The sequence below is a fragment of the Haemaphysalis longicornis genome, unplaced genomic scaffold (assembly GCF_048455015.1).
Source record: "Haemaphysalis longicornis isolate Haplotype H1 unplaced genomic scaffold, Haemaphysalis longicornis Haplotype H1 scaffold_4, whole genome shotgun sequence".
In the NCBI taxonomy this organism is placed as follows: domain Eukaryota; kingdom Metazoa; phylum Arthropoda; class Arachnida; order Ixodida; family Ixodidae; genus Haemaphysalis; species Haemaphysalis longicornis.
This window is the reverse complement of record NW_027526361.1, coordinates 111,500,975-111,640,049: the sequence shown is the minus strand read 5'-3', so window position 1 is coordinate 111,640,049 and position 139,075 is coordinate 111,500,975. Positions and strand designations below refer to the sequence as shown.

Sequence of the window (139,075 nt, the reverse complement as noted above, 5' to 3'; positions counted from 1 at the left end):
ACGACAATATAGGTGCACAAAAAAAGAATAAAGGTAAAAAAACAAGCGAGACTGCTGTATAGACAGCCGTTTTATTTCATTCAGTGCGTGCAGGAATGCCGTACCTTGCCGAATATGGTGTGCCCTAAACGAGCATGAAGATGCCAGGGACTCGTCGGACTCGCCAGGGACTCACCAGGGACTCACCAGGGAAGACGCCAGGCACTCGCCAAGAGTCGGAACGTTCCTTGCATTCAAACAGGAGTTTCAAAAAAAAAAAATTAGTTTACTCGTCGGCTCAGAGAAATGTTTCAACAAGAACAGGTTAGAGAAACTTATTTGTTGAAAAAAAATATTTTTCCACACCGCAGGGGCTTATGGGATAAGACTTGGTGCAGCTGGATACACGGACAACGGTTTGACCCCGTCCTCCGTGCACAACGTGCACCAGAATTTACCCGTACACACAGCTTGACACGTATGCGTAAGTGATACAAAGGATGTGCCACATTATCTTCAAAGAACTTTTGTTGCACAAAAACGTTGGCATACCGTTCGGTTGAGATCAGCAAATCTCATCATCGTAGAAGTTCACTGTTAGAGAAGTTACTGAAAAAATGGTTTCCCAACATCTCTCATTGGTGTCTAATTTGCTTTTGTTCTGCTCTTCGTCACTACACGACAGGCGTGTTGTCCACCACAATACGCCGCCGCTATACGAAGGCGCAGCCTTCTCAGACCTGGGGTAATCATGCGTCCGCAACACGAAGCGGACAAGTCCCACGACCGAATGCAGAGCCATCCGTCTTTCGCTGCCACTGCTGCCAGGGCTGCCCTGTCTAATGACGTTGCCACGAAGCCTCTTTCCGTCGTCATCGGGGCGACCAATCATGAACCACGGCGGGACCACTGAACCGATATTTGATGACTCACCCTCGACGCACACCCCGTCTTCCGAACAGGGGGCTTCTGCGGATATGTCGAGTGCTGGAATTGCGACGAACTCTAGCGATATATCCGAAGTATTTGCTAAAGTTGGAACCATTACGGACGTTCGCTTCCTTTTTTGTGTGCCATTCCACTTCATTTGAACTGTACTCGCGATGGCTATGCGCTGAACGGTATGAGAGCGTCGGAATGAGGGGGGCTTGCCGTTGTATGGTCGATTAGGGTTTGCTGCCTTGTACGTGTCATTCGACGAAGGACTAGGGTACATGCTGAAGTGCGAGATTATGACGCTCACAACAACGCATCGTCGCAACTGCAACCGAAGCGACCTCATTATGACAGCATGCTGAGTAGGGCACGCAGCATGAGGATGAACGTCCAGCAAGCTGGGCAGCATCGCGGGAGGTATATATTCTATCACACATTATGTTTAGAGAGAAGCTGCACGCTCTTATTGTACAATGATTGTCACTTATATAGTCTGCAACATTGCAGAATTTGTTGTCTACTGACCACTAGACAAGGTGTCGAGAAAACAGCATTCACTCATCTCTCCGGATTAGACATTAAATTCTCATTCCTTCCGCTAGTTATACACAAACTTGACCCACCCTCTGTTGCTACGAGGAACGTGCCACCAGTGAGAGAAGCAACAAGTCCTAAAACAGCGCCCCCGCGTTGTCGCGGCCGGTAGTTACGGAGCGTTAATCCAGTTACGCATTTATGGCCGTACCATTTATCTTGTGCCCACGCCGGATGGCGCCATCAACACTGCGCTCCGCTTGTTTCAAGCAGTCCTCCTTTGTTGCAGACACGCGCGACTCTAAGCCAGGAGTTCCCCTCCCAAAGCCATTATTTCGCCTTCTTTACTGTGGGCTTAGCTACCTTCTTTGTTGCTGGGACTACTGGAAATTAGAACAAATCTCCGGAACAATCCGCGCGGATGCCCGCTGAAAAGGACGGCAGCGTTTACTGCCGCATTCCCTCCGTGTAGGCTGCCAGGCATACGCGTAGTGTCCCTTCAGGAAGCGGCGCTTTCCAGAACGAACATTTTACGGCTTCATTAAAACGGGCAGTAAACACGCTCCCACTATATAAATGCTCAACGCAGGAGGTGAACGGCGGGTAGCGTGTATGCATTAACCGACTTCAGAAGCGTGGAGATTTCTCGACGAAGGATTCGAGGTTACGAGCTCAATCTAGCTCGTTCCCACTTTTGGCGGGATCGCACTTGCACATGTAGTTAGTTCTCTGGAATGGTCCTGAGTAACGGCCTGTGCGTGGAGCGTTTAACTGGCCCGCTGTGGGCCTTAAAACAGGAGACCGCGGCAAAAGCTATGCAGCGCGCAATTTCAGAGGCTGCGACGCGTGAAACGGGCTTTACCTCGCTTGCCTCTTTTGTTAAGCCACGTACAGCAACTTTGAGCGATTGACGTGAAAGCATTACATAGCATGGTTAGTGAAAGCGCGCATCCGGCAAGCACCTAAGAAAAGGGCGCACTCGGTTTTATTGTGCGTGTTACGTCGATGGCATGTTGTTCCTTTATGGGGCCTGTTCTATATTATAGATCTCCAAAACAAAAAGAAACCAACAAAACTGTACAAAACGACTGAAACATGACTGAAACAAGCGAAAATGGACCAACCGTGGTACCCCTTACATTTGCACCAAAATACATGATTGGCAGTGTTAATGCATTTCATCGTTATAAGAGCGGTAAGAGGAGATAACTGCATGAACAGAATTTTAAAAAGCGAGAAATACAAGAATAAACATGAAGGCACGGCCGGTCTGGAAGAGCTAGTTCGCTCTGCGCTCGCTCGCCGCCTTTACGGCCTGCGCAAAGGGGGCTGTTTCTGCAGATATCGCCGCAACTTTCTGGGGACGCTCAGAGCCAACGCTTCGCCGGCGGCTTCCTCGGCCGTTGCGTTGGCTCGCACACGAAGAGACTGCTCCTTCCGAGTGTACGCACGTTTTGCAGGCTCGAACCGCGCTTACAGCGTCGTACGGGAAATTCGGACTGCACTCGGTCAGATTTTCGAATAGCTTTGTTGAAATCGCTACGCCTGCTTAGGTCGTAAAGGCGGCGAGCGAGCGCAGAGCTCTTCAGTGCCTCCAGACCGGCCGTGATTAGGGACACTAAAATTCAACTTAGAAAAGCAAAAATATTCATCTTATACTTCTCCGACAAAAAAAAAACAGAAACAATATAAAACCCCCAACAAAAACGCCTAAAATACGAATAACTAAATCCAAAAAGAGCCACCGTGTAACGCTCTGCATTCGCACAAAAATGCATGATCGGCGGAATTGACGAATGTTATCACTGTAATAGTGTAAAGTGACATAGTCGGCCGAACAATACTTTAAAAACAGCGAAATATAGAGAAAGAAAATGATAAAAAGTTGTTACAATGAACTCACGAAATCAAAAGCACGCATCTTGTACACCCTTCATATAAAAACAAAAATAAAAGTGAACGGGGTGAACTGGCAGAAATACGAATACAACATCGTGAAAACGGATCAATCATTGGCAATGCTTCACCTTCGGACAAATATATAATAGGCGAAGTTAGGGCACTTAGTCACTATTAGCCCTAGCGCGTGTATCATTGGTGAAAAGAAACAAAAGAAAACGTTCAACTAACAAAATAACCCAACGTGTTTGGCTGTTCGTTGCGAAGTATGCAAACAACAAACTTGCAATTCCGCAAGCGGCGGAAGAAGGACATGCATTAGTATACCATTGACGGAATTTCAGCAGATTTTTTCTGTGTATTTATTTTGGGCCTTCATTTGTATTTTCAATTTAAACGGCACCTAATAGTACAGCACAATGTTATATATTCCAGACATCTGAGCATCTTGGTTGAGATTAGATCGGTGATGTCCCCTATACTTGTGGCTGTGAATAATGCCGTAATTAATTACAAAATTCTGCAGTGCGCAAATTTCCTTTTCGCGGGGCTATACTGGAATTGTAATCATACAAAATTTCTATCCTGAATGGCTTATAACATTCACTTGTTTCTCAATCTAACTACCTTCCCACGACGTTTCTTCGCCTCCACAAAATTCTCCACATTTGGTGGGGTTTTACTGGGTATAATTACTAACAATTTAAGTTCAGGGAAGTAAGGATACATTCCATTAGACTTTGATACATGCTGAGAAATATTCTTACCACTACCACTAATTTTTTTCTCAAACACCCGAAAAACAAGCAGTTTCCCCATTCCGGATGAATATTTCATAAAACAATCCTAACATGACGAGTTCCTCAAAACGTCTGTAAAGCCAACACGCACCTTGTTATATCCGCCGACCTCGAGAAGCCCTAGACGAAGAGCTGAGGCCACGTATTTAAAGACTGCTGGGGAGAATGAGAAGAAGTTTCCCACCAAACACAGTTCTTGTTTTGTTGTTGCTCGTAGGAGAAGCGGAGCAAACGCACAGAAAAAAAAAAGAACGGTCGAATGGATCTTGAGGATTGGTTCATTTTTTTTTTTTGCGGGGGGGGGGGGGGGTGTAGTCACGTGGAACTTCGCTTTTTGCTCGCCGCCACAAATTGAAAACGCAGGCTTGAGAACCCTGGAGTGGACGCGAAGGATATTCCCCACTTCCAAAAACGCGTCATGGGAGCACTTCAAATTCACATCAGCGAACAATGGAAATGTAAAAGCCGCTACTGAGTAAGCCGCAGTGAAAGCATGGTAAAGTTTACAAAGTTTTTTCGTAAGCGTGGTTGTCGGTTTGCAAACAGAACAAAAAAGAAAGAAAGAAAGAAATGCCGCTGCGGAGCTGTAAGCAGCAGCCGCTGAGCCACTCGGGACTTTCGTCCATTTTGCAACGCTGTGAGTGTTTTCGTACGTCTCCCATGCAAACAAACGGTCCCGCTGGTGCCAGGGGGAAAAAATCGGAAAATCTCTAGGGAGCGATAGCCGTTTCAGCTGTTTTACTTAACCCCAGCTCTACTGTTGTTGTTGTCGTTGTGTAGCGAACGAAACACGCCCAACCAAGTACAGTGGCAAACCAGCACCGCTGTTGCTAGGCGCTCCTCAACAATTCCTGGCTCTTGCTTCTCCAACACAAAATTGTCTCAGATAACCCCCCCCCCCCAAAAAAAAAAATAATAAAAGAGAAGACAATGCCCTTCGGACTTTTATTCTATGCTGTGCATATTTCTTGCATTGTTGAACAGCGGTACGCATAGGAGAGCAAATAGGTATATAAAGAAGAAGTAACATTGCAGCAGACATCCGAGGTAATGCCCGGAATTATAGGAAAAATAGATTACTTTTCTTCCAGCTTTTTAAACTTTATTATAGGGTTTAACGCGCCAACCAAACGCAGGCGATGAGGTGCGCCGTAGTGGAGGGCTCCGGATTAATTTTGACCACCTGGGAATCTTTAACGTGCGCCCAAATCTCGTACACACGGGCGTTTTTGCTTTTCGCCTCAATCATAAAACTGACCCCTGCACGAACTACCCGGACTACACGGTATGGCAGCACCCATAGAGACATGGAGCCCTAGCGCAGGATCACGCAGACGCTAGCGCCAGATTTCCCTTTAGGTAAGCTAGTGAGAAACCCAATGGGTTTGAGACACGTTCCGCTGTTAACTAAGACGTTCCTGTTCTGCGTGACACTTCGTTCGGGCCTGAATTTGTTCGACGCCATCCGAACGCTTTTGAGCGAGTTTATTGCCGCGTGTGTTCAAGTGCTTTTCAAACGCATCGGTTGAGGCTGCCATCCCGGAGACCAGCGTGGAATTTGGTGGTTCTGTGAGAGGCATAGAATGCTCCTTCTAGATTGCGGTGAGCGAGGAGTAGCCGCGGGGCACGATCTCGTTCTGCTCATAGCCGCTGAATAGCGGCTCGCTACAGGTGTCACGTGGGTTTGCAGGTCCGGAAGGTTTCATGCCACAGTTCATCCGATGACGTTTTAGATGCGACGGCATCTCATTCACTCGCCTTGTCCCTCCATACGGCGTTGTTGTTGTCCGTCCACACCCCACCCCCATTCTCCTCGCCGCGAGCTGCGCTCTCCGCCACTCACCCCCTCGCCTCTCCGATAGCGAACACTCTCTCGCGAGGGGCATTGGATTGGATTGGATTGGCTTGACTTGGATTGGATTGGATTGGATTGGATTGACTTGACTTGGCTTGGTTTGGATTGGATTGGATTAGGATTGGATTGGATTAAAGTGGATTGTGTTGGATTGTGTTGCGTCATAGCCGCGCCACGTTGCGTCATAGCCGCGGCAGGGGGTTCACGGCACGTTTCACGCGATGGGAGAATCAACCTAACGGAAACAACAACGGAACCCCCTATGCGTCGCATCTACACAGGGGTTCCCGCGAGGGGAGGTGGGAGTACTTTATTGCGAAAGGCGCGTAACCATGCCGGAAACGCATCCTAAAGATGTTCATGGGAACAACTGAAAAGCTTCGGAGTCGTTTTTGGATATTCATTCGCGCTTTTTATTTTTCTTGTGGCTTCAATTTTTCAGTTCGCGTTGTTCGCTATCATCTCCGGTGATCCCCCAGCTTTTGCACTGCTGAGCCAGATGCGTATGATTATGCTTGTGTCAGCCGCAACTTCCCTGCACCCATATAGAAAGGGAACAAGAATATTGCAGGTTTAGGCCCGCCAAAAAATCCCCGGCGTAAACTTTAAAACAGGAATACTAAGCGGAATTTTTAAGACGTGAGTGCATGGCATGGGGCCGATAACATCGTGCATGACGTGGGGCTAATACCTATCCTCAAGTATTAAGGAGTACCCTTGATCCTCTTCACGTAGTTTCCGTTAATATAACTATCCAAACACGCATTTTCTTAACATTTGGTGGAGTGGCCAAATTCATCCCCGTCCTGCCCCCCCAACATCGCATCACATCGGCGTGGGCGCAGCCGTGAAGAATAAGGAAGCCGCGCCGGGTAGCCCCAGCCCAGCTTAGACTAGAACTCGACAATGTCACCAGCCCTATGTCTCCAGACTAGAGACGCCAATGATGATCAGGCAAGACGCGCCGTGCAGAGAGAAGTCGAAGATATCGTGCTCCCCTCCCTTACGTGAGACGTGGCTCCAGGATCTTCTACGCTCTGTCGAGGCTCATCCCCAGCTTTCTGGCTCAAAATTCCGACCGCTCAGGAAACTAGCGAAACTTTGGCAGAAAGGAAGAAGTCAACGTGGAAATGAAAACTCTAAAAGAAGTTCCTAGTACTCTGAATGTGTTTTGTGTAATTCTATGTCAAATCGTACTTCCCATGCAGTTGTATGGGATAGTTTACAAGGCTGTAGAACTTAGTCTCGCAACGTGCTAGACTTGAAACTGCGCCAAAAGAAAGTTTTCACCCCCAATATTAGCTTCGCGAAAGAATTTTCCATTTCGCTAAATAACTACAGCGTAATCACTGTTGAAAGAACTGCCATGAGCGGGAAAGCTGCACGTAAAACATCTTTTTCCCGGGCCAGGCATCATCAGCGTCATCATTGCATCCGTGGGGCCACTGATTCTTCACTATTTATTTCCTCCGCATCGCAAATTCGTATCCACTACTCTGCTTGCCTCGACCGGGAAGGTCGCCCTTCGTTGGGGGTGGAGGGGGGGGTGAAGTCACGGGACATGAAGGATATAATCCCCACGGCGCCCGGCCCCACCGTCAACGGCAATGACGAAGAGTGCGAACTGGTGTGCGGGCTGGAGAAAGCGCTGGCTCCGTTATGGACGCTTGTAAATACACCTTCGCATCTTGTAAATACATCGCTTTGATCTGCAACTGTCGTTCGTGTCACCTGCTCTGCTACCACGTAACAATAGCAACGTTGCTGTCTTTGCCCCCCCTTGTTAGTCAGGGATAAAGTGTGGCCATTTTAATGAGTAAGCACCGCTGAAGCGCATTGCGAAAAAAAAATGAAGCCAAGAACAGGTCCTAAAAGTGTCCATTACCTGCGAATACGCGTATATGTCGCCTTAGAGTTCGTATTGGCTTGAATAGCTGAGAAAGATGGTTCGGGACAGCCTGAAGTTTCCATTAATTGTGGAGCAGGGTGTACGCCATTGCGCAGCGTTAAGCATTGCGGTATAACGTTGTAAATGGATATCCGCAGATTCTTATGCAGTGAGTTCTGATGTTGCATGGGCATCGCTAAGAGCATGGTTAAAATCACGAAACGTTAAGCTAGATTATTAGCTTATCGGTAATTGGGAAAGGGCATTTGTCGTCGTAATCAGCAGAAGGAGGAAAAGATGGAACAAGAAAAAAATACCAAAGGGAATGGTTAACGCTTTCTAAGGCTTTAAGCCGATGAATATGGCTAACAGAGCGATCGGACAAAGTCCTTAGTCATGGTACCGCAAAAAAAAAAAAGAAAAGTCAGAAACATAGGAAACGAAAGTGACATTACACTACGCGGCATAACTCGGCGACATTACGAAGAGAGAAGGGATACTTGCGATTCTGAGACAATAAACAAATCTTTAGTGCCCAGTAGTTTATAATCTACAAGCTACGTTCCTTTATGACATACGGTGTCAGTAAGCGCCTTAAACTTAGCGGTAGTGGGTGGATGCAAAAACAGACTGTTTCTGCAGAGAATGAAATGTGGTTCGTGATAATGACACGCCTTGATGGTGCTGCTTAATGAAGCAAGCATTGTGCTGTTACCTTGTGTGAGAAAAACCACGCGCCTTTAATCGCTTTAAAGGGGAGATAAGGACAAAACACACTTTAGCAGGTACACATTCTAACCTAACCAGCATCCCCGTCTCACATTCTCGTTCGGCCCACGCTGGGTTGTTGCTTCACAGGATCAATGCCCCGCAATCAGCGCGTTCACCCTTAATTTCATCAGGCGACGTCAAAACGTTCGCATACCTGTACTAAATCTCTCTCCTCCTTCTCCCCCCCCCCTCCCCCCGCCCGCCTCCCCAGAAAAAAAAAAGAAACAGCTAGCTCAACAATAGAGAAAGACGATGAGTGCAACTACTCAAAATGAGAATATTTTAAGCCGGTAACGTATGTTTCTTTCGACATACTTTCAGCGTGATGGCCTGATAGTTTGATAATGACGTCGACGATGGTACGGCGAATGCATTAGAGCCTTTTTTTCCTGCAGGTATTGCGCCACGACTTTCGATGGAAACGTGTCTTAGCGGGATGCATAATTTGTGCGATGATAAGGCCAATGCACGGGTTTAAATGGGTGCGTGAAGTTATTGGGGGCTTAGCGTATCTTTGTATTACGCCTTCTAAAAAAAAAACCTTTCCCTTTGCTTTTTAGAAAGCTTACGCAACACATTTTGCAGGATTCTAAGAATTACATAATGAAGTTGTGTTTTGTGTATTACGCAAGGCCTTTCGCGAGTGACCCGTTCTTTTATTTCATAACACAAAAGGGTCGGAAATAAAATTTTAACTTTTAACGAACCATTTTTGCAACATTATAATATATTTGCTAACCGTTTGGCGAGCACTTGACGAATGTGACGTTCTTGAAGAATGGGTTATGAGTTAGATATCGCGGCTAAATGCCAACTGTAGTTCTGTTGGACAACAGTTCAAGCGAGAAGACGACAGGATGACAGCAAAAGGACAAGCGCTTTGTGTGCACTCTTGCTGTCGTCCTGTCGTCTTGTCGCTTGCGCTGTCGTTGAACATACATAAGCAAGTCGCCCAAATTTTAAAGTTGTTATTAGGTCTGGTTAGCGGCGTTGAGTATTTAATCTTCCTATAAGAATACGTAGAGCTTTATTGCTAAGCACCAATTTTCACGAAACAAAAGCTTGTGAAAGAAAAGATAAAAAATAGCTTCGTCACAAGAACCAACTGTAACAATCACTCCAAGTAATCGGCGGAGGGTGGCTTCACCACAACGCTCCCCACGACAATCAGCGCGGCCAAATGTGTGAATTTGGTGATTAAGAAGGCCATGTATGCGAATACAATAAAAATAACAGCGCACGTTGTCCAAGCGCAGAATCAATTATTTTTTACTCCAAAGGCATTCTGGCCTTCGTCAAATGTTATTCAACTGAGACCATTGGGCCGCTCCAACCGGTTATTGTCGAGCGTTGAGGTAACGCCCGTCTGTAGCGACTTCTCTAAGTTTGTAGCGAACATGGTGTCACTTGCAAAAATGGATTTTGAGTTACAATTCAGTTCCTGTTGAGTTTGTATCGACTCTATAGAAACTTCGTTCAAACTCAATTGGCTATTGAGATGTGTCAGTAGAAAGTCAAAAGGAATTGCATTGAGAAAACACTACACAAAACCTATTGATACCTGTCTATTGAAACTCTTTGGAGAACCAATCGACAAAACTCATTAGTCTGAAACATATACCTTTGAGGGGCTGTTTTTTTCAGCGCTGCCCACTGTATCTACGGAATTCTATAATAGTAAGACTACTATGTTACTTTAACGCTATTTATTCTACATTGACATTTCTAATGAGCGCAGTTACTAAAAAGTCACATTGATTTCAATAGTAAAAACTCAATAAAATATCAAATGACTTCGTTTAACTTCAGTAGAATTTATACTGATAAAACTAAAGTAAAATGGAGAGTCGAGCTAGTTGGTGAATATATTTGTTAAATTATACCGGTGTCTTTCTTTTTTGTCCGTGTTTTGCGGCTCGCGCCTAATTTTCAACAATGATGAAACTCTTGAGGGTAATCCAGTAGCCTTTACCAGTGGCGTCTTTGCACAAATATTGATTATACTTGGCTAAGTGGGGAAATCAATTATATTTGACAATTTTTGAATGCATTTCCTAAAATACTGCCGCAGCATGGCTTGCACGAAACAATGGAAGAAATAAACATTGACAAAACTCGAGTGGCTCATCTCTTATGGCTTGTGACTCCCGCGGAATCGTTTTCTTGCTGTAGCAGCTGATTTTCTTCTTTATACCTTTGCAGACATTGACATAATGGGTGAGCAATCTGCACTACTGCTAAGCTGCTGCTTTGGCGCGATTTAGCGGCAGTGGAGATATTTGAAGTCAGTCTTCCGGAAAAGTTGAAGCGGAATCATGCAGATCTCGGCCGTGAAAAACGGAAATGCTTGTGGGGAGGGTCCCAGTTGTCGGTGTAAAAAAATTATCACTCCCCCTACCTCTGTTCAAGCATACAATGCGGTTATACGTTGTGTCGGGGGGGGGGGGGGGGGGGGCGATTTAAAAGCGATTTCATCTGCTACGTTTGCAAAAGGCATATGTGCCATCGCAAAGTGCGATGATTCACTGTTCCTCTGGGGAGGCATGATACTAACAGCGCTGTTTTGCAGATATGTCTACTTATCTCAGAAACCCAAACGCTACAAGAATATTCCACTGGCGAAAATACGTCTATACCTACTCAGAAAAAAAAAAGCAACACGTTGGTGTAAACCACTACACGTCGAAAACAAGAACCTCAATTAAATTTTTGTATGCAGCGAACTTTGAAAACAAGACTTCAAATCAAGTGAACACACGCTTGGCATCATCATCGTTCGCTCGTTAACTTCATTAGAGTAGCCAGAACTCCAGTTATCCCTCCCATACACCACCGTGGTCACTCAGTGGCTAAGGTAAGGTGCTGCTGAGCCCAAAGGACGAGAGTTCTATTACCCACATCGGAGGCCGCTTTTCTGAAGCAGGCAAAACCGAAAACGCCAATGTGTTCGAGATTTCGGAACAAGTTAAGATACCAGGCTCGGGAGGTGAATCCGGAGCCCTCCCCTACTGCGCGCATCATCGCCTGTGCACCGTCGGCGCCTTAAACTTCGTAATCAAACAAATCAATATATCGAACCAGAACTGGAACCAAACCGAAAACCTGAATTGAACACCAAATTTTTCCCGGAACCGGAAGCGAACGGAACCCGTATTTTTTTCGCCATTTTGGAACTGAACCCGAACCGAAACGAATCGAAGGAGTCATTCCGAACCATTTTCAGGGCTTCGAAACTGTAATTTCTAGTTTTTATTATAGTGCTCTACCTCGCGTCAGACGATTTTGTTAATGCCTCTAGGGTTGCTCACGCGCCCGCCCATAACAAGTTCTTGTACACTATCCCTTGCATCTCCCTCACCAACTCTCAACTCAATAGGTGACCGCTAAAAAGCGCAACGGCTCATGGGTACATTGTTTTCTCCCGCGGAGTGTCGCCCTTTACGGTTCGGGCTCTCATGGCCTCCTGTACGTATTCGACTTTCACCCGCGTGTGTGCTTGTTATTCATCTGTTTCCACCGGGGAAAAAACGCTCATGTATTGGTAATTCCTAACATAACAACGGTTGACCCTTCTCGGGGTTTATCTGACCGGTAAGCAGCCTGTTACAAATAAACAACACGTACACAGACCCCTGAAAGCCGCCGGCCTACGGGAGGGCCGGAGAGATCTGGACCCAGAAGTTCTGAGAGCAGACGAGATACCCGTGAGCCTTTGCTCTTTTTACCGGTCACGTATAAACTTGAGACCGCCCTGGTGGGAATCTACATGGCAGCACTGAACCTCCCTATCATTAATTCTACTGATAAGCTTTTTGCCGCGGGCCTCTTTCATTCCCTTTGCTCTCTCCTCAATCTCCACCATGGTTCCCAGCTTTCTCCGTTTTCCCCTACCCGTCAGGGTCAATGGTTCAGTGCTCTCATTTATCTCGCTCGTGTTCTGCTTCTACAGCCTGGCGTGTAGCGGTCTCCCGTTTATTGATCACGTGATTGCGCTCCGCGAACTCGCCATGGTCAGCCTCAACAGCCAGCATAGCTTGTATCAGCTCTGATTTTCCCTGCACGTCTAAAACATCCAAGAGCACCTTTTAAGTTTGGGCCCCAGACTTAACAATTAAAACCGCCCTGCAAATAAATATCTTCCGCTGGGGTTAGCTTGTTTACCTGTATTGTGTTTGTTTCCCCGCCGGCCGAGCTGAGTTAGGCGCGAGGGGCGTAGGGAGAAACCGCGGAGGCTTTTGTTATTCGCCGCGCTTTTGTGTACGCCCGACGAGTGGGCCCGGAGACGACGCATACAAACGCGTCGCACACTCCATAATAGCTGAAAGCGATATAAGCTATCGAAGAAGTATTTCCTTGCTTTCGTTTGAGAAGCCGGCGGAGGGGGACCGTTGATATTTTAACGACCGCACTTACCGCCACGAGAATTCCCGAACCGGACGGGAGCTGAAGGTCGGTCAAAGGGTCTATACTCGGTCACCAGACGTTCAGTCTATGATAGTGGCACTGCTCAAAGTTACTGGGCGAAGTTGCCATTCGTCACACGTCTGAGCCTGGCGACTCGGCGGCTGGGATGTGTCAATTGGTATAGGCGGCCAGGTTTTTAGGCGCTCCACGTGTCTACAAAGGAATAGAATTTTGGCGGCGAGAACCACAAACATAGGCGTGAATGGTTGAGTCGGCTTTTCCCGTCATTAGGTCTGCTTTTAGTGGTTGGTTTCCGTTTCTGTTATATTTGTGTTTTGCGGAATACCTTTGGGTTTCTGTGTGAGAGTGAGAGGTGGGTCACGTGGCTATTTTGTACCTACCTTGCTTTGTTTGTCACGGTGGCCAATCAGCAGCCTAGTGTGGCTTAATCAATGAGCCATCCTCACTCTCAATTTGTGACGTCCCTTTTGTGGGCGGGGTTTTGTTGGTAAAACCGAGGAGCTTGATGTTTTGAGGGAGGAGAACAGAGAAAGAGGAGAGGAGAGCGCGGCGAGTCCCGCTCGACGCGGGTCTTGCCCGACCTCTTGTTTGCGATCACGAGCCATGAGTTGGAAATACCTAGTGTAAATTAGGTGCACATGTTGTACATTTTGAGTTTGCTTGGAGTAGACTGTTGTCACCTATGTGCCGTCGACCAACGAGCCAGCGAGTCGTCGTTTCATCGGTTCATCGCATCGATCAACGTTCGCCGACCGATCCACATTGAAGTTTAACTGCACATCTTTAGCAAGCTCCAACAACTGCAGTTTTCTCCGCGCTTTCAAATTCGTGGCCGGCCAAACTTAACTTCCCCGCTCCATAAAAGTAGTCTTGGGCGAATAACCCACGCGACAAAGACACACGCCCTGCCAGCTATCCTGCAAAGCCTGGTCAGACTCAATGAAGAAAGGTCCCGCACTCACCATTGACCGTCGTGCCGTTATCGCGTATTTGAGCCAGCGTACCAAGCATAGAGGGAGAGAGAAAGGGGGAGAGAGAGAGCGGACTTTATTTGTGGTCAAGCTAGACCTATCCGTACTCTTCTGTGAGGACCACAGCCAGCTGGCCTACGAGGACCACCGACGCCAACCACAACCGCCAGGTGGGAGGAGGAGGGTTAGCGTAATCAGGGCACTTTTTGGCATCGGGACGGGAGGTAATGATGCGCTCAACATTTGCGTACGTAAAGGGGCAGTTGAGAAAGGATGGGTCGGAGCGATAATTCAGCGAAGGTAAAGACGTGCCGCTGTGATGATGGCATTCAGCTGAACTGCCCGAGACGTGTGCACTTGTTGCAGTGGATAAGGAAGAGTTGCATCAGCGGAAGTGTTGCATCGTGAAGATATGCATCAGCGGCCAAAAGGGAAAGTTAACTCTGTCCTTTACGAGCGCACGTTCAAAGTGGCGCGCCAGAATCCTCATGCAAGGTGTTTGGCGCAGATGGGGCGCCACCTGCCTCAGTGCACCTCAACTATAGGCTAGAAACCTGCGCCGCGGGTTTTAAGAGCAGCGCCAGGGAGCGCTGCTCTTCGGCGCCAAAACCTTTTTTTTATAAAGTTCGCTTTTTTTACCCGAAACCACGGAGAGAGAGAGAGAGAGAACGAGAGAGAGAGAGAGAGAGAGAGAGAGAGAGAGAGAGAGAGAGAGAGAGAGAGGGAGAGAATAAACTTTATTTCGAGGAATATCAGCGATTATGCATCATGAAAGTGATGCTGGTGGTTAGATCGCGTTGATGGCTGTCAGCGTGAACTGATGAGCGACCTCGGCAGCCCTGGCGACCAAGCGGGCCTCCCAACGAACGAAGTGGCACGGCAGGGCCAGAGCGACGGCATGCGCGCGTATCTACGGCCTTCGCAAGGGGCCTAGTTCGTACGTGCGGCCGCTGCGAGGAGCTGGCGCTGCGGGCCAATCCTGCTGATGCGTGGGCAAGCCATGCGCCGCTGCTGTTCCTGTTTAATTTTGATTTTCAGCTGCAATCCTGGCTGCAGGTGTACGCCAAAGAGGGAGAATGGGGGCCGGGTAGGAAGAAACAGAAGACACCAACTCCATGCCCACCAACGAATAATGACTTCCGATCTTACGATAATTATTGTTGCCAACAATAATTATCGTAATTTCGCGAAAGAAAGCAATGAAATAATAGGAAAATGAGACAGAGCATGGAATCACCACCATAAATATCTACGTTGGGTTTTTTCTATTTTATTTGAGTACTTCGCTTTTGTGGGTTTATCTGTTATGAGCTGGATAAGCATGTTTATGAAGAACAACAAACATTCGCTGCCCAAGATGCGTGCGTCAAATAAAATGTCTTCTTCATCTAAGTGGTGTCATACATTTCACATTCGCGCGTCAAAAAAGGCGTCAAATGCATTTTCGAATTTTCTGATGCAAACTTACCTCCGTCTTGCAATCAGGGTACGTTATAATCGTGCAAATACGGTACATTATGCTCCAAATGCCTTGTTAGCGAAACAGTTCAGTGTGCTCAGTTATTCCTGGAGTTCACGACTTTCAGGTGAATGCGTAGGTTGTCTCTTGCGTCTAGGAGCAAGTGATCATCTGCCCGAAATGTCAGGTCTTTACTTACCGTTTATAATCATATGCTGGCATCGCCCTCCACGGTCATAAAACGAGCACGTGGCATACATTGCACCAAGGAGTGAGCCACACCGACCTCTGCAGCCCAGCGTCATGCCCAAGAAGACCGGAGGGGTCACACCGCGGGTACCACCAGTTTTATTTCGCCTCTTTCAGGAGACTGTTTCATACCGGTAGCATTACAACCAGCTCTTGTTTTGTACGAGCTTCTAAGGTAATGGGGTTAACCTAGGCATTTTTGAAGCTATTTGGTTTATATTGCTTCAAAGCAATGACTTATTGTAAAAACTGAGTTTGAACGCATTAAAAAAATGTAACATCAGTTTGCGCTGACACCATGTTGCTAGCGGGACTTGGGTGGTTCCTGGTCAGGAATTTACATCTTCTGCGTATACTTTTACGAAGGAACACTCGTATAGCTAAGATCCTTCGGCAGGTGGAAACATGTACGCTATGTACATCCGTTCAGCTTCTTTTATTTGGAAGCACAGCAGACACCCCTGTTGGCTTTGTCCGCACTGCCATCTACCCAGAAGCACCTTTTGTGTGCTGCCCACTCAACCACAGCTACGCCACAGAGTTTGTGGGTGTTGCGGAGTCTTACAAAGAACATAAAGAGGTCATATCATAGCCCTCTGCTGCTCTCAGGATCGAGGCAGCTGTAAAGTTCCTATTATCTATGGATGAGGTCGGCCACCTGCGGACCCCGGGCCAGTATTATGCGACCCCCGGAACGACGTCAGAACCCCCGCCCTCTTGTTACTTCCCAACTGAAGGCTGATATTGCAGCTTTGACCTAAAATTGGATTAGACAGGTATAAATATTCACCCTTCCAGTTCCAATTGCTTCCCATCTTCACACTTGGCGAGATTACGTCTTGGTTTCGCTTCTTTGCCTAGGTTCGAAAAGAGACCAAACTTCACGCTTCGAAATAAACATGAATCATATTCTAGTTTTGTCCACAATTGTCAATTCCCCCAATGTTTTCTTTTTGCCTGCAAATCCCCCAACCTTCCGATTTTCATCCGGACTCGCCGTGTCGGCTTCCTGCTAGTCGGCTCTATAATCTCACAAAATCTCACCGAATGAGTTTTAGATGCGAACGTCTTTTGGCTGTACCATGACTTTGAATTTTTGGTTGGGTTCAGTTTTTTTTTTTGGCGTAAGAGTAGGAGCGAGCAATAAAAGGTAGAAAAATTACACCATCTTCCCGTGGGGAACCCTGATGAGGATGCGAAGCATCATGGTGGTTCCGTGTGGTTCCATTGTGTTGCCGTTATGTTGAGTCTGGTGCTTAGTAGGGCCGGAGGGAATTCCGCGCCACAGATGTCCCGCGTCCGTGCTCCGTCCGCACAGCGCCTCTGATGGTGATTGTGGCAGGATGCCCCTAGGGATCGGCCAACCAAAGAATCCATCCCGAGATAGCTTCGCGTTCAACTACCGTCATCATCTTCCCGTAGGAAAACCGCTAAAGAAGAAGTTTAGATGCGAAGCATCTCTTGCTCGGGGGGATGTCCCGCTTCCGTGCCCCGTCCGAAGCGCCTCTGATGATGATTGTAGCAGGATGCTCGTAGGGATTGGCCAACCAAAGAATCCATCACGAGCTAGCTTCGCGTTCAACCACCGTCGTCATCTTCCCGTAGGGAAACCGCTGAAGAAGAAGAAGAAGACAAAGCTGCGAAGAGGAGGGCGTGTACGTTGTTCTCAGCCGGTGAACCAACGTCAACAACCTTTACCTCACCTATGCTGACGGAGACTGCCGATTCTACCACAGAGACGACAACATCGATAAGAACATGATGGACGAGTTTCCGCGCCTTGAGGGCCACCGCCTACTCACCGTAACACAACAGTACTTGCGTGCCTTTGGCACCGGTGTGGACCCGGACGCGGAATTCCCTCCGGCGCTACTAAACACCAGACTCAACATAACGGCAACACAATGGAACCACACGGAACCCCCCTGATGCTTCGCATCCTCATCAGGGTTCCCCACGGGAAGATTGTGTAATCTTTCCACGTTTTAAGAGCGAATGTACTTTATAAGCGACCCTGAATTCCGTTGACCGCCGTCCGTACACATAGCAACAGCTGCGGGTGCGCGCGCTCCTCGTCTTCCTTGGCAACGGGGGGAGATGGGCGACATGGCACATTCCCACGTGGGGGACTGGCCAGGAATCTCGTCTTCCTTGGCAACGGGGGGAGATGGGCGCGCGCTGCCTGGCCGCTGACATGGCCCATACCCACGTGGGGGGTTGGCCAGGAATCGGGCGTGAGAAGGGCTAATGCACCCGCTTAAAGGAGTACTGACACGAAATTTCAAAGCTGAGATCCGCTCTAGCAATCAAGTACAACGACAACACAAATAGGTGTCTGTGCATGGCACATACCCACGTGGGGGATTGGCCAGGAATCGGGCGTGAGAAGGCCTAATGCACCCGCTTAAAGGAGTACTGACACGAAATTTCAAAGCTGAGATCCGCTCTAGCAATCAAGTACAACGACAACACGAATAGGTGCCTGTGAATAAATGCATCTTTCTTTCTTTGTAGTTGTGTGTGTGTGTGTGATCTCTTTCGCGAACATTACCGAACCGCGCAAATTCAACTCCTGCATTCGCACTTTCACATTCTTCCCCTCGGGGAAATGCGGGGAAATTTTTATTGTTCGCTCGTACTCCCACGCCAAAAAAACCAACTGAACCCAACCAATAAATTCAAAGTCATGGTACAGCAAAAGACGTCCGTGGACCACAGATCCCGTTCCCTAGAAAACAAAGCTATCATCTCTCTTCGGCACTCTTCCAGTTTTCCTCTGTCGGCATTTTTCTTTCAGCCATGCGCATTCGGAAGAAAAAGCTCTAACAACTTGAAGCGGTGGATGTGGATGGGGCCTTCTTGGGAGAAGATCACCCGCAGTCGTTTCTCCAGGGCTGCTAGCAGTGCGGGGTACAGATACTCCAGATACTCTCCGGCCTCTTTGAGAACGTTGCAAACGCACTCCAGCTGAAAGAAAAGAGTGGAATAGATTATTCCTCGTTTAACAGCTAGTGAGCGGAGGTGACTGGAATGAAAATTGTACTTTGCATGGCTTTAAATAAAAATTCAGGAATTACGGAAAGTTGAGCACAGAGTGGAAAGTGTCACGTCAATATAATGCTGTTTCTCTTTTCTCAGCTCGGCTGCAAAACATGGGCCTGTATTTGTTGCTTTATATTTAAAGAGTTCTGTAATTCCCAATAACCCCGGTGCTTCAGTGGCTTCGTGGGCAACATGCCAGTAGGCGGTGGCTAAGCCAGTGTTTCGGAAGCAAGTGCAAGCAAACAGCGCAACTATCAATGCCTTGCTGACCTCATTATTAGCAAATGGATTCTATTTTTTGTGTAAAAGAGTTGTAGTAGATAAACCCCTTGCTAAAATACCCTGTATTCTCAATGCACGCGTTTTGTAAACTGAGCCTATTTTAATTGTGTTGTTATGTGCGTGTTGGAGCGCATTTTTTGTGTTTATGCAATAGCTATGCAGTAAATTGTCGCCGTGTGGAAACGAACCTTATGCCTTTTGCCATTGAAATATGCAAAAAATATATTTCGCCCATTGCGGCTCCTGGCCAGTCCCTCCTAAAAAATAGGTCTATGCACCAAATAACAGCAAAACACCTTCACAAAATTCCCATACAGCGCTTCTCTAAACTCCTAAAAAACAGCACAAATACTCCGAATGTAGCTGAGCCGCATTGCGAACGCGCCTCCTTAAATCTCCGAGTGGGAGGAAATATTATACTCCCAATGTTTCCACTGAAAACTCTTATTTTAGTAGCAATAGAAATTTACTCCCATATATAACTATATCAACTCCGGAAATCGTGTGAGTAAGGCGATATTCCTTCTAGAACGAGTGTAGTATACACTGACTTAGGATTGAGTTATGCCACAAGCCGTTTTTCCCATTTCGGGTCATTTGTGTTCTTTGTATGTGTCTCATGCAAAGCTCCTCCATCAATCAGAAACTGAGTACTGTACCGCAGAGGGCCCGGTGAAATCATAAAAAAGTTATGTCGCCCAAGCTCATACAGAAAAATTTAAATTTATCCTCGTAGGCTTGTTAAAAAAATTGCACGGGAAAATGAAACTGGCTGCGTAAATATTGTAAAGAGAATGCATTTGTTCAGAACAATAGGACAATCTTCACAGGGGAAGAGTTCAGTTCTCATCCGAGCTCTTCGCAAAATAAGGCGCAACAACCGCAGTTCAGGTTATGTAGAAACACCACAAAGCAACCAGCCTTCTTCTACATTGCAGCAAAAATGTTCATCCCTGAAGCAAGGAAGCGAAAGCCAGTAAGAAGAGCGCCGATCTTTTCAGCCGCTTTTGCCAAGCGGCAGTCTCGCTAACCTCCATTGCGGCATTTGACAGAGGGCGTGCCTTCGCTATCTCCCTTCCGCGATCATGCTGAAAATGTGTCGTGCCAAGACGACTACAAAGCAGCAGGACTAGAAACATTACTGTAATTTCGCAAAACAAGCGCAGTCAAATGACTGCGGCATAAAATCGCTTCATTGATATCGCAATAATTCTGCTGGGCGCTATAGGAGAATGGGTGCTTTATCGGCCACGAATGCATCCTGTAGCGGCACCGTTGAAACCCTTTTTGCGGCTTGTTTTCCAAAGCAACCAAAAGTGACTACGGCATTTTTCAAATTGTTGTGGCTGCTAACGGAGATCTTCATGGCTGTAATTTCTTGTGTATGGTCGTGAAGTTATGTTGCGCACAAGAGTGCCGGCAAACAAAAATGTGAACATTTCTGATGCGACTGTGGTGTGCTGCAATCGTTTTGTACACGCTTCTGTGCGCATCACAGTAAAGCTTCGTGAAGGTGGCGTGTCATGTGGTGCTTTTTGTAATTCCACCTAACTGAATCTTTGCAACAGTTCGTGGCACAGTAATATGTTGGTGTAAATCGGCTTGACGTTATCCACAGTGCCTCATTCAACAGCGTGATATGTTCATGGCACAGACATATCTGGTAAGTGTCCCAAGTTCAAATAACGTGCCAAAGCATTTCACACGCAATATGACTTTCCGGATGCCCGGAAAACATTTTGGTGTTCGAGCACTCTACGAGGTGAAGTCGTTTTTTCCCATGACCTAAAAAACATCCGTTATCCTATCAGTTTCGACATGACCCTCCTTTAAGGCGCCTTAAACAACTCGTTATCTAAAGCGCGCTGTGGCTAGATTACGCTCTCTTTTCTTTCGTTGGTACATGTAACTTCTCGTCGCCATTCAAGGGAGCATTGACGTAAATTTTCGCGTGTGACGTAGCCTCATGGCGTAGCTGATGGTAAAAACAACGGTGCCGCTTTGGCGGGTTGCATCAAATGCTGCAGCCATCTCAGCGAGCGACCTTCGTCGCGTACTTGACTTGCAATGGCTAGCCACATGGCTTCCTTTAGGTGCGAAGCACCTTTGGACCTCACAATGTCCGTCCGTTAGCGTCCGTGCACACAGCATTATGAACGAAAGGCTCAAAGGGAGTCGCAAAAAAAAAAGGAATCCAGCACCAGCAAGAATCGAACTACCGACTCTCGAAACAACACTCAAGAAATCCAAGACGATACCACTAGACTAAATACAAAATAGGCACTGAAGTGTACAGCGACTTGCCATATCCGTTGGCGGCCGTTGGCGTCCATGTTCACAGCATTATAATCGAAAAATACGTGAGTCGAACCACCTAAACGGGTACAAAAGGAAAAAAAAAATCATATCTACACGCCGTGAACGATGCCGAGGGTGTGAAGTACTGGGATGCGAATTGTCTGTGGCGCTCGTAATTTACAGTGCATTTACTGCGCCTCAAAATAATTTAAAACTCAGTGCATCAGCACGCACGGACGATGACTCTCATCACACAGGCAATACACCACTTGCGTCCCAGTACTTCGCACCCTCGGCAGCCTTCACGGTGTGGAGATGTGTTTTTTTTTTCACTGGAACCCGGAATCGACGATAGTAACTTTTTCTTATTTTTTCAGCAAAAAGGTTCTAATAATTCATGACAAATAAGTCTTTTTTGAACAATATTGTTATAATAATTCACCACATTGAAATAATCTTATAAAACAATTTTTCTCTTTTAAAACTACAGGCAACTTTTCAGCCTGTTCGTGAGTCATGCCAAGGACAATTGGAACGTGCCTCCCCGCTGTATGACAGAACGCCCCCTGAAGCTCGGCTCGCCTACAGCGGCGCCAGATTTCCCTATTGTATATGAGTGTGAAACTGTATCGTTTCGGCCGCTCGGATGGCGTCTATACTGGCGACACTCCGGCACATCGTGTCTATATAGGGACGAATGTCGACCGTCGCCATCCGTCACACGAGCTTCGCTGATTTTATTGATATAGCGCGTCGCTTACAAGATATAAATAATGCTGAAAACCACGGGCCGTCTTCTGCAGGCACAAACGTTACGCTCACTACCACGGCAATTATCTGCCAGTACGGTGAGGAAGGAGTGCGCACGAATGGGCCCACTCCACAGTAGCTGGAAGTTTTCGCCGCCTGTCAAAGCAGGACTATCGCTGAAAATCAGCTTACAATAAGCGAATAAGTGCGGGGAATAAATAAGTGCGGCTTTCTCTGCGTGACGCGGCCTCGAAGGGACCTGCCCTCCGCAACAGCGCCACATGCAAGAAATGCAATCAGGGTGCAAGCTGTTGCTGGAAATCTTTTGCCCCGCGTATCTTGGACCGCAAGGAAACTGACACTTCTCTCATTTGCCTTGCTCCGCGGTTATCAGAACGTATAATTCACAGCGCTGAAGGCGCATGGGAATTGCCTTTTAAAACTTTTCACGGCCCCTTTAAATATGTCTTCATACGGGCGTGACCATAACACTTTCATTAAGGCGAGGACAAGCAAAATTGTTAATGAACTCCTCAACAGTATGTGCCCTAGGCATCCCTCGAAGTAGGCGACAGCAGCGATAGCCAATGTATAGCCCCATATGGCGGCAATCAAGCACCAGTCGTCACCACGTGCGAATAATAACTGCACGGACAATGGTGAAACAAACACCTACGCGGGTCATTCAATCTCAAAAAAACTGATAATACATTTGCTACAGAACTGCAACAAGGATTTTCTGTGTGATCGCAATAACATGGAATTGAAACAGCGTACGCGTAACAACAGAAATTTCTCCAAATATCGCGCAGATTCATTGTATTTGCACCCAACACCGTGCGATCGTCCGTCGTTTTTTGGCAGTTATAGTTGGACACAAAAGGAGACGAGCACTAACGTTGTGAACGGCAGCGGTATAGCAGGGGAAGCTCTCAACATGAAGAATAGGCTCTTTAAGAGCATGATGGCCATCTGTTCCCCATACGAGCAGGTGGTACGTGCAGTTGCATGTCCAGAGTTGTATTTCAGTAAAACTACAAGGTGGGACAAGAACTTCACAAAAACCACCCTGCGCGTCCTCAGCAGAATCTCCCTGCAGTTAAAGTTTGCTGGGAGATGCAAAAACAGCGCCTTTTCGAACATTGAGCTTAACCCCGCACAAGGTTAAGCAGACGACACAAATGTGACACTGTGGTAGAGGGATACCAGCGGATAAAAAAACACAAAACATGTCATTGACGCTCTCATTCCATTGATTTTGACAGCAGAATGAGAGATCAAAACGAATTTCTGGAAGTCGAATGTCATCTCTATTACTTAACATTGGGGAAGCGAATATTGATAAAAACATCACTCATGGAGGATATCTGGGTTTTGTATTGGAGAAAAGGAGTTTGTTACAGCGTGGAATTTGTGTAGCGTGAGCTGAAAGACCAAACACATACACCGAAAATACTACGAGGACTTTTAAACACCTCCTATGCAGTGAGTGCGGGACCATTCGAGGTAAATTGCCTAAATTTTCTCCTGGGTAAGTAATATTAGTCTCCAACTGCCAAATTTATCCCAGTGCTGTCTGTCGTATTCTCCTGTCACTAAGATACCGCGAATGCATGACGTACTTCGCCAATCCTCTCATTTCTACTTGTCATTTAACATGCTCAAATAAATTCCTTTAGGGCTTAGCCGCCTGATTCAATAGGTTCAAGTTTAGTCAACCAGTGTCAGCGAGCCGTGTTGGGGTTGAGGATGCGTGCCGGGTTCAGCAGTTCGGCGCCAACTCAGATTCGCACTTTTTCGCTTCATAGATGGCATCACGTACTGCCCCCAAAAAGCTGCGTCAGGTAGTTGCAATCTAGCAGTGTAAAAACAACCAGCACACCGAAGCACGCTTTATTCCGCCGCACGAAAGAAAATATAGCTCCGATGACGGCATGCATCGGTCGTGCGATGACACGAGCGTTCCCTGATACGACCGAAGATCTTGGCCAACAATGTCAGATATCAGTACGGAATGAATACCGGCATGACTTGGCCCAGATGTTTCTTTTTGCGTTTTTGCATGCTGTTGTTTTGTCTGGAGAACATGAAGTCGGCGACTTGCAAAGAGGGCGAGGAGGGTGCTTCTCGTGGTGCGAATGAAAAGATACATTCATTTCCTGTGACCCCCAGATAAGGCCACTGCGTCTAAGAAGGCGACAGAAAATGCATTACAGGTTTTCTAAACCTTTGGTATCAATCTACGCGCACAGGTAAGAACACAGAAATACGACAGCGCGTATACACAATTCACTTTCGCGCCAGCATAGACGGCGGCGGTTACATGGCTCCGGCCGACAGAAGAGCATTGCAGCGAGCAGCTACGAAAGCGGCGAGGGGTGCGTGTGGACCTACTCGGCTGCAGGCTTCCCTCAGCATTCGTTGTCAATCCTGCCGTTTGCGGGATAGAAGCTTGGTTCGCTGCGCTCCTGTGGAAGCCACGAAACGTGACTTCTTCAAGGAGAATTCTATCCCACTTATGTGTGTTAAATTACCGCAGCGACGATTGCGAGTGTTACGCATGAAGAAAATCACACCAATGTCAGAGCAGAAACTGAAAACACATTTCTTGCGGGCGAGCAAATCACGCTGTGCGGCGCTGTGCCGGCAATAACTACAGCTTTATCAGCCCTTCTAGATGAAGAAGGGTGCCTAAAGTTGTCACCCGCTTCGCTTTTAACATGCAAACATATTTGTACTCTGATCAAATTTCTTCCTTAATATTTTCCGCAGTCGATATAACATCATTTATAACATTTCTCTAATAGTGAAACAGCTTAGTTGGAATTTATTACCGCTGTATTGCTTTTGAAAAGTTTCGTACAATGCGACATGGTATTTGAATTAAAAGTACACGATTGTATGTAGTATCGACGAGATAACATTTCGTCATAAAAAATCACCAAACAAGAAGAACTATCACTTTCCCGATCACACTATTATGCAAGCGGTTAAGCCCAATCTAAGCTACGCGCATAGTGGTTCGAACGGTAGTAATTGTGGCCATTGCTGCGACGCCTTGTGAGTTCTTGGACAATTTAATTTGCCTAGCTGCCCGGTGTTTTTAGCATGAGAAGGGAAACGGGAAACGGGGTGTTGCGGATGGGATCCAGCCATGGCTCTGATTAGAACGCTCTTTTATGACCTTTTCTTGCTCTACGTAACAGTGATGATTTCTCTCTTAGCTCGTTGTTTTTGTTCTTTTCCGCGAAATGTGTTTGGTGTACCAAGATGTTCTATTTAGACGGCTTTAAATCCTACGCAGCGCACTTATTTGAGGCGTTTTGTTGTATTGTTTATTTTTGTAAAGAAATATAACAAATTATTGTGACCACAAATATTACGGAACTACGAAGGCGCATGTAACAAGTGCAATGCGTAGGTCACAGCTTACGTAAACGTTACCGTAACGCTAAAGTCATATGTTATACATTGAGCTAAATGTGACTCACGAAATTTGATGCCGCTTTAATTAAATTATCGCACGTTTCTCCTCAATTTTTTTAATACGTCCACACTGCGTAAATTGAGTAGTGTACGTACGTACGTATGTGCATACGCAAATATGTATGTATGTATGTATGTATGTATGTATGTATGTATGTATGTATGTATGTATGTATGTATGTATGTATGTATGTATGTATGTATGTATGTATGTATGTATGTATGTATGTATGTATGTATGTATGTATGTATGTATGTATGTATGTATGTATGTATGTATGTATGTATGTATGTATGTATGTATGTATGTATGTATGCAGATATGTGTGAATGAATGAATGAATGAATGAATGAATGATCAGCCTATCAAGGGCGTTGCCCGTGGAAGTCCAACTGCTTTTATATTGCTCTGTCCGAATAAGTCATTTACGCATAGTTTCTTTATTTCATTCTTTCATAGCGCTAGCGGCCTTCTGCTCTTTCTATTCTCATTTCAGGGTAGTCATTCCGTTACCACGCTGGTCCAACGGTTATCCGTTTGGGCCAAAACATGCCCTGCCTTAGCCCCCCCCCCCCCCCCCCCCAGTAACACAGTAACCCGAGACGCTCATTCTCAATGTCGGAGCGCTTTTTTTGTCATTATTGTTTCGGTGGCCACATGGGCCGACCGAAGATTGTTTAGACGTAATAACTCCCTGATTGGGAACTTTGTAACCTATAAATCCGGCTATCAGATGCTTTTCGGCTGTTCAGGTGCCCCTTGCTTTTGTTCGGGCCGAAGATAAAGCCCGGCGTGCGTGTGGCATGTACAGCTCCGAGTGACATGAGCCTGAGGGCTCAGCTTCGCGGCGCTCAGCTTCCGCCCGGAGCCCTTTACGCACATCTGGTGAGCTTAGGTTCTGAGCGCTGTACCTCTGCACGCAGTTACAATTTCGGAAATGTAATAATCGATACGAGATGGACTCATGATCCTCTACTAGTTAATCATTACAATCAAGCATCTAACTTAGGATAATTGAAACGGTGATTAACCAAGTCAAGTTACTTATTTCCATAAATAGCACTTGGCACCTGCCACGGCCCCTGATCACTTAGCCCAAGAAAAACAGCTTTACTTCCAAAATTCCATTTTAAAAAAAATAATTAGTCTCGATGAAACACCCCGTATACCCACACATTTCTTTTACCCATTTTTGATTTACTACCCTTGCTTATGTGTTGCCTCTGTATGCCTTATATTCCTCATTTACCCAGGGCCTCACTCGAGAAGGCACACCACTGTTGGTGAGCGCTTCAAATAAATAAATAAAATACTGCGTGGTTCCACGTTTTGGCGGCCGTGAACGTAGCCGTCTTCCTAAATAAACCAAACATTTCATAAAACGGAAAAATTCAGCTAACAAAGAAGATTTTGCACGTATATATGATCATTCATGAATATTTTTGGACTTTTTGTGCTGTGAAAGAGAAGCTTCAATGTTAATATGTACAGACAACGTAAATAACAATGAATACTCAATTGTGCACTATCCGAAATCGACACGTCCGAAAAACATTTAAAGCAGTGGGTAAAAATTAACCTCCAGCACTGACCCAGTAATTACCAGAAAATAACGCCAAAAACAAGAGTGAAAAGTTGGGCTGATCAATACATAAGTTTGAAAGAAACCAGCGTATCAGGCTGAACACGAAGAGAACTTGACAAACACTTGCGGAAGTGTTTTTTATACTTCTCTTTCCGTCCTGTCTGATGCGCTCTTGCTTTCATTCGAACCATGGAAAGACCCATGCAGATTAATTGAATGCCTGCCCCGAACGCAACATTCCTGTTACTTCCTGAAACTACCTTTCAACGTTCCGTTAACAACGTTTAAAGAAAAAAATAGACCGTTTACTGTAACAGATAACGCGAACTGGGCAGTCTCACGCATTGTCCAAGACTACATGACCCAGCGTTATCAATAGTCGAAGCGTTCACGTGGCTACGACAGACGCGCGTCGCAGCCAGCTGAGGCAGCGGCGAGATAACGAATATGCCCCTGCTGACGTTGTGACTACAAGGCGACTTCCGAACGTGGTGTACCATGTACGGGCATGAGGTCAACTCGGCCTGGACTACGCTCGGTGCGCTTTGAAAAAATTGAAAATTTGGGACTGTAACACGCTGCAGCCACATCTGGGATATAAGTGCGCGATAGTGGGGGGCTCCGGATGAATTACAACCACCTGCAGATCGTTCTGCGAAATCTCGACACGGGGACGTTGTTCCTTCTCGCCTCCATCTGAAGAGCGGCCGGGATGGCACCCGCATCTTCGCTGCGCTTTTGTCGCAGCCACGCAGTGACGGGTATCTGGACACATTAAGTGCGCGACCCCAAACCATCCATTGCCGGCGTCGGCGGCGTCCGCAGTGCTCCTCTATATTTAAAAAAGAAACAGCATCCGGCGCCAGGTTTCGATCCGAGGACTTTGCGGCCGCAGCGCGACGCTCTACCGACCAAGCCACGGACGCGACGCTGATATCAGTGTTAGTGACGCGCCTTATATCTTTAACGCATTCAAACTACGTCGTCAGCGGCGTGCGTTGGCGACTCAGCGGCGTTATAGCGGCTTGATAACTGCGTGGTGTACACGTGATACTACAAACCCGATGGAAGAGATGGAAGAGAAGGCGGCGAGGCGGTGGGCTGCGGGGGCCGAGCGCAAGCGCCGCAAGCGGGCCGACAACCGTGCATTCGCACTTTCACATTCTCCCCCTCGGGGAAATGCGGGGGAATTTTTTAGTTTAGGCTGTCCGGTTGTGCACGGGTACTACAGAATTGCTATGGGAACATTCCCGAGTGCTTGCTTTTCGCTTTTTTAAATCGCTAAATTTTGATTGATTGTAGGGTTTTATCGCGCCGACGCAACGCAGGCGATGAGGCGCGCCGCGGTGGAGGGCTCCAGATTAATTTTGATCGCCTGGGGATCTTTAAAGGGGTTCTGAAATACCTTCCGCCGATGCATGGATGTACAGGTCCGCGCAGAAGTAAACGGAGCACGGGAGCGGCGGCCGAACTGCATCGCTGCGCCGCGTATGGGCGCCGACGGGAACCATGGAGCGCCGGTCAAAGAGTGTGTTCGCACTGCCCCCGCCGCCCTATCTGATATGTTTAATCGCCGCTCTGCTGGCATGTCATGCTCGGCGAGACGGTCTTCAAAAGGCAGCGCTGGGCTATAGAGGGGCGCTGGTTGCATTGGCACTTGCTGGCATCAGCGGTGACCGAATCCGCTGCGCATGAGCTGGACGAAGCTGCACGCACCCGGAAACGTGCCTTGATGCGCGCTGTAAAGGGCGGCATAAAATTGTAGGCCGCTGCTGTTTGGCATAGCATGTCATTGTGATATAATTAATTGTAAGCGGCCAACAAAATTGCCATGTACAGTATAGAAAGCACGTTCACAGACATTTTCGTTGTTCAGAAAAAAAAAAAAATCTCGCTTACGAGATTTCTTCTTTAATTTTGGGTTTGTCTCAAGTGATTGCTGCCGGTCAGTCTAGGTCTGTTCTGAAGAAAGGGAAATAAAAATAGTCCATGTCGTGGAAATTCTGTATTAAAGAACACCGTCAATAATAGGTACAATCGTTGCCTGCTATTACAGCGGGCCTCATAGGCCGCATATTTTGTTGTCGCATTAACCCTTTCGCTCCCGTTGACGAGGCTAGCCGACATAAGATTTGGTACCAAATTAACCGATTAAGGGTCTGGTCGCCATCAGTCATGATGATTGATGACTATGATGACATCGGTCATTTTGCGGCCTTGACGGCGCTTTTTGCAAGACATTGAGGTCATGCGGTGAAGCCATCCTTCAATTCAAAACAAATTTGCAACACTTTCTTAACTAAATGGGATGGCGTATTGAACTAAATATTAACAAATGCAAAGCTATGCGAATATCCCGCACTAATACCACTACATTTTGTTACTATCTAAACGATACTGCGTTAGAAGGTGTAAAGTCGTATAAGTATTTAGGTGTCCACATAGCAAGTAACCTGACCTGGTCCCTTTATATTCAAAATGTAATGAACAGCGCTAATCGCATGTAAGGTTACTTACGACGAAACTTCTATAACGTACCGCCAGAGCTTAAATTACTGCTATTCAAAACACTAATACGACCAAATTTTGAATATGCTACGAGTGTTTTGGACCCTCACCACGCAGATCTCCTTAACCCACTTCAACTCGTACAGAATAACTTTGTTCGTTTTATACTATCTAATTATAACCGAGGTGCAAGTTCAAGTGCAATGAAGTCAAACATTGTGCTTCCATTCGTATCATCTCGCCGAAAAATTTCTTGCTTAACTTTGTTCCATAAGCTTTATCATAACATTGCTCTTCGCGATAAACTAGTCCCCCGGCCTCTGTACTTCTCTTCTCACATCGATCATCTTCACAAAGTGGGTTTTCAGCCAAGCTACACGAAAGCGTTTTATCAGTCTTTTTTCCCTCTTACATCTTCGGGATGGAACCACTTTCCCGAAGATATTGTTACGATTGCCGATAACTATTTGTTTCGCGCATGCGTAGCAAAGATTGTATAATTGAGCAACTTCATGTATCTTTCTTATTAACAATTACACTGTATTTGTATTCTGTATTATCTTGACTTGTAACCACTCCCCTCTGTAATGCCTCTGGCTGTGAGGGTAAAATAAATAAATAAATAAATACACAAACAAACAAACAAATAAATAAATAAATAAATAAATAAATAAATAAATAAATAAAAAAAAAATAAATAAATAAATAAATAAATAAATAAAAAAATAAATAAATAAATAAATAAATAAATAAATAAATAAATAAATAAATATCAGGTGGTCGTTAAAAATAACAACGTCGGTTTCAATGCGACAAAAAATATGCGCCCTATGAGGCCCGCTGTAATAGCAGGCAACGACTGTACCTATTCTTTACGGTGTTCTCTAATACAGAATTTCCACCGCATGGACAATTTTTATTTCCCTTTCTTCAGAACAGACCTGGACTGACCGGCAGCAATAACTTGGAAAATTAATCCGGAGCCCTCCAATACGGCGCGCCTCATCGCCTGCGTTGCGTCGGCGCGTAAAATCCTACAATCAATCAATCAACAATAACTTGGGACAAACCCAAAACTAAAGAAGAAATCTCGTAAGCGAGATTTTTTTTTCCGAACAACGAAAATGTTCGTGAATGTGCTTTCTATACTGTACATGGCAATTTTGTTGGCCGCTTAAAATTATTACATAGCAGTGACATGCTATGTCAAATCGCAACGGCCTACAATGTTATGCCGCCCTTTACAGCGCGCAACAAGGCACGTTTCTGGGCGCGCGCAGCTTCGTCCAGCTCATGAGCAGCGGATTCGGTCGCCGCTGATGCCTGCGAGCGGCAATGCAACCAGCGCCCCTCTATAGCCCAGCGCTGCCTTTTGAAGACCGTCTCGCCGAGCATGACACGCCAGCAGACCGGCAATTAAACATATCAGATAGGGCGGCGGGGGCAGTGTGAACACACTCTTTGACCGGCGCTCCATGGTTCCCGTCGGCGCCCATACGCGGCGCAGCGATGCAGTTCGGCCACCGCTCCCGTGCTCCGTTTACTTTTGCGCGGACCTGAACATGCACCCAAATAAAGCAATGTATTTGCAATCTCCTCCCGCAAGAATTTTGTTAAAGCGATGAGTATTAGCTGAGAAATCGTAAATCAAAAACCGCGCATAATCGTCGCTCCGAGTTTCCTCCTCCTTTCGACTTACTCTCCGCTGTTGACGGCGCGCGAGCCTTGCCTCCCATGATGCTGCGCTCCGCAGCGGTGACGTACTTCCGCTATTGCGCTTCTCAGACTGTCGTCTGCTACGGGCAAGCTTTGTTGACACCATGAATCCCGCACGCACTCCGCTCAAGGCTGGAAAAGCGAACGAAAAATCTGGCCGCATGTATGCGGCGGCCTGGCCTTGCCCTTTCGCGGTGTACGTTGCTGGCGGCACATGACTTTTTATCGGCGGCGAACTTGCAGCCGCACGGGGAGGGTCGTGCGCTCGTTCCCTTGATGCACCGCGCACTGTTTATCCAAAAAGCGCCGTATCAGATGTGGCCCCGCTGGTGCCGGGTCTTATTTTGCGGCGGTGGTAATTCCTGCCGGCGGCATGTGAAAAAGACATTTTAAACCGATACAGAACCCGTGCACAAAACGCTTCAATCATGTGACCAGTTCAGCTTGGGGCGACGCGTGGTGGAGAGCGGCAACGTTGGCAAAACATTCTCCGCCGCGTCTCTGAGCTTTCTAGCGCTGGAGCGAGCGCCATTTCTTTGACAATCTCAAACACCGGTTGCCTTGGCAACAAGGCACAAACCGCTCCAGAAGTCAATTACGGTTGCGTGATCCCGGTTCAGCTTGGGGCCCCACCTCGCGACATGTGGGGACTGCAGACGTACCACCCACTCCTATTGGGAAGTGCGACATGCGTTCGGCATTACAGGAGGCGATGGTGTGTGTGTTGTGGACGCCTTTGTTTCGCGATGAAATGCGACGTTGTGCTTCTGCGGGTGGATAGTTCTTCCCATGGTCTGGATAATATTTCTCGAGCGACGTACGACTCAACCTCGCATGGGGTATGTGCAGTGTGCATGGCTAAAAGCCATCGGCTTGTGCGCCAGAGTTAAGTGACTTGCTGTTCGTCCCCGCAAACCGCGCGCGAGGTGAGTACCGAATTTACGACGGGCAGGAGGCAACACATCCTCTGTCAATCGTGGTTCAGACTTTCAACGCATGTTGTGACGTTGTGTTCGTTAGAAACGCATCTCTGGATTGTTTTGAAGTTGAATAAAATGTATGCGTCAAACCCGGGCATTCGGCTCAGGGCGTTCTCTGCGATTGCACGAAAGAAGTGCCACGGGGCTTGAACGCTTTCTTTATGGAACGTAGTCAGGTAAGAGAATATCCATGTCGTGTTATGGCCGTGTTGCATTCAATACAAACCGTTAAGCGTTTGTTTTACACTTGTTTCGTTTCTCGTAAAATGCCCAAGCACTCCGGCACTCCGCTGGCAGATCAGCCGGCGAGCCGACGCTGAGCAGACGACTCATCTCTTTGCCGGAAGTGCGTGAAAAAGCCGCCCAATAGCAGGATGTCTAGCTCATGACGAACATCTGGGAATCGATGATGTAGACATGTGAAGATGGCGGCGTCCAAAAACACGAAGGAAAGGGTGAGAAAAAAACGACAAACTTTGCAACAAAAGTGTGAGCTTTCCGCTGCGCGTAAAAGAGTAATACCTGGCACAGAGGACGTTGACGACCCAATCTAACGGTTGCGCTAGTTCATTTAGTGTGCTCAAAATGCCTTTCAGGGCCCCTTGAATGTGCGCCGAAATCTCGTACACACGGGCGTTTTTGCTTTTCGCCTCCATCAGAAAATCGGCCGCGGCCGCCGCGGCCGGGAATCGAACCCGCGACCTCGTGCTCAGCAGCGCAACGCCTAAGCCACTGAGCCACGGCGGCGGGTAAATTCCTAAATTTTGCGTTGCCGTTGTGTGATGACTGTAGCCTGGGTAGTTGTGTTTTTGTTGTCCGCCACCCTGAAATCACGGTGGTGTTCCACTGAGCAAGGGACGTCGCTATTCCTGTACACACGGGTGGTGCGCTTTAGCCACACTGTATTCGTATAGTTCCCGGACGTAGGACGGGCGTGCTGCGTATCTTTCTATGAAGTATTTCAAGGTACAGACAAGGCACGGAATTTGCTATCGAATTAATCAAGAATTTTTGAGTATCACTCTGATTTATTCCGGACAGCAACGGTTATTCGTGAGTTATATGGACGTGGTAAACTGACTTCGCAATTCGAAAAGATAGGTGTGAAGAATCTGCAGAAAATACAATGCAAGATAATTAATTGCATGAAATCGCGATGCTACTTTGGCGTCAAAGTTTCCTGGCATGCTTGCATCCCGAAGTAACTCAGGGAACATCAAGTTACATCAAAAAGCTCTGGCTTGCACCTACGTGTGCCTTCGTGTTCATGTGCTTACGTGTGAGCGAGTGTATGTGTACGTGTGTGCATGTCGATCCGTGCCTGCGTGTGTTTGTGGGTGCGTCTGTGCATGTGCGCGGGTGCGTGCATGCGTGCGTGGGTGCATGTATGTGTGTGTGCGCGTGCGTGCGTGCGTGCATGCGTGCGCGCGCGTGCTTCTGTGCGTTCGCGTGCGTGGGTGCGCGTTTCTGTGCGTGTGCGTGTGCGCGTGCGTGTGTGAGAGTGATAATTGTGAGAGCGTGAGGGCGATAATTGTGAAGCCTGCCACCGGAATCTGGATGCGTCATCGTAGCATTATCAGGTACAGGCTCGCCCTGTAAACTGGATGTTGTCAGATTCACGTGTGTGGTACAAATGTATTTACAAATGGATTTACTGTGGGCGGGGTTATTGAAATGGGCTACAAAATCTGAATGATTACGGGCACTGAATCTCGCCGCCCTAAGTGCGGATGTAATGCGGAGAGTAAGCGATAAAAAAAAAAAAAACATCAAAGAGCTGTGCATAGGGGCATACACAAAATAAGAAGCAATGTGTGATATCTCGAAAAGAAACAAACAAGTCCACTTATTTTACGTGAGGGCGAAATCATCTCTCTGAGCAGGACATGCCTGGCTACCCAAATCCCTAGGTTAACATACAGCGTAAATTACACATCCATGTGTGGGACCAGAAATAGATTGAAAAAAAAGGGAAAAAGGGAAATATAATATGGAACAGCTCCAACCTGTTTCATCCAAAATACAATTTAAGGATTTTTCAGATAAAAGTGTTAAGACTACGATGGTATCATTTATGTAGCTGTAAAAGGACAGAACCTCGCTGAGTTATTACAAGCCATGGCGCCAGCATGATGGAGGGGACAAGATCAAGCAAGTCACCGGCGTGACCTGCCGGTGGTTGGTCTAGATCGGTCGTCTGTAACAAAAATGCGCCGAGCATGCTCCAATGGAATATAAATGAAAACAAATGAACCAAGTACGCGCCAAAGAGCATTTTAACAAATACGAATCACTCAAATCTTTATTTCAGCATCACCAACCGCAATTCTGTATGTTGGGTGGAAGGGAGGGAGGGGGGGGGGGGGCGGGGGTGGTTAAAATCATAAAGCCGTTGATTGGTTTGACGACAAAAGTGCCGCATAAACAAGGCAAGTGCTGTTGTAGCCAACGTACTCGACACATGAATGCATACCAGTTACAGCAGAGTAGTGGTTTTGGCGAGTTGGCACATAATGACGTGTCGAAGCGCAGCACAAGACTAGGCAAAAGAACTCTGGAGAAGACACATGTGTGTCTTCTGCGTTTTTGTCCCTCGTCTTGTGCTTCACTGCCACACGTTGATACAAGCTACAATTACATAGAAGTGGCACTTTCGCTTACAAAATATGTATTATGCGCAGATACTACAAAACACATTGTAACATTCGTCTCTCATTTGTACACGAACTGAACAGTCTGCGAAAATACATAAAAGATGTATGTGCGTGGACTGGCACAAAAAAATTTAAATAATAATAAAAGAAGGCAAACACCGGTGAAGAGTCATTGACGACCAATCGTTTATCCATGCTTTGAAGGGTTCAAAATAAGCGATGAACCCTAAACGTAATACAAAGTATTAAACAAAGACCGCGCTAGCAGGGATGGAAAAGAAGATGAAAGAAAGAAACGGGAAAAAAAAAGAAAAATCAAATTTCGTTCTTTCAAAGACTAAGCTAAACTTCCGAGCGTGGCTTTCTTACCTCTACGCTGTATCAGTGCATCTTACAGCACACCGTGCATTTCTTTGCCTTGGGGACTGAAAATCGAATGGTGTGAAGGAGGATTTTGGAAGCAATTTCGGAAGGGCACATTTAAACTGCAGAAAAATTAACCTTCATACCGACAGTAAAAGTAACTCATTGGTCAGCCTGAAGAATTTCCATTAATTGCAGTACAAGGAGAGTGATACTTTTGATTTAATATACTTAATTTCAAGTAAGGTGAGCATTCTGTGCGCTCGCACAGTTACCTCCGTCAGCAACTTTCAGCAATTTCAGCCTTGAATGGATATAAACAAGGAATCAAGTAATAAAAACGTTGCATTTTACGATTTGTATAAAGGCGCCGTGACATTTAGGAAGACTGCTACGCTAATTGAACAATACAATAATGTGGTACACCTGCTTCATATTAGCGCACGAGTTAGCGGGTTTACGCATTACTCCGCTAACGCACGCGTACGCAGATGCAAGTGGCTGCATAAGCTACGTCTCCGTTCGCGGGAATGCCGAAGTTGAAGATAAAGAAAAAGCTGTCCCTGTAATCTGAAAAACTGGTGCTCCTAAATGTATATTGCTCATGCTACGCGAAGGGGAGAGAGAGAGAGAGAGAGAGAGAGAGAGAGAGAGAGAGAGAGAGAGAGAGAGAGAGAGAGGAGAAGGAGGAGGAGCAGGAGTAGTAGAAAGAGGAGGCAAAATGTTTTAAGGAGCAAACAGAAAAAATAAAGAAGTCAGGTGGCGTTTTCCCTTCAGGAAGCCCCACTAACGTTTTTTAGCCGCTCAAGTGCGAAACCACCCCTTTGCCCTCTTCCCCCATTGTACAAGAAAAATATCATTCCTGCATTTTTGCACCGTTACACCGCCAGTATGCAATGGACACAAGCAACAGCTTTACCGGCAAGACTTGAGGTCGCGTCACTTCGAGCAAGGGCTTCGTCTTTGCTCAGAGTTTAATAATAAAAAAACTAAACAGCATTACTGCGGAATCAAGCCGTCGTTCGGTGAAAAAGCAAAATATTCACCGCTTCGACCAACGCCATCGGTCTAACCGTGCTCTTCCCCGCGCGCTGATAAGCGTGGAACCCGGCTCGCAAGAGATGACGCTGCAATGCATAGTTGCAATCACAGCGGTGGTGCCACTCGCAAGAGTGATGGCAAACTTTTCTTCGCTGTTTCGCGCGCATGCCGCATAAGCCCAAAAGTCCGGCTATCCGCGCAGTAACATAGCAAGACCGCAGCGTGTACGCGGTGAGTGGTAAAGCCTAAGAATGTTTCCTCCTGATTACGAAAGACGGAGCCACCAACAAGAGTGGGAAATTTGATTGCGAGCGTTCTCGAGCTGCGGAACTTTCAGAAAGCCTAGCGCTAAAACTATTCGCCTCAGAAGAATTATACCGGCGTGTATGCAATCAGAAGAGCCAAAGGGAGGGAATGTTGCGAACAGAATTTCGATATTGGCCGATGTTTTTCAATGCGGCGCGCAGAAACACAGGCACCCCGAAAACTCATGTTTTTGCTGATATTTCTTACTCGTTTGTAAAACAAGGTCCGAGTTTTAAAATCTGTCCGCAACATTCCCCCCGTTTTTGAAAGCGGAAAACGTTGATACCAACCCCATAGGGTTAGGCCAAATATTAGGCGCGCTATGGCTTCTGAAAGTGTCTATGTATTGTCTACGGGAGGCCGGCACTGCTGAACCCTCTTAAGGCCTGCTTTCGATGTCCATCACGCCGCCAAATCATCAAATGTTCTTTTCAACCTAATCAGATGTCTTCGCTGGAGTGACACGACAGAATTATGTGATCAGGTTATACTTTGAGGTGCCAGCCGTTTTTTGAGCCACTCCACTTCCCTTTAGCGTGCCGTACACTGGCATTAGACTCCATATCCCATCCACTATGACGCCGATTTTTTATTTCGGGGATTACAATTTTTTTCAATACATTAGGCTCTCACGTAAGGAAAATAAAAATTATTTCCAAGGTTTTTAATAAATTGTTCATAATATTGGTCAATTGTTCATAATATTGGTCAATCAACCGTGCAAGATGGAAAGTGAAAAAATGAAACAGTGATCAGACGAATTGTCAGTAGTTTTTTTTTTTTTTTCATAACGGAGGCAACTGCATGACGGCAAATCTGTTTTTGAGTAGAGGCCATCTAACAGAAATTTAAATACAGGTATTTGAAGCCCGACTTACACCAACAAGTACTCCTGACGAATAGGAAATTCTTCGCCGTGAAGCCGCGGTATCATGTAAAGCAGCGATTCCACGAGTGTAATTTAGGAATATTCTTTGCACTAAATATTTCGGAAAAAAATATTTTTATTTACTAAGTATGCGGCTATCAGCTTATCTATCAATACTGACATTTAAGACCACTCTTGTACGGGAGTTTTACTGCCGGGCATAACACCAGGTTTTCCGGGTGCTGTTTAAATGAAGACAAGGACCCTTTCAAGATGTACGTCATGATAACCAATGACGAGATCACCAAAAAGTGTCCATACGATCATTGTGGTGGCCATAAGCGTAATTAAGAAAGCGATGCCTTTTTGCCTTGTCAGGAGAAGTAGCGATAGGTGATGCACTTAAGCACGAATGAAAAAAAAAAGTACAGTGGAACCCCGCTGATACGTCCCCCGCAATTACGACGACCCTCTTCCCATAGAAACAATGCATAAAACCCACATGGTATGACGCTCGGGGGCACACGATTCACTTCATACGACGGACCCTGGCGCGGATAAAGCGTCGGTTTTCCCATATTTACACCACTTCGCCGCCTCGTCCTGCACTTCTTTGTTATTTGCAACCATTTGACGCTGCTTGATGCACAAAGGTCCGCAGACGGGCCACACCACTTAATGAACAGACGCAAGCAAGCAGGCCGATAATAATGACCATGACTTAACCTGCGACGGCCCCACGCGCCAGCAGTACGCCAACGGCGCCAACCGCGAGAAGTCGAAGTTCAGGTGGCAGGTGCACCGTGAATTCGAAGCTCCCGTTGAGCCGCCGACGAATGCGAGACCATACGACGCAACCCCACGGCGATGAACGAACAGCCGCTTTCCCCGCCCACTCGATCCAAGTTTCTTCCTTTCACAACGCTCTTTCTCCCTATATATATATCTCTGCTCTCGGCTTATCAGTGTCTTATGGCGCCAGCTACAAACTAACACGTTTCCTAGCCTCTCGCTCCGGCACAAATTCTACCCTACCATGTACCCAGACAGATTCCCATCATGCGGAGGACACCTGAACCTGTACCACTCTACATGGGAATGCCCCAAACCCCCAACCCAATTGCCTATACCCAGCCCCTCCCCCTCCGGATGGGAAGCCGCTCTTTCCAGCTCAGCCTTGGACGACCAGCGCGGACTGATCGACCGGGCAAGACGGATCGCAGCAGCAAATGGTGCCCTGGACTAAGGGCACCACCCTCTGAGAGCTAAATAGCCTGACTTTATAATAAAGTTTTCTACTACGACTACTTTCAAAGCCGTGTCGTCACTCCGCTCTTTTTTTTTTTTTTGCTAGAGTATTTCAATTAAGCGATTTCATCGCAAGGGTGGAGCATAATACAGGAGACGATGGGGGGGGGGGGGGGACACTTACCCGTTGCCACCGCCATTTTGAGTCACTCGCTGGCTGCCCAGCAAGTCACTGTAGCAAGAGCACGCTATAATTTTCGCCGCAACACGGTGCACTCAGAAAGGTTGAATTATTTTTTTTTGCGTTGCTCGGTCTTGCGGGAAACTGAAACAGCTATGTGGTGAGCGCTATGACCCAATAGCTGCGGCCCGAAGCCGTTCAAAGGGTGTCTCCACCATGTACGGCAATGCCGTTTTTTTTTGGTTCATCTCCGCCTTGTATTACAGTTCGTTTCGCTTGATCTTGGCAGTTTCAGTCGCCTTTTCCGCTCTCAATTTGCTCGACAACGGCGGCCTTATATCGCGTAGCGCGTGGCGCTTGGCTGGCGAGCTAGCTGTACAACATAAAGGGAAGAGGGGCACAAGATAGGCGTTGGCTTTTTAGATGCAAGGCATCTATTACACTCGGCCTGTCCCGCGTTGACCGGCGTAGTCCGCACTCCTCATTACGCATGCGCAAACTCTCCTCCGTTCTTCTTTCCGACAGCTGTGCGTTATGCGCTCTCTCCGGCTCATTATCATAACAACAGCTGGCGCGCTTCGCCTACGTTCGCATGTGCTCCGGCGCGCTTGTGCGCGCATGTGTGCGCATGAGCAACTTTCCTCCGCTGTCCCCTCTCCTTCAAGCGCGCATATAAAGCGGTGAGCGCTCGGCGCCCGTTCAGTTAACCGCGCGCTTTCGCTTGACACAGTTGCTCGACTCCGCTTGACTTTGCTCGTGCTTCGCTTGACGACGACGACTCCATTGAATCTTCCGATGAAGACGGTCTTTACGTACTTGTAACTCTACTTGTGATTGAGCATCATTTAAGGTTCACTACACTTCAACCACATTTGGATAACCAACTAAACGGAAACGCGAATGGAACCCCGTGAGATGCCTTGCATCACCCCAGGGTTCCCCTCGTGGGAAGGTGGCGGAATTTTTTTAACTTGGGATTTCAGTAAAGGTTCAGAAATCACGCGAAAACATGCTAAATATAGTAGTTTAAATACGCTCTTATCCCACCTGCCGCGTGAAACCGCCTACTAGGCCGGCATTTACCTGCACCCCGCTCGTACGACACCCTGGTCATACGGAACCTTCTCGCAGTCCCTTGAAAGTCGTATCCTCGGGGTTCTACTGTAGCACGAAACTCCACGGTGCCTGTTTTGACAGACGTTTTTACAAGTAATTATGGATGAGTATGGTTCTTAACCATATCACGTGTGTAGCGAAAAGTTACCATCGATAAGAAGAATTGTAATCACAGAAGTAGTCGGCAATAGGGAAATACAGTGGAACCCCGATAGTACGACTTTCAAGGGACCACGACCAAGCGTCGTATGACCGGGGTGTCGTACGACCGGGGTGCGGGCAAATGCCGACCTTGTAGACGATCTCACGCGACAGGTTGGCTAAGAACTTATTTGGACTACTATATTTGTGGGTGTTCTCGCGTGATTTGCGAAACTTTAGCTGAAATCCGAAGTTAAAAAAAGCAGCGTTTATGTTGCGCCCCTCCATGCGTCCGAGCTAGCCCGCCAGCCCCGCGCCTTGCGCGTGCGAGATAACTTCGACGTGGTCGATCAAATTGAGAGGAAAAATGGCGAGTGTGAAACCGCCAAAGCCAAGCGAAACGAACAACAGTACAAGCGGAGATGAAAACAAAAAATAGGGAAGCTCACACTAATGCGCAATACATCAATGTAGCGAAGCTGCACGCAACAGTAGCGTTTTCCCCATTTTTCGCCCCACGGTGTTGTTGAAGCCTCTCCGCTGTACGAGTGACCACAGTTGGATGTACGTCTTCCTCTATCGCACACGGTTCTGCGCCACACGTGGCGTCGTGGCCTTCCTTCATTGAGCGCGCTTATCACAGCGGCGGCGGCCTCCTCGCCTTCCTCCGCCACGTCCCGCGCCCGGGTTCCGCACACGTTCGTTTCCCTCTTCGCCTATCTCTACCTTGCCGCCTACCTCTCCTCGTTATTGGGCCGCTGCTCCGTGCCGGCCCCTTGCGGAAGAGGGCGTGGTTTGACCTCTACCGCTCAAGGGCAAAACTGGTGAGCCCGCGATGACTGCCCCAGGTAGCGAGTGTAGCTTGCGCTACAAAAAGAAAACGGCTTTCCAGTACATGGAGGAGAAACCCTTTGAACGGTCCCGTGCCGTCGCTATTGGGTCAAAGCACTCAACACATAACTGTCTTTGTTTCCGACAAGATCCAGCAACCCGCAATAGCTTATTCAAACTTCGCGAGTACACCGTCTTGCGGCAAAAATTATAGCGCGGTCTTGCTACAGTGCCGTGCTGCGGCGGCCAGCGATGGACCCAAATGGCGGTGCCACCGTATACGTGTCTCCACCCTTCCGCCGAACGCGCGTGAATTGAAACAAATGAGCGGAGTAACAACGCGGCTTTGAAAGACACTGATAAGCAGAGAGAAAAGATATAGGGAGAGAGGGCATCTCGAAAGGAAAAAACTTGGATCGAGCGGGCGGGGAAAGCGGGTGTTCGGTCATCACCGTGGGGTTGCGTCGTATGTGTTTTCGCGTTCGTCGGTGGCTCGATGGGAGCTTAAAATTAACGGTCCGCCTGCCACGTGAACTTCGACTTCTCGCGGTGGGCGCGTTGGCGTACTGCTGCTGCGTGGGGCCGTCGATGGTTAAATCCCGCTCACGAGTAACCGCCTGCTTGCTTGCGCCTGTTCAGCAAGTGGTCTGGCCCGCCCGCAGACCTGTGCACATCAAGGAGCGTAAAAAAATGGTCCGGACGAGGCAGCGAAGCGGCGTAAAAGATGTAAAAAACGCAGGTTTATTCGCGCCGGGGTTCGTCGTATAAAGCGAACCGCGCGCACCCGAGCGATATATCATCGGTGTTTTTAATGCATTGTTTCTTTGGGAAGTTTTCCGGGACCATGGTGATCCGTCGTAAGAAACGGGCCGTCGTACCAGCGGGGTTCCACTGTATATTGACCACGGAAGGTCAGGTATGATGGCTTGGTGCAACCAACAGACGAGGTGGCCTTGGTCCGGTCATAATAGATGGAGGGTTGCCCATGCTGAAGTATGATTATCCCAAATAAAGCTTGCCTGATTGCGAGTTTTTGAAAGAAGTGCATTATCATTTATTTTAGGAATTCCAAACCATGATTCAGCTTACAACCGCTTCTCATACTCGTAGCAGCATCTCAACGTCTAGGAAACTGCAGTCGACACGTCGTTTGCTTTAACACCATTGAAATAAATGTGATAAAAAGTTCCCGTATAGGATTGTGTTACCTTAAAAGCAATTACATTACCTGATTAAAATCATTCTTCTAGTACTATCCCCCCGTACATGCTGAAGAATTCGAATCGCCATTTCAGTTATTCAAAGGAAAGAACGCCCCCTAAAGCATCGTATATTTTCTCTTAACGGTAACTTCGATCCGTCAATGTTGCTGTGGTGACTAAACGACAAAGTTTTAACAGCGTCTTCCACAGAAGCTGAATTCTGCAAATTGTACAGCCATTATTGGCCCTAGTGATACGACAGTTCACGTACAGCGGGTTGCGTAGATAATTAAGGGTGGTGTTATTTACGATGCAGCAAACATTCGAGAGGCAATGCCGCTTATTCGAGAAGTTATGCGATGAAAAGGCAAACCACAAGTGCAACTGTGCAAGATGACCACACGTGGTTTCTTCAGTCATAATATTCTCTTATTATGCACTGTATGTGCAATTTCAATGCGTGCATTGTATGCCCTAGAAATTAGAACAAGAAAGCACAAGCGAAATGTTAACTCACAGATATTTCCTTGGTATCCCGCGAAGAACGTAGCGTCCTCGTCAGTAAACGTCTCGCCACTTTGGAAAGTTCTTCCTTCGTCAAGTACGCTGGGCCTGCGCAGAAGATATATACTCTCTGTATGCGTTGGTTTTGAAAGGGATTGAAAACTACCCAAAAGCTTTACTGCGCCCCAGATCCAGAAAAAACAGAGGACTAGCACTTTTGGCATAAAAGAAACGTGATAACAATCGAAATTTACTCCGAAATGGAAAAGAAGGAAAGACAAGTTTACAAAGAAACAGTCTAAAAACGGTTCAGCGTCACCGAATCGAATGCTGCGGCATTTGCCGTGAATGCATTTATTTCCGAAGTCTCACTTCCGGAACCATCATATTCAATCGAAAAAATGAGAGATCAAACAAGAATAAACCAGTTTACGGAATACGTAACTGCGAGCCCACCTAACGGAAGTGGACACATCCTGACAAACTGCACATGCAAACGGGGACAAAGGAAACATGGACATGCGCTTCTGACATTTTTTTCACAGCTATTTGTACCCCTTAGCACAGCGCACTACAATGTAAGCAACAATTCGTCGGCGCACACAGCAAAACGTGTTCACTCTTAGAAATTCCATACGCACAAGCTATGATAGGTCCTTATCTGACCTGCATGGGTGGGTGGCTTGAAGATTCTTTATTGTTACGAAAAATGTGTAAAGCTTTTCCAATCATTCCTCACGTTTGATTAGGACTCTAACAGGATAACAGTGTTAAAAAAGATCGGATCGGATTGTAGGGTTCTACGCGCCGACACAACTCAGGCGATGAGGCGACGATAGTGGAGGGCTCCGGATTAATTTTGACCACCTGGGGATCTTTAACGTGCACCGAAATCTCGTACACACGGGCGTTTTCGCTTTTCGCCTCCATCAGAAAATGGGGCGCCGCGGCCGGGAATGGAACCCGGGACGGAGTGCTGAGCAGCGCAACGCCTTAGCCACTGAGCCACCACGGCGGGTAGTGTTGTCAAAGAAGGGTGTGATTCCACACTTTTCAATGTGAGGCCAAATAAGTACACGGGCTCCTTTTTAGGCAGGGCCATTTTCTCCGTGTTTCCTGTCTTGTTCCTGCTTGTGTGCGCTACTTGTCAAGATACGGACAAGTTCACGCCCATGCCGCAGGATTGCCAGCGTAACATACGACAACATAATAAAATAAGTTGACTACGCGAGGCTACGGGATGCTAACAAAACCAACAAAGTGAATTCAAAAGCATAAATTGTGGAATCTGGTTTGTTACATGTATCATTATTTTACGTGCGAGAACTTCAGGAGCTCGCCTTGTCGGCGTAGCTCTTTCGCTGGACCCACGTAGAGCCACACAGCGTTCCGTCGCAGCGGCTGTAGTTTCCGGATAACCCAGGGCGTTCGAAAGCCAAGCAGTTAGTCAAAAGCGTTCGAAACTCATGAACTGTTGGCGCTTGTCATACGTCCACCCGTTGTTTGCCGCCAAGAAACTAGGTACATTTGAGGCAAAATATACGTATTTGACCGGCAGCGCCCACGTTCATTTATTTAGGAACTCTCGTTGGGGTGGTTTTTACGATAGTCAGCGAAAAAAAGTGGCAGTGCAACGCCGGCACGTACAGCAGAAAAAGCAAGCACAAAACTTGGCTGGCGATTACGATACCCCCAATGACATAACTGGGCGCACCAGCAGTGCGCGGGGGCAGCTTCACTCGTGGATTCTTTGGACGGCAGCGATGAGCCTTTACGTGGGAGGCGCAATGTGCGTTTCATGAAGGTACCGCGAGCCGTGTCTTAGGTAGGGAACGCACACCGTCACGCGAACGCCCCCCCTCATGTTATCGCCAGCGATGGGCATACGAGCGTCTGGTGCGTTCACAGCATGCTGCCCCCACTGCCCCATTGCACACTTTCTGAGAGCGCTCGCGCCGCCACGGCGAAATGCCACCCCTTACGATTTCACGACCCACTCCTCCTTACAGCCTACTGCCCCCCTCCCCCAATGCGCACTTTCGGTGAGCGCTCGCACCACCAAGACGAATCGCCCTCCCCTCCCAATTTCGCGACACTGTCCGCCTTTGCTTTCCTTCACTATTTGGTCTTGCCATCGTTCACTCGGTTACGACGGTGACGCGGCTCAGCCCAGAGATGGACCCTGAAAAAGAACGGAACTCCCGTTGGCGCAGTTTCAGGTAATGGTCCCGTCAGCACTGCGACGACGGGAAATTTGAATTGCATTGTATGGTAGTAGTTAACGGATAACGACGCTACAGAACATAATGGCGAATCAATGCTCTGTACTTCCGACAGCTTTCTAATTGAGTGAAACGACCTTAATTTAGTTTACTTAAATACATAGGCATTGCTGGTAATATATTTATAACATAACTGTTAAGATCCCAGTGGTGACAATTGTGTCAGTCAGGCCTCTCTCTCGCAAGACGCCAAAGACATTGCCTATATCAGCAGATTGTGATTCGCACGCCTTGAGTTCAATTTGTTTTCGTTTGTTTTTTATCGTTCCCGTCTTTTCTTATGACGCATGCGTGGTCTGGTCCCCGTGAGTGTACATCGCGCTTCCTCTGGATGACGCCAGCGATCGGCTCAAGGTGCGATCGCGTAACATGAGCAGGCGAGCGGAAGCCGCGCCCGCACACCGCCGCGTCAGAGAGCCAGAATAGCGCTCCCCGACGGGCCACGCGAGCCACCGATGTAAAGAAATGAGATAATTAAAAAGAGTTTTTAGTTCAGCAAACGGCTCTGAATATAGATAACAGTAGGTTGTATGTTGTTCGGTATTTCCTGGCTAAACTTAAATTGAGAGTAAGCCGTCATCCTGTTCTGTTTGTGTCACGTTTTAAGTGTTGCGCTTCTCGAAGACTTCGACATGCAAATTTGCCAACTAGCCTAACTCGCCATTCTGCAGCAAGGTGTGCAAGATGGCGCGCAAATCTCCATGATGGTAGCAACCAATACGCCTCTGCCTGCAAATACCAAAGGCACTCATTTAGACTCTGTCATCTCTCCATTCGCCGCTTCATAAAGGCTATAGTAACCGTAATTGTATTTGAACAGCTTAGCTGTTTATCAGTTCGTGAATTCCGTTGTTTTAGAAAGCTTAGTATAACATTATAAAAACGAAAATCACCGGCAACAGGAGCAGTCGAATGTGTGTCGGTACATCAACAGAGTCTTAACCACTCGCCTACGCCCGTGACTTAGCACCCAAGAGTCAAATGGCTTACTCACTCGGCTGTGACTGTGGGGTAAGAAATGACTCCACCTGGTCGACACAGAACACGTGATAGTGTACACGTTGCACCTGCGGGCGCCTAAGTTAATTGTGCGCATTCCGTTCCTCTATTTTGCTACTACGATTCGCTTCGTCTTCACCATTATATCAACAAAAATGGAGTAAAAAAACCGTTGCGTCAGCGAAGAAGCAAATCGGCTGCAATCGCGAACTTAAACCGCTGTGATACTCGTGTAGGTTGCGTACAGCGTCGCTGCCTTCACGTTTTACGCAATAGTGTGAGCTTCCTACATTTCTTTCGTTAATGTTGTGTAAAAGGGTTGAGTAGTGATGAATCATGGCCTAGATTTACGCAAGATGGAACTCGAGTGCCGGTAGAAAAACAGTTCCTCATAAAAATATTCAAGCAGTGTGCAAAGGCATGGCCTCACCTTTCAGGGCCCTTTGGATTAGAACCTCCTTCCTCCTCGACGTCCACGGCAATGGCGGCGGAGGACGCTTGACGGGGCCGTGAAAGGGGGCGTGGCATTGCGGAACATTCGGACTCGGAAGTTGGGTTATTTGGATCAAGGTTGCCCCTTTCAGCGAGTTTGGAGGGAACCGTGGACAGCTCTGGGAATGAAAAACAAGGCGTGTTAACTGCAACGGTCAGCACTCAATCCGGTTCACCGTTTATTCACCTATCACCCCTTGAGCTGCAACCCGGGCAATGCAGTACCAGAATAGGCTTCTCTTATAAATGCGAACCGAATTGAATCTGTCGAATGTATGTATGTCTTTACCTGGACAGTGCGGTGTAACCCGCGTAATTTAATATCTCGGGTATTATGCTTACTGTAATAAACAGCCGAAGAGAACTATTCGTTTCCCTTGTGGCCACGCGTTGAAATAACTGTAATATTGACGCTTTCAACGTAGAAGCGTGTTTTACAATGGTGAATTAAGCACTGTTTAAGAAGCTCTACTGAAGAACCTTCACTCTAAAACCGCATATGCAGGGAGAACAACAGCGGCTGCCCAATGCCATCAGATTTAGTTCTGACACAGAAAGGTAAACGTAGGGAAAGGGAACATGCAATGATGAGCGCAATAGGATACGAGAGTACCACCGGCTAAGAGTAACTGCGAGCCCCACATCCTTACCGTGCATAGAATGAATGCTCTGCCAAACTAGCAGAATGAACATCGAATGAACATTGTGTAGCTGAGCAATGCGTCTAGCAACGTTCAAACTGCATCAAAGGAGAGATAAGATGCTCCACGCTGGCAACAGAGAACCACTTGAGCAAAACAAAAGAAATGTTAAAAATACCAGAATCAGGCACAGTGGTGTGGTACAGTTTCGAGTTGCAAGTTTTCTTCCCTGTGGGCCAGATGGTTCCTGCTCCTCACCAGCTGTCGCCAGTAACCCGGTGCAGAGCTTCTCAGCGCTTGGTCGCAACGTTCCAGGTTGAACCTGCGGCACTTCGCCGAGTTTTGGTTGCCGCTTCAGCGTTCCCAATTGCCAGGGCCTCCTCTCAGAGTTTACTTCAATCTTCAGGACTACTTCGTACCAGATTGAACAGGTCTCACTCTGCCAGCTAGCCTGTTCGAGCCCCAAGCTATTTCGTATACACCCTAAAACCACGTGCAATGCAGGCCTACCATATACGCGTGCTGATCTTAGTCCCATCAGCTATGTTACCCGAAAATCCTCCGATGTGCACATGTTTCACCATTGGCGCCGGCCACTCTCACGGCCAATTACGATGCCACCTAATTGTTGAACTGTGAATCATTCTCCTTATCCTGTGCCTTGAACAGTACTCTGTCCGATGTCCAGCCCAAATATTCTAATTGCCTTTTACATGTAGGCAAATACATTGTCACGCATGTGTTGTGTGAGTGTTCTGTAAAGCTTGAGATTTTTAATTCTAACAATTTACCCACAATCAGTATTGAAGGTTTACAAAAGAATAACCTGTAAAAAAAAACTCCCACCTCCCCTCGCGGGAACCCCTGTGTAGATGCGACGCATAGGGGGTTCCGTTGTTGTTTCCGTTAGGTTGATTCTCCCATCGTGTGAAACGTGCCGTAAACCCCCTGCCGCGGCTATGACGCAACACAATCCACTTTAATCCAATCCTATCCAAATCCAATCCAATCCAATGCCCCTCGCGAGAGTGGGTGGGTGGCGGAGAGCGCAGCTCGCGCGGCGAGGAGAATGGGGGAGTGGTGTGGACGGACAACGACAACGCCGTATGGAGGGACAAGGCAAGTGAATGAGATCCCGTCGCATCTACAACAGCAAATCGTCGAGCAGCCGTAATCTTTATAGTTGCCAAACAGTTTCACCCATATCTTGGTGGCAAGCACGTCCTCTGTAATGCGTTAAGATCTGCCTCTAATTCTTCCTTTAGAAATTGTGTTAACAGGCATTTCCCTTTATGGCTGTAAAGCGAACTAATTTTGTAGACAAAGGCATCCATTAGCGTTACACAACGAGAAATGAGGGATGCTAAAAAATAATGAGAATAGAGCTGGCCAGAACTAGATTGTAGAAAAAAGGGAGTAATTTTGAAGCGCACTTTTAAAACATTCGAACTTAACTACAGTTGTCTAAGATAGGATTACGTTGCTCTAAACTGAGCACGCTCACTAAAGCGGGCAGGTAGCGCGGAAAAGACGACTTACCGCCTTGGGTGCAACGCTCTTTGTCTTCAAACTTTTCACCGAGGTCTCGCTACGGGCAGCCTCGACGGTGGGTAGAAGACGCTCTGGAGAGGTTTGAGGCCGGCCAACTGGAGTCTTCTCTGTCCTTTTGCTTGGGTCACCGGAAGCTTTTGTATGCAAAAGCAGCGAGCAAGGAAATTATATAGAAGGATGAATTTGTGTTAAAAAAACAACGCCACGTTTTTTGTTTGACATGCAAGGCCATTTATTGTAGCGTTTTCCTACAGAGAAATAACATAACGTTTATACTGAAAGTGATTGAGATTTTGGTTATTGCTTACAATGTGCTGCACAGAAAAATAACCGCACACGCTGACCGCTCCCGCGGCATTTCATTGGGTCGTTCCTCCCTTTCGTCCCCTTCCATCTGAGGAATCGCGCTCGGCCGCGTATTCTCGCGTGCTTCTCCACAATATTTAACGTCGTAGTTGCTGTATTTACGCTTACGAAAAGCCAAAGGAGATAACATCGGCATGATTGCAAAAACACCGTCCAATGTCGGCCGGTTTTAGCTACAGACCAGCAACCGGCCCGCTGTCTAAAAAAATTCCCCCCACCTCCCTGAAGCGAATCGTGAGGAAATGCGAATGCATTTCTTTTGCGCGAGAGTGCGCGGAATAGTGTAATGCTCGAACTAGATTGCATTACACTTCTTGCTCGAGGTACCGTTGCCGGCAGACATTCCATTTATATATACTTGCGACCGAGCGGACGGGAGAGTGGGGCGAGCGTCGAGTGGAGAAGCACCGAAGCACCGCGCCTACCCTCGCCTACACTCTCCCACACACGCGGGAGCTCCGGCGAGCTCCCGCGATGCGAGCGCCCTCACACGCCCGAGCGCGCTCCTCCTCTCCACTCACTCGCCGCTGATCCGCCCGCACCACCTGCTCCGGTTGCTAGGGGAGTGGAGGAGCGCGCGCGCTTGCAGCTGTTGCTATGTGAGAGGGGGTGAGAGCGGAGAGATAACACCTGCGGGCGCGTGGACGCCGCACGGCGCCTGACATGGCTCGACTAAGAAATGCATTCGCATTTAAAACCGGTCGTTCCGGTCCAACACCCGTCAGGTGGCAACCCCAGGACTCGTTACTACGCAAGTGCCGTACGCTTGGCAGCGTTGGCTGCGCGCTGGTCGCAGCGGATCTGGCCCGGTAGAAGCAGCGGAACAGCGGTTGCCGGGTAGGAATAGGGGGGAAGAGGGGGGAGGCAGAATCCAACCGGCCTGAGAGGGCGAGAGCATCACCTCTCCCCCACGCCAGCTTCGCCCCCTCGCATTGTTGCCATTACAATTATAACGCCTTCTATACTAACATGGAGGCGGCGCTGCTATGGCAAAAATAATACAGTAATGTTTCGCCAGGGTCACGAGGGCAGAATATGGCGCCAGAAGCGAAATTTGCCCGGACGCTGCGTTGAAGGCTAAGAGACCACCTCCTGGTATAGGGCCGCGTGCGTTGCGCTAAAAGCGGGCGTGGTGAGTCACATGATGCACTGCAAGAGGGTGTGGCCCGGATGCAGTCATATGAAGGTCAAAATGTGGATGATGGCGAAATCGTTCGAGGGGATTAGTAAAGTATTGCTTTGGGAAGTAGAAACACACAAAGCAGCCTCCACAGGTCCCATTATAAAAGCCGGGGCAAGCTGTGCCGGAGAGAGGGCAGAAAGGAGGAGTGTAAACCACTCTTAAGAATGCTTTGGCGATTGATAGTAAATAAATAAATAAATACATACTTCTACACTATTCTCACAAAACTACTTTTGGAGCTTTTTGACCTTGGTGGCATTGCGCCATAAAAATCTTATCCTTATAGTCATCATTGTTCCACAGCGGTTCCTTATTATTTACCAACATGTGTAGTGCTTATAGTAGCTGACTTGTTTCAGTAGTGCTTTTCATATTTTTGGGGAGCGCAAAATGTGGCTCCACACATTTTTGTTCGGTCCATTGCGCAAGTGGAACTGCTATAACGAATCTGATTTTTATTGTCCTGCCGCTGATCCGCAGCACATTGCGGCACCGCGATATGCTGCGGATCCGAGGGAGGACCAGAAGCATATCACAGCAAGGATGCCGTGATATCCTTCTTTTTATGCACTCAGCTTTTGTGTCGTCACAGAATATAATTTCGCATACTTTTGTCGCATATGTTGTACGTATGGCGCTTGCGAGTCAAATACGACTGAGACGCTAGCAAAAGCGTTCTCCGATTTCTCAATTCCTAATTCTTTATCGGCATGCAGTTTAATTGTTGAGAGGTTAACAAGTCTCGTACTACTGTTTTCAACGCCTTGATTTTTAAAATGAAGTTGCTACAATACTGCAGGTTGCTTCGTTTTCATCTCCCTCTCCATTTCTGGACATCAGCATGTCACGGGTTTTGAGCCCCAATGCTTTCATTTTTTTCTGTTTCATTCTTTTTTTGACTCAGGACACCTGCGTTTTTTTTTCTAGCGGTACCCTCAGTTTATCTTTGTGAAAACTGCGCTTTCAGAGACAGCCGGCTCCCCTCCTATTCTTGCAACCTTGTTTCTTCAAACTTGCTTTTGGCTCCACTCATTCCACTATTTTCAACACGTTTTTGGTGCAGGAGGAGCGAACTAAGATGGTGCCAGGTGGGGGGCCCTAGTTCCGTCTGGGCAAAGATTTCTGCAAAGGCCTAGCTTTGGTCACGCAGTATACGCCTGGGGAAATCCGTGGTAGAGCGCAGAGCGCTATCAGAGTTCCTGGCCTCACCGCCTTTGACGGAGGCTTGACTTTCACAGTACGAACACCCCACCACCCCAATTCCCCGCCCAGGCCCATTCATATAGAACTGATTGTTTCATAGTACTTCGCAGGATATTTGTCCACAATTTCCAGCCGCGGCGGCCGCTTTTCTTATGGAGGCGAAAAGCGAAAACGCCCGTGGGTTCGAGGTTTCGGCGCACGTTATTAATCTGGAGCTCTTCACTACGGTGCGTCTCCTCCCCTGTGTAGTGTCGGCGCATTAAACCCCAAAATCAATGAAGGATATTTCTCCAAGACGAGAAAAGGCGACCACATGGTCAAAATAGTAATCACGTGCGAACCACCTGCCTACAAATATCGGGGGAGGACAAGACTCCGGATCTCACGTGGTGGTGAATGGTGGTGCAAGGTATGTATTTGGCAATAGTCTAAACACAATGATGTCCACCTAAGGATATTGCGCACGGGGTTGGGGTTGGTAATATCATTGGCAAATTTTACAATGTAAAACATTGAAACATACAGGCTGGACAGCTATCAATGAGGGCAAAAAATTATAAAAAAATAAAAAAGGTGATCTGTAACAACGAGAAGCCGGGAAAGAGGCTTCGGCATATAAAGGCAGGTTCTTGTAAGCACAGCAGACAAAATGCCGAATGAATGATCTGCAGATTAGGTTAGTGCAATGGCCAGTGAAACAAAGTAAGCACCGAAAACCCCAGCGAAAGCAGAAAAACCACACTTTCGATCAAATGTATGTAGGCGTTTTGATAAAGCGGCATTCGATAAGACGGCGTTCGATAGAGGGAGCAATTTTTCCATAAAACGGAGTTCGATAAAACGGCGCTCGAAAAAGTGTGTGGGAACCAGTGAAAATGGTTAAGTAAGGTGCAGAAACACATATGCCCTTTGTGCTCACACTCGAGCAGGCGCGAAAGCCAGTTTCTCTGTTACAATATCCTAACGGCGGCGGTTCACCCATTGCAAGAAACGAAGCTTTTTGTATTTTTTTGTGTGGCTGATACCACCAGACCACGGACAACCTTAAACAGCTCCCCGGTTAAAAGCGTTGCAGTGCAAGAATTACTACCAAAGCAGAAAATGTGGCATGATCAGAACCTGAAGGCACATAAGAGCATATCAAGTACTGTGAAACACTTCACACAATCTCCTGCCCTTTGCACGAGAAGCACATTACCTGAAAACGCTGCTCGAGGCAAATCTTCACTTGGCGTAGGAGTTGTCTCGTCCTCATCGGAGTCGTACCACCTGCTCTTTGCAGGGACCCACAGGCTCGATTGTTCGTTCGCTTTTGCAGGCACATTGCTCCCTTCAGGGTGACTCTTTCCTCGGTATCGTCCGTGGGCGCTCGAGACGACGCATGGGGTTTTGGTGAGCTGCGCCTGTACATACCAGAGAGGAGCGCAATTCGGTGAGGCGTGTTCACGCGTGTTCTCCAACGGAAGCATTTCGCTACCTCAGGTTCTATGCGATGTTTCATGCAAGAAACCCAATTAAAGTGAGGAACCAGAATACAGGAGTGAACTTCAAAACAATTTACGAGAGCCTTGAAGCCTTACATTCAGAGCCACAGCCCGAATTTCTTCATGCACCGAAGCGAAGAAGCGAATGCCAGCTGTGTAAAACATATTTCTGATGTTTCGGGCAACCACAATACTGAACATTCTTCGACTATCCATTAATATTCGACGCTGGGCTTCTTTTCCGAATACAGGAGCTATGTTTTATCGAAGAAAGGAGCGTGATATTCCTGGTCTCTATACCCACTACTCAACGCAGTTATGCGGCCATAATGAGTCTCCTTCAATTCTACACGCCTCAGAGGCAGGAATTAAACCTCGTCATGTCGGCAACAAGCCATGGTTGAGAATTCTATCCATATTGAGGGCACATTTCGACTTGCTTCAACAGGATCTTTTTCTGGTATTCGGTTCTGTGTAACCGTACTGATTCCTTTATACTAGTGGCATAACAAACTGGTGTTTCAACGTCTTTTAACTCTATCCTACCGGAGCACATAACAGTTGCGGAAAAAAGGCAAAGATCAGTAATGCGAACCTGAATAGCAGAAGATATGGGAGCCTCTTTAAGTATTGTATATTGCCTGTGCAGGAAATACCTGTTAACGAGTGTCACTCCTTATCGACCTCTCAATTTCGCGTAACATGAAAGGCAGGCAAAATCTGCTTGTAAAACCCAGTAGGTCCAACACTGAACAAACGAAGTAACGGAATTTCCCACAGGTTACGTTCGTGCTTGGCACCTGACACTTCAGTTTTGACAGTCTTGCATTTCGTAAGCCGAGTTGTATGTAATAATAACATCAAACATGCCAAAATTTGTTTAACTGTGATATAATAGTACGCCAAATCAGCTCACTTGTTCAACTTGGCGTGGAATCGGCGTTTGTTCTCTTAAGCCAAATTCCTAAATATATTTTGCTTGCGAACACAACATGCACATTCATCATACGTTAGCTTGAAACATTAGAGCCACACTAAAGTGTTACAGGTTGGAACAAGACTTCGTTTCGCTGTCAAATTCCCTGTTTTCAGTGGGTGTTTTACCAGGGTATGCATACCTTTTGGCTACAAGCTCGGGCTTGATGTTTCATGGCAAAATTCGTTGCGTGAGCGAGAAAACATGGACGGATACAAGCAATATTTAATGAGGTACGTCATGTTTCGGAAGGTTATTGTAAGTTTACCTGACGCACATCCAAATAAAAAAATATAGAAACAGTATTACAACTATAATATCATGCCCGTGGTTTTCGCAGAATATTGCTACTACCAGGCAGATGATCAGCGTATTTGAGACCTTCCGTAATAGTTTAATCTTGCCTTCGTGCTTCCTTTTGAAATATGTTGAAAAAAAAACGGTGTAAGTCCAAACAGAACAAGCGGTCTAAGCGCGATGGGCACTATTCTAAATTGGGTCTTTAAGCCCATGGATGATGTATTACTTATTAAGACCTCCAGCTCGACAATCTTGGTGACAGCGTTGATCGAGTTAATTTTTCAGCCACCTATATAATGGTACTTATGTGGGGAAGAATTAAAGGGAGTGGACATCAAAACTTCAGCCGGCGTCTGAATTCTGAAAACCAGAACGCTTTTAAAACAAATGTTGTGTGTGAACTCTCAGTGTCTTAAAGTTCCACCCCAGTATTTTAAAAACCAGAAATAAAATCGCTCCTAATATTAACCCTAAATTGTCTGAATACTTTTTTTGGACACATATCGGCAGCCACTTCGCCACCGCCAAGATCTTGCAAAAACCCAGTTTTTTTTTCACAAGTATTTGAAGCCATCACTACACCTTTCTCCATTGAAAACCTTGACAGGTTCCCAGTCACTCGCGGCGTCACACAAAACATCACTTCGGAGACACTAACGCACATCGACTATCAAACAAAAAGATTTCGAGGAAGGAATATCGAGATCAGTGCTGCGTACAGTCCTGGACATCTGTCAAAAAGGGTTAGCATTATTGGAACACACAAGCCGGCTTTTTTTGTGCGATGAACGGAATTAACATGGAGTGCAGGATTTCCGTACATAGAACAGGACTTTTCACGGTCGCGAATTGGAAATAGAAAATGCCTCACCTCCATGCTTTCCGTCGCTCTTTGCAATCCAAGATGGCGCGCGCAGTTACGGTAATTTGAGGCCGTCCGCCTTTGCATTTCTGCTTGAATCAGACCTTCGCGCCCTTGTCGGAGCGTGGTTTCTGCATTAAAATAAAACGTTACGTTGAAGCCTGTCACTGTTTGTGGGGAACACCAAAGTGAAGTTACGGCGGAAGTTCCGTCCGATCGAGAACTCGGCACACTACAGAACCGTGCGTGTAAACGTGCTCATAGGCACGACACATTTTCAACTTAATTCCTAGTACACAAAACCAAGCCACACGTGCCATTACTTCTACAGTTGAACATTGTTGGTAACCGTTTGTTGCCATTAATTTTTGTTGCAGTACTGATAAGCTACAGGCATAGCGAAGTCCTTGTAGCTGGCAGGCTTTGTGCCCCAGTTTCCATTTAAGAATGGCGCACTAGTAGACTGTTCCCAGCATGTCCTAGAAGCTCGAATTTCGGTGCCGTCAAAAAAAAAAAAAAAAATATAAGGTCCTGGTTACACTGAGTCGTTGGAACGGCTCTCACCTTGATGGGTAGGATAAAGTTACGTTAAAAGGTAGTGAACTTCAAACGGTAGTCAACAATGAAGTTGTTCAAAAGGGAAGCATGTTTGTGTCACCCTCTTTCAAAGCGAAGCTTTCTAAGCCCCACTGATGGCGGTGTAGTTACGGGAGAACACACTACAGGAAAGAGAACTTTATTCAAAAGAGGGGCACATGATGATGAGGATGATGATGGTGATGATAATAATGGAACGGAAGAACGGTTTCCGTGGTCGGAACGCAAAATTTGTACCACGCGTTATAAAGCCAACGTCAGTACGATTGCGCCCATCGGATCACTCAGCATTTTATTTGGGTTCCCTGCGCGGGCGTCGGCTTTGGACTCTGGGTGTGTTTAACTGATTTTCGGCGTTGGACTTTGTCGGTTTGGACTTTGGGCGACGACAAAGCTCTAACAACGACAAGAGGGAGGGGGGGGGGGGCACAGGTTTCCAGGAGGGATTTATTGGCTGTCGTGTTAGTTTAAACTTTGACTAGCAGGCAGCTTGCATTTTCATCGTTGATTGTTGGACTGATTGCAGCGGCTTTGACTTTGGGGCTACGCCATTTTATCTTCGCACGCAGAAATCTTGTTCCAACCATCATCGTCATGATGCGGAGGGGCTACTGATTTTTTATTTCACGCTACTGCAACTTGCGATTTCAGGAGAGAAGACGTCAAATACAGCCCCTTTTCTAGCCTTGCCTTTTGTGACTCCTGGCTTACCTTTATATATGAAGACAATAGTACATCCAAAACAAACATTGTGTTTGTTAAAACCCTTTAAGCCCAGATGTTTGGCTTTTCTGTTTTCTTTGTTATTTGGAACACTATACGATTACAAAGAAAAAAGTGAGCTTGTGATTCAAGTAATTAGGAATTTAGAAACATGACCTCCAATTCGGTCACCAGGCAAATACACTTCTAGATTCTTGCAGAAAACTTTTTTGCTTTTTCCAATATTTGCGAGGCACTGAGCGTACATACAAAAAACCGGTAGTCCGAGTACCGTATGTTCGCAATTCTACGCACCCCCGATTCTAAACATCCTTCCCCACTTTCGGAGAAAAGGTTGGGGAACAAGTTTGTGTCTAAGCAATCCTTTTCTATCCTATTCTTTGTACCCTTTTCTAAGCAAACAGCGCAAAGTGGATTTCAGACGCGGGGAAAAGGACCCGAGTTGACGTTGAAGGCATGTCATTCATGAAGTTATCGATCACAAACCACTTCACCGTAACAGGACACGACCTACTGGGGACACAGAGCGGTGGCCCACGCTGCACGATGGACTCAAATGTTAGTGAGGGGGACTGAGTATCCGAAGTAATGCTTACACTGTAATAAAATGAAATAGTTTCCTTAAAACGTAAAAAAAGACAATGCGCTCATTTTTTCCTTTGAAAAGCTCATATTTGCCGAAGGTATAATTGTCAGGGAGTCAATGTTCAGGCTGGTGATGAGTAGCGTATTGAGCCATTTACAACACGCATGTTACAACTATGGTTTTACATTCACTCGACCTAAAGTGGCCACAAAATTACGATCTTAAAATCACCGCTGAATATTTTTCTGTGCGACTGTGAAAGTTTTTTACAGGACTTTGTTGTGTATGGTTCACTTTTACTCTGCTAAAAATATTCGCAAGGTCATGCTATGCAAAATTAACCAACAATATTGAAGCGCAACTGGATGCTCTTGTACATGGAATTTCGCAGCAATGGTTGCTAATTCGCATAATAGAACTGTTCGGGAAAATAACATACGTAAGACAAACACTGACTCCTTCCCTTCGAGTACATTCCTTTACCAAAAATTGCCAAGAAATAAATAGAAAATAAACGGTGACTATTTTTGGAGCGTCCATGCAGATTGTTTTTCCGAGAATATTCCATCTAGCTTGTTTCGAAATATTTGAAAATTATCTGATGTAAAAATAACGTTGAACATTTTTCTGGGTGACCGTGATATATTTCGTACACAAGACGGCACGCTGCTTTTCCATGGTGCACGAAGGACGTTGTATTCTCACACACGCACACAAAAATGGCCGATTTTCTGCTTGATTCCCTGCAAATGCCGTAGAAAGATTATGGTCGTCTGTTGCACCGACCACGTAACATGTGCCGCTCTCCGTTACCACCCCTTTCCCTCCCCCTCCTTCTCTCGCTCCTCTCCGTATGAATCAGACGCAGGTTCGGTCAACGCAATTCAATTTCCCCGCCTTCGCAATGCTCGCTGCACTTCTCCTGGTACAGCGAGCCTCTTTATTTTTATCTTTCGATTATTTTCTGACTGAAACCGCACGAGCGGAAGCTCTGTTCTTTTTCTGCCTCTTACTTCACACTAGCTGGAGCGCTTCTGCGCCCTTTTAAATTTTTGAACGACTTTTGTTTTACTATCGCAAAAACCAACCCAACATATATTCTTATTTAAAGGGGTCCTGAAATTCCTTCCGCCGATGCATGGATGTACATGTAATCAAATAAAGCAATGTATTTGCAATCTCCTCCCGCAAGAATTTTGTTAAAGCGATGAGTATTAGCTGAGAAATCGTAAATCAAAAACCGCGCATTATCGTCGCTCTGCGTTTCCTCCCCCTTTCGACTTACTCTCCGCTGTCGACGGCGCGCGAGCATTGCCTCCCATGATGCTGCGCTCCGCAGCGGTGACGTACTTCCGCTATTGCGCTGCTACGTCGTCTGCTACGGGCAAGCTTTGTTGACACCATGAATCCCGCACTTCGCTCAAGGCTGGAAAACCGAACGAAAAATCTGGCCGCATGTGTGCGGCGGCCTGGCCTTGCCCTTTCGCGGTGTTCGTTGGTGCAGTTGCTATCGGTGGCACGTGACTTTTTATCGGCGGCGAACTCGCAGCCGTACGGGGAAGATCGTGCGCTCGTTCCCTTTGATGCACCGACACTGTTTATCCAAAAAGTGCCGTATCAGATGTGGCCCCGCTGGTGCCGGGTCTTATTTTGCGGCGGTCGTAATTCCTGCCGGCGGCATGTGAAAAAGACATTTTAAATCGATACAGAACCCGTGCACAAAACCCTTCAATCATATGACCAGTTCAGCTTGGGGCGACGCGTGGTGGAGAGCGGCAACGTTGGCAAAGCATGCTCCACCGAGGCTCTGAGCTTTCTACCGCTGGAGCGAGCGCCACTTCTTTGAGAATCTCAAACATCGGTTGCCTTGACAACAAGGCACAAACCACTGTAGAACTCAGTTACAGTTGCGTGTTCCCGGTTCAGCTCGGGACCCCACCTCGCGACGTGTGGGCACTGCAGGCGTACCACTCACTCCCATTGGGAAGTGCGAGATGCGTTTGACATTACAGGAGGCGATGGTGTGTGTGTGTTGTGGACGTCTTTGTTTCGCGATGAAATGCGACGTTGTGCTTCTGCGGGTGGATAGTGCTTCCCATGGTCTGGGTTATCTTTCTCGAGCGACGTACGACTCAACTTCGCATGGGGTATGTGCAGTGTGCGTGGCTAAAAGCCATCTCGGCTTGTGCGCCGGAGTTAAGTGACTTGCTGTTCGTCCCCGCAAACCGCGCGCGAGGTGAGTGCCGAAGTTACGACGGGCAGGAGGGGGCAACCCATCGTCTTTCAATCGCGGTTCAGACTTGCAACGCATGTTGTGACGTTGTGTTCGTTCGAAACCCATCTCTGGATTGTTTTGAAATAGAATAAAATGTATGCGTCAAACCCGGGCATTCGGCTCAGGGCGTTCTCTGCGATTGCACGAAAGAAGTGCCACGGGGCTTCAACGCTTTCTTTACGGAACGTACTCAGGTAAGGGAATATCCATGTCGTGTTATGGCCGTGCTGCATTTAATACAAACGGTTAAACGTTTGTTTACACTTGTTTCGTTTGTCGTAAAATGCCCAAGCACTCCGGCACTCCGCCGGCAGATCAGCCGGCGAGCCGACGCTGAGCAGACGACTCATCTCTTTGCCGGAAGTGCGTGAAAAAGCCGCCCAATAGCAGGATGTCTAGCTCATGACGAACATCTGGGAATCGATGATGTAGACATGTGAAGATGGCGGCGTCCAAAAACACGAAGGAAAGGGTGAGAAAAAAGCGACAAACTTTGCAACAAAAGTGTGAGCTTTCCGCTGCGCGTAAAAGAGTAATACTTGGCACAGATGACGTTGACGACCCAATCTAACGATTGCGCTAGTTCATTTAGTGTGCTCAAAACGCCTTTCAGGGCCCCTTTAAAATAACGATGAGACAACGGGTTGCGTGTTGACATTTCCTCCCAAATGTGCCTGAGATTTCCTGACGGGAACATAAGTAACTAGCGCCAGATGCTTGAGCAATTTGGAATGGCCTTGCCTATACAGGGTGATCAAAGTTAAGTAGACAGGTATTTTGAAAATTAGACGCTTAGGTGTACGGGAAGACCACCGCTACAGTGAGGTTGTGCGCCAAGGGGGGGACACAATGAGGTGGTACCTATTGATATCGGTGGCTTAATTAACTAAAATTGATTAATTAACTGTTTAGCGGCTGCAGTAAGTAGGCATGTTTTTATTGAAAAGTTAGAGGCAATCGTGTTTCCGTGCAGTTCCATTTGGCAGAATTGTTCTAGAGCATTCGTACTCCGAGATATCGAACTGCGAAGTTTAATTGCCGTTCGCATGATTACGCATGCAAGACAGTGAAGACCGGCGCAAAGCTCCTCCCTTTTGTGACGCACCTGCTGTGTACGGTGTTTAATTCGACAACGGGGTGGAGGCATAGAAAAAAGTGATAACTGGCACCTTTCCAGTCTTGGCTGGAGTTATCGCAATCTGCAGTACTCGGTACCGCTATCAAAACAGAACAAAGAGGAGGAGCTTTGCGCCGGTCGTCACTGTCCAGCATGCGTAATCATGCGAACGGCAATTAAACTTCGCAGTTCGATATCTCGGAGTACGGGTGCGCTAGAAGGATTCTTCCAAATGGAACTGCACGGAAACACGATTGCCTCTAACTTCTCAATACAAACATGCCTGCTTACAGCGGCCACTAAAAAGTTAATTATTCATTTTTAGTTAATTAAGCTACCGACATCAATAATTAGCACCTCATTCTGTTTGCCCCTTGGCCCTTAACCTCACTGTAGCGGTGGTCTTCACGTAAAATTAAACGCCTAATTTTTAAAAACACTGTCGACTTAACTTTGATCACCCTGTATATAAAGACCGAAACTTTCGTGTTTAAGAAGCCCAAGAAAGACTGTGTTTAAAAGAAAACGAACCAAGTGACGCCGGCGTCGACATATCGAATGTGCAGAAGAACGCGCGCCCGAGGCGCAATCAAGTTCAGGCGGCCGGAGTTCCAGTTGTAAGCATGCCGGACGCTTTTCATGCCTCACCACCCAGACGCTCCTCTCTGAACCCATCCTACAGCACGCGCTGTTCTGCTAGCGCCACAATGTAGGAGATGCCGGGTAAAGCAGGAGGTAAGCTATACAAGGCTCGACACACCACCAGAAGGAAATCTCACTAAAAAATTAAATTGGTCAACCTTTCGTGGAGGAGGGCCGGGTCGCATGAAGCCGACAGTGCGGGACCCGGTGCAGTAGGCGAGAAGGGGGGGGGGGGGGGGGGGGGCTTGCATGCAGGCAAAGGGAGAAAATTGCCTGCTGCAAGCAGGCAATCATTGCGTGCACCTGTCTTACCTTCTTTCAGGTGAAAACTGCAATGTCCGCTTTCGATATGAAGTACGAAGTGTTGGAGCGGGGGACATGGGTTCTAACGTCATGCCGAGCGCTGCCTGCAGCCATCGGACCTCCGGTTGCCGAGCCCCGCTCTAGACCATGCACGTTACAAAATAAAAGAAAAAAAAAAACTTGTCCCCGCATCTGCTCACTGCTAATCTTCCGCCGTCTCCGTCACGTAACTTCCTGTTCTTTCTCACACCCACCTCTAATTGCTCTTCCCCCCCCTTTCGCTGCTCCAAGAATAAACAGGGAGGAACTTTGCTACAGGTTTTTCCCGCGTTCCACTACCCGCGCTATCAACCAGGAACTTTCGTTACTGTTGGACTTCCTGGTACTCCGCCACGTGGCAGCATCCACAGGCAGAAGCAGCGTTTGTATTAAGCTTAAGCGAATGCCGAGCATCTGGCCATCGAGAATCTCGTGCAGGCACAGCGTACTGGCCCCTCCACTCCCCCACAGCACACATTACAAGAGCGCTCGCGCCGCCACGGCGAACCGCTCTACCCTCCGCATTTCACGCAACCCTCCTCCTTTCCTTTCTTTCATCGTTCGCTTTCTTTTTCACTCGTCGGCTCACTCAGTTACGCCGCCAACGTGGCTCAGCCCAGAGACGGCCGCCAATGGGCTGAGCCCTAACATGAAGTCACGGGCCGAACGTGCTCGGTGCGCCAGTACAGCACGGGCACTTCGCTTCCGGAAACCTGCACGCTGGTACTCTGTCTCGTTTCCAGAAGCGAACTGCCCGTGCTGTGCTGGCGCACCAATCTGGTGCCGCCCGTGACTTTTTAAATGCGTAGCATTACTTAGGCTCGCGATGTCACTCGTCGATGTTGTCGGCACCGTCCACAGGCTCACTGCGTATGCGCGTCGCGTCGAGGCACAGGTGCGCGTCTCTCCCCCGTACCCTCCTCGCTCTCAGCAACAGGTGCGGCGGTGCGGGAGGAGCGCGTGTACCCCGTGCGCTCCGTCGCTCTCAACAACAGCTGCGGCGGTGCGGGGGGGGGGAGCGCGTCTGTGCGCGCATGCGCCGTAGCTACCCGTGCGCTGCGTCGCGCTCAACAGTAACGGCGGCAGGGTGTGTACACGTGATAACGGCGTGGTGGGTGCGTGGAAAGTTCGCGTGCTTGTGTACGGAAGTGTGCGCATGCGCGTCTCTCCCCCGTACTCCTCGCCCTCGAACGCGGGCGGTGTGTATATAAGCGGCGGAGCGCGCGTTCGGAATTCAGTCAAGGGCGTCTTTGCTTGGCTTTCGCTTGACTTGACGCTTTGCTTGACGGCACCAAGCAATAAAGACAGACTTTAACTTTACACTCCTTGCCTTCGCTTCTCCTTTATTCAATAAATAAGAATAATAAAGACGAAATAACAATTAGGCATTCCCAAACCATACCCAATTACGCAACATTCACGCGATACCCCCACCACTCTGCGACGCATTTACTCGAGTTCCCCCCGTGGGAAGATGCGGGCGGGTTTTTTTTTTTTTCTCGTCTTTGATGTCCGGCGCAAGGCACCGGCTGAAAACTCTGACGAAGGGGCGCTACAGGGTCCCTGGCCTAGGCGGTATGTCGAATCACACACGCTTGCCTCGCCTCGCCGCCGTGTGCGCTTCGACATCCAATCTGGGCGAGGGGCTCTTTAGCGCCCTTTCGTCAGAGCTCGAAGCCGGCGTCTTGGCGCCGGCCATCAAAGATAAAATAGTCACGGGCGGCACGTGCTTGGTGCGCCAGCACAGCACGGGCAGTTCGCTTCGGCAAACCTACACGCTGGTACTCTGACTCGGGCACTGCGCTACGAACTCTCAATTCCTCACAGTTCCATACACCTGCAACTGCAACCACGATTAAATAAGTTCATAGAACTTTGGAACTACGCGGGCATGGCCCGCTACCAGACGAGGTGGTATCGCGGCTCCGTCAGAACGTCCGCCATCTTTTTAGCTTTGTCCTGTCTCGTTTCCCGTCTATTGTCTTGTTAGGAATAGCTTCAAACTAATCACAAGTACATCCATCGCAGTAACTCACCTCGCGTTGATGTTGTAGCTCGATGTGACCGCACTGGTCGTCAAGGCCCGGCGATCGTTCTGCTACCTCCGCGGTTGAGCACCGGCCGCGCTTATGAGCCGTCCACGAAAAATCTGCGTCCGCTCGAGGGGCCTCTGGTTATCCTCAGTGTTCAGAAGGAACGCGTCGAAACTGCAAGGGAAATCACCTCCGTTGAGCGACACGTCAGCGTTCGGTAGCTGATGGAACGCTGGCGCACCAACTTTACCGTAGGTAACCCTGCGTTCAAGAATGCTTTGCGTTCGTGTTCTCTCCACGCGCCAGAGGCTCCACGCGGCGGAGCTCGCGGCGTAATCGATGCTGATGATAGTTTCGGGCTTTCGGAGAGCAGCAAACTCTGGCGGCCCGCAGCCGTATTGTGTACCGCTAAATTTAAATCGACAGTGTGAACTAAACTGCTGCATAGGGCCCAATCCGAAATTTCCTTCCGTGTGTAAGACATGATGTTCTCTGAGCAATTAATAGCCAGTGAAACGTTTTGTGCTCCAAACGAAATACATGACGCGATGAATTGACGGGAAGAAATGCACGGCGACAAACGAATGCCAACGAGAATGGTCTCGTGGTGAAACTCTGTAGCATTGTTTCGACGTTCACGGACAAGTTATTAACTTGCATGTTTATAAGAATTATCCCACGGCCACACGGGACATGCCACACTTTTATGCGCTCTTCGATGACATAAAGTTCGGGCAACTTAGCTGGCCGCTTAGGGTACACGTGCAGTGGGGCGCCGTTGAAAGAATACCAGTTTACCCTCTCGCTGGAAATCCCTGCAGGACATGCGCGATGGTCAGTTTTCACCACAAACACGTTAGTTCGGAAATGCATCCTGCACCACTGGCAACACCAACTCGTTCCTGTGTCTTTTCAACGTGAGATCACAAACCCCTAAAAACCTCAACCCATCCCTCGTGCTTTACTCGTATTAGAATTCATTGTCCTTAAATCGACGTTTAACGTTGCATCGGCTCTAGAAATGTTTTGAATCTTCGGAGCTTGATACCTGTAACGTTGCAGCGGGCGCTGAATCAGTCGTGCACGGTGGATGTGGACATCTTGACCGTCGCTTACGCTGGGCTCCTAAGCAGTGAAAAGAGTGATGGAACCCCTTGCTTTCCATTTCCATTTAGCTTCTTGCACACGGTCTCGATCGGAGTATGCCGTGCGAGATTGCGTGCGTTCTTCGTAAGTTCGCTCATCTGCTTCCGTGCATCGTACTGACTTTGTAGTTAGCATGGCCACGCCTTGTGTTTTTTTTTTTGCTTCCTATTCTTCTTCCTTTTTATGCACCGGAGTCCTTTCTTTCTATTTCAATTCCCCTATCTTTCCATCGCTAGCGGTTTTTCTGGCGTACTCTGAAATCCCCCCCTCCTCCCGTCGGCGATTGTTGCTAGACCAGGAGCCCGTCGCATTCGTCACTTTTTGTGACACCTCCGCCTAATGTAAACTCGCTTTTCTTTTGTTCTTTCAGTCCTCTCGTACGCTTTTTTCTTTCTTCCTCCCTGTCTTTATTTATTTATTTATTTATTTATTTATTTATTTATTTATTTATTTATTTATTTATTTATTTATTTATTTATTTATTTATTTATTTATTTATTTATTTATTTATTTATTTATTTACATATTTATTCCTTCCTTCCTTCCTTCCTTCCTTCCTTCCTTCCTTCCTTCCTTCCTTCCTTCATTTACTTCTTTCTTTTTTTCTTTCTTCCTTTCATTTCTTTCTTCTTCCCCCCTCGTTGCACTGTTACCGCCTCCGTCCAACTCGGCACCGGCTTTTGAAGCCTGCGTTCCCTTCGCTCGCTTCCCCCCCTTTTTTTTTTCACTGTAATTTACGCTTTGGGGCCACGGGCAGACACGGCTGGAAGGAGTCGTTCTCGCTCCTGTCTTCCGTCATTGGCACCGTATGACAGACGCCTGCCCGCCAGGTCACCAGCTCAAGCAACGGCGGCGTTGATACTCGCATCGTACATTTGCGGATGCTACAAAAACATCCACACCCGCTAAGGAAAAACAAAACGCATAATTAACGCAGCTCACACATTTAATCGCTATGATAGCGTAAATTGGGGCAGTTGTTCCGGCGTAATTTTGAAAAGTCAAGAATATCACAAATACAAACAATAGCTAACAGATTAAAAAGTGCGTATCTTATATATCTCTTGCAAAAAACGAACCCTTCAGTAAAAAAGCTGCAAAACAACAATTGAAACACGCTTAAATAGCGAAATTTGAATGCGCGTATTTCTTAGAAATAGGTCCCCTGTAGTTGCTTATTCAGGATAGTTCGTCGATACTGTTCAATTTGCGTACCTTTCTTTAAGACGTTCTTTCAATTACGCATTCGTTTAATCAATTCGCTACTAGACTAAGGTATTTAGACCTCTAAATAAAACGAATTCGAACGAACGAGAAAGCGGCGCAATTAACTATCTTGTTCGCTACATGAGAGGAGGCTCTGATTTTTTTTTTTGCTCCCTGGAGCTGTGTTTGCATAAAGCATTCGAAGGTCGCGCACAACAAGTCCGTTCAGCACGAAATGCCCTCCAAAGCTTTTTCACGCCACCGTATCAGATCAGTTTATCAGTAAACGTACGAGCGTTAGGTGTAAGTGCGCCAGCACGTGTGCGCTCTGTCCAAGCAATGTGATCTGGCAGCAAAACGATCTACAGCAATTCAAACAATTGTCTACTAATGCACAGTATTCTTGAGCTGCTTGTCTACGGTGTGATTTATTCAGAGCTAAATATGGCCACGACCAGCGAAGTACTTTGCATTCGTTTATTCTTTTGGTTCATTGTCGCCAATGATGAAAATGTATACCATTATAGAGAAAAACTGCGGTTATTTAGCTAATCATGTTTCTTTTTCAAAGTTGCAAGACCTGCTGCAAAGTTGGTCCGTTTACGCGATTTCTTATTCGTAATTCGAATGCCCTTTCGCGCAGTTTTTTCGTTTATTCTTCGGTTTTTGGGGAGGTGTCCAGGATGCATTTTTTATTTTGTACGGCCATTTTGTGAAAAGTATTATTTTTTCGATTTGTTACACTTTTTGGATTTCCGAAACTCTTTCGAAACAGTTATCTCCGTTGGCCGTATAACGACGATTAACATGTTTGTGGAACTGCAGGGGATTACACGGCACGAGCCCACGGACGTGGGTGTGAATCCCGGCCGCGGCGGCCGCTTTTCTGATGGAGGCGAAAAGCAAAAACGCCCGTGTGCACGAGATTTCGGCGCACGTTAAAGATCCCCAGGTGGTCAAAATTAATCCGGAGCCCTCCACTACGGCGCGCCTCATCGCCTGCGTTGCGTCGGCGCGTTAAACCCTACAATCAATCAATCATTGTCGCCAATGATGAAAGTGTATATCATTATAGAGAAAAACTGCGGTTATTTAGCTAATCATGTTTCTTTTATCAAAGATGCAAGACGTACTGCAAAGTTGGTCCATTTACGCGATTTCTTATTCGTAATTCGAATGCCCTTTCGCGCAGTTTTTTCGTTTATTCTTTGGTTTTTGGGGAGGTGTCCGGGATGCATTTTTTAAATGCAGAGCATTTTAGTAACTCACGATGTCACCCGCGTTGGCGTCCGTAGTCCGCATCACTACGTAGTCCGCACCCTACACTATATAAAGAAATAATGCCCGGCGCCAGGTTTCGATCCCACGACTCTGCGGGCGGAACGCAAGGTACACGGCACTTTACCGACTGCTCCACGGAGCCGACACAGAATGGAAGGTTACGCACGCGCCTTATATCCTTGACTCATTCAACCGTCGGCCACAGGTGCGCCCTCTCCCCCGCGTCCTCCTCGCCTTCTCTCCGCTCGCAACACCCTGTCTCGCCGCGTTCGGTTCGCGTTCATGTGGTGGCGCGATTTCGGCGCTATAACACTCTCTCGCGAAGGGCATTGGATTGGATTGGATTAGATTGGCTTGGCTTGGCTTGGCTTGGATTGGATTTGGATTGGGTTGGATTAAAGTGGATTGTGTTGGATTGTGTTGCGTCATAGCCACGCCACGTTGCGTCGTAGCCTCTCCACGTTGCGTAATAGCCGCGGCAGGGGGTTCACGGCACGTTTCACGTTTCACTATCGACTTCATCGACAATGTCTACGCTGGAAGACAACAATTACAACAACAACAACCAATACGTAATCCATTAGACTTGCAGGCACGCCCCCCGCGGAAATGCTCTGCATTTGATCGTGCCCCTCGCGAGGGGGATGTTTTGATTTTTTATTTTGTACGGCTATTTTGTGAAAAATATTTTTTTTTCGAATTGTTACTTTTTGGATTTCCGAAACTCTTTCGAACCAGTTATCTCCGGTTGCCGTATAATGACGATTACCTTAGTTACCTCCACCAAATCATCATTTTTGTGGAACTGCAGGGCATTCATTACACGGCACGAGCCCCAAGGACGTGGGTGTGGATCCCGGCCGCGGTGGCCGCTATTCTGATGGAAGGTAAAAGCAACAATGCCCGTGTGTTCGAGATTTCGGCGTAGTTCGAGGTAATCAAAATCATTCCACTATGGTGCCCCTCATATCCTGCGTAGTTTCGCCGCGTTAATCCCCATAATCAATCGTCAAATCCCGGCCTTCCACGTTTCTCGTTGGGGGTATATTCGGCAAAGAATGCTATGCATTAGAAATGTCACCATAGTCATGTGACCTAGTGATATGCAGTCAGGGCGTATTATAAAGGAAAGGTGTTGCTAAATCACATTAACTCGCACCTTTTTCCTTGTTTGCGCTTGCCGGTGGAATATAAACAACGCACAAAAAAAAAGGAGTGCCCGTTGCGACTGACCTGAACGAAGACATCGCTGAGTTCAGCGACGGCTGGCAGCAGAGAAGCGACGAGAAATTCTACGTAGGACAAAATTTAGGCTGGAGCTTTGTATACCTCGAAAACCCCTCCCCCTTGCTTCTTTCCTCCTGCGCGCGTGACTCTCTAAGCACATTAGCGCTATGCTGTCTTGAGTTGACTACCGTAGAGAAGTGAATGGTAGGCAGAATACCGAGTTTGTATCGACGGAATCAGATTTAGTGCTTTGTGTGTACGCACCATTTACAAGGTGCATGCAACGCTATAGGGAATGTTGCAGGGGCTTGAGTACGGAATGCCCGCAAACCGGAAGTAGAATCATTCGACGTCGTAACTTGTTTCAAGTTCGTGAATATTTTTTTTCTCGGAGTCTGCGCCCTTCCTTTGCAAAACAAGAAATGGCATTAACAATTGATTGCTTTATTTTTTCTCAACGCCCTGTAACACGCACAAAACAGATGCGGTAATCAGGGCGAGATTAACAGTGCTGAGGGTCCGGGGACCTATTATTGACTTCACAGTTTCAACGTGAAATAGCCAGGTGTTTTGCCTAAGCAAAACGTAAGCAATCACTGACGTGTGCACTAATAGCACGGTCACAGCAGTATGCCAGGCGACTAGTGAAGTTTTAGCCTCCTGGGGTGATTTGCAGCTTCTTAACAATATGACCGACAGCGGTAGTTTGAGTTAGCCGGGATTAGCTGCAATTAGTTCCAACGTATTTTGTAACCATGGAGGTAGATGGGCTGAGGAGGATTTGTAGGGCTACTTTTTTTACTTTTTAGAGTGTAAGGTTCCTGCGCTTAATCCTGTATGAGATGAAGAACAGATGGGAAGAAGTATGTCAGTCTGGGGAATCCAAAGTTTACTAGCATTTTTTAGTACCTAGTGCACCGTTGCTATCAACGGAGGCACAGTATATGCTAAAACCAGCTTCAACTGAAAGGCGGTCTTAGTAATACCACATTTCCGCTATTTTTACAGGCACATTTTTTAGCTAACAGTAGCCGTAATATTTTCGTGCAGTGTACAATCAGACCTTATACTTAAATCTGCTTTCAATGTCTGACGCTTTAGTTTTAATTACATTGTGAGCTAAAAAAGGTTCCACCACTGCGAGCGTCACCCAAAATGTCTTGTGCATGTAAGTGGTGTCATATATTTTATATTTTGTTCCGCGTCAAAATGGGCGTCAAATTTAATTTCAAATTTCTCCAAGTACGCTTACGTCTGTGTTGCAATTGGGGCGCGTTACAAGAGTGCAAGAAGGGTGCGTTATGCTCCAAATGACTTTTTTATGAAACAGTTCACTGTGCTGAGTTATTCCTGGAGTTCACGACTTTGAGGTGAATGCAGGGGTTGTCTCTTGGGTCTAGATGCAGGTGATCGCCTGCAAGTAATGTTCTTGGACCCGAGGCCACCGTAATTGAAGATTACGGGCAATAGAAATGACCCGGCTTTCTTCAGCGCGGCAAGAAATCGCCGTACATGTGGGTGCATTTACTGTTTGTAATCATATGCTGCCATCCCCATCCACGGTCATAAAACACGTGTCATACATTACAGAGCGGAGTGAGCCACACAGACCGCTGCAACCCAGCGTCGTGCCCATTCAAACAGGATAGGTCACACTGTGGGCACCTCCAGTTTTATGTCGCCCATTTCTTGAGGCTGTTCATGCCTATAGCATTACAGCCAGCTTTTGTTGTATGGGAGCTTGTGAGCTACTGGGGTTAACACTGGCTTCTTTAAAGCTTTTTGGGTTTATATTGCTTCAAAGCAATGGATCAGTTGTCAAAACTGTGTTTGAACACATTAAAAAAAATTAAAATCTATTTGCGCTGTCACCATGTTGCTGGTGGGACTTGGGTGGTTCCTGGTCAGGAATTTACATCTGCTGCGTATACTTTTGCGGAGGAACACTCGAATAGCTAAGATGCTTCGGCAGGTGGAAACATGCACGCTACGTACTTACAGCCGTTCAGCTCCTTTTATTCGGAAGCACAGTAGACGCCCGTATTTGCTATATCCGCACTGCTACCTACACAGGAGCACATTTTGTGGGCTGCCCACACAGCCGCAGCTAAACCACAGAGCTTCTGGGTATTGCGGAGAGTCTTACAACCAGAGCAAAAAGAAGTTCCCACATCATAGCCTTCTGCTGCTCTCAGTATCAAGGCCGCTGTCAAGTTGCTATTAATTATGGCTGAGGTCGGCATTCGTGGAGAACCCCCCTCTCGTTACTTCTGAAGGCTGCTCACATTCAGCTTTCACCTGAAATTGGATTAGACAGGTACAAATATTCACGCTTCCACTTCGCATTGTCCCCCACCTTCCCACTTAGCGTGATTGTCTTGGTTTAGATTGTTTGCCCAGGTCCAAAAAGAGACCAAACTTCACGCTTCAAAATAAACACGAATTCTATTCTAGTTTTGCCCACTATTGTCAATTGCCCCAATGCCTAAAATCCCCGAAACCCTACTTTCCGTCCGGACTCGCCGTGTCGGATTCCTGCTAGTCAGCCCTACGCCTCAGAAGGTTGCCGACCCCTGAACTACGGACAAAATCTCACTGAATGAGTTTTTCCAAGTTTTATTGCTCGCTCGTACTCCCGAGCTAAAAAACCAAACGGAACCCAACAAAAAACAGAAACAAAATCATGCTACAGCCAAAACACGTCCGTGAAAGACACAGCCCGCTGCCTAGAAATAAAAAGCTATTATATCTCGCACTCTTCAGGTTTTCCTCTGTCGGAATTTTTCTTTCAGCCGTGCGCATTCGCAAGGACCTCTAAGAGCTTGAAGCGGCGGATGGTGATGGGGCCTTCTTGGGAGAAGATCACCCGCAGTCTATTCTTCAGGGCTGCTAGCAGTGCGGGCAACAGATACTCCAGATACTCTCCGGCCTCTTTGAAAACGTTGCAAACGCACTCCAGCTGGAAGAAAGGACAGGAATAAATTATTACGGTGCTTATTAGCATGTTCTTCGGTGACACCTCGCGGTGCGCGTGAGTACGCTTCGTTTGTTCAGGATGCTACAGCACACAAAACAAATTTCCTAAATGGGAGTTTTTCGGCTGAAATACTTCAATAAAACTTATCACGTCAGGCGGCTTACTCCCACGTTTGGCAGTATGATGGCGGAAAAACTACCAGTTTACTCCGGTGGCAAAGCGCCATCGTACCTAGGCGTATTTACCGCGTCTATACCTCCCTCACTCCCAAAAGGGTATCTGGCTGCGTATAACGCACTGGTCCTAATGGGAGTGTAAAAAAATTAGCAGTGGCTTAGCTCGGCTATGCCAGGATATACGTAGCGTGAGCTACGTCCAACCCAATCCAGTCAAATCTAATCCAATCCAGTCCAGTCCAGAGCAGTCCAGTCACTGGTCCTCGTGTATGCGCAGCACGGCGCAGGAGCCACGCGAAACGACTATGAAGCGGCTCTGACGCAGCGTCAGTCTTGGCTACTGCGCAACGGAGGCGCACAGCTGGGCACGCAAGGGCGCCAGGGCGTCTGCCGCGGCTATGACATCACTCCTCTGGAATGCGCAGACCGGCTAATGTTTAGGCCCAATTCTGTACACACCCGTACTCCAATTGGATTGGATTTCAAATCCAATATAATCCAATCCAATGCGATTCAATGCTCCTCGCGCTTGCGCAGCGCGGCCCTTCAAGGTCCACGCGAAACTGCAAAACCTCGGCCGGTGTAGCTTACGCTACAAAAATACCTACACCTCCTCCTCCTCATCCACCGCTCCCTCTACTGCGCCTTCTTACAAAGTGGCTGCCAGTTGGTTTCGTGTGTCCAGAGCGTAGAATCTGACATGTTTTGTCGGTGTTATCTTGGGGCCACACGAATGGATGTGAGGCGGCCAGCCGTCGCTCGTGGTGAACGTTGTGGAACCGGCCACTCCTAACGTGCGACGCACTGCAACGTCTCCTCCGAGTTACCAACCTTCCAGCCGACGGAGTTCAACAGCTAACCAAAGCAAGACCTAAATGCAGTCGCCGCAAACGAAGAGTGGCTCGCTGAAAACCTTGCGGTCGTTCCTCTGCGAGCCGGTTCACGGTAGGCATTGCACGTTTTTTCTTGTAAACAGCATTTTAGGCGAACAGTGGCCCTTAAGTAAAAATAGCTCAGCATGTTTTCCGCGCCACTGTACCGGAAATTGCCCGCCTTGTTGGTGTGCGGGAGCGCCCATTTGCAGGCACAAAAACTTTGTTCCAATTCAATTGCGTCCGCCTCTCGATGGCAGCGTCGTTTGTGCCTCGATGCCCGCCGAATGGTGTATCAGCAATGCGGTGAGCCTCAGCTTCCGCAGAGCCGATTTTCTCCACAAGTACGAGCGGTGGCCGCCGCCCCTGGCACGTGGTGAATGACCGTCGCGTGCACCTGGCGGTTTCACTGGAAGGACGAGGGTCCGGGCGGCGTGTTTCCCAACGCTTCGCAGAACAGGGCACCCACGTGACATGTGCCATGTTACTGCGCTTGCCATTCTTTTGAGCATCTGGTAAACCAATGTCATCCGAACCCTTCGCAAAATAAGGCGCAACAACCGCAGGGCAGGTGTTGTGAACACACCACAAAACTATCGGCCTTCTGTCTATCTTGCAGCAAAAACGTTCACCACCGACGCGAGAAAGGAAAAGCCAGTGAGTAGAATGCCGATCTTATCAGCCGCTTGTGCCAAGCGGAACTCTGACCGTGGCCTCCGCGATCGGCTACCGGCGGCGCGCCGTTGAGCAACGGCGCGCCGCCGGCAGCAAATCGCGGAGGCCACGCTCTGGCTAACCTACATTGCGGAATTCGGCAGATGGCGTGCCTTCATTATCTCCCTTCCGCGATCATGCTGAAAATGTGTGGTGCAAAGACGACTACACGACAGCAAGTCTAAAAACATTACTAAACCATTGCAAAACAAGCGCAGTCCAATGTCTTCGACCTAAAATCGCTTCATTGATAGCGCAATTAACTACTGGGTGCTATATGAGAATCGGTGCTTTCTGGGCCACGAATGCATCCTGTAGCGGCACCATTTAAAACCTTTTTGCGGCTCGTTTCAGAAGCAGCCGAGAGTGACTACGGCACTCTCCCCAATGTCGCTGCTGCTAACCGGAGTCAGCATGGCTGCAACTTCTTGTGTGCACGGTCCTGAAGTCATGATGGGCACAAGAGGGCCGGCAAACAATTGTGAACATTTCTGATGCGACTGTTGTGTAATGCACTCGTTCTTTTCATACGACTGTGTACGCATCACAGTAAAGCTTCGCGAAACTGGCATGGTATGGGGATGCTGTTTGTTATTCCGTTGAAATGATCTTTGCAACAGTTCGTGGCACAGTAATATATTGGTCTAGATGGGCTTGACGTTAACCACAGCCTACTCGTATGTTCATGGCACAGCATTATCTGGTAAGTGCCTCAAGTTAAGATAAGGTGCTATAGTATTTTACAGGCAAAATAACTGATCGTCGGCCACACAAAGCCACAATCGTCAGGACTGGATTATACCCGCTCTGGATAGATAAACTTACATATCACTTTACCGTTCCGCAGGTTTAAACAGCAAATTTGCAGCGAGGCGACTACGTTATATATGTACTCGCGTTTGTGATCGGACGGCTAGGAAAGTGGTGATACAGTGAACCAGAATATTGTAATATTCTAGTTCACTCTAGTGGTGATCTGCTATGACGATCGCGAAGGTTGCCAGGAATTGCGCTGAGCCGGATCCCCGGAAACGAATTTGGTGTTCGAACATTCCACGAGTTAGAATCGCTTTTTCCCATATCCTGACTCTGGTATTGGATTGCGTCAGTCCACTCGCTGAAGGGACTGTCGCTTCCATAACGTCTTCATCGGAAGATTTTGCACGAGGTATCGTCAAGCAAAGTCAATTCAAGTGCGAGAGCGAGCGCTGGACTGATCCGGCACCGTGCGCTCCCCTGCTTATATTCCCGCCTTTGAAAGGAGAGGAGCCGAGGGGGGGGGGGGGGGCGGAGAGAGTCGCGCGCATGTGCACACATGCGAATACCCAGAGCAGCGAAGCGCACACGCGCAGCTGTTGTTATGATAATGAGACGGAGTGAGAGTGCGCACACATGCGCGCACCTAGAGCAGCGAAGCGCACACGCGCAACCGTTGCTATGATAATGAGACGGAGTGAGAGTGTTGCGCACAGCTGTCGGAGAGAAGAACGGAGGAGAGTTGCGCATGAGCAGCGAGCGTGCGGACAACGCCGCGACAACGACAACGCCGATGGAGGGACATGCCCGCGAGCAAGAGATGCGTCGCATCTAAAATCATCTGTTATTCTACCAGTTTCGATATAACACGCCTTTAAAGGGCTTTAAATACGTCCGGATTTCAAGAGCGCTATCGCTAAATTACGTGTTCGTTTCTTTCGTTGATACATGTAAATTCTCGTCACCCTCCAAGGGAGCTTTGACGTAGATTTTCGCCTGCGATGTAGCCTCATGACGAAGCTCGGGCTGAAGACAACGGCGCCGCTTTCAGCATTTTGCATCAAACGCTGCAGCCAATCCGCCTTTCCCGCTCTGGAGGAAGCCGCCGGTGGTTTCTGCCTTAGAGTTTTATACTAATATATTCTAGAGGGAAATCTGTCACGTGACGTCGTGGGCGTCGCTATCTCTGAGAGCGACCTTCGTCACCTACTTGGCTTGCAATGGCTAGCCACGTGGCTCCTTTTTGCACTGGAACCGAAAATCAACGATGGTAGCATTTTTTTCTCATTTGTCCAGCAAAACGGTTCTAATACATTCATGACAAATAAGTCTATTTATAACTATATTGTTATAATAATTCGCCACATTGAATTATTCTTATAGAGCATAATTTTGCTTTTTTAAAACAACACGCAACTTTTCAGCCTGTTCGTGAGTGAAGTCAAGGACAAGTGGAACGTACCTCCCCTTTCTGTGACAGAACGATCCCTGAAGCGCGGCTCGCCTACACAGTAACGCCAGATTTCAGTGAGAAACTCGCTTACTTTCGGCCGCTCGGATGGCGTCGATGAAGGCTACACTCCGGCACGTCGTGTGTTATAGGGACGAATGTCGGCCATCGCCATCCGGGACATGAGCTCAGCTGATTTTATTGATATAGGGCGTCGTTTACGAGATGTTAATAGAGAGGTTTAGCAGTCTGTCTGTTCCGTCGTGTACGTTGTTACCGGGTTTACCGGAACCTGTCTGCGCCTGCTCGCGCGGAAAGGCGAGGAGGAAGGGCGAGGAGGCGCGGACGTGGCGAAGGCAGGCCCGCGAAATAATCCCTTTACCGTGACGAATGCCCGAGTGCCCAGAGGGGTCCCGGTCAACAAGCTAACTACGTAACGGACGGAACGTACGGATTGCTAAAACTATCTAATAGAGAGTTTTATTAGATAGCTAAAACTATCTAATAGAGCCCGTCTGTTCCGTCGTGTACGTAGTCACCGTGTGGACCGCGGAGGAGGGAGCACCAGGGTCGAGGAGGAAGCGTGAGGAACTTCACCCCACCATGGCGAATGCACGGACATGGCTAGAGCTTGCCCGCAGGGCCCAGACTGGTCCCGGCAACACGGTAACAACGTACGCCAGATTTTTAGCAGTTCCTCTGTCTTGTCGTGTACGTTGTTACCATCTTGACAGGGACCCGCGTGGGCACTTGGGCATTCGTCGCGGTAGGGGGATTAGTTACGCAGGTAGGCCTTAGCCATGTCCGTGCATTCGCCATGGTGGGGTGAGCCTCCTCACCCTTCCTCCTCGCCCTTCAGCGCGTGCGTGCGCAGTAGGGTCCCGGTAATCACGTAACAACGTACATGACGGAACAGACGGACTGCTAAAACTTTCTAATGCTGGAAACCATGGAGTGTCTTCTGCAGGCACAAACGCTACACTCACGACCGCGGCAATCATCTGCCTGTATGATGTGCAAGGAGCGGGCACGGATGGGCCAACTTCACAGCAGCTAAAAGTTTTCACCGCCTCGGAGGGACCTGTCCTCCGCCACAGTCGCTCATGCATGAAACTCAATCGGGCCGCTCGTCGTTGGTGGAATTATTTTGCTGCGTGTATTTCGGAGCGCAAAGGCACTGACAATTGTCTTTATATGTCTTGCTCAGTGCCTATTAGATCGTAAAATCCACAGCGATATGACGCGAGAGGAAAGAGCGAAAGATCTATGCCCATTGCGTTTTCAAACATATTCAGAGCCCCTTTAAATGCATCTTCATACTAGCGTGACCATACCTGTGATTAAGGCGAAGACAGGCAAAATTGTTAATGAAATATGAAACAGAGTAAGTGCCCCAGGCATTTCTAGTAGTAGGAGGCAGCAGCCCGCGCCGCAGTCACCTAACTGATAGCCAATGCATCAGCACGTATGGCAGCACTAAAGCACCAGTCGTCACCACGTGCGAATATTAACTGCACGGACACTGGTGAAACAAACACCTACGCGGGTCATTTAATCATAAAGAACTTATGATAAATTTGCTACAGAACTGCAACAAGGAATTTCTGTGTGATCGCAATAACATGGAATCGCACAAGTGTACGCGTAACAACAGGAATTTCAACAAATAAAGCACAGATGCGTTGTATTATTCCCAACACCGTGCGATGGTCATGTGGTTGTTTGGCAGTGATTGTTGGACACAAACGGAGATGCGCACTAGAATTGTGAACGGCGGCGGTAGCTCACCTCTGCCTCGTGCGACGGCGGAGCAGCCCTGAGCATCGTAAATAGGCTCTTAGTGAGCATCACGGCCAGCTGTGTTTCTGAGCAGGAGGCGGTGCATCCAGTGGCATGTCCAGATTTGCATCGCAGTCCGGCAACAACGTGGGACATAAACTCGACAAATTGCACCCAGCGGCGTGGGACAGCCGCGGTGCCCTCGAGTTGCCTCAGCAGAATTTCCCTCTGCTGGAACATTCCGTTGATGCGCGAAAACAGCGCCTTTTCGAAAACTGAGCTTGGGTCCCCCTGCGCAAGGGTAAGCAGATGATGCAAATGTCACACTGTGAAAAGGGCTGCCAGCGGATAAAAAAATACACTAACGTATCATTGAAGCTCTCAGTGTATTGACTGAGACATGAGCAGAATGAGACATCAAAACGAACATCTGGAAGTGGAATGTTCCATCTGTATTATTGAATATTGGAGAACCGAATATTGATAAACACAAACGCATGGCGGGAATCATCTGGGCTTTGTCTTGGAGCGTGAGCTCAAGGTAAAACACACGCAGACAATGCTACGAGGGCTTTTAAAGGAGCCATAAAGACAAAATACAAGTTGGGTTTATTATAAAGACTGCTTAGTCCCGATAACATAGATACCAATGTCATCGCAATCTTCGAACGAATAACGGAGATATTAAAGAAAACGTGTGAAGCAGTCGCGACCCCCTAGACAATTTTCAGAAACTTTTCTGTGACCTCACAGAACCTTCCTTGTGCGATTGGCGGCCGCCTAACTGACCTGTCGCGACGACACATGACTGGACGTGGGCCTCTAGTTCCATTTGACCGCATCACCTGAATGCTAACGTGCAGTTAACGCACTGAAAATTGTTTTATTGTTTCCATGTATGACGTCATTCTTGCTCATAACAGGTCACTGTGGCGCAAAATTTTAAAGTTTTTAATGCTTCTTGCTTTTTTTTCGTTGAAAAACATCTTTCGTGGCTGTAATGGAGCTGAGTGAGATACTGAATCCTAGTTCTTTCAAATTAAACAAAGTTGTATTTTCTCTTCATGGATCCTTTAAGGACTCTCTGTGCAGTGAGTGCGAGACCATTCGAGGTAAATTGTCACAATTTCCACCTGGCTATCTATAATTAGTCTCCAACTGCCAAATTTATCCCAGTCCTGTCAGTTTCATTCTCCTGTAACTAATATTCGGCGAAGTCATAAAGTACTTCGCCACGTCTCTCATTTCTACTTGTATTTTAACGTGCTCAAATCAGCACCTTTACGGCTAAGACGCCTGATTCACTAGGGTCAAGTTTAGTCAACCAGTGTCAGCGAGCCGTGGTGGGGTAGAGGATGATGCCCATCGAGCCGCAAAATCATCACATTTTATTTTCAATCTAATGACTTGTCTTTGCTGGAGCGATACGACAGCATTACTTGATCAGGTTATACATTGAGGCCCAGCCGTTTATTGAGCCACTCCACTCCCCTTTAGCGTACCGTACACTGGCCATTTTAAACTCCATATCTAATCCACTATGAGGCCGCTTTATTTATTTTGGGGTTTACATTTTTTGCCACTACAGTTAGCTCTCACCTAAGAAAAATAAAATGTAGTTACAAGACTTTTATACATTCTTTATAGTATTGGTCAATTCTCTCTGCCATCATGGATTCAGCTGAATAATCAGTATTGAAACGGAAGTGATGCACCAGATGCTCAAGGAGGAAAGTGAAAAAAATAAAACAATGGTCAGACGCACTGAAGTTAGTAGTTTTTTTTTTATAACGGAGTTAACTGCATGAAATGACATCTATGTTTTCGAGTAGAAGCCATCTACACAGCAATTTATATACAGATAGTTGAAGCCCAACTTACACCAATAAGTACTCCCAGCGAACAGCAAATTCTTCGCCGTGAGGTAGCGGTACCATGCAAAGCAGCGATTCCACGAGTGTAGTTTGGGAATATTGTTTGCCTTAAACATTTCGGAACACGTTATTTTTTTATTTAGTAAGTATGCGGCTATCAGCTTATGATCAATACTGACACTTAAGACTGCTCTTGTACTGGAGTTTTACTGCAGTGCATGACAGCAGGGTTTCCAGGTGTTGTTTAAATGAAGCCTAAGACCATTTTAAAATTTTGTAATAAGTGATGAGGTGGCAGATATATATGTATGTCACAATAACCAATGACGAGATCACCAAAAATGTGTCCATAAGGTCACTGTGATGGCCACAACTGCTGTGTAATTAAGAAAGCCACGCATTTTTGCCTTGTCAGGAGAAGTAGCGATAGGTGATTCACTTACGCATGAATGAAAATAATAGCACAAAACTGTACGATGCCTGTTTCGACAGAATGTTTTGGAAATAATTATGGCTGAGTATGGTTCTAAGTCATCACGTGTGTAGCGAAAGTGAAGCTATTGATAAGAAGAATTCTAATGACAGAAGTAGTGGGCAAAAGAGAAATATATTGACCATAGACGGTCAGGTATGATGGCTTGGTGCAACCAACGGACGAAATGGCCTTGGTCCGGTCATAATAGATGGAGGGTTTCCCATGATGAAGTATGACTATCGCAAATAAAGCTCGCCTTATTGCGAGTTTTTCAAACAAGGGTATTATCATTTATTATAATTCAGCTTAAAACCGCTTCTCGTACTCGTAGCAGCCATCTCAATGCATAAAAAACTGCAGTCGACACGTCGCTTGCGACGTGTCGACACCATTGAAATAAATGCAGTAAAATGTACCCGTATAGGATGTGTTACCTTAGTAGCGTCTGATTTGAGTAAGTGTTGATGCAACTATTACATTACCTGTTTAAAAGCATTTTTACAAGTACTCTTCCCCGGTTCAATTTGAAGAATTCGAATCGCCATTTCAGTTATGCAACGGAAAGAACGCCCTCTGAAGCACCCTATATTTTCTGTTATAGGGCACTGCGATCGTTCAATGTTGCTTCGGTAATTAAACAACGAAGTTTTAACAGCGTCTTCCAGAGACGTTGAATTCTGTAAATTGTACAGCCATTATTGGCCCTAGTGATACGACAGTTTAGGTACAGCGGCGTGCGGGCATAATTAGGGGGTTGTTATTTACGATACAGCACTAATTCGAGAGGCAATGCCGCTGATTCGCGAAGTTATGCGATGACAAGGAAAACCGCAAGAGCAACAGTGCACGACGACCACAAGTGGTTTCTCCAGTCATTGATTGATTGTAGGGTTTTAACGCGCCGACGCAACGCAGGCGATGAGGCGCGCCGTAGTGGAGGGCTCCGGATTAATTTTGACCACCTGGGGATCTTTAACGTGCGCCGAAATCTCGTACACACGGGCGTTTTTGCTTTTCGCCTCCATCAGAAAAGGTTTCTCCAGTCATAAAATTCTCTTGTCATGTAGTATAAGTGGAAATTCTATGCGCGCATTATATGCCTAAGAAATTAGAACAAGAAGCACAAGCAAAATGTTAACTCACGTGAAGTATCGTCAGGCACTTTTGAGATATTTCTTTGGTATCCTGGGAAGATCCCAGCGCCCTTGTAAATAAAAGTTCTGCCACTTCGGAAAGCTGTTCCTTCGTCAAGTGCGCTGGGCCTGCGCAGAAGAAATATACAATCTGTATGCGTTTCTTCTGAAAGGGATTAAAGACTACCCAAAAGCTTTACAGCACGACAGATGCAGAAACAACATACAGGACTAGCACTTTTGGCACAAGAGAAATGCGAAAACATTTGAAGACAGAGAACCAAAGTTCTTGCAAGAAATAAAGTTGAGTGAATCGAAATTTACTCCGAAATGGAAAAGAAGTAAACACAAGGATACAGACAAACAGTCTATAAACGGTTCTGCGTCACCGAATTGAATGCTGCGGCATTTGTCGGGAATACATTTATTTCCGAAGTCTCACTTATAGTACCATTGTATTCAATCGAAAAAATGGGAGATCAAACAAGAATAATCCATTTTACGGACTCCATAACTGCGAGCCCGCCTAACGGAAGTGGACACATCCTGACAAGCTGCGCATGCAAACGGGGACAACGGAAACACGGACAGGCGCTTCTAACTGACATTTTATTCCCAGCTATTTGTACCACTTAGCACAGCGCACTACAATGTGAGCAACAATTCGTCGGCGCACACAACCAAACGTGTTCACTCTTAGTAATTCCATATCAAAAAGCTACGATAGGTCCTTATCTGACAATGCTAGGGGTGGGTGGCTTGCACATTCTTTATTCTGACGAAAGATGTGCGAAACTTCTCCAATCTTTCTTCACGTTTGTTGGAACTCTAACAGGATGACAGTGTTGTCAAAGAAGAGTGTGATTCCACTACTTTTCAATGTGAGCCCAAATAAGTACACCGGCTACCTTTTAGGCAGGGCCTTTTTCACCGTGTTTTTTGTCCTGCCCCTGCTTGTGTGCGCTACTTGTCGACAAGTTTACGCCTTTTCAATACAAAGAGTATTGTGGGCGTAAAATACGAAAAAATAATCTGATAAGTTGAAGACGCGCGGCTAGGGGCGGCTAACAGCAAACAAAATGATTTCCAAGTCATGAATTGTGGCATCTAGTTTGTAACATGTATACGTATTTTAGGTGCAGAGCACTTCAAGAGCTCGCCTTGTCGGCGTAGCTCGCTCGCCGGACCCACGTAGAGCCACACGGCGTTCCGACGCAACGGCAGTCGTTGCGGGATAACCCTGGGCCTTCGAAAGCCAAGCAGCTTATATAATTAACAGCATTCAAAACTCGTGAACTGCTCGTGCTTGTCATACATCTTCGCGTTGTTTAGCGCAAAAAAAAAAACTAGGTACAATTTCAGGCAAAATATATGTAATGGACCGGCAGCGCCCGCGTTAATTTACTTAGGAACTTCGTTGGGGTTGCTTTTACGATATACAGCGAAAAAAAGTGGCAGTGCAACGCCGGCACGTACAGTAGGAAAAGTAAGCATAAAAATTGGCTGGCGATTACGACACTCCCAAAGCGATAACTGGGCACACTATCGTAGGTTCTCTGGACGGCAGTGATGAGCCTCTGAGTCGGAGGCGCAATGTGCGTTTCATGAAGGATCCGCGAGACGTGTCATAGGCAGGCAGGGAATGCACACCGTCACGCGCACGCATCCCTCACGTTGTCGCCAGCGATGCGCAGACGAGCGTCTGGGGCGTTCACAGAACACTGCTTCCCCCCCCCCCTCCCCCACCGCACACTTTGGGAGAGCGCTCGCGCCGCCACGGCGAACCGCCACCCCTTACAATTTCACGACACTATCCTCCTTACAGCCTACTGCCCCCCTTGCCCTTTCCCATGCAACTTTTCGGGAACGTTCGCAACGCCAAGGCGAATCACCCTCCCCTCGCAATTTCGCGACACTCTCCTCCTTTGCTTTCACTATTCGATCTTGCCATCGTTCACTCGGTTACGACGGCGACGCGGCTCAGCCCAGAGACGGACGCCAAAGGGCTGCGCCCTGAAAAAGAACAAACCTCCCGCTTGCGCAGTTTCTGGCAATGGACGCGTCAGCACTGCGACGAGGGGAAATATGAATTGCATTTGATGTTGCAGTTAAGGGATAATGACGCTTCAGCCCATTATGGCGAATCAATGCTCTGTACTTCCTATAGCTTTCACCTTGAGTGGAACGGCCTTAATTCTTTTTACTCATGTACATAGGGATTTAAGGTAATATATTTATAACATAACTATTAAGATCCTAGTGGTGAAAATTGTGTCAGTCTCTCTCCCAAAACGCGAAAGAGATTGCCTATATCGGCAGATAGTGAGTCGCACGCCGCGACTTCTATTTGTTTTCGTTTGTTTGTTTTTTTATCGCTCCCATCGTTTTTTATGGCGCATGGGTGGTCTGGTCACTGGGAGACCATATGTTCTTCGGTTTTCTCTGCTTAAACTTAAGTTGAGAGTAAGCGGTCATCCTGTTCTTCTGTTTGTGTCACGATTTCAGGGTTGCGCTTCTTGAAGACTTCTACATCCAATTTTACGAACTAGCCCCAGGTCGCCATTTTAAGCTAGGTGTACAAGATGGCACACAAATATCCTCCATGATGGTAGCAACCAATACGCTTCTGCCTGGAAATACCAAAGGCAATCAATTAGACTCTGCAATCTCTCCATTCACCCCTTCTTCGAGGCTAGAGTAACCGTAATGATCTCTTTAGCAGTTCGTCGATTCCTTTGTTTTACAAAAAATTACTATAACATGATAAAGAAAGGAAATCACCGGCAACAGCTGGATTCGAATCTGTTTGGTACATCAACAGAGTCTTACCACTCGCCTACGATCGTGAGTTAGCACCCAAGAGTCAAATGGCTTACTCACTCGGCTGTGACTGCGGGGAGAGAAATAACGCCAGCTGGTCGACACAGAACACGTTATAGTGTACACGTTGCACTTGCTAGCGCCTAAGTAAAGTGTGCGCGTTCCGTTCCTTTATTTTGCTTCTTCGATTCGCTTCTTCTTCACCATTATATCAACAAAAATGGAGTAAAAACCTTTGCGGCAGCGAAGAAGAAGCAAATCGGCTGCAATTGCAAACTTAGACCGCTGTAATACACGTGTAGGTTGCGTACAGCGTCGCGGCCTTAAAGTCTTATGCAGTAGTGTGAGCTTCCTACATTTCTTTCGCTAATGTTGTTTAAAAGTGATGAGTAGGATGACTCATTGCCTAGATTTACGCAAGATGGAACTCGAGTGCCGGTAGAAAAACAGTTCCTCATAAAAATATTCAAGCAGTGTGCAAAGGCATGGCCTCACCTTTCAGGGCCCTTTGGATTAGAACCTCCTTCCTCCCCGACGTCCACGGCAATGGCGGCGGAGGACGCTTGACGGGGCCGTGATAGGGGGCGTGGCATTGCTTAACATTCGGACTCAGAAGTTGGGTTATTTGGATCAAGGTTGCCCCTTTCAGCGAGTTTGGAGGGAACCGTGGACAGCACTGGGAATGAAAAACAAGGCGTGTTAACTGCAACGGTCAGCACTCAATCCGGTTCACCGTTTATTCACCTATCACCCCTTGAGCTGCAACCCGGGCAATGCAGTACCAGAATAGGCTTCTCTTATAAATGCGAACCGAATTGAATCAGTCGAATGTATGTATGTCTTCACCTGGATAGTGCGGTGTAACCCGCGTAATTTAATTTCTCGAGTATAATGCTTACTGTGATACACAGCCGAAGAGAACTATTCGTTTCCCTTGTGGCCACGCGTTAAAATAACTGCATTATTGGCGCTTTCAACGTAGTGTGAGGCAACGAAGCGGCCCACAAAGCAGCACGAGAACTCACCAGCCGTGATGGACTCGCTCCTGCTCCCTATCACGCTGCTCGGTCGGCCCGCGATCGACTACTCTCGTACCAAGTAGTCACGGAGCATTACGGCCTCTCCCGCCGCCGCTATCACCCTGCCCATACATCCCTCACCAACGATCAGGAGCGCCTATGCTGACTCCTACAGACCAACTTCCTCGCAAGGCGGGCCCTGTTCCCCAAGATCTATCCCTCTGAGTTCCCTTCCCCCAACTGTCCGCTCTGTGACTCCCTGGACACACTAATCCATGCCATGTGGGATTGTCCTCTTAACCCATTCCCCCCCATCTCCAGCGTCGAGCAGTGGGAGGACGCGCTGGGCAGCTCGAAACCGGGGCTGCAGCTACTGAGCCGCCACCGCCGCCGCCAGCCTTCGACCGGCAGCCACCACGCGTTCCTAGCCAAATTGCTTGGAAAATAAAGTGATTTCTCTCTCTCTCAACGTAGAAGCGTGTGTTACAAAGGTGAATTCAGCACTGTATAAGAAGTTTGAGCATGTTAGGTGCACAAGAACATTTCGGCGAGTGGCGAAGAACCTTCCCTCTAAAACCGCATATGCAGGGAGAACAAGAGCCACTGCCCAATGCCACGAGCTTTAGTTCTGACATAGAAAGGTAAACGTAGGGGAAGGAAACATGGCAATGATGACAACAATAGGATACGAGAGTACCACCGGCTAAGAGTAACTGCGAGCCCCACATGATTACCGTGCATAGAATGAATGCGCTTGCCACACCAGCAATGAACATCGAATGAACATTGTGTAGATGAACAAAGCACCTAGCAACGTTCAAACTGCATCAAACGAGAGATAAGATGCGCCACGCTGACAACAGAGAACCACCTGAGAAAAACAAAACAAAAATGCTAACAAAAGACTACAATCGGTCACGGTGGTGTGGTACAGTTTCAAGTTGCAAGTTTTCTTTCCTGAGGGCCAGATGGTTTCTGGTCCTCGCCTGCTGTCACCAGTAACCCGGTGCAGAGCTTCTCAGCGCTCGGTCACAACGTTCCAGGTTGAACCTGCGGCACTTCGCCGGGTTTGGGTTGCCGCTTCAGCTTTCTCAATCGCCACCGCCTCCTCTCAGAGTTTACTTGAATCTTCAGGACTACTTCGTACCAGCTAGGGCAGTTCTCAGTGTGCCAGTGAGTCTGTTCGAGCGATAACCTATTTGGGATTCTCCCTAAAAACCCTGTGCAATGAAAGCCTATCATATACCCGTGCTGCTCCTAGTCCCATCAGGTATGTAAGCCGGAAAGCCCCCGATGTGCTGACGTTTCACCATTGGCGCCGGCCACTCTCACGCACAATTAAGCAGGCCACCTTATTGTTGAACTATAAATCATTCTCCTTATCCTCTGCCTTGAACATTTGTCTGTCCGATGTACAGCCTAAATATCCTAGTTGCCTTTTCCGTGTAGGCAAATACAATGTTACGCTTGTGTTGTGTGAGTGTTAAGTAAAACTTGAGATTTTTATTTCTAACAATTTACCCACAATTGAATGTTTACAAAGGAAGAGCAAATCTGCGGGCAGCCATAATCTTTATAGTTGCCAAACAGTTTCCGCTATATTTTGGCCAGCAAGGGCTGTGTGATGCGTTAAGATCTGCCTCTAATTCTTCCTTTATAAATTTTGTTAACAGACATTTCCTTTTATGGCTGTATAGCGAACTAAATTTGTAGACAAGGGCATCCATTAGCGTTACACAACGAGAAATGAGGGATGCGAGAAAATAATGAGAACAGTGCTGGCCAGAACTAGATTGTAGTAAAAGGGAGTAATTTCGAAGCGCACTTTTAAAACATGTGAACTTCACAACAGTTGTCTATGATAGCATTACGTTGCTCTAAACTGAGCAGGCTCACTAAAGCGGGCTGGTTGCGCGAAAAAGACAACTTACCGTCTTGGGTGCAACGCTCTTTGTCTTCAAACTTTTCACCGGGGTCTCGCTACGGGCAGCCTCGACAGTGGCCAGAAGATGCTCTGGAGAGGTTTGAGACCGGCCAACTGGAGTCTTCTCTGTCCCTTTGCTTGGGTCACCGGAACCTTTTGTATGCAAAAGCAGCGAGCAAGAAAATTATATAGAAAGCTGAATTTGTGTTAAAAAAAAGCCACGTTTTTGTTTGACATGCAAGGCCATTTATTGTAGCATTTTCCTACAGAAAAATAACAACGTTTATACTGACATTCATTGAAATTTTGGTTATTGCTTTTAATGTGCTGCACAGAAAAACAACAGCACTCGCTGACCATGCCGGTTACATTTGTTTGGTTTGTTCCTCCCTTTGGTAGGTCGTAGTTGCTGCATTTACGCTTACAAAAGACCAAAAGAGAAATAACCGCGACACGATGGCCAAAAAACCGGCCGACATTGGCCGGTTTTAGCTACAGACCACGAACCGGCCCGCTGACTAAAAAACCGGTTGCGCCGGGCAAAAACCAGTCAGGTGGCAACCCTGACCGGTGGCAACCCTAGGAGTCGTTACTGCCAGCGGGCGTTACTGCCAGCATGAGAGGGCGAGCGCATCACCTCTCCCCCACCAAGGCTGCGCCCCTCGCGTAGTTGCCATTGCAATTATAGCGCTTTCTGGGAAAACGTGGCGGTGGCGTTGCTATGGCAAAAATAACGCAATAATGCTTCTCCAGGCTGCTAGAATATAGCGCTAGTACCGGAATTAGCCTGACACTGAGTTGAAGGTTAAGAGACCGCCTCCTGACAGGGCTGTGTGCGCTGCTCTGAAAGCGAGCCCGGCGAGTCACATGATGCACTGTAAGAGGGTGTGGATCGGATGTAGTCATATGAAGATCAAATTGCGTATGACGGCGAAACCGCTCCAGGAGATTAGTGAAGTATTACTTTGAAAGTATAGACACACACAGCAGCCTCCACAGTTCCCATTATAAGAGCCGGCGCAAGCTTTGCCGAAGAGGGGGCAGGAAACAGGAGTCCGATGGCCGTCGTCCATTGCAACACCCTCCCCAGGTCCCGATATAAAAGCCGGCGCGCGCTCCGCCAGAAAGAGGGCGGTAAAGGAGGGATCAAACAGACGCCTTCAGATGCCGAAACAAGCCCGAGCGTGCAACGGCTGAAACCAGATCCTTCCGCTTTGACAACGGCCGTGAGTCAGTCTTCGGCCCGCTGAGCTACCGCTAGGCTCAGACTTCGCGATACCTGCGGATGCTAGGAACAAGGTAGCTTCACCGCCACACACAGAACTTCCCCTATATTGCGCAAAACCTTGCCGGCGTAGCACGCGCGCGCAGAACAACGACGAAGCACTTTGCGCGTAATGATAACGCGACGCGAACTGGGCAATGTGCACAGTCTGATATAACAACATGGCGCGATTTTCGGGGGATCGAATTTTGAATCAAACCACAATGTACACAGTCTCAACCTGGAAAGTAACATGATTTTGGGGGATGGAATATAGACGCAAACTGGACAATATGACCAGCCCCATACTGGAACATCATGGGATTTTTGGGGATGGAATATCGACGACAGAAGCTGTCGAAGGCGGCACACCCGGAAAATTTTCTGGTTATATTACTCTGCGGAAATATAAGCAACTGGCTCAAGGCTTTGTCTTTTTCAACAGCAATCCCAAGTAAGGCTAATTCCGAAAAAAATCCTCCGTCGTAAGAGAAGCGTCCAAGACGAAGTTCCAAAGGAAAGGCATAACTTCGAATCAAACGGTAAAATAAGTGCTCTTTGAAACATGGTCTGAATTGCAACCAAAAGCAAGATATACCCGGAACTAAGAGCAATGCAAATGCCGTTAAAGGAAAGCAATCTCTAAGAAACCTTCAGCGTATCGGTGGATTATAAACTGACGAGTTATTTCAGTTTATGTATCGAATTTCATAGCGCAGCCTTCGGCTAGTTTACGAGCGATAAGATTCTCATAATAAAAATGTCATTCAGCTTTAGTCAAGTCCTCAACCCTCATCCCATGTAATGCACCCGTGTATGTTTACTGAAGAATCTTCTGAAAAATGAGCGCAAATGTTCAGTGAAACGTTTTAGTTAACAACTAAATGTGTATGGTAACGATCTTCGCACAGTAGCACGCGGTGGTAAACCGCAGTGGCTCCCTGTTTGAGGCGTTGGGCTGTTGAGCCCAATGACGCGGGCTCGATTTCGGCCGCTGCTGGCGCTTTTGAGATGGAAGCGAAAACTAAAAATGCCCGTGTGCCTAGATTTCGACCCAATGGAAACATCCTAAGATGATCAACCTCAATCCGGTGTCTTCCACTACGGCGTGCCCTATATCCCAGCAGTGGTTACACGCGTTAAACGCCATTATTCGAATTCATTTGAGATGGTGAAAAAATGAAGTTGACACTAACGCGCAAGACTTCGAGGTAGCGAAGCTGTATGCAACCTTTACGCCCATCAGGAAGCTTTCAGCCACGATTGCCGCAATTTTTTTTCTCCTTCGCTGCTGCGGCTACCTTTAACCCATTATTGTTGCTATATGTGTGAGCTTCCTCCATTTTTTCGAAGTAATAATCACTGGACATCACCTGGGAGAGGCGTACGCTATGACGTTGCTTTCTCGTTGCGAGCAACTTTTGGCACGATTACGGCGAACGCTGGATATTCGTTTTGGGCTAATCCTAGCCTATCTTCGTAAGTGGGTATCTGCTTGACTTAACTAAAGTGCGCCGGGGACACTGGGCGGTCTCCGGGAGGAACGCACACACGAGCGCTAAGCATTTTCATGGTTTTTTAAACTGCGGGGCATTCGCCGCGAGTCCCGCGCTTGCGTGCGCGCGCTCGGCAATTTATTGGTATTTTGATTCGGACACAAAAAAATACGGTTTTCTAAACTTTTCTGTTAAAGCTAACGAGCGCGTTGGTGCACACATTGGTGCACGCTGTTAAAACGTGCGCATTGGTGCATGCAAAGCGTACATGGCCACAATAGAAACGCAATGACCGCAAAACGAAAGCGAGAACCCTTATACCAAAATTAAAACGCAATGACAAAACAAAAACACGCTAAACAGTCGATCAACCAAAAGGAAACCCGTTCATTTCGGTGAGCTTTAACCGAATGCAATTGTTTGTTATACCGTATATTTTACATCATGCTTGGACGATTATCGGGAATGTCTATGTTCTTTTTGAGCTTCCCGCTTTTTAGCGCAGCCCACCACATGCTGCATACCCTTGTCGGGCTAGAAGGAGCACTTTCCAACGAGAGCGAGGCAACGTGACAATATAATATACGTAGTTCGAAGTAAGTTTTTCATTTCTCACTTAATTTCGCCCCAGGATTATCCAACACCATATATTAATTTAAAAACCTAATTGTAACGTTAATGTAACACCGCGTTCCAATTTTCAAAGTGTAACTGGAACTCGTTCCTTTCGCAATAAAGGAACTTCAAAATTGGGAAGGAACGAGGAATGAGCTGTCGTTCCTATTTTAGAGCAACATGTACAACACTGGCGATTATCTAGCTAGCGAACCTAAGTGTTGTATTAGCAAGATTACGGATAGGCCACACACATGTCACACACTCCAACCTGCTTACTCGATCCCGTATACCCGTGTGCAGCAGGGGTGGAAAACGTCTATCCGTAATTTCACATACTCATTCAGTGCAAGGCACTTGACACAACCCTACGCTAACACCCCCCACTACTACAGACACAACATATTCCACAACACCCATCGCACTTTTTGGAACACTATTTCACGTTCTCCTTTATACGGGTTTTTTAGTTCCCCCCCGACACCAAATGTGTACACGTCATTTTTTATATATTATGACACCTTGGCCCTTTAAACCAGTCATCTCGGCGGTCGTTTGTTTGACTTGGCGTTTATTTTTACTGAAATGTTTTTGTAGATACACTTACACCATTCTCACAAAATAACTACTTTTGGTGCCATTTGTCCATGGTGGCATTGCGCCATAAAAGTCTAATCATTATCGTCCTCATTGTTCCTACAGCGGTTCCTTATTATTTGCTAAAATGTGTAGTGCTTATAGTAGCTTATTTTTATTTCAAGAGTGCTTGTCATATTTTTGTGATGCACATAATGTGGGTTTGAACATTTTTGTCCGGTCCACTACGCAAGTGGAACTGCTGTAACGAATCTGCTTTTTATTGTGCTGCGGCTGATCCGCAGCACATTGCGGCACCGTGATATGCTGCGGATCAGAGGGAGGGACAGATGCATAACACAGCAAGAATGCCGTAATATCATTCTTTTTATACACTCCGCTTTTGTGTCGACACATAATATAATTTTCATAATTTTGCCGCGCCTGTTGTACGTAAGGCGCTTGCGAGTCACACGTAAAAATGCGGCTGAGAATATAGCAAAAGCGTTCTCCGATTTCTGAATTCCCAATTATTTGGCGGAATGCAGGTTAATTGTTGAAAGGCTACCAAGCTTTGTACAGTCGGTAAAACGCTTGTCTATAACACGGCTTTTGTACTTCCGACCTTCTGGGGTGTTGGCTTGAAATAATTTAGAGAAAATTAACGCACCATTCTGAAGTCTACGTTGACAACTTCAGTCTTCAACGCTTGTTTGAAGAGTATCCGTCAACGCTCTCCAGATATCGCAAGTTGAAGTGGAAATCGCTGTTATAGACAAGCGTTTTACGGACTGTACTACTGTTTTCAACGCCTTTCTTAGAATAAAGTTGTTACAATACGGCAGGTTGCTTCGTTTTCATCTCCCTCTCCCTTTCTGGACATCAGCATGTCACGGGTTTTGAGCCCCAGTGCTTCCATTTTTTCACTTTCATTCTTTTTAAGAGCGAAGCCCTTTAGGACCTCGCAATGTCCGTGCTGACGCCTGGCGATGTCCGTGCGCAGAGGGCTTTGCGTGCGCACATCACTGTACGCCATCTATCGAGGGCGGCGCACACTGTAGTACCATCCGCGCGCTATCTGGGGAGAGGGCCGGTAACTGCAGTAGCAAAGAGCGCGAATTTCAAGGGGTAGAAAACGCAAAAATAAAGCAAAAACCCTAAACTATCTAACGGTAAATTCGCGGAAAAAGACGCCGTGAACAATGCCGAGGGTGCGAAGTACTGGGACGCGAATTGTCTTTCGTGTGGTGCTTGCCATTTAGAGTGCATTTACTGCACCTCAAAATCATTTAAAACTCAGAGTGCATCAGCACGCACGGACCATGACGCTCATAACACAAGCAATACACAACTTGCGTCCCAGTGCTTCGCACCGTCGGCATCGTTCACGGCGTGGAAATGTGTGATTTTTTTTTTGACTCAGCACACCAGCGCTTTTTTTTCTAGCGAAACTCTATTCATGTTACTGTAGCCTCAGTACATCTGTGTGAAAACTGCGCTGTCAGAGACAGCCGACTCCCCTCCTGTTCTTGCGACCTTGTTTCTTCAAACTTGCTTTTGGCTCCACTCATTCCACTATTTTCTACACGATTTTGGTGCTGGAGGAGCGAACTAAGATGGTGCCAGGTGAGGTGCATTAGCACCGTCTGATTAAGATGTCTGTCAAAAGTCTGCTTTGGTCACGCAGTATTCGCCTGGGGCAATTCGCGGTAGCGGGGAAGGCGTACGCAGAGCGCTATCACAGTTCCTGGACTCACCGTCTTTGACTGAGGCTTGACTTTCACAGTCCGACCCCCCCTCCCGCCCTCTTCTTTCCCCCTCCTGGGCCCACTCACATAGAACTGATTGTTTCATAGCACTTCTCAGGATATTTCTCCACGATTCCCATCCGCCGCGGCCGCATTTCTGATGGAGGCGAAAAGCGAAAACGCCTGTGTGTTCGAGGTTTCGGCACACGTTAGATCCCTAGATGGTCAAAATTAATCCGCTCTCCACTACAGCGCGCCTCGTCCCCTGTGTAGCGTCGGCGCGTTAAACCCACAATCCATGACGAATATTTCTCCAAGACGCGAAAAAGGAGACCACATGGTGAAAATAGTAATCACGTGCGAACCACCTGCCTACAAATTTCGGGGGAGGACAAGACTCCGGATTTCACGTGATGGTGAATGGTGGCGCAAGGTATGTATTTGGCAATAGTCTACATAGAATGATGTCCACCTAAGGAATATTGCGCACGGGGTTGGTAGCATAGTGGCAAATTTTGCAATGTAAAACATTGAAACATACAGGCTTGAGAGCTATCAATGAAGGCAAAAAATTATAAAGAATAAAAAAAGGTGCTCTGTAACAACGAAAAGCCGGGACAGAGGCTTCAGCATTTAAAGGCTGGTTCTTGCATGTAATGCACAGCAGACAAAAGGCCGCATTAAGTAATCTGCAAATTAGGTTAGTGCAATGCCCAGTAAAACAAAATAAGCAGGAATACTACACTTTTGATCAAATGCATGCAGATGTATTGATAAAGCGGCATTCAATAGACGATGTTCGATAAAGGGCGCAATTTTTCGATAAAATGGCACTCGATAAAACGGCGTTAAAATGGTTAAGTAAGGTGAGTAAACGCATATGTCGTTTCTTCTCACACTAGAGCATGCGCGAAGGCCAGTTTCTCTGATACAATAGCCCAATTGCGGTGGTTCACCCATTACAAGAAACGAAGTTTTTTGTATTTTTTGTGGCTGATGCCACCAGACCATGGACAAGCTTAAACAGCTCCCCGGTTAAACGTGTTGCAGCGCAAGAATTATTACCAAAGCCAAAACAGAAAATGTGGCATGATCACAAGCTGACGGCACGTAAGAGCATATCAAGTACTGTGAAACACTTTCCACAACCTCCCACCATTTGTACGAGAAGCACATTACCTGAAAACGCTGCCGGAGGCACCCCGACACTTGGCGTAGGAGTTGTCTCGTCCTCATCGGATCCATACCACTTGCTCTTTGCTCCAGGGACAATCACGCTCGGTTGTTCTTTTGCTTTTGCAGGCACATTGCTCCCTTTAGGGTGACCCTTTCCCCGATGTCGCCCGCGGGCGCTCGAGACGACGGATTGGGTATTTGTCAGCTCTGCCTGTAAATACCAGAGGGGAGTGCAATTCATTGAGGCGTCGTCACGCGTGTTCACCAACGGAAACGTTTCGCTACCTCAGGTTATATGCGATGTTTCACGCAGCAAACCCAATTAAGTGAAGGGACCTGAGGAGAGGCATGAACTTCGAAAGAATTAACGGCAGCCTTGAAGCCTTAAAAGCAGCGCCATAGCCGAAACTCCTCCCTGCACCGAAGCGAATATGTGAGGTCCGGTGATGTAAAGCATATTTGTGATGTTTCGTGCACCCACAATTTTGAATATTCTTCGACCATCCGGTTTTATTCGATGCTGGGCTTCTTTTCCGAATACAGGAGCTATGTTGTATAAAAGAAATGAGCGTGATATTCTTGGGCTCTATTCCAACAACTCAACGCTTTTATGCGGCCATAATGGGTCTTCTCGAAATCTACATGCCTCTGAAGCAGGAATTAAGCTTCGTCATGCCAGTAATAAGAAATGGTTGAGAATTCTATCCATATTTGAGGGCAGATTCCGACATCCTTGAACAGAATCTTTTTTTCTGGTATTCGGTTCGACGTAAGTGTACTTGGAGATGCCGCTATACTACGGTCATAAGAAACTGGTGTTTCAACGTGTTTTAACTTTAGTATGCTACCGGAGCACATAATTGTAGCAAAAAAATGCAGAGACAAGATATGAGGACCTGAATAGCAGCAGATATGGGAACCTGTTCTAGTCGTGTATATTTCCTGTGCAGGAAATACCCGTTAACGAGGGGCACTCCCCATCGATCTCTGTGAATTTTGCGTAACATGAAAGGCAGACAAAATCTGCTTTTACACCCCAGTAGGTCGAGCAATGAAGAAAAGAAGTAACGGAAATTCTCACTGGTTGGTTTCGTGCTTGGCACGTAATATTTTGGTCAGGACACCCTTACGTTTGCTAAGCTCAGATATGCGTTATTAAAACAATAAAAAGGCTAAAATTGGTTTTATAGTGTTCCAATAGTCCACCAACCAGGTCACTACTCCAACTTTGCATGAAATCTGCGTTTGTAACCGCAAGCCAAATTCCCAACTATGCTTGCCTGTCCATACAACACGCACGTTCATCGTATACTACCTCGAAATATTACAGCCATATTCAAGCATTACAGATTGGAACAATACCTCGTTTTGATGTGAAATTCCCTGTTGTGTTTAGGAAAGGTGATTGTAAGTTTAATTGGTGCACATCCAAATAAAAATTGGAGAAAAAGCATTACAACCAAAATACCATGCCCCCAGCTTTCGCAGAATACGCCTACTACCAGGCAGATGATTAACGTATTTGAGCCCTTCTGTAATATTTTAAACTTGTCTACGTACTTCGTTTTGAGATATGTTGAAAAACAAAACATTGCAAAATCCAAGCAGAACACGCGGTCTAAGCGCGATGGGCACTGTTGAAACAGCCAAGTCCTTTCTCTAAATTGGGACTTTAGGCCATGGATGAGGTATTGCTTATAAAGATCTCCAGCTCGAAAATTTTGGTGATAGAGTTGATCGAGTTCAGTTTTCAGCCAATTTCGTAATGGTACCTATGTGGGGAACAATTAAACGGAGTGGATATAAAAACTTCAGCCGGCGCCTGAATTCTCAAAATAAAAATGCTTTTAAAATAAAGGTTGTGTGTGAACTCTCTGCTAGTGTCTCAAATTTCCACCCATTATTTTAAAAACCAGAAATATAATGGTTCGCAATATACCTAAATTGCCAGAATAATTTTCTCAAACATATCCACAGCCACGCGGGCACTGGCAACATCTGGCGAAAACTCAGTTATTTTCACCAATATTTGAAGGCATCACTGCACCTTTTTTCATTGAAAATATTGACAGGTTCCCGCTCACTCGCAGCGTCACACAAAAGATTAGTACGCAGACACTAACACACACCGACTATCAGAAATACGATTTCGAGGCAGGAATCTCGAGATCAGTACTGCCTATAGTTCCGGACATCTGTCGAAAAGGGTTAGCATTTCTGGAACACGCAAGCCGCCTTTTTTGCGCAATATACGAAATAAACACGGAGTGGAGGATTTCCGTCCATAGAACTGGCCATTTCACGGTCACGAACTGGAAATAGATAATGCCTTACCTTCATGGCTGCGGTCGAGTTTTTGCTTGACACCGCCCACCTTTTCATATTTGTTTGACTTCGTGGCCGGCGCGCGGATTCTGCATTAAAATAAAACGTTACGTTGAAGACTGTCACTGTTTGTGGGGAACACCAAAGTGAAGTCACGGGGAAAGTTCCATTCGAACGAGAACTCGGCACACTGCAGAACCGTGCATGTAAACGTCGCCAAAGGCGCGACACATTTTCAACTTAATAGGCTAAAGTACACACCACCAAGTCACATGTGCCATTACTTCTACAGTTTAACATTGTTGGCAACCATTTGTTGCCATTAATTTTTGTTGCAGTTCTGATAAGCTACAGGCATAGCGAATGCCTTGTCGCTGGCAGGCTTTGTGCCCCAGTTTGCATATAAGAATGGCGCACTAGTAGACTGTTCTTAGCATGTCCTAGATGCTTGACTTCCGGTGCCGGTCAAAAAAATAAAGCCCTGGTTACACTGACTCGCGGGAACGGCTTTCACAATGATGGGTAGGATAAAGTTGCGTTAAATGGTAGTGAACGTCAAAAGGTTGTGAACAATGAAGCTGTTCAATAGGGAAGCATGCTTGTGTCAACCATTTCCAAAGCGAACCTTTCCATGCCTTACTTATGGCGGTGTAGTTACGAGAGAACACACTAAAGGAATAAGAACTTTACACAATGGAGGGGCACATGATGGTGAGCATTACCATGACGATAATAATAACGAAGCGAAAAAACGGTTTCGGTGGCCGAAACGCAAAATTTGTAATCTCACGCGTTATAAAGCCAACGCCAGTACGACTGCGCCAATCGGATCGCTCAGCATTTTCTTTGGGTTCCCTGCGCGGGCGTCGGCTTTGGACTCTGGGTGAGTTTAACTGATCTTTGGCCTTGGACTTCGTCGGTCTGCATTTTTGGCGACGACCAAGCTCTAACAACGACAAGGGAGGGAGGGCTCAGGCTTCCGGGGGGATTTATTTGCTGTCGTGTTAGATTAAACTTTGACTAGCGGTCAGCTTGCATTTTCATCGTTGATTCTTGGACTGTGATTGCAGCGGCTTTGACTTCGGGGCTTCGCCATTTTATCTTCGCACGCAGAAATCCTGTTCCAACCATCATCTTTGTGATGCGGAGGGGCTACCGATTTTTTATTTCATGCTACTGCAACTTGCGATTTCCGGAGAGAAGATGTCAAATACAGCCACTTTTCTAGCCTTGCCTTTCGTGACTCCTGGCTCACCTTTATATATGAAGACAATACCACATGAAAAACACACATTGTTTTTTGTTAAAACCCTTTAAGCCCAGATGTTTGGCTTTTCTGTGTTTTCTTTGTTATTTGGAACACTATACGATTACAAAGAAAAAATTGAGCGTGTGATGCAAGTAATTAGCGATTTAGAAACATGACCTCTAATTCGGTCACCAGGCACTTACACTTCTAGATTCTTGCAGAAAAAGTTTTTTGCTTTTTCCAATATTTGCGAGGCACTGAGCGCACATACAAAAAACCGGTAGTGCAAGTACCGTAAGTTCGCGATTCTACGCACCCCCGATTCTAAACATCCTTCCCTACTTTCGGGGAAAAAGCTGGGAAAATAGTTTGTGTCTAAGCAATCCTTTTCTATCCTTTTTTTTTGTATCCTTTTCGAAGCAAGCAGCGCAAGGTGGATTTCAGACGCGTGGAAAAGGACCCGAGTTGACGTTGAGGGCATGTCATTCATGAAGTCCTCGATTACAAACCACTTCAACGTTAAAGGACACGACCTACTGGGGACACAGAGCGGTGGCCCACGCTGCACAACGGACTCAAATGTTAGTCAGGGGGACTGAGTATCCGACGTAAACGGTGAATTCACTGTCTCTACCTCTTTTTCCTTTGAATGTTTGCCACATAAAACCTTATTCCTTGCCGTCATCTTGTCAAGTTACGGCCGCGAAAAAAGTGACGTGTGTGAGTTTAGGGGAGGGGGGGGGGGAGTTGGGTAATTTTAAAGTTTTTCGAATCTATGCCCCCCTTATCTCGGCATCGCGATCGTGGAAAAAAAGGGGTATTGAGAATCGAGCAAATACGGTAATTTTAGATCTATAGCCATGTCATCAAACTAGCACTTTGTTCCATGGAGTCACCCCGGCATCAGCCTGGTATTCGCTGCAATGTCTTCCTCCTTACAGAGTTTATTTGCCGGAAAAACGAACAATGGTGATATGTATCGAAAGAGGCATCCTTGAAGAACTATTTCCCAGAAAACTAGCTGTTTTAATTTTGTTCTCAAAGTGCTAGAAGCATTTGTGTAGTGTCCTAAATATAGGGCACCAGGGCCGAAAGAGTAACCTAATGAATACCGGCGCATGTTTGTCCCGCGAATATGGACAGGAGATCGTCCTATAGGTGGCGCCGCTGAAGTTAGGGGGCGCCACGGTCATACTTCAATAGAGGGGAAACAAACGACAAAAATACATGGGTTTCTATAGGGCACTAGTCGGTCAAACAAGATTCCTTTGATGTACGGAGAAATTACGCACAGTGGGGCGGTGGAAATCTACGAAATACACATCAAGCATTATCTTGAATTGCTTTCCGCAGACGGAAAGTCAACGCAAGCTCTGGATATCAAAGTTAAAATTTTAAAGGAACGTTGGACTTGGCCTGTAGTACACTTCAGCGCAGAGTGTTTCAGGCACATCTCAGACAGAAATGATAACAACAGCGCAGAAATCGCCACAGGCACGAAAAGCCGACCCATAAGGCTTTACAATCATTCGCGGCGGTGAAATGACTGTCTTTTTTAAAAGAACAGCTGTTCCATTGTACAATTTACCCGTGGTGAACACGACAAGCCGCCGAAAGTTGCAAGTTTATAAACAGGTCAGTGTCGCGCGTATTTGCACGTGTGTAGTGTGCGAAAGCCTGTGAAGGTATTATAACTCTGCCGCCTTCAGCGTCTACTGTGTGGGACTAGGTACAGTGGGGGAGACAAATTTTTGCACCTGTCGGGGAACCAGTACACCGACGCGAATGCAGTTTCTTACCAAACCGGAATTTTATTCGAACGCCGAGAACTAAACAACGTTGGAGACTTCACTCCTCTGTTTCTTCTTTCAGTAACTTTTCTCGTGAAACAGTTGTACGGATTCTCATAGCCATGGTAAGAATGACTGAGTGCAGCAGCTCTGGTAGAGGGGCGGCTGAATGTTAGGTAAGTGGGGTTTTAGTTCGGACAAAACGCTGTAAAGCAGCGGGCAAAATCCTCTCGGGAAATGTGTACAGTTGGAGTAATTCTTTCAGATCAACATATACTCAAAAGTGCTCCCTAGAATCGAATAAATGGCTAAATATCGTTCTCCAGAACTATATTATATATACGGTACATCTTCGGCCACGTGAAAAAAAGCCTGTGTCGTCTGCATTGTTCCCCCTCTATTCAGTTTCTCGTTGGCGCCGCTAGGGGCACCACTCTAAAATCTCCACCCCAATAGACTAATAAAAATGCTGGTCTAAACTTTACAGCGTGGGGCAATTTGTCAAGGGAGCGCTTGAAGATGTGTCCTAACACTCCTAACGGGTACTGTATTTCAAACCTTGCGGTTTCTTCGGTGAGTAATACCAGACATGAACAATCGTGAATGTAAGACGCTTCAGAGCTGCAAACATCCTGCTCCATGTCAATATAAGGCGTCTGCGGTCGCGACTTCGCTAATCGTGGAGGCTTATCGATTGTGCTGTGGGGAGGTCAGGGGGGAGACGATGGGAACATATCTGCTGTACAGAGGGATGTCCGAGCGGAATACAATCTTTCCTTCAAAGATGGTGCACATCAGGTTTTAAAATATAATCCTCGTAAATATTTACGGGTTTTCCAGTTAAACAAAAACGACGCCCTGAAAGACCAACAATTTGCAGTCCGTACAATGGAGACAGCATAGTCGACTAACATTTTCTGATAGGTGATTGAATGTTACAAATTTCTATACCAACGTGCGCCAATACTTTAGTGACCAGTATGCACACCTGACCTTCCCGTGCGTAATTCACCCTATGCAACATCGGTCTACTCATCTCTGAATCTGCCTAAAACCACAGCCATTTGGAACGTCAGTAGCTAGGCCAAATGATTCACATTGGTGCTGCAGCGCCGTCATAGGTGCAAATAAAGGGAAAATGTAGACAACTTACAACTTTTGTTTGCAAAAAATATTTTGCGCCTAAAAATACTGCGCTTTTCTTGCAGCAAGCGATGTTTCATCCGTGAGAAATTTATCAATTTATCAATACCCCCCCCCCCCTCACAAAAAAAAATTTCACTTCCCTGGCTACACTGAATACTACTTCGTGACTTCAGGAACAACGCAACAGAGGGAGGTTAAGTTAGTATGACTACTTCATGTAGGATTCAAACGGCAGGGGTTAACTAGTATCAGGGTTTAAAAATGAAGGAACTAGGCTCTGCTGAGTCACTTAGCTTAGTGCCAGTCACGAATGGTCAAACACTCAAATTTCGCATCTGCACGACGCCAGCAGTAACAAAACCGAGGAAAGCTCTCACAGTTGCAGTGAGAGTTTGCAGTGCAACAAATGCGGTGAGCGTCTCTCGTATGTTTTTTCTCTTTCAAACCTTGATGAAAAGCAAGATTTGAAGCTGCTGTTGAAGACCTGGTAAGTAGTAGCGCCTTTTTTGCAAAGACTCGATATTCCTTGGCAATTCGCGCAATTTTGCTTATCTGGAAAATGCGCTGATCTCGAAATATTTCCCGGTTTTTACTACTTCGAGTTAACGAGGCATTACTGTCGTTACCAGACACAAAACAACCAATTTATTGCAAGCAATAAGGCTACTTTCCGCCTCGACTGGCTACTTCGCAGAAAAGAAGTTAATCTTGTTTTCACTTTCATTTTCGCGGCGTCAACTAGCACAGCATTCGAGTACCTTTCCTTCAATATCGAAGCATACCTTTTCCTCAATATCAATAATGACACAGCATATAAACTGGCGAAAGCGCTTCAATAAGCGGCGGACAGATTTCCCCTGCAACATCCTCTGCCTCTTTGGTGCTTTCAGCAGTGCCAGCTGCCGTGACATCGGTCACAGTGACTGCGTCAGAGGGGCTCAGAGTGACGGCAACCTGGTCGTCGACGACACTCGGGAAATCCCCGAAGGAATTGCATGGTCCCGTTTTGTTGTGCGGAGTTGCGGTAATGAACCATTTTTAACTAGTCCGGCTTTCCACTCTCCTTGAGTTACGGAAAGTGTCCGGCGTCACGTCGCTCCTCGTGAGGCTCAACGTTTCAACCGCGGCCAATCGACATCTGAATTACCGCTGTGCGACCAAGCATTTCGGCGGCAATCCAAGGTTCGCCGAGTTCGATATATCCGGTGTGGCCTTCGTTATAAGTAATATGTGTGGCGTGAATTTTTGTAACTGATTAATTTTTGTTCGATGTATAGCATAATTCGCTCTATCCGGGTTCGTTATGATCGGGTTTGACTGTATTCTCACACACACACACACAAAAATGGACGATTACCTGCTTGCTTCCCTGAAAATGCCGTAGAAAGATTATGGTCGTCTGTTGCACCTACCACGTAACCTGTGCCGCTCTCCGTTACCACCCCTTTCCCTCCCCCTCCTTCTCTCGCTCCTCTCCGAATGAACCAGACGTAGGTTTAATCAACGCAATTCAATTTTCCCGCCTTCGCAATGCTCGCTGCACTTGTCCTGGCACAGCGCGTGTCTTTTTTCTTTATTATTTGATTCTTGTTCTGACTGAAACAGCACGAGCGGAAGCTCTGTTCTTTTTCCGCTTGCTCTTACCTCACACTAGCTGGAGCGTTTCTGCGCCCTTTTTTAATTTTTGAAACACTTTTTTTTACTATCGCAAAAACCTACCCAACATATATTCTCATCCTGAAGAACGATGAGACAATGGTAACGTGCTGACATTTTGTCTGAAATGTGCCTGAGATTTCCTGGGCTCTAACAGATGAGAACATAAGTAACTAGCGCCAACTGCTTGAGCAATATGGAATGGTCTTGCCTATATAAAAAGGCCGAAATTTTTGCGTTTAAGAAACCCAGGAAAGGCAGTCTTTAAAAGAAACGAACAAAGTGGTGCCGGCGGCGACATATCGAACGTGCAGAGGCACGCGCGCAACTGGCGCAATCAAGTTCAGACGACCGGAGTTCCAGGCGTAAACAAGCGCGGCGCTGTTCATGCCTCACCACTAGAGTTCATGTATATAGCTCCCCTAGGAGAGCAGAGTTGCGCGTCCATCCGTCATCGAGTTCCAGGTCATGCGGGAAAGCCACCGGTCTCGCACGGGCGAGCTACCGCCGGGCCGCCGCGCCAGCGGCAGCGGCGAGGAGGAGTGCCGAGAAGCGCCGCGGACGAACCCAACGGGAAGTCTTCGCTCATCTGCTTCATTTCCTGGACACGACCGGCCTTACGCAGCGGCTGTAGCCCGGAGTGCAGTGATTGACATGTGCCCGGACTGACAGCTTTCTAGGACTGACAGCTCTCCTTATACCTCTCTCTCTCTCTCTCTCTCTCTCTCTCTCTCTCTCTCTACTTTATCCTATCACTCCCCCTCTACTTCCCTTCCCCTGCAAGGGGTTGTATGCAGGTGAGCTCCCTGCCGAGCTCAAAATATCCCCAGTAAATTTCCTTTCCTTTTCCCGTCGCAAACCACAACCACCACCACCACCACCGAGAACTGGCGCTCGATAGTCGGCTCGGCTGCTTACCAGCTACGCCGCTGCCGCCGCTTCCGCAACCGCCTATGCTCAGTTCAGCAAAACTGACTGAATACGGGGTCTAGTGCGCAGCACTGAAAGCGGGCTTTCCACGCGAACTGGAACCGGCGGTATGTGGCACTCAAACGCGCAACTCTTGCCCTACGCGATATACAGGAACTGTACTCACCACCCAGACACGCGTCCCTGATTGGACCCGTCCTGCAGCACGCGCTGTTCTGCTAGCGCCACAACGTAAGTGATGCCGGCTAAAACAGGAGGCATGCTTCACAAGGCTCGAGACACCACCAGAAGAAAACCTCACTAAAAAACTAAATTAGCTAAGTCGACAAGACTTTAACTGCTGGCAACCTCTGAGGAGGAGGACCGGGTTTCATGAAGCCGACACGGCGGGGGCCCGGTGGAAATGGCGGGGGCTTTGCAGGCAAAGGGAAAAAATTGCCTACTGGGAGCAGGCAATCATTTTGTGTCCCTGTCTAACCCCCTTTCAGGTCATGACTGCCATGTCGGCTTTCGATAGGAAGTGACAAGTGGCGGAGGGGGAGGGGAGGGGGGAGGGAGGGTTTCTAACATCGTGCTGAGCGTCGCATAAATCTGCCCCGCGCGCCACCTGCGGCCATCGGGCCTCCGGTTGCCGACCCCTGCTCTAGACCATGCACGTTACAAAACAAAACAAAACAAAAAAACTTGTCCCCGCATCTGCTCACAGCTAATCTTCTGCCGCATCCGTCACGTAAATTCCTCTTCTTTCTCGCACCCACCTCTCATGCTCTTCCCCCGCCCTTTCACTGCTCCAACAATAAACAAGGGGGAAATTTGCTACAGTCAAATTTTCCCGCGTTCCACTACTCGCCCCATCAACCAGGACCTCTCGTTACTGAGGGACTTACTGGTACTCCGCCACGTGGCAGGATGTACGGGCAGAAGTAGCTTTCGTATTTTTCGGTTAAAACATTGCCTTCCGCTCGTAATTTGATTTGCTATTGAAATAAACATGCAGACATGTGTATTTAATTAAGAGAACCCTGCAAATACCCCTTACGTATTAATATTTCGCTGCAAATATGCCTAATGATTTCCATTTCCTCAAAAAATGTGGACAAGTATGTGGTGTGTTTCTATGTTTGGTGATTTGGAAAGGTATTGCTTGTATGAACCTCTCGTACAAGTATACTTCAAACTTTTGGCGGGAAGGCTGAATCCAGCGAGAGAGAGAGACAGGCCACCATTTTCCGGTTTAGGAGTAAAAGGCCATCGTCTTGAAAAAGCGTTCCTCGGGCGCTAGCATCAGCAGCGAGCCGAGATGTCAGGTTTTACGTGCGCATTACACAATTCTTGCTATCAGATACGCTCATTATGTAGTAATACGCTCAGGTTGCCATCCGTACGCAATACCGTATTCTTGCTATCAGATACGCGCATTATGTAGTAATACGCTCGGGTTGCCATCCGTGCGCAATACCGTAGAACACCTGTAACCAGAAGGGGCCCACATCTATCACGCGACGTCCTGACGAAGCCCCAAAAGGAAGGGCGGCGTACACGGAACCCACAGCACGGAATCCACGGAATCCCCCTAGATAAGCCAACGCTACCCCTTTTAACACAGGCGATAAAAGCGAAACAGTCAAATAAGGACGAATTTTTAATGGGTAGCATTCTTTGCCGCGTGCCTGACAGGACCGTGTAACGCCCTGCACTTCGAAAAAAATACAGATATCGCCAAAGTTCCACCTGTAATCGCTGGAATGACGTAAATGGAGATAGCACAAACTTTAAAAATCTAAAAAAATAAGTAAGAAAAATACGGAGAATGGCGAAAATTATAGCGCATGGCATTTCCACAATAATGCAGCGTTCACGAAAGTTTCACCTTTAATCGTTGTAAGGCATAAATGGAAGTAACTGGTGGAACGGAATTCGGAAAAAACAAAATAATAAGAAAAATATAAAATAATTCCGAAAAATTGCGAACTGTGTAACGCCCTGCATTACTACAATAACGCCGATTTTAGAAAAGTTCCAAATGTAATTGTTGTAATAACGTGAATGGAGATAATTGTTCGGGCGAAATTTTGAACAACTAAAAAATAGAAAAACATTTAAAAAAGTACGGAAAATGTCAAAACGTATAACGTATCGCCTTTCCACAATAATGCAGATATGGCAATGTTCCAGATCACTGTATATTTTGGAAAACTTTTTTATAATTGGTCGAACGAAATTTCGAAAAACTAAAAAATAAAAAAAATATTAAAAAATTGCGGAAAATGTTAAAACGCATACCGCATGACATTCCCGCAGTAATCCAGATTTCGCGAAAGTTCCACGTGTAAACTAAATAATTGGTGGAACAAAATTTCGAAAAACAAAAATTAAGAAAAATAAAATTATTATGAAAATTGATGAATCCTGTAGAGCACAGCATTTCCATAATCATGCATATTTCGCGAAAGTTCCAAATGTAATAGTTGTAGTAGCGTAAATGGAAAGAATGGGTGGGAAGAAATTTTGAAAATAAAAAAAAAGGAAACCATTTAAAAATAACGGCAAATGTCAAAACGTATAACGCATGGCATTTCTGCAATAATGCAGATATCGCAATGTTCCGCCGGTAATCGTTATAATAGCGTAAATAAAACTTTTGGTCGGCTTATCTTTTTCTGCAATATACCGGTAGTGCCCTTTCGTCAGAGCTCTCAGCCGGCGTCTTGGCGTCGGCCATCAAAGACGACAAAAATAGTCAGGTCGCGGCACGAGCTTAGTGCACCGCAGAGCACGGGTAGTTCGCTTCGGCAAACCTACACGCTGGTACTCTGACTCGGGCGCTGCGATGCGACAGCGCGATTCCTCACAGTTTCATACAACTGCAACTCCAACACTGAATAAATAAGTTCATAGCGGTTAGTAACTACGCGGTGATGGCCCCCTACCAGACGAGGTGGTATTATGGTCCCGTGAGAACGTCCGCCATCTTTAGCTTTGTCCTGTCTCCTTTTCCGTCTATTGACTAGTTAGGAATAGCTTCAAACTAATCACAAGTAGATCCACCGCAGTAACTCACCTCGCGTTGATCTTGTAGCTCGATGTGACCGCGCTGGTCGTCAAGGAGATGGTTCTGCTACCTACGCGGTTGAGCAATGGCCGCGCTGCTGCGCCGTCCACGACAAATCTGCGTCCGCTCGAGGGGCGTCTGGTTATCCTCAGTGTTCAGAAGGAACGCGTCGCAACTGCAAGGGAAATCACCTCCGTTGAGCGACACGTCAGCGTTCGGTAGCTGATGGAACGCTGGTGCACCAACCTTACTGTAGGTAACCGTGTTGTCAAGCGCGTTCTCTCCACGCGCCAGGGGCCTCAGGCGCGGGAGATCACGGCATAATCGATGCTGATGATAATGTCGTGCTTTCGGACAGCTGCAACCTCTGGCGGCCAGCAGCCGTATTGTGTACCGCTAAATTTAAATCGAAAGTGTGAACTAAACGGTTGGTAAGGCCAAAACCGAAATTTCCATCAGTGTGTAAGACATGATGTCGATTGGGGAGCCTCCTTTTCTCGGAGAAATTACTAGCCAGTGAAGGTTTTCGTGCTCCAAACGAAAAACATGACGCATTGAAGTGACGTGAACAAATGCACGGTAACAAACGAACGCCAACGAGAATGGCCTCGGGGTGAATCTCTGTAGCATTGTTTCGACGCTCATACGTAAGTTATTGACTTGCATATTTATAAGAGTTATCCCACCACCACACGGGACGCGCCACACGTTTATGCACTCTTGGATGACATAGAGTTTGGGAAAGTTAGCAGGCCCCTCAGGGTACACGTGCAGCGGGACACCATTGAAAGAATTGCGAGTTTACTCTCTCACTGAAATCCCTGCAGGACATGCACGATAGTTAGTTTTCACCACGGTAGTACGGAAAGGCGTCCTGCACCACTGGCAGCACCACTTCTTTCCTGTGTTTTTCACACGCGAGACCTTTAACAAACCCCTAAGCACCACAACCGATCACTCGTGCTTCACTCGTTTGAGAATTCATTCTCCTGAAATCGACGTTTACGTTGCATCGGCTCTAAAACGGTTTCGAATCTTCGCAGCTTGATACCTGTAACTTTGCAGCGTGCGCAGAATCAGTGGTTCACGGTGGACGTGGACCTCTTGACCGTCGCTTACGCTGGGCTACTAAGCTGTGGAAAGAGTGATCGGAACCCCTTGCTTTCAATTTACGTTTAGTTTTTTTGCGCGTGGTCTCGATGGGAGTTTGCCGTGCGAGATTGGGTGCGTTCTTCCTAAGCCCGCTCATCTGTCTGCGTGCATGATGGTGATGATGATGAGAAAACTTTATTTTGCCCAAACTTGGGGCTGGAAGGGGACGAAAGAGACCGTTCGACGGTCCTTCCTCGTCAGGTGGCGGCCAGGAGCCCGTGAGCCCTTGCGTCATCTTCGGCCAGTTGGACAAGGCGGCGTTGAGTCTCTTGGTCGGAGCTGAGCAACACGGCCTCCCATTGCTCCAGAGTTCTTATCACTATTGTTTATGATGTGTGTTGTGGTTTCTTGGGACAGGCCCATTCGATGTGCTGTAGGTTAGCCCGTTCCGAGGACCATCCACATTGCTCTTTGTAAAGGCCTGGGTATAGGCGGCTGCTGGGCCGTACCCAGAGGGGGGTACGGCCCCCCTCACGACGTACCCTCCGCACGTCGAGGGGGCCGCACCCTCTGGGTACGGCCCCCCTCACGAAATCTTTTCCAGACAGCACGTAAGCAATACCTACTGTTGCTTCCAACAAAACTGCCCCCTTCCCGAAATCCATAGCCCCACCGAAAAAAAATTCTGGCTACGGCCATGGGCGGCTGTAGGCTACGGGGTTCGAAAAGGTGTTGGACTGCAACAGTCTCCAGGTCACAGATTCCCCCGACTGAGGTAGGTATGCGCCGCCGGGTATTTCAGGTGGCCTAAGCGATAAGGCGCGGTGATGTCCATATATGTCACAAGCCTGTCCCAGGCCTCCGTATGTAACGATTGCTCATCAAGATCGAGGCGGTCCCCGTAGCTGAACCCTCGGGCCGCTTCGTGAGCATGCTCATTACCTGGCAACGACGAATGTGCTGGCGTCCATATAAGGACCTCACGGAGTTTTGACCCAGTAAAGGGTTGAAGAAGGCGCTGAGCTTGCTGTGAATTTCTACCCTTCTCAAAGTTTCTAATCGCTGTTTTCGAGTCAGTCACAATTCTTTTTTCGGGTGTGGAGGATATGGCAAGTGCATCGTACTGCCTTTGTAGTTAGCATGGCCACGCCTTGTGTCTTTTTTAATTTTTTTCCTATTCTTCTTTCTTTTATTATGCACCGGAATCTTCTCTTTCTCTCTCGATTCCCGTATCCCTGTTGCTAGCCGTTTTCCTGGCGTACCCTCAAATCATCCCCCCCCGTCTACGACTGTTACTATACTCGGTTACAACTCAAGAACGGCACCACCTCATGTAGTGTATCACTCCGCCAAAGCGCCGGATCCGTGACGTCAGTGCGCGCGCGTTTTGAAAGGGGTTTGCTATGAATGCGTGATATCGTCTGCCTTGTCTCACGCAGTTTGTTTGTCGTCACTGGAGTCGTTTGTAAGCATATTAGGTCAAAAACAAAAACACGGGAACGGCTCACGCCATGATCAAAATATTCCCAGTAACGCCCTACTTGCGCCGCGCGGAGAAACATCCGGCTACGGTGATAAGGCACAGCGGGAACTTCCGGTGCCGTTCTTAAATTGTCACCGAGTATAGACCAGAAGCGCGTCGTAGTTGCCACATCTTGTGACACCTACGCCTAACGTAAACTGGCTTTTCGGTTTTTGTTCTTTCAGTTTCTACGCTTTTTTTCTTGCTCCCATTATTTCTTTCTTTCTTTCTTTCTTTCTTTCTTTCTTTCTTTCTTTCTTTCTTTCTTTCTTTCTTTCTTTCTTTTTTCCTTTCTTTCTTTCTTTCTTTCTTTCTTTCTTTCTTTCGGTCCTTCTTTCTTTCTTTCTTTAGTTATTTCTTTCCTTCTTTCTGTCTTTCTTTCTTTCTTTTCCTCCCCTCGTTGCACTGTTACCGTCTCCGTCCAACTCGTCGCGGGATTTTCAAACCTGCGTTCGGTTCATTCGTTTCCTTTTTTTACTGTGATTCGCGCTTTAAGGCCACGGGCAGACACGGCTTGAAGGAGTCGTTCTCGCTCCTGTCTTCCGTCAATGGCACCGTACGACAGACGCTTGCGTGCCAGCCCAAGCAACGGCGGCGGTGATACTGGCATGATACAGTCGCGGATACTCCAAAGCATCCGCACCCGCTAAGGAAAAACAAAACGCATAATTGTCGGAGCTCACACATTTAATCCCTATAGCGTAAATGGAGCCAGTTGGTCCGGCGGAATTTAAAACCCAAAAATAGCAAAAATACAATAATTAACTGACCGATTAAAAGTGCGAATCTTTTATATCTCTTGGAAAAAACGTACCGTTCAGTAATTAAAGCCAGGAAAAGAACAATTGCAACGCGTTTAAACAACAGCGAAATTTGAATGCGCGTATTTCTTGGAGACACGACCCCTGTTGTTGCTTATTGATGGTGGTTCCTCGATCCGGTTTCATTTACATACCATTCTTTAAGACGTTCTTTCAATTATGCATTCGTTTAATCAATTAGCTACTACACTAAGCCACTCGGCCCTCTAAATAAAACAAATTCAAGCAAATTAATGGCAAACGCCCACTAACCTAATTTCGACAAGAGAAAACAACGTGTTTTAACCGTCTTCTTTCAATCAATGACAAGGGCATTGATTTTTTTTAGATGTGGAGCATCTCATGCTCGGGGCTGTGTCCCTCCCTTCCTTGTCGTTGTCCGCCGTCCGCACACCCACTGCGCATGCCTGACCAGGCACCACTGATGATGATTGTGGCAGGATGCCCTTAGAGATTGGCGAACCAAAGAATCCATCACGAGATAGCTTCGCGTTCAACCACCGTCTTCGTCTTCCCGTAGGGGAACCCTGAGTACACACCCCCACTGTGCATGCCTGGCCAGGCACCACTGATGATGATTGTGGCATGATGCCCCTAGGGATTGGCCAACAAAAGAATCCATCACGAGATAGTTTCGCTTTCAACCACCATCGTCATCTTCCCGTAGGGGAACCCTGAGTACACACCCGCACGGTGCATGACTGGCCAGGCACCACTGATGATGATTGTGGCAGGATTCCCCTAGGGATTGGCCAACCAAAGAATCCATCACGAGATAGTTTCGTGTTCAACCACCGTCGTCATCTTCCCGTACGGGAACCCTGAGAACACACCCCCACTGTGCATGCCTGGGCAGGCCCCACTGATGATGATTGTGGCAGGATGCCCCTAAGGATAGGCCAACCAAAGAATCCATCACGAGATAGCTTCGCGTTTAACCACCGTCGTCGTCTTGGCGTAGGGGAACCCTGAGTACACACCCGCACGGTGCATGCCTGGCCAGGCACCGCTGATGATGATTGTGGGAGGATGCCCCTAGGGATTGGCGAACAAAAGAATCCATCACGAGATAGCTTCGCGTTGAACCACCATCGTCATCTTCCCGTAGGGGAACCCTGAGTACACACCCGCACGGTGCATGACTGGCCAGGCACCACTGATGATGATTGTGGCAGGATTCCCCTAGGGATTGGCCAACCAAAGAATCCATCACGAGATAGTTTCGCTTTCAACCACCATCGTCATCTTCCCGTAGGGGAACCCTGAGTACACACCCGCACGGTGCATGACTGGCCAGGCACCACTGATGATGATTGTGGCAGGATTCCCCTAGGGATTGGCCAACCAAAGAATCCATCACGAGATAGTTTCGTGTTCAACCACCGTCGTCATCTTCCCGTACGGGAACCCTGAGAACACACCCCCACTGTGCATGCCTGGCCAGGCCCCACTGATGATGATTGTGGCAGGATGCCCCTAAGGATAGGCCAACCAAAGAATCCATCACAAGATAGCTTCGCGTTTAACCACCGTCGTCGTCTTGGCGTAGGGGAACCCTGAGTACACACCCGCACGGTGCATGCCTGGCCAGGCACCGCTGATGATGATTGTGGGAGGATGCCCCTAGGGATTGGCGAACAAAAGAATCCATCACGAGATAGCTTCGCGTTGAACCACCATCGTCATCTTCCCGTAGGGGAACCCTGAGTACACACCCGCACGGTGCATGACTGGCCAGGCACCACTGATGATGATTGTGGCAGGATTCCCCTAGGGATTGGCCAACCAAAGAATCCATCACGAGATAGTTTCGCTTTCAACCACCATCGTCATCTTCCCGTAGGGGAACCCTGAGTACACACCCGCACGGTGCATGACTGGCCAGGCACCACTGATGATGATTGTGGCAGGATTCCCCTAGGGATTGGCCAACCAAAGAATCCATCACGAGATAGTTTCGTGTTCAACCACCGTCGTCATCTTCCCGTACGGGAACCCTGAGAACACACCCCCACTGTGCATGCCTGGCCAGGCCCCACTGATGATGATTGTGGCAGGATGCCCCTAAGGATAGGCCAACCAAAGAATCCATCACGAGATAGCTTCGCGTTTAACCACCGTCGTCGTCTTGGCGTAGGGGAACCCTGAGTACACACCCGCACGGTGCATGCCTGGCCAGGCACCGCTGATGATGATTGTGGGAGGATGCCCCTAGGGATTGGCGAACAAAAGAATCCATCACGAGATAGCTTCGCGTTGAACCACCATCGTCATCTTCCCGTAGGGGAACCCTGAGTACACACCCCCACTGTGCATGCTTGGTGTAAGGTCCACTTGTGAGGTCAGTGGCCAGGCGCAGGCGGCGCGTGAGAACCCGCCACTCTGTCTGGTGGCTCAACACTGTGGACTCTACGAAGCAGCCGTCGCCAATTCGTCACGGCATGCATGGGCGCCGGATGGTCCGGCCAGCGGAATCACGCTGGGATGATCCCCCATTCAGGACGCAGTCGTTGTCGAAGGAGTTGTAAGGCCCACTGATGAGATCAGCGGCCAGGCGCCCGGGCTGCGCGTGAGAACTCGCCACTCTGTCCGGTGGCTCAACACTGTGGACTCTACGCGGCAGCCATCGCCAATTCGTCACGGCACGCATGGGAGATGGATTGTCTAGCCCACGGAATACCACACTCCCTCACGCGTGTACGAACACTACAGGGGAGGTCCCGAAAGAGCGTGAGCTCGAGGTGTTATAAGGCCTAACTTGGCCGTTATAAATCGTTCTTGTCAGAGCGCTGAGCTGGGCAGTTCCCGGCGGGACAAGGAGTCTCGACCGTTAAAGCTAGGCTGTTATTTGTGAGCATCCTAGGCTAGAGGTTAGGATCGCGTCGGAAGTTTAGGGTACAGCGCTGTACCGGGCAACTATATGGATCTTGCGGCGAGACAGGGTCTCGGTCGTCGTTTCTTGAGCGGTTTGTGTACGGTCCGAGGACAGGAGAGTTAGACGAAGTTAAGAAGCTCAAGTTATTTGGGCGCACTTGGAGCTAGCGTCTAGCTGAAGTTTGAAGTGTTTCCCTTTATTACTCATGTACCCAGTTTTCCTACTGTAAATAGCTGTATATAAACTCTTAGTTTCATTTAATCAACCCCAACGCCTTGAGTTCGTCAATTCGACCGCCGTCTCCAAGAACTTCAACACCATCGCCCTGCCAGCCCCCTGCCAAATCAACCAGAGTCCGGGCGATTGGGTTCCTGATCGATACGGGACTTCGGGGAAACGAACTACAACCATATTTACTGGCGCAGCCGACGGGATTTTGCAGAAGAAATCACCAGGCCACAACCAGGGGCGGCAAGCCAGCCTTCATCGGGAGCTGCCGAGCTCCGTGCGGAGTGAAGCGGCAGAGCCAAGCGAGCGCACGGGGCCAACGACGCGGTAGCCGACAACCGAAATTGCGGGTGAGTGGGATTTCTTGCGCTTTGCTGTGGCGGTGTAGGCTGAGTCTGGGGTTGCATGGTATTCACGCGGAGTATGCTGGCGAACAATGCTGAAGGAGACGGAAATGGTCAGACACATGAGGCGCCACCTCAAGGAGGAACGGCGGCAGGAGGGGTGGTCCAAGCGGAGTCTGAGGCAATAATTCTTAGACAAATGGAGTTGGAGTTTCAAGAGCGAAAGGAGAAAAGAGCGCGCGAAGCCACGGAGCGAGAGAGAAAAGAAGCGCGCGAAACGGAGGAAAGAGCGCGAGAGGCGGCGGAGCGAAGGAGAAGAGAGGCGCGAGAATCGGAAGAACGCATACAAAAACTGAAGCTCGAATCCGATGAGCGGCTGCGAAGGTTGGAGCTGGAGACGAGGGCTGGCACGCAAACTCCTACGGGCTCGGACTTATACGAGGGTAGGCGGCCGGGCTTAGACCCGGTCACTCAGTGCGCAAAGGTCCTGAAAGCGCTTAAGCTGCCGTGCGATGCGGACATTCCGTTGTGGTTCGACGAAGTTGAAAGGTTGTTTGTAACTTACGGTGTACCGGAGTCGAGTCGGGTTCATTTAGTTGTACCGGCGTTGTCGGAACGGGTGAGGTACATGTTACGTGGACTCAGGGACAGTGAGTGCAATGACTACGAAGTGGTAAAAAGGCCGTGCTGCAGGAGCTTAGACTAAGCCCCGCAGAATACCTCGACCGATTTGCAAAGCAGCGAAGCGTAACGACGAAACCTGGTCGCAATTTGCCTTCCGCGTTGGCATCCAGTTTGACTACTACCTGAAATCGAGGAAGGTCGAAACAAAAAAAGGATGTAGTGGCCCTTATGGTGGCCGATAGAATTAAGAACAGTTTGAGCGCTGAGGGACTGGAGTACGTTCGCCTGCGCGAAGCAGAGACGTGGCTGAAGCTAGCAGAGATAGCTAACGTGCTGCAAACCTTCGAGCAGGCCAAGGGAAGAGGCTCCGCTGTAAGGCGTAGAGATAAAGTACCTCCGCGCAATACCAACAGTGGCAAGCGAATGTGGATGTGTAGCCTCTGTAAGGGAGAAGGTCAAGATTTGCGGCTGTGCCCGAAAATTGCTGACAAGTCAGGAAACCCAGGGCGCAGCGCGCACGTGCAGATAGTGTAGTAGATGGCGCAAGTGCAGTGCAGGCTCAGGATGCCGGCCTGACAAGCGGCGGGCAGCGAATTTTCGTGGCCGAGGTAAAGGCGCTCGTATGCATTGATGAGCCGAGAAAGTCTAGACTACAGCACGTGGAAATCCACTGTACAGGCAAGACAGTTACCACGACGGTCGACACGGGAAGTGAAGTCACGGTGGTACGAGAAAGCCTAGTCCCACAGCGCACCATGCAGCCATCGGGCACCATCAGGCTAGTTCTAGCATTTGGCGAGTCGGTTAACGCGAGAGTGGTCAGCCTGCCTGTGAGTTTGAGGCAGGCCGTGTCGGTGGTCGGGAGTCCCAAGGTGGAGCTAATCTGTGCTGTCACCAACAATCTCGCCGAGGGACTAGACTGTTTGCTTTCGAGAGAGGATTGGGAGCTGCAGACGAAATGTTACCCCAACCAGGAGGCGAACAGCACGGCTGAAACTTTCGCCTCCTCAAGTGGGGACCTCGAGGTCGGCACCAGGGCGATCTGGGAACCGGCGGCTGCCGTGTGTGAGATTACGGGAGAGACGGCACCCGAAGCTCCGGCCGAGGAGATTGATGAGGCAGTGGAAGTTGAGGGCCCACGGGGAAGGCTGCTGGCGTCTCAGCTGGCTGATGACAGCCTAAAGAGAGCTTGGGCCGACGCGAAAAGAGGGAAAGCCGGCATGTTTGTCTCTGACGGGTTGCTGTTTCATAGGGACACTATAGCCGGCGCGAAGGTAACGCAACTCGTGCTGCCCTCAGAGGGATGCGAGGAGGTACTCTTGCTGGCCCACGAGTCACTATGGGGAGGCCATTTAGGCCCCAAAAAGACGAAGGCTAGGATAAAATATAGCTTTTTCTGGCCTGGCCTAGAGGCAGACGTATTTAATCAATGCCAAACATGTCATGGCTGCCAAAACCGGGCAGATAGACGGCTCAGCGAGCGGGTCCCTATTGTTCCCCTAACAAGGCCAGACCTCCCCTTCCAGGTAGTAAACGTTGACATCATAGGTCCCCTGGACGTACCGTCGGGTCGGGGCCACAAGTATGCGCTTTGTCTGGTGGACCTCTGCACACACTGGCCCGAAGTCGTGTGCTTGCGGTCACTTACGGCGAAAGCAACTTACGTAGCTCTCCTGACAATATTCAGCAGGACTGGCATCCGTGAGTTAATATGCTGTGACCAGGGCACTAACTTCACGTCACAACTGACACAAAGCTTTTTGGAAACGTTGGGCTGCGCGCACGCTTCGCGACACCGGAACACCCGGAGAGCAATGGCAGGGTGGACCGTTGGAATAGGGTACTTAAGAACATGCTGTTTCACGTCATCGAGAAGGATCCAAGGAACTGGGATAGGTTAGTACCGTTCATGTTGTAGGCCTACCGAGAGGTTCCGCACGACACAACCGGAGTCGTCCCGCTTCGCATGCTTTATGGCAGGAACCCCACAGGACCACTGGCGATCCTCCAGCACAGTTGGACAGGGGTACTGCCCGTACCGGGCACATTAAAAGAGGAGCCAGCGAAATACCTAAGGCAGCTGCGCGAGCAGCTGGAGGTAGCGGCGGAAGTGGCGGTGCTCACGGCGAGCGCGCGCCAGGGCAGTTACGCGCAGGCGTACAATAGAACCGCGCGCAACAAAACGTTCAGCGTTGGCGAACAGGTCCTTTTGTTCGACACGGAGGTTAACGTAAGACGGCCCCGAGATGGTTGGGCCCATTCACGGTTGTTGCACAGGAGAGGCAGCATTCATACTGTCTCGACATGGGGGAAAAGAGAACTTCGTTGGTGCACGCGAACCGCTTTCGACCTTACTACTGTCGCGTCAGTCACGTGGGGGTAGTGCTCGATGAAGATAGCGAGTTTGGGGACGTAGAGTGAGCCCACCGCTTTATGCCGCCGCGTCGAAGTACCCTCCTCTTACCGATCGAGAAGTTGTCACACTTAAGTGAGCGAGAGAGCTCTGAGATTGCAAGCGTAATTGCAAAACACGTCGACCTGTTCGATGGAACGCAGGACTCGCCGTGGTGGGGCAACAACGAATCGAGCTGCAGGGAAGTTATGAGCCAAAGAGGGCTTTTCCTTACCGCGTTCCGGAGCTGCTCAGGAACGAAGTCACCCACCAGGTAGACGAACTTTTGGAGTTGGGCCTCATCTACCCAGTCGAAAGTGAGCACGCCCACCCGGTCGTTTGCGTCGGAAAGAAAGACGGGTCGTGGAGAATGTGCATCTACTACCGCAGGTTAAATGCGGTGACTCGCGCCAATGCATTCCCTATGTCACCACCGCAGGAGCTGATCCTGAAAGTGGGTCACTTGAGGTTTATCACAGTCATAGACTTGCGGAGGGGCTACTGGCAGGTGCCGGTAGCGCCGGAGAGCCAGCACCTATCCGCCTTCTTCACGCACTACGGGCAGTACGCGTGGCACGTCATGCCATTTGGTCTCAGAAATGCAGCAGCAACATTTCATAGGATGATGAACACATTGCTCGCCAAACACCGGTCCTACGCCACGGCCTATCTCAATGACATTGCCGTCTTCTCCTCATCATGGCAAGAACACCTTAGGCCCGTGGACACTATCCTCGGCTTGTTGACGGACGCGAGGTTAAAGGCGAGCGTTGAGAAGTGCCAGGTAGCTCAGGGCCACATTAGTACCTCGGCCAGGTAGTGGGCAGCCGAACGCACGGCTCTGATCCGGAAAAGCTGGCCGCAGGCAGAGGTCTCGCACAACCAAAGACTAAGAAGGAGCTTCGAAGTCTCCTTGGCCTTTGCGTGTATTGCCGAAAGTACGCCAACAACTACGCGGAGGTAGCTGAACCGCTAACGTCGCTGACCAAGCGGGGTGTATCAAGGCAAAAGTCTAATTAGTGTCGCATGATGGCGGTAATGGGAGCAGTCAGAGTTGATTTTACCTTTTACCCAACCGGCCGAACCGCTTCCGCTCACTGACTAACCAGAGTCACTGTAATTATTAATAGTGACTCTGCCTAGTCAGTGAGCGGAAGTGGTTTGTCCGGTTCGGTAAAACCAAGACAGACTGATCCGTTTGCAATCGCGAAACAACACCAGACTGCTCCCATCCAGTACAGCAATCCTCGCTGGTGTCGTTTCGCAATTGCAAACGGATCAGTCTGTCTTGGTTTTACCCAACCGGACAAACCGCTTCCACTGACTGACTAGGCAGAGTCATTATTATTAATTACAGTGACTTTGGCTAGTCCGTGAGCGGAAGCGGTTCGGCCGGTTGGGTAAAATCAACTCTGACTGCTCCCATCGCCGCCATCATGCCACACTAATTAGACCATTGCCGTGTACCGAACCCGATTCCTTGGAGTAGCGAGGCCGAGCGGGCGTTCGAGCAGCTAAAGGAGTCCCTTTGCTCAGGAGTCCCTTTGCCCCTGACCCGCACCAGCCTAGTGGCTGTTTACGGGCGCGTCTGAGGTGGGAGCCGGGGCATGTCTGGCGCAGATGGAGAAAGAGGGCCGCGAGAAGCCCATCGCGTTTTCCAGCCATCGTTTCAGTCCAACCCAAACCAGCCATCAACCATCAAACGCGAGGCGTTTGCCATCATCTGGGCATTGAAAAAGTTTGATTATTTTGTTTTTGGGTAGAAGTCAATGTCGTGTCTGACCATAACCCTCTGTCTTACCTCACGACCTGTACGCCTCATGGGGCTAAATTGTCAAGGTGGGCATTAGCCTTGCAACGCTACAACGTTGTGGTTTCTCACAGGAAGGGATCAAACAATGCGAACACGGATACACTGTCGCGCCTTCACAATGTTGCTTGTGGGGGGGGGGGGGGCACCATTGAATTGCCTCCCAGCCTTAGCACCGCCACGACGGACGTGAACGTCCCGTTCACCCGTCCTCTTTCGTGGTGGTGTGTCTGTGTGTGTGTGTGTGTGTGTGTGTGTGTGCCGTGGTTGTGCGCGACGAGATGCCTTGGGTGCTCGATCCGTGCACCGAATTGAACTTTCTGTGCACCGCAAGTGAGCGAAAGCAGAGCCGAACATTCTTGAAGGAACGTTATCAGGCTACGCCGTCAAAGAGGACATTTGCGCGCGTGCGAATTGCGGCAATGCAAACTTTCTTAACGTTTTATTTTTGTTGACCGCAAAATTGCCCGTGTTGTTTGCCAGTCCTTATTCCTTTTGTTCTGGTTGTCGAGTGCCAGAATGTTTGTACGTGTTTGCAGTTATAGCGCGCATCAGTGTCTCGAGTTGTCTCGTTGTTCGTGGCGTTTGCGCGCCCCGGAGACACGACCCAATTTCTTTTTACTCGCACTTAGTATTTTTAGTATCTTTTGGTGTGTTTCTTGTTTGCTAGAGTATTCCGTCCCTGTTAAACGGCTAGTGAATAGGTTGTGTTTGTAGTTTAGGTGAGAGAGGTTTCGGATCAGCTACAGAAATGGAAGGGGGCTCATTTGTGGTTATAATTAACTCCTTCCACATGTTTTTTTTTGTTCCGCTGTTATTGCTGAAGGAAAGATGAAACGAGTGGCTCTTTTGAATTCTTGTCGGATTGACTGAACCAAGAGGTCCAGTAACCCTCTTAAAGGGGGGGTTGTAAGGTCCACATGTGAGGTCAGTGGCCAGGCGCGCAGGCTGCGCGTGAGAACCCGCCACTCTGTCTGGTGGCTCAATACTGTGGACTCTACGCGGTAGCCGTCGCCAATTCGTCACGGCACGCAGGGGAGACGGATTGTCTAGCCCACGGAATACCACGGGGATAATCCTCATTGAAAACGCAGACAGCGCCGCCGGGTTCCGAGAAGCACCGGGGAGGTGTAATTGCCGACGTCGGGGCGTGCGCCACGCGAGCCTCCATTGTAAACGCGCTCCTTCGGCATAGTGTACTGTGGCTGCCTTTCGCCCTCACCCCGCTGGGTCGCGCGCACTTGCTCGTCCGCGAGCGGGCTGTTGACCCAAAGATGGTGGCGCCCCATTGAATATTCCGTACTGCGATGAGTGACAGCTGTCTACGTGCATTCGGGCACTCCCTTACGCGCGTACGAAATGCTACAGGGGCGTTCCCGAGAGATCGTGAGCTAGAGGTGTTATAAGGCCGAACTTGGCCGTTAGAAATCGTTCTTGTCAGAGCGCTGAGCTGGGCAGCTCCCGGCGGGACAAGGAGTCTCGACCATTAAAGCTAGGTTGGGATTTGTGAGCCCCCTAGGCTAGAGGTTAGGATCGCGTCGGAAGTTTAGGGTACAGCGCCGTACCGGGCAACTAGACTGATGCGGCGAGACAGGGTCTCGGCCATCGTTTCTCGAACAGTTTGTGTACGCTCCGAAGATAGGAGACTTAGACGAAGTTGAGAAGCTCAAGTGATTTGTGCGCACTAGGAGTAGCGTCTAGCTGAAGTTTGAAGTTTTCCCCTTCATTACTCATGTACCCAGTTTTCCTACTGTAAATAGCTGTATATAAACTCTTCGTTTCATTTAATCAACCCCAACGCTTTGGTTCGTCAATTCGACCGCCGTCTCCAAGAACTTCAACACCATCGCCCTGCCAGCCCCCTGCAAAATAAATCGGAGCACGGGCGATTGGGTTCCTGATCAATACCGGACTTTGGGGAAACGAACCACAACCATCTTTACTCCTGGCCAGGCACCGCTGATGATGATTGTGGGAGGATGCCTCTAGGGATTGGCCAACCAAAGAATCCATCACGAGATAGTTTCGCGTTCAACCACCGTCGTCATCTTCCCGTAGGGGAACCCTTTGTACACACCCCAACTGTGCATGCCTGGCCAGGCCCCACTAATGATGATTGTGGCAGTACGCCCCTAGGTATTGGCGAACCAAAGAATACATCACGAGATAGCTTCGCGTTCAACCGCCGTCGTCTTTTTCCCGCAAGGGAACCCTGTGTTCACACCCCTACTGTGCATGCCTGGCCAGCAATCACTGATGATGATTGTGGCAGGATGCCTCTAGGGATTCCTCCTCCCATCTCCGGGACTGCGCAACGAATGGCAACACCTGCGGCTCCGCGCGCGATAATGCGAAGGAGCTGAGGGTTAGAGACGCGACGGTAGCCGCTGCATACTCCGCTGGGGGCGCCACTGTAGCTCCGCGGTATAAATGACGCGCGCGGTCCACTCCCCTCATTCTCCTCCTGCAACGCCGCGATCGAACTGAAAACTAATGGGAACTTGATACGATCCCATGCCTGCTTTGCATACTATTCAGGGTTCCGCTACGGGAAGATGGTGAAATTTTTTTGCTTCCTGGAGCTGTGTTTGCATAAAGCATTTGACGGTAGCGCAAAACAAGTCTGTTCAGCGCGAAATGTCCTCCAAAGTTTTCTCACGCCATCGTATCAGATCAGTTTCTCAGTAAACGTACGTGCGTTAGGTGTAAGTGCGCCAACAGGTGTGTGCTCTGTCAAAGCAATGGGCTGTGCAAGCAAAAAATTCAGCAATTCAGAGAATTGTCTACTAATGCACAGTATTCTTATGCCGCTTGTCTAAAGTGTGAGTTCTTTAGAGCTAAATATGGGTACGACCAGTGAAATACCTTGCATTGTTTTATACTTTTTAAGTTTCCTTTCGTTCCTTGTCGCCAGTGATGTAAATGTGCACCATTATAGAAATGGAGTGCGTTTATTTCGCTAATTATGTTTCTTTTTCGAAGATGCAAGACCTACTGCGAAGTTGGTCCGTTCACGCTATTTCTTATTCGTCATATGAATGTCTTTTCGCGCAGTATTTGTAGCGTAAGCTACACTGGCCGAGGTTGAACAGTTTCGCGTGTTCCTTGGAAGGCCGTGCTGCGCAAGCGTGAGGAGCATTGGATTGGATTGGATTAGATTAAGTTGGGTTGTGTTGGATTGGATTGGTTCCTTCACCATGACATCTGCTGGTGCCGCATTCGTCGTGTTCAGTGCTCCGGACCGTATAGTAACTACTCCACGATTCCGGATTAGCCCTCCCACAAGCTCCTATGATGCGGAAGCGATTGCTCTACATCGTCTATTCCTCTACCTTCAAAATAACACGCCCTCGAGCACTGTTTTTGTCTATACTGACTGTTTATCCCTACTCCTTGCTCTCGAAAACCCCCTCAACACATCCGACACTATTCACCAAATTCAGAACAGCTATCGATTGTTGGTTTCCTCTGTTGCCGTATTCCTGTTTCACGTTCCTGGACACTCGGGGGTGTGGGGAAACGAGCTTGCCGACTTCGTTGCCAAAGCTGCGGCGACCATTGGTGAAGAGGTGGGAGCGCGTGCCTCAAAGCCCATCGTCAGGAAGAGATTTTTGAGGGCCGGTCGGTTAGAGTGGCAGGAGCGATGGAACACCGACAACGCTGACACCGAGTTGTTTCGCTGGGTTCCCAGCGTGCTCGCTATACCGCGCTGCTTTCCTCCGCCCAGACGACTCGCCCACATAGTTACCGGACATGGCCGTTTCCCGCACTACTTCCACAGGATCGACTTGCTCCCTGAAAACAGATGTTTTTGTGGACAGCTTGCCTCTTCAGTGAGCCACTACCTCCGGGACTGCACAAGGACAGCCTCGATTATAACCATACTTAAACATGTCGTCCGCTTGCCTCTGGGACCTCCACATCTGCGACAAGCCCTGGACATTTCTCGGGCCGTGCAAATCCTCATCGAGCTCGTCGATTTTGTGAGCAAGAACATGCCGGACGTTTCGCGCTCATGAAATGGTCTCCGAAGCGATGTGCGTTGTTTGGGGGTGTAATGCGAGCCTCTGTGATTGTCAGTTCTAGTTTGTGGCCTCTCCTAATGGATTTTAAGGTACTGTGAGTGGTTGCTACCTGTGCTGAATTAGACAGCTTGTGCTCATCCTCACATCATCGCGTTGGTGCTGTTCTTCGTGGTGAGCTTCTCTGCAGCCGGACTCTGTGGTGGAGACAGACTGCCTGAATTCGGAAATGCGGATACTGCCTCTAGCATTTGTATGTGTTAGAGTTTACGACCTCTTCAAACTGCAGTGTGGTGCTCCCATGCTCTCTCCGTGTTGTGATTTTCATGTTGTTGGTGTTTTTCTTATTCGACTATTTGTTTTTTTGAAATTTGCATTCTGGGCGCTTGCCCCTGTTCATTTATATCTGATTGGCTGCAAACCTGCCATAGCTTTGCTGGTGCGGGTGTTGTTCCCCACCTTTTTTCTTGTTTTATTTTGGAAAGGGGAACACGGAAATAAATTGGAAATTGGGTTGTATTGGATTGGATTTGATATCCAATCCGAATGCAGTACGCGTGTATAGAAAATTGGGTCTGCACATTTCCGGTCTGTGAATTCTAGAGGAGTGACGTCATAGCCACGGCAGACGCACTGGCGCCGGCGCGGGCTCAGCTGTGCGCCTCGGGTGCCCAGTAGCCAAGTATGACGCTGCCCCGGAGCCGTTTGATAGCCATTTCGCGTGGCTCCTGGAGAGCCGTGCTGCGAATGCGCGGGGAGCAGTGTATGGACTGGACTGTACTGGACTAGACCGGACTCGACTGGACTGGATTGGACTGGACTGGACTGGAATAGAATGAATTGGATTGGAAATCGTTTTAGCAGCAGTAAGGATGATAATCAGCTAATCCTAGACAACCGGGAAACCTAAAAATAACCAGCTGAACCTCAGCGCACGCTAGGTATATCATGGCATAGCCGAGCTAAGCCACTACTATTTTTTTTGTTTTATTCTTAGGTTTTTCGGGGAGGTGTATAGGCGGAGTAGGAGGAGGAATAACATTCAGTTTTCTAAGGGAAAGGGGAGAGGGGTAGCCTCAGTCCAGGCCGCCTTCAGGCCCCCCAGCAGCCCTCGCCCGGGAGATCAGGATGCATTTTTTTTCGGCCATTTTCTCAAAAATTTATTTCTTCAATTTTTTAAACTTTTTGGATTCCCAAAATTCTTTCGAACCAGTTTTCTTCGTTTGCCGTATTATAGCGATTATCTTAGTTACCTCCACAAATCTGCATTTTTGTGGAATTGCGAAGCGTTACATGGCACGAGCCCAAGGACGTGGGTGTGATTCCCTGCCGCCGCGGCCACTTTTCTGGTAGAGGGGGTAAACTAACAATGCTCGTGTGTTCGACATTTCTACGCACGTTACAGATCCTCAGATACCTAAAATTATTACACTTCGGCACCCCTCGTAATATTCGTAGTTTCGGCGCGTTAAACCCCATAATCAATCATCCAATCCCGGCCTTCCACATTTCTCGCTGTGGGGATATTCGGCAAAGAATGCTACACAATAGAAATTTCACCACAGTGTGGCCTGGTGATATGCAATCAGGGCGTATTATAAAGGAAAGGTGTTGCTAAATCCTTTTAACTCACACCTTTTTCCTTTTTTGTTTGCCGGTGGGAGATAATCACCACAAAAAAAAGAGTTTCCGTTGCGACTGAGCCTAACGAAGACATCGCTAAGTTCAGCGACGGCCAGCAGCAGAGGAACGACCAGAAATTTTTTGCCGGACAAATTTTATCTGGAGCCTGAATTGTATACCTTGAATACTTTCCCTCCCCATTTTCTTCCCTCCTGCGCGCGTGACTCGCCCAGCACATGGCCGCAATGCTGTCTTGGGGTGAACACCGTAGAGAAGTGAATGGTAGGCAGAATACCGGGAAGATATCGTTGATGGAATTAGCTTTAGTGCTTTGTGTATATGCACTGTTTACAAGGTGCATGCAACGCTACAGAGAATGCCGCCGCGCATGAGAACGGAATGTGCGGAAACCGGAAGTGGAAACATTCGACGTCCTAAGGTGGTTCATGTTCGTGGATATTTTTTTTAGTTAATGCTTTTCATTGCAAAACGCGAAACGGCGTTAACAATTTATTGCTTTGGCGTGTCACCCTCCAGGAACAGGCACAAAACAAATGCGGTAATCAGGGCCAGAATAATTAAGGGCGCTGAGGGTCCGGGGCGCTATTATTGACTTCATAAAATTCAAAGTGAAATCACCATGGTTTTTACGGAAGCAAAACGTAACCAAACAATGACGTGGGCACGTGTAGGTATGACGCCATTCAGTGTTATATGACGCTTCACCTTAAAAGATCCCAACGAAGCTATCAAACATTGTGCGTAAAGCAAAGAAAAAAAAAACACTTTGCGTGTCTAATAAAAACTGAGACGGCAGTTGACGTTTACACGAGAAACGCATTTTTCAGGTCAAAATTGGCGTCAACAACACACGGCGATCAAGTAACGTTCATCTTTTTTTTTATTGCGCAAGTAGGCTCTTTGGCATAAGCTAAACCAAAGCTACAAAAGAGACCGAAAAGCGTTTGTTAAGCTAAATACCAGCACACAATCTCTTTTTTTGCCGCATCTGTTTGTTTCAATCGTTTTTAGTAACATAGTTGAGCTGTGTGCTTTAAAGGGACCCAGAAAAGCCTTTTCTAAAAGAGACAAAAGGCCTTGATTGTCGCGTAGTACCAATATAGCGATGCAATGCCGTTGGAATTATTGATCTACATTCAGTATTAGCTGCGCCAGAAGCAATTAAGTGCACCTCTCCCCCCTTGCCGATCGATTCCTCTTCCCTTTCTGCTTCTTTCAAAGCAGCTGGAAACACTGGCAATAGCCATGTCACATCGCGACGCTCGACTTCCGTTCTCCGCTAGCTACATTCCCGCGCCTAGGCACGCGTCAATCACTGCAGACCCGCCTTTGCCTCGGGATCGCGCAGGAAGGAGGAAGAGCAGCCGGAAGCCAATGGCAGTGACGTTGCCGGCGACCGACGATCGGCCGAATCAGGGCGGCGCCTCGCCGTTGCGTCAGCCGTGATCGCCGTTGCGTCAGCCACGGTCGGCGTTGCGTCAGCCGCGGTCGGCTCGCTGCTGCGGTGCGCTCATCGGCTGAGAAAGGCGATCTTCAAAAATTGTTTGCTAATTATCCGTACAACGTATGGGGCTGACACTTGACTAAAAAATTCCCCGTTATGTGTTCTACAACCTGAATGCATTTTATAGCCACCTTCACAAAGCTTTTCTGGGTCCCTTTAATGCAAGCTTTGATGCATTAGGTCCTTCCCTGCCGTCACCGCCATCACGCTGTCGTCTACTGCTATGTTACAAGCGTGACTACTGAAAAGTACGGCCGTGACCATTGGTTGTATGATGCGATAGGGACAGCGAAACGCTACACCTGTTAGTGGAAGAGCGTGCTGACGCAGCCAGTTCACTCATGCGCAATGCTCGAACTCAAAAATGCAGAAATGAATAAAAGTCAGCTTTCTTCGTTACTTTTATCTTGAATTCGATCATGTGACCCGCAAGCTTATTAAAGGAGTGTGGACAAATGCAATGCGTTGGGTTCTTTGTAAAGTAGAGGCTGTAACGCCGTCTATGTTGCTGTTACGCCAATTAAAGAATTGCTATTGAATTACAAGACATCTAAACAAAATACATCAAAACAAAATACGGGACGTTATTTTTATTTTCTGTCATCTCTTACTCGGAAACAGTCAAAGCAATTCTTTTTTGGCTCTAAACAGCGCGTAGTGCGAAACTGCGCCTGCTGCCAATTCACAGATATTTCACGGCGCCGAATGTTGGAGGAACGTTTTGCCTTATTTCACAGCCACGGCAGGTGCAGGTTGCTAGCTGTTACGTAACATTACGTCAGTTTACTCAGGCCGAAGTTTCCAACGTGTGACGTAACATTCGCGTCAACTGTTTATATTACGTCCAGTCATCACAACCAATCACAAAGAGAGCGTGACAAACAAGCCATATTGTTCTTGAATTGCATGGACAGGCCTACATTGTCGTGTCGGCTGCATTTCTTCTCGTTTTTCATTGCCCGAGAAGAATTATGCGCTTTCAGTAGAGAGAAATAAGGCAGACTGATAGGCGGGCTAGTAAACGTCATTAAGCGTTAAAAAGGACACAGCATGCGCAGTCGCTTTGTCAGCTAGTAGCACGTGACCAAAAGTGACAGCCAATCAGACAAGGTTCCCGGCGAATTCACAGTTCACAATGACACTCGCAGTCGAGAATAGGTCCCCGATCATGATGATGATGATGATGATGATGATTGCTAGTGGTTTCCCTTTTGTAGCGGAGTGATGACGTGTCATCTACTCAAAAAGGACTAATATACCTATGTTTTATACTCTTGGTTTAATACTAGCGCTCCTTAAGGCAGGTACAAAAACTTATTAGGCACAAAATATTTTTTTTCCCATTACAGGTGGTAACTGTCCTCGGCAATATTCCGTTCTCTGCTTTTCGTCCACCATCATTCTAACCTTCTTTTCGTCGACTCGACAGCCTTGAGGTTAACTTCCTCTGTGCTACACTTAAATCCTAGGGCTTCTGGAAGCCGAATATTTCCCTCATGTAGATTTGGATTGTTACCCTCACATTCTAACGCTATATGCCGCATAGTTTGTTTCTTTCCCCTCCCCTTTTCTCCCTGTTGTCTCGTCATTCATGAGACTTGGCGCTTTCTAGAATCGGCCACAAATATCATATGCCGTGTTTACTCCAAGAATCTCTGGAGTGGTTATTAACATCAAATGGGTGTCTACGCTCTCGTAGAGCACGTCGATTGGAATAGGATTTAGACAGCGTTCCCTGCGCGGAGGCCATTCTTGCCCGCGGGCGCGTCGGCACAGCGGCTTTGTCGTCTGCTTGAGGGACGGTTGTTTTGGACCTGTTTGACGCAGCTTCGCGTCCATTGCGTGCTTCCTTCGCATGGCTTGATTAACTTGTTCGATAGCACCTGCAGGGTAACCCCGCATCCGACGGAATTAAGTGGTCGTGCGGTAACGATACGTTAAGGATTGGTTTGCAGGGTGGGAAAACAAAATGTAGAGACCACATACAGACATCTGGCTGCTAGAGAAACGCTACCTTTTGCGCACTGCTTCCCACGAATGGGTCTCTATTTCTAAGATGGTGAATAGCGATCCGGTTGCGTTTTAAGAGGTATTACAAAAGACGAAAAGAGCAACTGGTTCTAATAAATAGCGATGGTAAAAGTTCCCTCAGCTTTCTCGCAAGTCTCACACTTTCTTAAATAAATAAGTAGTTTTAATGGGCATAAATTGCAATCACTAAGCTCCATCTCGAATTGTCGAATTGTTTCGGTGCCTGCGCTTGTGTCGCGAGGTGGTGTAGCCCCGAGCTAGGACATCAAGATGGCCTGGTCCCGCTGTATCACCCTTCAAAAGACTCTCCCCTCCGTTTTCTTGCGGCCGACGCACGGCCGGGCTACAGCAGCGGCGTCCGCCGCTCTAGCCCGCCCGTGGCCGACGCTGCTGGGTTCGGGACACTGCCCCCGCGAATTCCACGTAAAAGTTTGCAGAATCTCTTGTTTCACTCTTTGTAGAGCCACGTATGTGAATTCAAGTGACGTGTTATGGGCAATTTTTGTGGGTGTCGTTTAAAGCTTTGCTTTACAATCAACTTCACAGCGTGGATTGGAGCCAATTTTTTACTTGCTTTCATGTCGGACGTGCGGGCACCTTGCTGCGCCCTTTGGAACGCGCCGTTTCTGCAGCCACTTTTGACGCCTTCCGAAGGGTCAGGAGGAGGGCGACACTGCGTCTTCACTCTTGTTTTATGCGTCACCGCCAAAAAGCGCCCTTCCAATCTCCAGACGCTGAATCGAAACGACCATCTGTCTCCTTCTTCTTCTACACGCCTTGGCGTAGCTTAGTCCGCCAAACGACGGGCTTTCGCTCCTCTTCTCTACACGGGCCCAGGTTCGATTCCTGGCGCTGCCAGCAGTTTGTGTGTAGCCAAGGTGTAACCAATAGCCAGTACTAGCCTGGGAGTTTTCTGAGGACGCGGACACGAAAATTTCCTTGGCTGGTTAGAGGTATACTTCTTCGCAGTAATAAATTAACTGATGAGCTTATGGACATCAAATATGGCATTCGTTTACAGAGGCAACATTACCCAAAACTAAATCCTGTTTAGAGTTATGGCCTCATCATCAGAGGCACTCATAGAGTCTCTCAAGAATAGTAGAGAGCTGAGATTATTGCAGTGGCATTGTGGGAACAAAGCAATACCGAGAGGGGGGAGAGAGGAATGTAACATAAAATAGCACGAACACGATAAATAAGACATTTATTCGTCTTCATTACGAGTAGTTGCTTGTGTTTACGTGTTCTTTGCCTACTTATAAAGGCAGCAGTTTTATTGCCCATGTCGTTTTGGAGACAGTGCTTGCATCGTATAGTGTTTTTTTCGTGACAATCCGCCTTTTTCACTGCGGTGTGGCGCCCTCTTGGGGTAGCGACGGAAAGCAGATCGGAGGTCAAGGTTAGCGCGGTGCGTCGTGGTTGTTGCCTTCGGCGTGAGCGCGTTGTTTTTCAACGCTCAAAGAGAAGGTAGCTTTCCGTCTCACCTAGTCGCTTTTTTTTAATCTTATACTTGCCCTGACGGCTGCAACTGCATCAGCATGCAATCGCCAGGGGAACAATTCATTCCGGGAGGCTTTCTTGCCGTTGCCAATGGCTGGACGGACTTGGCCCGGTCGACCCTAGTTACACGGGCGCAGTTAACCACGGTTAAGCGAACCGTGGTTAGACAAAACCGCAGTTTGCTGCGTTACACTACAGACGAAACTGCGGTTACCCCGCTAACCATGGTTAACGCAGACTGAGCTTGGCCCCCTCAGTTCAGTCACGCTAACCGCAGTTCCCGCAGCCGCAGTGCCCAAAATCGCGCAAGTCAGTTCGGATGCAAGTGGCGGCGCATCAGCGGAGGCGAAAAAACATCACCTGGCGTTCGGAAAAGACGAAGGTTCTGAAATAGCGGGCGCCCCAACACTGCTCCAAGAAGAGCTGGCGTTCTTTGCGTTGCTCTCGCAAGCAGCGCGACTGCCCGTCAGCAGCGGTTCGTTTCCCGATCCACCCGATAAATTACGACAAAAGCCGTGCTAAATTTGTAAATTCCGCGCGTCGTCCGCCAAAAAAAAAGGATAAATCAGGCAATCATGAAGCGTTTTCAGCCCTCGGAAATGATCGGCGCGCACGTCAGTCGTGCCTGTGAACACGCCGGCGCGCCTGCCCGCACGGAACTGCAAGCGGCCCGAATCGACCCAGACCACGGCAGCAACAGCTTATCGCCGCTCTTCGAAACCAAACTGATCGCGGAAATTAACTTCCACATGCGAGAAAGCTGATGTTAGCGTGGTGAACCAAACTGATCGCGGAAATTAACTTCCACATGCGAGAAAGCTGATGTTAGCGTGGTGAAAAATTGTGCTATGGATTGTAATTCGCAGTTGTAGAGATAGCGGCGGTCAAATATCCACCGCGATGCTAAGCCTAAAGTTCCCAACACCGAGCAAACCTGAGCAAACCAAGCCGGTTGCGAGCAGTTGGGAAAGCCCCTCTCCTTGCCGAGCGCAAGTGAATTTCGTTTGGGTATGAAGCGACTGCTTTAACGATATTTCGTTTTGTCTACACTGGTTCTCTTTTGTTTTTGTCGTTAAGTTAAAAGTGTGGTAATTTATTTTTGTTACGCTCACAACCAAGTGACCGCGGCCACCACAATCGGAATTTCGTGTGTAACAGACAAAACCGCAGTTTGTGATAACCACGGTTAAATTTCGTAACCACGGTTAAACTTAACTGCGGTTACTTCCGCTTCCCACTTTCAGACTGGCGTCTCATAGCCCTAATCCAGGCTTCTCGTCATTGCCTGTCACGCGTAGCTGACGAGAAGCGCAAAAAACGCTCGTTCTTGTCACCCTTGGCCCGAGAGGTGCACTTGTACGCAGCACACGAAAGCGGCCTTGCATTCAAACGACACAAAAGTGGCTAGATATTTGCAGTTCACGTTGCCGACGATGCATGGGCCTCAGCCGAGTATCGGCGGACGCTGCAGACGGATGGTGCAGTGGCCCTCCAAACAGTTTCTCGCGTTCACCGCTAGGGCTTCGCGCATGCGCAGTGGCGTATTAAAAAGACGGATTGTGCTTACTGTCAAACAGCAAAATAGTGGGAGCTGAGAATACGCACGTCACCATGAACTGAGCAACCTCCAGATCGGCTCCTGACTTTTTATATTTTCTTGTTTTCGAAAGATGGGTCGAGCCAAATATGTGTAAATAAGGCAAAAGGTGTTCAGCCCCCCTCCCTCCCCCCCCCCCCTGTGAAATCCATATTTATTGCTAGATGCAAATTACAGTCGTCCTTTTGGTGTTCAGAAGGCGAACATGTACACCTGAGGGTTGCGATTTGGGTGTTGGGGGCTCTTCGATGATCAAGAAGTATTTGCAGGTATGTTAGAGTATTAAAGCGACCGAAGACTAGCACCAGATTTAATTTCAGGGTTTATTCCTCTGGGCCATGAGACAATCTACGTCGGAGAGTAACTTCAACTGCCTACTCTGTAACGTGTGCTCGAATTCTGTAAACACACGAGCGTTTTTGCAAACATTTGCGCGCACAACATCCACACTGTTGGGCAATAGTGCAGGTGTTTTCTGCTATATCCATCATAATATTGCCCCCAACCATGCCATTTGATTTGTTAACATAATGTTTTATTACAAGCACCTGGATACACCCTGCAATCTTACCTTCTTTTTTAAGCGAAGCGTGCATTTACTTGTTCCTTTGTAGTCTTGTTTGATATGCAAAGAGGGTGCTGCTTTGGGATGACTAATAGCTTTTTCTTGTTTGATTGAAAATGCTCTGTATCTAAATTGATGAGCGTAGAAAAACCCTGTGACATTCAATTAGCCAACGCTCGTCCGTGCACATCCCTTTGCTGGCTGCTTGGACGCTTGTGTATTTTTAAATTCACTGCGGAGCACAAGTTCCCTCCATAAAAGTACATATCTACAAAAATTGTGCACTGTCCGGGGCTACGTAACAGTGTTCTAATTAAAGTATGATATAGTTATAGAGCACCCCCTAGTACCGTTCTCCAATTTCGACCATGATCAAATTGCTAGAGTAATTTGCTGTGGGAGGGGGGGGGGAGATGGCCCGTGAGACGCACTACACTTCAAGAAATATAGTGACAAAAAGGTAGCAATACACCCCTTTTACTGCAAAGCACAAGTTAGTTGCTTCTAGGGCACTGGTGTGAATTCTCCTAAATTTTATTTCTGGCTGCATGGATTGAAATTTCACTCATGTATACATAATATGACTTGTGAGTAGAAGTCTAAAAATGTAGTTAATTCTGTAATAGGCGGCAGAAGAAAAATCTCCACACACTGTTTGTGGCACCACACCAACTGTCGCACTGAACAAATCCGACAAAGTCGTTATTAATTCATGAAATAAGAACATTGCCCTGACGGGACCAAAAAATTAGAAAGGGATCAAGAAATTGAAGCTGAAGTAGTAAAGAAGCCACAAAAAATCAGCTTTGTAACACCTTGAAATACTGGCTCAGACGGGACATTAAACAATTTTTTTGTAGGCGCAGTAAAGGCACCTTCATTTGTTTCAGGCTAAAAAATAAGTACCCGCATGACACGATCCTCGCAAGGCTCTCAGCTGTACTTGAAGGCAACAAAAGCAACTTTACACTGAATGAATGTTAATTAAACGAAGCCTATTAAATATCCCTAGGTGGTAGAAATTGGTGGCCGAAGATTTCAACTGCGCAATCACATTCTCCTGTCGAAAGCGTGGAAAAGGTGGTTATGGCTTTTAAATGCTCTTAGGGGCACATGGGGATCGTCTCAGCGTGCCAATACCACCAACCGGTAGGAAACTTGTAATGCTGAAGAAAAAAAAAACGGGATGGCAAAGGAGCGCACAAGGAAGCCCACAATATGTTTAATCTGTTTCGCACCATGAATAGCACCCAACATCGCATGTATATATGTAAGAATCAACACGTTCAACCCCTGCTCTACACGTTACAGACAACACAGTTTATGCGAGCCAGCTACAACTAACGTCACACCACACAAAGCATTTTTGTCCGGTCATGTCGATGCTACATGTGCTTTGCAAGGTGGGAAAAATTGTTGCATTCACACAGTGAAACTACCGTTTCACTGCACCAGCACGCCAGGCTGGAAGAGCATGTCTTAAATACGCGTCGTCTAAGCAAGGTGTCAGGTAAAATGTTCACTGCCTAAACAACTTCAGTGCATGAAATACTACTTGTAAAGTAGAAATTATGCTTAAGGGGGTATGGATAGCGCATGTAGGTGCCCCATGACGTCTCCCGCTAACTTCGCTGTGTTTTGAACTACCGACTTCACATTTTGAGGATATTTATAAGAACCGTCTACTAAGCATGTACAAAATTTCATAAAGAAATATTTAATAGCTCTTAAAATAAAACAGTATAAGTTCTTTATTTTTCTTTCACGGCTTAAGGAACATTTCCAGAAATGTTTTTACAGGCATAGGGCTGAAGCATTTTCCTTATGTGTTAAATGCCCCAGAATTTCTTCTGAACCAGAATAATAAAGTTGGCTAGAACCGTTCATTTTTGAAAAAAAAAACATATACATAACACAAACAAAAATTTTATCGATTTTCGAGAGAAAAAAAAGTGTGACTAACAAGAAAGTTTGGTGAGAACATGCTTATTTTGGTTCAGAATATGTATATAGCATTGATAAAGAACTCCCACAAAAATAGTTCCATAAACCGAACTTGTTGAAGAGAAAATCTTCCTTTCCTTGGCAGAAATGCTGTTTTGAGAAATCGCGCTTCAAAGTTTTTGTTTCATTTTTTCTCGAATTGTCGCTTCTTGTGCATATTCTGAGGAACGCTAGGCAACGCTATACCACAGTGGACCTCAGGCTTACAAGATGGGTCTAATATCTGGAAAAAAAGAATTACATGCATGCAAACAGAATGCTACGCGGCGTGCTTGACATAAACAAACATGTTGCAATGCATGCGCAATGCTATTTCAACTAATCCAGCGCCATTGCGGCTTACAGTGAACTACATAAAAATTAAACTATGAACTATATTTGTACTTAAATCTAAAAATAAACGTTATGACACGTTTTTAAAGAAAAAATAACAATGTAAATACCACTGTGCCTCGCACGAAACTTGAAGTGACTAGGCGGGGTCACACAGAGGCGCATTTGGAGCCATATTTAAATGACTTCTAGTGCGCATCTGAGGATGCCACTTCGTGGGGACGTTCTTGAGGAGTGTTAGAATATTTTGGCACTATAATATATAAATCCAAGGTTTAGTCGGTTTTGCTATCTATCTGATATTAAATGTTGAAAATTGAACGTATAAACAATGTTCACCTATTATAACTAAAAACGTAATGCAGCCACCTTACACTTCCTTGCCCGTAAACGAAAGCTATATGTCAAAACAATGCTAAGATGCGTATGTCCTGTAAAAATATACTGTCGGTCATCCTCCCCCTCCAAGAAAAATCAAGGAGGGGGCGCCGTGGTTTAAAACTATTGAAGGTGTTTTTTTTTCAAGCAACAAGCTTTTTTGGCCGAATCAACCCAAGCGGCGGCCGCCGGGATGTCAGCAAGATTAAATTCTCGTTGCCGGCAATGGCAAGGAGGTCACACAGCATATAGGGCGCCACTTCTAGAAAACCAATAATATGCCCGCGCTGACGCAGGCTGTAAGTTACGATAAAACAAGCTCGACGAGCGGAACACCAAACAAAATACTCAACCCTTGTATTACTCCCCCTAACCAGAGAAAAGGGCTTAGGCGCTGCGGCAACACGGACGAACATGCACCACGATAATCACTACAATCACTCACGGCAGAACACGAAGCATATTTCACATGTCGCGACGACCACCTGGAACTTGCAGTAGAGGCTCTTGATGCACGTAGGCACACACAGCTTGTTAGGTGTTTCGTCAAACGGCTACCTCGATGTGCGTCTACTACAGCAGCCCAGTACGGCGACGACATAGGCGTTTTGTGACCATTCACGACGTTTCAGGTTGAACACGAGGACTATCTGTTACTAATAGGTGATATTACAGCAGGAGGTGCACGTAGTAATTTCCCTAACACCAGCAAATCGAAATAAAACCATCAAAACCACGAACAACAAACCAGCAACGTTTTTTGCACACCGCGCAACTACATATATGCTAAACTAGACTAGACTTGTTACTACAGTTGGCTATATAGCCGCTATTCTGTGATCACCCTTGAGCAAACTACGCAGCCGCCTATATGGTATTTTGTTAATGTTTATAAAAGTAAGCTTATATATAATTGCGGTTCACGTTTTTAATGGGGAAGAACGTCTTTTGTAGTCATAGATTGTTTTCACGCAAAAGCAAATCAAAATCCATTAAAAATAAAGTTGTTATCATCATTACATACATTATGATGGACTGCTTGGTCATTTGTCGAGCGTACAGGCATTCACAGCTTTACTTTTAATACTTAAAACGGGCGCATAAAAAAATCCCCTGCAGACACACGCACATAAAAACACCGTGCGTAAAGGTCTTCACGCAGACAAATAGGAGTTCGTTGAAAAGGAGGTAAGCGAGGCTGTGCAAGATCGCGTTTTAAAGTACAAGCCCTAAATAGAGTTTTTGAGTTTTTTGGTGGAGGTTTTAATGGGAACCAATGCGTAGGGACAGTTTGTTTCTTCCATTAGTGTGTGTGTTGGGAAGGGGGGAGGTGTTGCGCTGTCGCATTTCTTTGTACACCAGCCTGTCTACTTGGTTTTTCTTCTATAAAGTGCCGCATCATCCACTTCTGCTAAAAGTTATTCAACAGCGAATAAGCCATCATTGAGCTTTTTTGCTTCTATCCACGGGTGAAGTTAGTACAAAGCCGCCACGGGGCTTTTCAGAGGAGGTGGTCGACCCCTTTCACTTTCTTACTGAGAGGTTTTTCCTTAAATATCTGTTCACCCTTCCCAGGAAGGCATTGACGAACACTTTAGTAGAGAGTCTGTTCCCAGTGCCGTATTATCGCCAGCCTTGCGTTGACAACCATAAGGACATTGTTTTGAGGCGTGTCACACGTATGTGTCTTATGCAAATGTGAAAACGTTTTTCTTTAAGCTCTATACATTAACACACCCAGTGAAAACATGGTTTCGCGAAAATGGAATGTCTATTCCTTGGCCTGACAATTGCCGCTTATGTAATCAACCTAAAACTATTGATCATTGTTTTGTTTTGTGCCGGGATGCGGTGTTTTTCTGGAATGTTCTGAAACAAACTGTTAAAAACGACATGGACATTACTGCTCAAACAATTCGATTCTTGCCTTTTCGAGATGCCACTGGAGGGCCCTATGATATATTTTTTGTGATGGGATTGTATAGATTGTGGAAGTGCGGCATTACTGACAGGCACGCGGAACCCTCTCGCCCAACAAGGTCCATTTTTCCGGAGCAGGCTGCGTTGGTGCGGAGCATTAATGGGCGTAAAGTGACCCACCAGAATCGCTGCCAGTGTTAGACGCATGCGTCCACTTGCCGGAGTTCTGACGGACGGCTTACTTTAGCTGCAGTGATGTGCGTCTTCTTGGATGACTGATAGCTTTTATAAAGTGCAGTTTTCCACGCAGTCAGAAAAAAAGAATATTTCCCACAGCAGGTGACACTGTTGCTTGAGGTTATGTTTTCATGTTTTATATGATTGCTTTCTTTTCGCTGTGATATCTAAAGTACACTTTGGTTTCCTTATGTTAAGGAAAGCGCAGTGGCAGACGCGGCGTTTTCTTTTTTTTTACAAAACTGTTGTGGACTTGTAGTTAGCAGAGTTAGAGTTAACAGAGCGTAAATTGCAAGTTGTTGCATCACTAGGGATTTCGACGCCATCAATAAATGCAGCGATGACGACTGGAGAGTACGAAATGGCTTGGCTTGCACTTGAATATTCATTTTCTGACCGACACCCCATCCGGCCTTATGGTTTAGCGGGTAGTGCGTCGGGTTCATCTCGCGGGGGGCCGTGGTTCGATTACCGCTCTTAGGCTTTTTTTTTCTCGCCGGTCCTAACTCGTCCCCGGGGAAGTACTGGAACGGAGACACCATTCGCCTGCTAAGTACGAACGGCTGGGGAGTAACCATTCTTCCGCTCGCATTTACTTCCTTAGGGGAGCAGTGGTTGTCCCTCATAAAAATAAATTTTTCTTTTCTGTTTACCTTGTTTCTGCTGCATGTTGATAATGTGGCCTTTCTATTGACTTTTCCTTTGTGTTACCTCTAGGACATAAGAATGCTGTGTACTTTTAATAGGCTGTCAGATAATCCGCCATGACGTTTTACCTTTGTATGTACTAGGTTAAAAATCAAGTTTAAATCACTATACAAAGATACAAAGAGTACACTAAGGTCGCCTTAGAACTCGCAAGGAGGCCTTAGTTCAATTTTGGAACGTTCCCTACTGAGGCGTCCTCACGAAACGTTCCCTTGATGTCTCCTTACTGCAAGGTCGCTCGCGGGCTACCTTGATGCGACCTTACCCCGCTCTTTCAACTAAACGCACACTTCTCCGCAGCACTTTGCACACGCCTCGTTAGGCTGCGCGAAACGCTGGGAGCTGCGTCCGGTAGTGCTGCGGGAGGAAGGCGACGGCTATGGCGTCCGAGCTTATTGCGTCGTACGACAGCTGGGTGGACTTTGCACGGTTTTACCTGCGGGTGGAGGACTTCATGTGCGGCGACATGTACAGATATCCGTCGCTCACGATGAGGCAGCCGCGAGACCGCCTCAACCCGATGGAACTGTACAGCGACGACGAGTTTTCATTCCGCTACCGTTTCTCCAAGGCAGCAGTGATGAAAATGCTGGAGGAACTCTGCCTGCGCGAGAACTCGGACAGAAGAGGAGCCCCACTTCCGCCGCTGCTCAAGTTACTCGGCAGTTCTCCAGGACGTTAGGGGAACCCAAACGCAACGCGCTCGTGTGCGGCGAGTCCCCTACAGCCCACAACCGTCTTGCGTTGCTCGGTTCGGCTCGGGTTTTGGGAACTTTAGGCTTAGCATTGGGGCGGATATTTGATCGCCGCTATCTGTGCAACTGCAAATGACAATCCCTAACTCAACTTTTCACCACACAATCATCCCCTTACTTGCATGTGAAAGTTTATTTCAGCTATAATTGCCATTTGTGCGATCGGTGACCAAGACATCTGTCCTGGTCACCTGGTCACCTGGCTGCGCTTCTGTGTGTATACAGGGTGATCAAAGTTAAGTCGAGAGGCTTTTTTAAAATTTGGCCACCTCTACAGTGTAGTTACTCGCCCTGGGGGACACAGAATAAGGTGATAATTATTGATGTCGGTTGCTTAATTAACAAAAATTGATTAGTAACTTTTTAGTGGCTGCAGTAAGCAGGCATGTTTGTACTGAAAAGTTAGACGCAATCTTATTTCTACGCAGTTCCATTTGGCAGAATTCTTCTAGCTCATCCGTACTCCGAGATATCGAAGTGCGAAGTTCAATTGCCGTTCGCATGATTACACATGCAAGATAGTGAGAGCCGGCGCAAAGCCCCTCTCGTTTGTCACGTGCCTGCTGTGTACGGTGTTTAGTTTGACAACGGGGTGGATGCGTAGGCAAAAGTGATAACTGTCACCCTTTCTGTCTTGGCTGGCGTATCGCAATCTGCAGTACTTGGATCCGCTACCGAAACACAGAACAAAAGGAAGGAGCCTTGCGCCGGTATTCACTGGCTCGCATGTCATGCGAACGGCAGTTAAACTTCGCAGTTCGATGCGCTAGAAGAATTTTGCCAAATGAAACTGCGTAGAAATACGATTGCGTCCAACTTTTCAATACAAACATTCCTGCTACTGCAGCCACTAAAAAGTTAATTAAGCAATTTTAGTTAATTAAGCCACCAACCTCAATAATTACCACCTGATTATGTGTCCCCCCGCGCGCATAACCTCACTGTAGAGGAGGTCTTTCCCGTAAGTCAAAGCGCCTAATTAAAAAAAAAAGCCTGTCGACTTAATTTTGATCACCCTGTATATCGCCCCGGAATTTTTTTAATGCCAAACGCATCGCACGATTCACAATGCGAGTGAGGGGGACGCCTGTTTCGGCCGCATGTTGTAAGGTGGGGCCCACTTCTTAACCTGGATCACCCGACTGTCACTGAACTTGAGAGCGAATTGTGCCTGGTAGCCAAGGCATCCGATGTTCGAGAGTGCCGAAGTGGCGGCTCTCTAGTTAACGATAGAAAATTCGGCGGCGCGTTGGAGCACGTTTTGCCAACGTTTCCACTTTCCACCACGTGTGGCCGAAAGAGTAACCATTCACGTGACTGAAGCACTGGTAAAGCTAGGAACTGGGGAGACTGGCAGGAGTAAAAGGAAAGGGTTTGGTTGGCCACTCGGGGCTGGTGCGTTTGGCATTGACAAAATGCAGAAGTGGATGGTGTGTTAGGCATAGAACGTGGGGTATCATCATGCGTTGGGGCAATTGCTAGGTTCAAATAGTGGTTACACTTACCGGCATCGAAAAAATTCTATGGGCGCAAAATAGCATAAGCGATTGGTTGATGAAACTACACTTCGTTTTAGTAAAGCACAGAGCAAAGTTTACGTGCTGCTTTAAAGCGCCACCAAGAGTTCTCCTGGAGCCGTTTTCGGTTCCGTTTTTTCTCGTATTGCTGTATAATGCCGCACTCTTGTAAGTTACTGTGAATAAAAAAGTTTCGCTCAAATATAAAATTCGCTTATATTTTTCTCCCTGAATGTTGTTCCTCAGCTGTGGTTCAAAATCGAATCCTTTGCTGCAATACTCACAAAATTTCTTAGTGATTTTCTTAACACACGGATAGGTGATGTCAGTGAAATAATGCGCATCACGGGCTTATTTCTATGGATTTCACTAGATGCATTTGTGCAAGGCGCTTTATGGACCCTTGCCTTGCGCCGCCTTCAAAGTCGCTTTGGCTTGTCACACACGCACACACACAAATATTCAGAGGCAATTCAAAGGGCTTTACTCTGCTAACACTGCTCAGTTTGGGCTTGTGTATCGCGACTAATTAACGCCGCAATCGCAACGTGAATCTTGTCGATGCACGACTGGTCACATTCCTTAAGGTCATTAAAGGTGAATGATTTGTATTTACTTGATGCTACATTCTCCGGTTCTTAATAAGATGCCCTTCTGACAGTCAGAAGTCATTTTATGGGAATCCTCCAAGAAGGTAACATTTGCTACCCCATATTTAAGGGTTTTGTGGCTCCTACAAGCTACCAAGACCATAAATGCGGCACAGCAAATATCTTCCTGCAAGTTCCCCTATAAACGATTTATGACGGCCAGAAAGGCATCTTATTCAGAACAGGAGAACGCCCCATCAAGTAAATAAGAATCCTCTATTTCACCTTCAATAAGGTTTAGGAAGGTCACCAGACACGGATTGGAAGTGCGCACGTACTTGGCGGGGCAGCAGAGCACGCATAAAACAAACGTAGAAAACAAAATGCTGCTACTCACGCTTAGAAAGCGTTACGCAGTCCGCATGTGATGCTTAGGAAGCGTGATTCTTCAGCATGAAAGAACACACGCTGAGAACAAGCGTGCAAAAAACCGTTGACACCCGGGGTTGCAAAACGAGAATAATTTTACAATGTAACTCACGGAGTGTATTCAAAGAAAGAACTTCACTGAAACGAACGCGCAAAATTGTATCCCTCCGCCTGAGCGCTTAGTAAGGGCTATAGTAGACGTATATCTGCGCTACTTCAGCAAGAACACTTCTCAAATCAGTAGTCGGTCTATAT

General features: G+C 47.6%; 1 protein-coding gene, 2 long non-coding RNA genes and 1 pseudogene across 3 annotated transcripts; 1 reads left to right on the top strand and 3 right to left on the bottom strand.

Annotated features, from left to right (window-relative positions):
- Nucleotides 1–46,585: 46,585 nt before the first annotated feature.
- On the bottom strand, nt 46,586–52,980 carry LOC144180496 (uncharacterized). The gene is made up of 3 exons (XR_013324441.1): nt 52,785–52,980; nt 48,823–48,968; nt 46,586–46,761 (listed from the first exon to the last, which is right to left on the bottom strand). It is a non-coding gene; the product is annotated as an uncharacterized LOC144180496 (long non-coding RNA).
- Nucleotides 52,981–55,216: 2,236 nt separating this feature from the next.
- On the bottom strand, nt 55,217–64,646 carry LOC144180495 (uncharacterized). Its single transcript, XR_013324440.1, has 3 exons — nt 64,572–64,646; nt 63,527–63,697; nt 55,217–55,339 (listed from the first exon to the last, which is right to left on the bottom strand). It is a non-coding gene; the product is annotated as an uncharacterized LOC144180495 (long non-coding RNA).
- A 6,377-nt stretch (nt 64,647–71,023) lies between these two features.
- On the bottom strand, nt 71,024–95,644 carry LOC144180494 (uncharacterized). The gene is made up of 7 exons (XM_077708828.1): nt 95,562–95,644; nt 93,231–93,438; nt 86,360–86,505; nt 83,905–84,085; nt 80,600–80,718; nt 77,117–77,398; nt 71,024–71,342 (listed from the first exon to the last, which is right to left on the bottom strand). The coding sequence occupies exons 1-7, from the start codon at nt 95,607–95,609 to the stop codon at nt 71,172–71,174; spliced, it is 1,155 nt and encodes a 384-aa protein (XP_077564954.1). The 5' UTR covers nt 95,610–95,644; the 3' UTR covers nt 71,024–71,171.
- Nucleotides 95,645–112,349: 16,705 nt separating this feature from the next.
- On the top strand, nt 112,350–113,415 carry LOC144179932 (uncharacterized; annotated as a pseudogene).
- The last annotated feature ends 25,660 nt before the right edge of the window (nt 113,416–139,075 follow it).

What these genes read in the sequence shown, in the direction of transcription:
- LOC144180494 (XM_077708828.1), bottom strand. Translation starts at nt 95,609, where the DNA reads ATGAAAAGGTGGGCGGTGTCAAGCAAAAACTCGACCGCAGCCATGAAG. An exon ending in GCCTCCGGCAGCGTTTTCAG is followed by an intron (nt 86,506 to 93,230) that starts GTAATGTGCTTC and finishes TGCATACAAAAG; the next exon opens with GTTCCGGTGACCCAAGCAAA. An exon ending in AGTGCCTGACGATACTTCAC is followed by an intron (nt 77,399 to 80,599) that starts GTGAGTTAACAT and finishes ACCCTTGCGCAG; the next exon opens with GGGGACCCAAGCTCAGTTTT.